This window comes from Hemibagrus wyckioides, linkage group LG24 (assembly GCF_019097595.1).
Source record: "Hemibagrus wyckioides isolate EC202008001 linkage group LG24, SWU_Hwy_1.0, whole genome shotgun sequence".
NCBI lineage: Eukaryota > Metazoa > Chordata > Actinopteri > Siluriformes > Bagridae > Hemibagrus > Hemibagrus wyckioides.
In genome coordinates, this window is record NC_080733.1 from 2038362 (window position 1) to 2179595 (window position 141234).

General features: G+C 38.9%; 15 protein-coding genes across 31 annotated transcripts; 8 read left to right on the plus strand and 7 right to left on the minus strand.

Annotated features, from left to right (window-relative positions):
• Positions 1 to 10842: 10842 nt before the first annotated feature.
• LOC131345131 (dedicator of cytokinesis protein 7-like) lies at positions 10843 to 52075 on the plus strand. 13 transcript variants are annotated; one of them, XM_058377857.1, is made up of 50 exons: positions 10843 to 11024; positions 14151 to 14238; positions 14959 to 15134; positions 16174 to 16242; positions 16504 to 16630; positions 18511 to 18723; positions 20383 to 20468; positions 20624 to 20690; positions 20823 to 20972; positions 21128 to 21208; positions 23380 to 23536; positions 25789 to 25917; positions 26838 to 26927; positions 27047 to 27209; positions 32251 to 32368; positions 33299 to 33369; positions 33449 to 33587; positions 33765 to 33866; positions 33976 to 34062; positions 34164 to 34395; positions 34475 to 34639; positions 34978 to 35150; positions 35476 to 35580; positions 36559 to 36648; positions 36835 to 36930; positions 37353 to 37493; positions 37603 to 37716; positions 37810 to 37980; positions 39823 to 39962; positions 40045 to 40217; positions 40954 to 41102; positions 41481 to 41663; positions 41917 to 42043; positions 43560 to 43644; positions 43828 to 43924; positions 44043 to 44177; positions 44831 to 44983; positions 45113 to 45271; positions 45356 to 45456; positions 45555 to 45747; positions 47666 to 47809; positions 47966 to 48097; positions 48394 to 48408; positions 48812 to 48937; positions 49080 to 49169; positions 49282 to 49518; positions 49619 to 49762; positions 49843 to 49949; positions 50023 to 50199; positions 51001 to 52075. In XM_058377857.1, exons 1-50 carry the CDS (start codon positions 10975 to 10977, stop codon positions 51041 to 51043), a joined length of 6360 nt encoding a protein of 2119 aa, XP_058233840.1. In that variant the 5' UTR covers positions 10843 to 10974; the 3' UTR covers positions 51044 to 52075. The 13 variants fall into 13 exon arrangements, with proteins under 13 accessions (XP_058233840.1, XP_058233844.1, XP_058233841.1 ...); XM_058377861.1 differs by having other exon boundaries at positions 40954 to 41075; XM_058377858.1 differs by having other exon boundaries at positions 40048 to 40217.
• angptl8 (angiopoietin like 8) lies at positions 29071 to 31029 on the minus strand. The gene is made up of 3 exons (XM_058377877.1): positions 30271 to 31029; positions 30005 to 30154; positions 29071 to 29558 (listed from the first exon to the last, which is right to left on the minus strand). The coding sequence occupies exons 1-3, from the start codon at positions 30628 to 30630 to the stop codon at positions 29430 to 29432; spliced, it is 639 nt and encodes a 212-aa protein (XP_058233860.1). The 5' UTR covers positions 30631 to 31029; the 3' UTR covers positions 29071 to 29429.
• Positions 52076 to 53044: 969 nt separating the features above from the next.
• On the plus strand, positions 53045 to 73246 carry kank2 (KN motif and ankyrin repeat domains 2). Of its 5 annotated transcripts, none has more exons than XM_058377873.1 (13): positions 53047 to 53408; positions 64705 to 64782; positions 65000 to 66379; positions 66488 to 66700; positions 66823 to 66928; positions 67150 to 67839; positions 67920 to 68013; positions 69510 to 69729; positions 69963 to 70105; positions 70413 to 70613; positions 70760 to 70858; positions 70975 to 71078; positions 72473 to 73246. In XM_058377873.1, the coding sequence occupies exons 2-12, from the start codon at positions 64746 to 64748 to the stop codon at positions 71032 to 71034; spliced, it is 3243 nt and encodes a 1080-aa protein (XP_058233856.1). In that variant the 5' UTR covers positions 53047 to 53408; positions 64705 to 64745; the 3' UTR covers positions 71035 to 71078; positions 72473 to 73246. The 5 variants fall into 5 exon arrangements, with proteins under 5 accessions (XP_058233859.1, XP_058233856.1, XP_058233858.1 ...); XM_058377875.1 differs by having other exon boundaries at positions 70975 to 71053; XM_058377876.1 differs by having other exon boundaries at positions 53045 to 53408; positions 67926 to 68013; positions 70975 to 73246.
• A 359-nt stretch (positions 73247 to 73605) lies between these two features.
• LOC131345345 (hemoglobin subunit alpha-2-like) lies at positions 73606 to 76576 on the plus strand. The gene is made up of 5 exons (XM_058378191.1): positions 73606 to 73613; positions 75603 to 75750; positions 75849 to 75925; positions 76087 to 76294; positions 76350 to 76576. Exons 1-5 carry the CDS (start codon positions 73606 to 73608, stop codon positions 76551 to 76553), a joined length of 645 nt encoding a protein of 214 aa, XP_058234174.1. The 3' UTR covers positions 76554 to 76576.
• A 576-nt stretch (positions 76577 to 77152) lies between these two features.
• On the minus strand, positions 77153 to 78162 carry LOC131344708 (hemoglobin subunit beta-like). The gene is made up of 3 exons (XM_058377139.1): positions 78006 to 78162; positions 77685 to 77907; positions 77153 to 77540 (listed from the first exon to the last, which is right to left on the minus strand). Exons 1-3 carry the CDS (start codon positions 78095 to 78097, stop codon positions 77412 to 77414), a joined length of 444 nt encoding a protein of 147 aa, XP_058233122.1. The 5' UTR covers positions 78098 to 78162; the 3' UTR covers positions 77153 to 77411.
• A 1948-nt stretch (positions 78163 to 80110) lies between these two features.
• On the plus strand, positions 80111 to 80913 carry LOC131344709 (hemoglobin embryonic subunit alpha-like). The gene is made up of 3 exons (XM_058377140.1): positions 80111 to 80269; positions 80361 to 80568; positions 80687 to 80913. Exons 1-3 carry the CDS (start codon positions 80175 to 80177, stop codon positions 80813 to 80815), a joined length of 432 nt encoding a protein of 143 aa, XP_058233123.1. The 5' UTR covers positions 80111 to 80174; the 3' UTR covers positions 80816 to 80913.
• Positions 80914 to 104873: 23960 nt separating this feature from the next.
• LOC131344852 (hemoglobin subunit beta-like) lies at positions 104874 to 106174 on the minus strand. The gene is made up of 3 exons (XM_058377358.1): positions 106019 to 106174; positions 105677 to 105899; positions 104874 to 105111 (listed from the first exon to the last, which is right to left on the minus strand). Exons 1-3 carry the CDS (start codon positions 106108 to 106110, stop codon positions 104983 to 104985), a joined length of 444 nt encoding a protein of 147 aa, XP_058233341.1. The 5' UTR covers positions 106111 to 106174; the 3' UTR covers positions 104874 to 104982.
• Positions 106175 to 108056: 1882 nt separating this feature from the next.
• On the plus strand, positions 108057 to 108851 carry LOC131344877 (hemoglobin embryonic subunit alpha-like). The gene is made up of 3 exons (XM_058377425.1): positions 108057 to 108214; positions 108306 to 108513; positions 108631 to 108851. Exons 1-3 carry the CDS (start codon positions 108120 to 108122, stop codon positions 108757 to 108759), a joined length of 432 nt encoding a protein of 143 aa, XP_058233408.1. The 5' UTR covers positions 108057 to 108119; the 3' UTR covers positions 108760 to 108851.
• Positions 108852 to 111791: 2940 nt separating this feature from the next.
• LOC131345346 (hemoglobin subunit beta-like) lies at positions 111792 to 113166 on the minus strand. Its single transcript, XM_058378192.1, has 4 exons — positions 112880 to 113166; positions 112497 to 112583; positions 112176 to 112398; positions 111792 to 112031 (listed from the first exon to the last, which is right to left on the minus strand). The coding sequence occupies exons 1-4, from the start codon at positions 113164 to 113166 to the stop codon at positions 111903 to 111905; spliced, it is 726 nt and encodes a 241-aa protein (XP_058234175.1). The 3' UTR covers positions 111792 to 111902.
• Positions 113167 to 116277: 3111 nt separating this feature from the next.
• Positions 116278 to 117597, minus strand: LOC131344832 (hemoglobin subunit beta-like). The gene is made up of 3 exons (XM_058377324.1): positions 117441 to 117597; positions 117099 to 117321; positions 116278 to 116515 (listed from the first exon to the last, which is right to left on the minus strand). The coding sequence occupies exons 1-3, from the start codon at positions 117530 to 117532 to the stop codon at positions 116387 to 116389; spliced, it is 444 nt and encodes a 147-aa protein (XP_058233307.1). The 5' UTR covers positions 117533 to 117597; the 3' UTR covers positions 116278 to 116386.
• Positions 117598 to 119614: 2017 nt separating this feature from the next.
• LOC131344876 (hemoglobin embryonic subunit alpha-like) lies at positions 119615 to 120382 on the plus strand. The gene is made up of 3 exons (XM_058377424.1): positions 119615 to 119745; positions 119837 to 120044; positions 120162 to 120382. Exons 1-3 carry the CDS (start codon positions 119651 to 119653, stop codon positions 120288 to 120290), a joined length of 432 nt encoding a protein of 143 aa, XP_058233407.1. The 5' UTR covers positions 119615 to 119650; the 3' UTR covers positions 120291 to 120382.
• A 4180-nt stretch (positions 120383 to 124562) lies between these two features.
• Positions 124563 to 125424, minus strand: LOC131344706 (hemoglobin subunit beta-like). The gene is made up of 3 exons (XM_058377137.1): positions 125268 to 125424; positions 124947 to 125169; positions 124563 to 124802 (listed from the first exon to the last, which is right to left on the minus strand). The coding sequence occupies exons 1-3, from the start codon at positions 125357 to 125359 to the stop codon at positions 124674 to 124676; spliced, it is 444 nt and encodes a 147-aa protein (XP_058233120.1). The 5' UTR covers positions 125360 to 125424; the 3' UTR covers positions 124563 to 124673.
• A 2020-nt stretch (positions 125425 to 127444) lies between these two features.
• Positions 127445 to 128213, plus strand: LOC131344707 (hemoglobin embryonic subunit alpha-like). Its single transcript, XM_058377138.1, has 3 exons — positions 127445 to 127575; positions 127667 to 127874; positions 127993 to 128213. Exons 1-3 carry the CDS (start codon positions 127481 to 127483, stop codon positions 128119 to 128121), a joined length of 432 nt encoding a protein of 143 aa, XP_058233121.1. The 5' UTR covers positions 127445 to 127480; the 3' UTR covers positions 128122 to 128213.
• Positions 128214 to 130135: 1922 nt separating this feature from the next.
• Positions 130136 to 134593, minus strand: LOC131345046 (hemoglobin subunit beta-like). The gene is made up of 4 exons (XM_058377685.1): positions 134551 to 134593; positions 130811 to 131027; positions 130490 to 130712; positions 130136 to 130345 (listed from the first exon to the last, which is right to left on the minus strand). Exons 1-4 carry the CDS (start codon positions 134576 to 134578, stop codon positions 130217 to 130219), a joined length of 597 nt encoding a protein of 198 aa, XP_058233668.1. The 5' UTR covers positions 134579 to 134593; the 3' UTR covers positions 130136 to 130216.
• On the plus strand, positions 133041 to 133833 carry LOC131345049 (hemoglobin embryonic subunit alpha-like). The gene is made up of 3 exons (XM_058377689.1): positions 133041 to 133171; positions 133263 to 133470; positions 133589 to 133833. The coding sequence occupies exons 1-3, from the start codon at positions 133077 to 133079 to the stop codon at positions 133715 to 133717; spliced, it is 432 nt and encodes a 143-aa protein (XP_058233672.1). The 5' UTR covers positions 133041 to 133076; the 3' UTR covers positions 133718 to 133833.
• Positions 134594 to 141234: the final 6641 nt, after the last annotated feature.

Below are 141234 nucleotides of genomic sequence, written 5' to 3' on the forward strand. Positions count from 1 at the left end.
TTACTGTTGAAAATATGAACATCACATGAATCTTAATAAGCTGATGGCAAAATTCAGCTTGATGCCATGGCACTAGAATGGAGAGTGTAGAGCAGACGTAATGGGATTGAGTCTCTTCTGTTTTTTTTTTGTGGGAAATGCTGAGGTCTTTTACATTAGGCTGTGCTGCACGGCATTTGGGGGGAAAAGAAGAGGTGGAGAGGAGAAAAGAATCATTTATCTTCATTAGAGTGTGATCTGGACAAGACTTCAGCCTGCAGGGAGGGAGACAAAATACATGAAAAATCCTCCCAAAAAATGGAAGGTTTCTTTCTTTTTTCCTCTCTCTCTCTCTCTCTCTCTCTCTCTACCTCTCTGTCTCCCTCTTTCCAGCACAGCAGACACTCTCAGACATACTAATAGCACCCAGGCGAGGCTATCACAATGCTACACACACACACACACACACACATTCCTCTAGGCCAGTGTAGGTGTGGACTACCTGCAGCAGCACTAGCAGCTCTCCGTGGTGCTGAATAAATGGGCTACATGCAGAGGTTTGTCACTGCTCTGTACTCATACCCCACCAAGTGGTGGGGGGAAGGGACCCAATTACAGCTCAGAGAGAAGAGAAGCAAGGTTTCACTGCCATCTTACACATGAGTGCCTCCTGAACATCTGGTTAAAAGGGAAATGGTATTTTTTTAAAATACAGTCTTCTTGATGATATTGATCTTGAGTTGATTGATAGAGTTAACTGATATATTCACTTGTTTACAAAACAAATAAGAAGTAAATACCGTAATTAAAGAATTAGTAGAACTGTGCATTTATGATACATAGTGCTACGATGAAGCACTATGTTAATCTTCTACAAACAAATGTCTCATTAGTAAGTTAACAACTTCAAAATTGTGGATAAAAAATAAACTACAGTAACACTGTGTATCTCAGTCATTTAGCTCATAAAGGTAGTTGATGGTTGTTTTTTTACTTCTGTGTAAAGTTGCATAAAGCCTCCAGAATTATCTCACATGTTTTGACATAAACCTTTTAGAAATTCTTTAAGCATTGCTTTATGATATCTACAAAATGCTTATAAATGTGCTAAAAATTCTGTGTGCGTCCATCAAATGAAATGTTTTTATTGACGTGATTTGAACCCTTCTGGTCTTGTTTACATTAGTGGATTTGATGCTGTGATGGTAAGAGTATTAATCCAGATGTTAACCTGGAAATCGGGAGATCTTTACACGTGAAATCTGGACAATAAACAGGACAATAGGTGGAGTGGTAGAATCATGCCGGGACACCGCCTTTTCAGGCGCCTCCGACTTTAACACTTTTGGTGTATATCGCCCCCTGGTGGCAGTACACTATAACTCACAGGTTCAAGACTGGTCCTGTAGAACCTGCTGTTCTGTAGTGTAGTGTTTTCTCTTCTTTAACACACTCACTTCAGCTCAGGACGGTCTAATAATTAGCTGATTATCTGAATCAGGAGTGAAGCAAGGAGCTACAGTGTGGAGGACAGAGGAACTCCAGGACCAGGTTTGGAATAAATCATTGTGTGTCACCATTGTCATGATTCATTTGAATGGTATCAGTTGTGTGAGTCAGATGAAATGGAAATGATCTGACATTTACATCTGTGTGATCTGATTGTGGTTCGTGGTTCCTTGCCTGTGCATGTGTCACGTTACCTGAGCCAGTGGTCTGGTGGTGTTTGTTTTATTAACAAATGAATGACTGTTTGGTGTTAACTGGTTAAAATGTTAATAAGGATTAAATGTATACATATGTATATATACCTCACTAAACTATATTATACTACACTACACTATATTATACTACACTACACTATATTATACTACACTATACTACATTATACTACACTACACTATATTATACTACACTATACTACATTATACTACACTACACTATATTATACTACACTATACTACATTATACTACACTACACTATATTATACTACACTATACTACATTATACTACACTACACTATATTATACTACACTATACTACATTATACTACACTACACTATATTATACTACACTATACTACATTATACTACACTACACTATATTATACTACACTACACTATATTATACTACACTACACTATATTATACTACACTATACTACATTATACTACACTACACTATATTATACTACACTATACTACATTATACTACACTACACTATATTATACTACACTATACTACATTATACTACACTACACTATATTATACTACACTATACTACATTATACTACACTACACTATATTATACTACACTACACTATATTATACTACACTACACTATATTATACTACACTACACTATATTATACTACACTACACTATATTATACTACACTATACTACATTATACTACACTACACTATATTATACTACACTATACTACATTATACTACACTACACTATATTATACTACACTATACTACATTATACTACACTACACTATATTATACTACACTACACTATATTATACTACACTACACTATATTATACTACACTATACTACATTATACTACACTACACTATATTATACTACACTATACTACATTATACTACACTACACTATATTATACTACACTATACTACATTATACTACACTACACTATATTATACTACACTATACTACATTATACTACACTACACTATATTATACTACACTATACTACATTATACTACACTACACTATATTATACTACACTATACTACATTATACTACACTACACTATATTATACTACACTATACTACATTATACTACACTACACTATATTATACTACACTACACTATATTATACTACACTACACTATATTATACTACACTATACTACATTATACTACACTACACTATATTATACTACACTATACTACATTATACTACACTACACTATATTATACTACACTATACTACATTATACTACACTACACTATATTATACTACACTATACTACATTATACTACACTACACTATATTATACTACACTATACTACATTATACTACACTACACTATATTATACTACACTATACTACATTATACTACACTACACTATATTATACTACACTATACTACATTATACTACACTACACTATATTATACTACACTATACTACATTATACTACACTACACTATATTATACTACACTATACTACATTATACTACACTACACTATATTATACTACACTACACTATATTATACTACACTACACTATATTATACTACACTATACTACATTATACTACACTACACTATATTATACTACACTATACTACATTATACTACACTACACTATATTATACTACACTATACTACATTATACTACACTACACTATATTATACTACACTATACTACATTATACTACACTACACTATATTATACTACACTATACTACATTATACTACACTACACTATATTATACTACACTATACTACATTATACTACACTACACTATATTATACTACACTATACTACATTATACTACACTACACTATATTATACTACACTACACTATATTATACTACACTACACTATATTATACTACACTACACTATATTATACTACACTATACTACATTATACTACACTACACTATATTATACTACACTACACTATATTATACTACACTACACTATATTATACTACACTATACTACATTATACTACACTACACTATATTATACTACACTACACTATATTATACTACACTACACTATATTATACTACACTATACTACATTATACTACACTACACTATATTATACTACACTATATTATACTACACTACACTATATTATACTACACTATACTACATTATACTACACTACACTATATTATACTACACTATACTACATTATACTACACTACACTATATTATACTACACTACACTATATTATACTACACTATACTACATTATACTACACTACACTATATTATACTACACTACACTATATTATACTACACTACACTATATTATACTACACTATACTACATTATACTACACTACACTATATTATACTACACTATATTATACTACACTACACTATATTATACTACACTATACTATATTATACTACACTACACTATATTATACTACACTATATTATACTACACTATACTATACTACACTACACTATATTATACTACACTATACTATATTATACTACACTACACTATATTATACTACACTATACTATATTATACTACACTATACTATATTATACTACACTACACTATATTATACTACACTATACTATATTATACTACACTACACTATATTATACTACACTACACTATATTATACTACACTACACTATATTATACTACACTATACTATATTATACTACACTATACTATATTATACTACACTACACTATATTATACTACACTACACTATATTATACTACACTATACTATATTATACTACACTACACTATATTATACTACACTACACTATATTATACTACACTATACTATATTATACTACACTACACTATATTATACTACACTATACTATATTATACTACACTACACTATATTATACTACACTATACTATATTATACTACACTACACTATATTATACTACACTATACTATATTATACTACACTATACTATATTATACTACACTACACTATATTATACTACACTATATTATACTACACTACACTATATTATACTACACTACACTATATTATACTACACTATATTATACTACACTACACTATATTATACTACACTACACTATATTATACTACACTACACTATATTATACTACACTACACTATATTATACTACACTATATTATACTACACTACACTATATTATACTACACTATATTATACTACACTACACTATATTATACTACACTATATTATACTACACTACACTATATTATACTACACTATATTATACTACACTATATTATACTACACTACACTATATTATACTACACTACACTATATTATACTACACTACACTATATTATACTACACTATATTATACTACACTACACTATATTATACTACACTATATTATACTACACTACACTATATTATACTACACTATATTATACTACACTATATTATACTACACTACACTATATTATACTACACTATATTATACTACACTATATTATACTACACTATATTATACTACACTACACTATATTATACTACACTATATTATACTACACTACACTATATTATACTACACTACACTATATTATACTACACTATATTATACTACACTACACTATATTATACTACACTACACTATATTATACTACACTATATTATACTACACTACACTATATTATACTACACTACACTATATTATACTACACTATATTATACTACACTACACTATATTATACTACACTACACTATATTATACTACACTATATTATACTACACTACACTATATTATACTACACTACACTATATTATACTACACTACACTATATTATACTACACTACACTATATTATACTACACTACACTATATTATACTACACTATATTATACTACACTATATTATACTACACTACACTATATTATACTACACTACACTATATTATACTACACTATATTATACTACACTACACTATATTATACTACACTATATTATACTACACTACACTATATTATACTACACTATATTATACTACACTACACTATATTATACTACACTATATTATACTACACTATATTATACTACACTATATTATACTACACTACACTATATTATACTACACTATATTATACTACACTACACTATATTATACTACACTATATTATACTACACTACACTATATTATACTACACTATATTATACTACACTATATTATACTACACTACACTATATTATACTACACTATATTATACTACACTATATTATACTACACTACACTATATTATACTACACTATATTATACTACACTACATTATACTACACTACACTATATTATACTACACTACACTATATTATACTACACTATATTATACCACACTAAACTATATTATACTACACTAAACTATATTATACTACACTATACTATATTATACCACACTAAACTATATTATACTACACTATACTACATTATACTACACTATACTACATTATACTACACTATATTATACCACAGTTCATTTCAGTTCAATTTATTTTGTATAGCACCTTTGTCAATGAACATTGTCTCAAAGCAGCTTTACAAAAGAAGAGAAACGGAGAAAGGGGAGGGGAAAAAATGAAAATAAAAAAATAAAAAAATAACTAAATACCTAGAAATAAGAATAGATTATTAAATTAAATTGTACAATTTTGTTTTATCCCTAATGAGCAAGCCTGTGGCGATGGTGGCAAGGAAAAACTCCCTGGGATGATATGAGGCTAACCTTGAGAGGAACCAGGCTCAGAAGGGAACCCATCCTCATTTGGGTGACACTAAACAGTAAATAATGTAACTGTAACTGATTAATGTCCTTTCTACAACCCAATCAATTGCCCATGAAGAACTATTAGGTCAGTGTAGTTTCTGAGGTCATTATAGACACTAATTCTTTGCTGTCAGAAGGTGACAGATGAAATGGCAGATCTGTGATGGTGTGAATGGCCCAAAGTGGCTCTGTCCATGGCTGTCTCCTGGTCCACACAGATCCATCCACAGCATCAGTGGGCATCACCAAGCGACGAGACTCCGACCAGGGGTAGGGCAGTGGTCACAATGGAAACTGGCAAACACTGGGAGGTCAGGAGTGGGGTGTATAGCTCGACAGAGAGAGACAGAGAGAGAAGGAGAAAGATATTAAGTATGATTCTGATCATGTGATGTTTAAGACAATGTAGATTATGTGTAAAGTGCAGGCAGGGACTCCGGCGAGACTAGCTATGACAGCATAACTAAAAGGGAGACTACACTATACTATATTATACTATACTACAATATATTACACTAAACTATACTGTATTATACCACACTACACTATATTATACTACACTATACTACATTATACTACACTACACCATTCCACACAACTCTACACAAAACTACAATACACTATACTACTCTACACTAAAGTAAACTACTGAGAAGTATTTTGGAAGTGGAAATATTTACATATAAAGATATATTTTAATGATTTATTTTATATTTTACAATTTATTTAATTTAATTAATTTATTCAATTTATGTTTATAATGTAAGTGAGGTCTATGTGAAAGAGTGTGTGAAGTGCTTTAAAAAATAAATTCAAAGCTTAGTTGCAGAATACAGTATAGGGATGTGTGGATCAGTATCAGGAAAGAAAAATGTGGAATTTTGCCATCTCTTATATACTGTTCCCTTTCGGTTTGAGATTAAAAGACAAACATTTGACAATAGATCAAAAATTTACCTTTCATTTCCTGATAGATGTGTTTAACAACATCAACAACACTGGGATGAACTGGAACACTGACTGAACCTCAGACCTCTTCACTCTTACAACATTGTCTGGTCTCCCTAATGCTCTTGTAGCTGAATAATCACTAATCCCCACAGTCATGCTCTAAACATCTAGTTTAAAACCTTCACAGAAGAGAAGAGTAGAGATTATTATAACAGGAACGAGAATAGATCTGAATGAGATGTTCAACAGGTACATACGGGTGTGATGTTCAGGGGTACTTTGGTATATACACACACACTATATATATACAGGGGTTGGACAATGAAACTGAAATGCCTGGTTTTAGACCACAATAATTCATTAGTATGGTGTAGGGCCTCCTTTTGCGGCCAATACAGCATCAATTCGTCTTGGGAATGACAGACACAAGTCCTGCACAGTGGCCAGAGGGATTTTGAGCCATTCTTCTTGCAGAATAGTGGCCAGGTCACTACGTAATGCTGGTGGAGGAAAACATTTCCTGACTCGCTCCTCCAAAACACCCCAAAGTGGCTCAATAATATTTAGATCTGGTGACTGTGCAGGCCATGGGAGATGTTCAACTTTACTTTCATGTTCATCAAACCACTCTGTCACCAGTCTTGCTGTGTGTATTGGTGCATTATCATCCTGATACATGGCACCGCCTTCAGGATACAATGTTTGAACCATTGGGTGCACATGGCCCTCCAGAATGGTTCGGTAGTCCTTGGCAGTGACGCGCCCATCTAGCACAAGTATTGGGCCTAGGGAATGCCATGATATTGCAGCCCAAACCATCACTGATCCACCCCCATGCTTCACTCTGGGCATGCAACAGTCTGGGTGGTACGCTTCTTTGGGGCTTCTCCACACCGTAACTCTCCCGGATGTGGGAAAGACAGTGAAGGTGGACTCCTCAGAGAACAATACATGTTTCACATTGTCCACAGCCCAAGATTTTTGCTGCTGGCACCATTGAAACCAATGTTTGCCATTGGCATGAGTGACCAAAGGTTTGGCTATAGCAGCCCGGCCATGTACATTGACCCTGTGGAGCTCCCGACGGACAGTTTTGGTGGAAACAGGAGAGTTGAGGTGCACATTTAATTCTGCAGTGAGTTGGGCAGCTGTGGTTTTATGTTTTTTGGATACAATCCAGGTTAGCACCCGGACATCCCTTTCAGACAGCTTCCTCTTGCGTCCACAGTTACTCCTGTTGGATGTGGTTCGTCCTTCTTGGTGGTATGCTGACATTACCCTGGATACCGTGGCTCTTGATACATCACAAAGACTTGCTGTCTTAGTCACAGATGCGCCAGCGAGACGTGCACCAACAATTTGTCCTCTTTTGAACTCTGATATGTCTCCCATAATGTTGTGTGCATTGCAATATTTTAAGCAAAACTGTGCTATTACTCTGCTAATTAAACCTTCACACTCTGCTCTTACTGGTGGAATGTGCAATCAATGAAGATTGGCCACCAGGCTGGTCAAATTTAGCCATGAAACCTCCAACACTAAATTGGCCAGTGTTTCAGTTTCATTGTCCAACCCCTATATATATAATTATGTATATATATATATATATATATATATATATATATATATATATATATATATATATATATATATATATATACACACACACACACACACACACAAATTGTCCTGTTTGCACGCACATGTCACTTTACATTACAGTTTATACTTTATATTGATCCTGTTTACATGTTAACTTTAATATTTGCACTCACTGTCAGCACTATTCTTGAGTCGGTCTACAGGCTGTTTGTCTGCACTGTCTTGTCTTGTCATCCTGTGCACTTCTGTTGTATGTCTAGTTTAAAGAATGCACCTTAAGTATAGTTTAGTTTTATCTCTATGTTTAGCTCAGTGTTTGTATGCGTCACCTGTACTTTGTCTTTGTTCTGTGTAGCACCTTTGGTCTAGGAGGAACGTTGTTTCATTTCACTGTGTACTGCATCAGCTATATATGGTTGAAGTGACAATAAAGCTTCTTTGACTTCTTTGATTTTGATATGAATGTTTGCTTTACAGCATTTCTTTGTATTTACTGTATACAGTACATGTACTTAGAGTCCACTTTATAAGGAACAAGTGATGCAGTTGTCCAATCAGTCAATCATGTGGCAGCAGCACAATGCATAAAATCATGCAGATGCAGATCAAAAACTTCGGTTAATGTTCATATCAAATATCGGAATGGGAAAAAAAGGTCTTATCACTGTGACCTTAACATGACATGGGTGTTGGTGCCAGATGGGTTGGTTTGAGTATTTTGGAAATCTTTTAAGGATTTTTACACATAAAGTAAATCAAATACACTCTCAATACAACTCTTGAGAGCAGAAAAGCATACTGGAATGCACAAAACATGGAACCTGAGTTAGAACAGCAGAAGAAAACATCAGATTTCAATCCTTGACCCCATTCCAAAAAAAAACTTCTTACATGTCCACTGTATCTCTATGCATTTTGCTCCATTATCAATTAATAAAAAATCTTGTATTGTAGCACTATTTGTGTTGATACTCTGCTTGATAAATCACTTTTCTTCTATTTCCTCATTTGCAAATTACTTTAGATAAAAGTGTTTTAGAAAGAAAGAAAGAAAGAAAGAAAGAAAGAAAGAAAGAAAGAAAGAAAGAAAGAAAGAGTGAAAAAATAACCTCAGATTTAAATTGGCTGAAAGGTTGAGGAACCTGATGTGGTCTTCTGCTGTTGTAGCTCGTCCCCATCATAGTTTGATTGAGTGTTGTGCCTTTTATAGTGATTTACTGCTCACCAAAATTGTGAAAAGTGATTATTTTAATTAAAATGCATCCTTCCTGGAAGCTCAAACCAATCAGACCCTTTTCCTCTGAACCCTTTTATCAACCAGCCGCTCCCACCCACAGAAATGTTGTGTTTTTTTGTTTTCTGCGAACTCTGGAGAAATTTCCTGGAAACCAGCAGTTCTTAAAACTGAAACCAGCTCATCTGGTACCAACAACCATTCCACAGTTACAGTCACAGTGATCAAAAGTTTTCCTGTTCTGATGTTAACTACTGTAACTACACTGACCTGAATCTGCGTGAATTTATTTCACTGTACCGCTGCCACATGATTCTGATGTATAATTGAGCAGCTATACAGAGGTGTTCCTAATAAAGTGGATGGCGTGCGTGCGTGCGTGTGTGTGTGTGTGTGCATGCATGTTCACCGTCCACTTTATTATGGGCCAGTCTCCAGGATAAGGTTTATTAGTTGATTCAGCGTTGTAGACTGTGGAGAGCGCGTTTACAGGAAGTAGGGAGCAGTTTGGGACAGGGCCCCGCTGGCTGAGGGCCAGAGACAGGTGCGTCAGCAGGACCGGTTTGGTCAGAAGCTCGAGGAAGGCGGCGTTGTGCTCTGGCCGCTAGGAGGATCAGTGCGCGCGCCACACTATAGCACAAGGAAGCGATGTCCGCGGAGCTTAACTGCAAAATAATTACCTAATTTCACGAAGAGTTTTTGCTCGGCGACTGTGTTTGGACAGGATGGCCACTCTAACCAGCGAGCGGAGAGCTTTTGCTCACAAAATTAACAGGTCTGTACGAGTTTTAATTGTGTCCACACCGCGCTAGCCGGCTAACACAACGCTACTGCCCGCGAGACGCGATTCCTCAACTCGGCTCCCGTCAACCGAGACAGCTGGAGAGAGAGAGAGACAGAGAGAGAGAGACACCTTTGTTTATAGATTACAGAAATGTGTGTCGGCGATACTTTTTATGAAGCTTAATCAGGGTGTTGGTGTCTGAAATACTCATTGTTTCACTTACCGCGCACAGGGAGTGGAGTGAGGAGTGTAATGGAGTATGGAGAGGAGTGATATGGAGTGTAGTATAGAGAGGAATATAGTATGGAGTGTAGTATGGAGAGGAGTGTTATGGAGTATATTATGGAGAGGAGTATAGTATGGCGTGTAGTATGGAGAGGAGTGTTATGGAGTATATTATGGAGAGGAGTATAGTATGGAGTGTAGTATGGAGAGGAGTGTTATGGAGTGTAGTATGGAGAGGAGTGTTATGGAGTATATTATGGAGAGGAGTATAGTATGGAGTGTAGTATGGAGAGGAGTGTTATGGAGTGTAGTATGGAGAGGAGTGTTATGGAGTATATTATGGAGAGGAGTATAGTATGGAGTGTAGTATGGAGAGGAGTGTTATGGAGTATATTATGGAGAGGAGTATAGTATGGAGTGTAGTATGGAGAGGAGTGTTATGGAGTATATTATGGAGAGGAGTATAGTATGGAGTGTAGTATGGAGAGGAGTGTTATGGAGTATATTATGGAGAGGAGTATAGTATGGAGTGTAGTATGGAGAGGAGTGGTATGGAGTATATTATGGAGAGGAGTATAGTATGGAGTGTAGTATGGAGAGGAGTGTTATGGAGTATATTATGGAGAGGAGTATAGTATGGAGTGTAGTATGGAGAGGAGTGGTATGGAGTATATTATGGAGAGGAGTGGTATGGAGTGTAGTATGGAGAGGAGTGTTATGGAGTATATTATGGAGAGGAGTATAGTATGGAGTGTAGTATGGAGAGGAGTGTTATGGAGTGTAATGTAGAGTATAGTGTCTGGGAAAGTTGTGGAGCTGTGTAGTCAGGGCAGCTACATGCAGTGAAATCTCAGCATATACAAGTCATTTATCACAAAACTCACGTGTACAAGCTGTTTATGATTTTTTATGATTGTATTCCTGCTGCATTGTGAAACACAGGCCAGCGTTATCTCCTTCACACTTCCCGCACACCAAGGGTCATTTAGTCACAGTGTTATGACTCGGTTATTGTCACTCCTGACACAGAACTAGGAAAACTGAGTTCTCCTTTTACACCGCTGAGCTGAATTTCTCTTTCATTTCAGCTCATCGTTTGTATGGGGATCTACCATCGTGTCCTTTACTGCAGACTTTGTCTTGTCTGAGCGCGTCATTAAGCTGAACGTTTGATTTCTTTCAGCTTCTCTGCTGAGCTTCTGTAGTGCAGTGGAGCAGAAACCTGATAAGAGATTAACATCACAGCATGCAGGTGAAGTCACTCGGAATGTGACCTGGAGCATCGTTCTGGCTTTAACTGTGTCTGTACACTTTACATATCTCTGAGGAATGTCAGCTCGGTGTCTGGTAGATGTTCAGGTGAACCCTAAACCTCTAATTGCTGTATAGTTGTCTTGGTTATTTCTGTCACGTTGTGTTGGCTTTTCCCCTGTGAGGCTGAGTTCATTGTTTAAGTGCTGGATACAGGAAAAGGGTGTGCGGATGTTTCCTTTAGAGGAGGCAAAGTTTCCTTTTTCCTCTTTAAGTAGGAAATGGGTTTCCACTGATCATGCACCACTCCTGCATTCACATAAAGGCTTGATGTGTTTCTGTGTGCGGTTTTAAACCGTGGTGTGTGTTAGAATTTCAGCAAGTAAGCTTGATATTAAGTTTTGTGTGAATGAAGCCATAAATGCATACTGTTCCACTATACCGTGTTCATTATTCTGTATTTTGTTGTTTAGTTATGAGTGTGTATTTGTGTGGGTGTCATGCCCTGTAACATTCTGGCATTCTGTTTAGAATAGAAGAATAACCACTAACTCGTGAGCCTGGAAAAAAAAGTTGATCACACCATATGTGCCTAGGCCAGAGTACCATCTTGTGATTGTATTCCTGCTCTGAAAACTGTATTCCAGAGTTTCATTAGCTCAAGAAATCAGTTTCTGGCCAACCGGATTGGTGTGACCCCTGGGGGAGTTCCTTCATCCGGTCCGCAGGGGTGTGCTGCGCTGAATGATATGAAAAGTTGTGAAAGTTTTGGTAATTGTGTGGTTTAGATGCAGAGACTAACTGAAAAGAGAGTGCAATGGACTGCTTTGTTTACAGGGTGCTAGTGTGTGTGAGAGTGTGTGTGTATGTGTGAGTGTGTTGGGGGTGTGTACTTTGTCGCCATATACAATGAGCAGCATGCATATGGAAAGAAAGAATGTCAAAGGGGGAGACCAAAACCCTGGCAGCTGTGTGTGTGTGTGTGTGTGTGTGTGTGTACTCACATGAGTGTGAGTTTGAGTAAGTGAGCCAGTCCGTAAAGGAGCAGCTGCAAAGTGTCTTGAACAGCCTGAGCAGAGCATTGGGGGGACTGGGACTGGGGCTCTGGGGCTGTTTTGGGGTCTTTGGTGTTGGGCCATAAAGGGGCGGAGTTTTGGCATCATGTCTGTTGACAACTCAAAACACCGGAACAGTGTCCTTAAATTCTCAAATCTGATTATGTTAATGAGTATTTATAAAGAAATGAGTCTTATGGCTCCACATAAACATCATAAAAATGGTTGTAATTGTTATGATGTTCTGTTTTCTGTGGTGAGATGCGTGTTCAGCTGGTATTTAAGTTTGCAGGACAGACGGCTTTATACTTTGCATTTTTTGTTGATATAATCAGCTGCTTTCTTTTTTTAAATAGCTGCTACAACATTAAACGTAATGATAAACAGATAAGTTGGACAAGTCGTTTGCCTTTGGCAAATTACTATAGTTCAATAGGAATAAAATACTGCTGGCTTGCAGTGGTAGGAAAATACTGAGCTGTGGGCTGATAACATCACTGCCTGTTTCATTTCTGACAAGATGAATACTTTAGTTTGTGCACTATCACTCACTTTCTCTCGCGCTCTCTCTCTCGCTCTCTCTCAGGACGGTAGCTGCAGAGGTCAGGAAGCAGGTATCTCGGGAGTATGGCTCCCCTCAGCTCTCCAAAAAGCGAAGTGGAGCCCATCAGTCGGTGAGTAAAAGCACTTTTATATTCGAACACTGCAGCATGGATCCCATCATATAATCATTGAAACTTTATTGAAAATACAGAGACATTTGAGTACAACGTCTGGGCTTAAATCTCAAATATCATACTATCCACACTGTACTGTATAGTGTTAATCTGTTAATATCCAATACAGGATGTAAACAGAGGGAATAGGTTTTTTCTAGAGGAGAGATTTTACCTGTCTTTTCGATAAGAAATACACAATTCAGTAGCAACAGAAAAACATCAATGTACATTAATATTAAACCTGAAACATTAAGTTTTACGATAAAATACAGGGTCATGAGAGACCAAGACTCAGTGAAGTGTGTATGGAGTGAAGGCTAACCCGTCTGGTTAGTATTATTATTATTATTATTATTATTATTATTATTACGGGTGCAGACATCCTGGGAGGGGTGCTCTACCATGAGATATCAGGATATTGCTTGAATGGTTGTGTAATCTTGTGGTGCATTATTTACTTTACAGCTTTAAAGTAACCTCTCAGATTTCACGTTGGAGTGATTTTACTTCCCATAAAGGCAGGCCATAAGATTTAGGAAATGAAGTAGAAAAGGGAAGTGGTAATGACCGAAAACCGTAATTGTTTTCACTTCTGCCCACACGACCTGCACTACCCCATCACAGAAGATTTGTTGTCTGTGTGTGTGTGTGTGTGCATGTCCGTGTGTGTGTTAGGTGCCCCTTACAGAAGTGGTGGAGCCGGTGGACTTTGAGGAGTATGTGAGCAGTCATGCCCCGATCGCTGAGCCTGGGCCTCTCAGACAGCTCCTGGAGTTCCCCTCTGATGACCTGGAGCTCATACTGCAGGAGAGAGAGTGCACCACCCTGGAACCAGCTCTGTCTGAGGAAGAGTGAGCCCTTTAGTATACACACATGTATATCCAGAAATGTAACCATAATCAGATCAGCTGCTCTCTGTGGATGATGCTTATCCTCTTTGGTTATAACCAGGGATGCACAATATTTATCAGACAGACAAATTATCGGCCGATATGGGTGAAAATGGCGTCATTTTTATTGCTCCGATAAATAAATGAAATCCGATAAAGTATGCTTGCTGGTAAATCAGTCAATCAGTCTGATTTATCCGAGATTCATCCGCTTTCCGAGTGCACGTGACTGCAGCTTTAAACTGTGTCACATTTATTAGGTCATCATCTGTGAACATGTCTTCGCCGGTCTGGAAGTTTTTCTCGGTGGCAGCAATGCCATTGCTATTTGCAACGTATGTTCAGCAAGGATTCCGAGAGGAGGTAAAAAGGCGTCAAGTGTTAACACAACAAATCTTATATCTCACTTGAAGGGTCGTCATCGTGGCGAAGCTGTATTAAAAGAATATGAAGTGGCAGCAGCAGCTACTAGCACTAAACACGGAGCATCGAGGAAGGTATATACTGTAGACCTTAAGTTAAGGTCTATATACCTTCCTCATCCTCATGCACTAAAATGATTGAATAGATGCATTTCTTTGTTATGCATGAAATACCTGAATATAATTTTGTTTTTAATGAGTTAATTGCAGATAAACCATAGTTCTGTTAAACCCTTTCTGTTCTTATTGTAGTGCCTTATGCAAAAACTAAAAACATTTGAAGAGTCAGGACTGATGTTTGCTATTACAGTTAGGCCAGAGCTACTAAAATATCAGTTTCATCAGTGCATCTTAGATTTTCTTTTCTCCTGGGTGCACATGAAACTGCAGATGAAAATTCTAATATAAAAATATGAACTTATTGGTTATCGGAATCGGCCAAGAGAAGGACTTAATTATCAGGTATCGGTTTAAATTCTTCATATCATGCATCCCTAGTTATAACTGCATTCAGCAGATTATTATTAGCCTTCATTATAAGTAGCTGTGTTTTACTCCGAGTTATTTTGTGTCTGCAGTACACTGGATCCCAGAGTGAGAGACGCACATGGAGTCTACAGTGACAACTGGCTCATTATCCAGAGAAAGTGAGTGGAAGAATGGTTTATTAACTTGTGAGACAGGCGGATAGTTTTGTGTTTCAGTAACCACAGAGAGGTTGTTCCTTTGGGGAGGAAACAAACATTAAAGAAACAATAAGACTGCGTTAATATAAACCTGTCGTTCATGTTACTGCCAGAGCTGCTGACCGAGTTGTGTGGTTTTACTGAAATAATGCACGCCTCCTGAGGTTGAAGAATTCATCCACAATGTGGTCTGAAGTACTTTCAACATTATTTCTGTCTTAGATACCAGTGCTACAGTACCATGCAGAATCCTCACAACACTGAGCGGCACAGGGAGAAACGGAGAGGCCTGGTTAAACAGACGTTTGAACTGGACGAGGCTGCAGCTGCCGACCGCTCAGATGACCAGGTAAGATGGGAGGGGCATCTGTGCTGTGATGGTCATCATGCAGCCCTGTATTTTAGGAAGTGTTCATCACTACATGGAGTGGAGTCATTTCACTTCGTTTCTGTGGTGATGAGTACTGTAGCTGTCTCTCTCGCCTGTGTGGACACACACATAATTTATATTGTTCATTACTTATTGCACTACCTCAACCTGTCATCTGCTGCTATAAATATATCGTTATATTTATGTTTATTTCTATTTGCACTACCTCAACCGCTGCTGTTGTATTTTTGCACAATATTTTTTTTTACATCATTTCATTTTATCTTGTTTTATTTCACTTACATTCCATTATACATGTCCTTTTCTTTCTTTTTCGGGGCTAAGTGTCCTGTGTTTTTGTGTTGTCTTTCTTGTATTTATTATTTTATTTTATTTTCTTTGCACTGTCTTGTCTTTGCTCTGTTTGCACCCAGCTGCACACTGTGCACTTTATGTGGCTAAGACAAACTCCGGTCCTAGCTCTGTGTTGTTGTTTTGTGTTTGATCTTTATGTTGTATGTTTCTGTAGCACCAGGTCCTGGAGAAACGCTGTTTCATTTCACTATGTACTGCGTCAGATATATGTGGTTGGAATGACAATAAAGCTTCTTGAATTGAATTAGAGAAGAATTATACACACACACACACACCTCGATCGCTTTATACACCCGTACAGTACAACTCACCCCAAATGCCCTGTACTACACACACACACCATTACTGAGATTTTTCTAGAAGGTTCTTGTGAACATTTTGAGCTGCTTGGTCTTCATGATGCTCAGGAATGTTCTCTACCTGCTTATGACCCTGTTTCACTAATTATGTGGCTTCTGATGGCATCTGGTTGCACCAGAACTAATGTAGGTGTTTTGCAGCAGTGGAGCTGAATAAGTCTTTGCAGTCTTTTACATTACTCATGCAGTCACTAGCAAACTTTTATAAATTTTTTAAATAATAATTAACAGCGTTGATTTTAATTCTGTGTTATTGGATATTTTTGTGTAGATTCACAACCTTAGATCCTGATATGTTAGTGTTTCAGTCCCAGGTAGTAGCACAGCAAAATGTCTCACGGTTCAAAGGAGGGTGAATACTTATGCAGACCATCATGTAAGGGTGTAGAAGGCTGTAAACTAGTCCTGGATGATAGACTTAGATAGAGGTCCTAACGACCCCCACCCCCCCAAATAGAAATGGAGGATGAGTCAGTGACATGGGAATTTCCCAATCTTATATTTGTAGCTCTATCATCTAATCTCTTGTTTCCACTCATTTTGCTCATTTGAGTGATGCCATATTGTCTGTCAGTGTAAATAGTGAATGTTTTCAGAATGATTCGTTAATGTGAAATAATGTGAAAACTTCTAGACTCAGTGGTTGGACCTTATACATTATATATGTTTCTTGTCATCATCGGGGTTAACTGTATTTCTTATGGATGCCACAGTATTATTTTGGGTTAAAATAGTCATAAATGTCAGAATAGTTTCAGGGAACTGGATTAAATATGCAGCTTCCTCTCATCAATCGGCCTAAAGAATTTCAGTCAGTCAGAACATCAAGATATGGACCATCAAGCTGAAATAAAATCTGAATTGTCTATAATAATTCCAATTTGTCATTAAAATGTCTAAATAATTGTGGATTCAGACTGCAGATTTTTAGTCTAGGTATTGAACTGAATAATTATTGTGGAGTGTGTGTGTGTGTGTGTGTGTATATATGTGTTTACCTTTTTATAGGTGACCAAACTCAACTCACATTAGACATAATATGTAACAAATTCTGTTATTTTAACTTAATAATATTTTCTGAATTGTTTGAAGAGTTTTAACTGATCACAGGACTTCTGTGTGTAGGATGACCTTAAGAGGAGGTCACTGTCTCTGGATGACACACCACGGGGCAGCTGGGCCTCCAGCATCTTTGACCTGAAGAACTCCTCTGCAGATGCCCTGCTGCCTTCTCTGCTGGAGCGCACAGCTGCTGAGGACATGGACCACCGCAACACAGAGAACCGCCTGCAAGGACGTTACCCTGACTTACTGGGGCTTTACCCAGCGCCGGATGAGGTCTGAGTGCTAGGAAAATACCGACGGCTGCAAGAAAAATCTTGCTGGTTGTTGAAATGGCCTGGATTTCTTTTTTATTACTCAAGAAATCTAATCTTAATAATAGACTCCTTTAGTGATTGTAAAGAAAACACACACACACACAGTGACACCATTAATAATTTGACTGAAAAATCTATCGAGATTTTATTTAGAAATCAGATTGATTTTAAATGTTATCCGCTTATTATTAGAAATTCTCACTAAAGACAGGAAGTGCTGTTTAGCTAAACTAACACTCTCAAATGCTGTAACTCTAGAAGAGCTGTAGAGCATCCTGTCAGCGGCTACATTAAGCTAAGCAATGATCTAGCCTGTGATGACTGGACATTTACACTCATCTCAGAAACTCAGAGTGCTTATGCTGAAAAGAAACCTCTCTCTTAATGAGGTCTCTTAATGATTGCAACTTTGTTTTTGTGGCACATTCAAGACGTCATATTGTACAATTATAACATAGAAGATGGCATCATAGGGCTGAAAGTGAAATTGCTGCACAAGCAGATACTGTAAAAGCGATACTGTAAGCTGAAGGATGGTTTATCTGTCCTGACATGGAAATATTGTGTGCATCATCACGGTAAAAATATGACCTCGGTATCTAGTTTCTTGTAGGTGAGCAGTGCGGGATTGTTAAAGCGATATAAATCAGGCCTGTTATCTGACTATCTGTAACAACACAATCCAGAGGCACAAGGTGAAGTGGATGCACTTTTATTAAACTGGCAGAAAAAAAGGCAATAACGTAACTCAGGCAAAATGTGAACTTAGGCAGGCAGGTAAGAAGTCACTACTGGCAGGCAGGAAGGCAAAACATAACTTAAAGAGATCACAGACAGGCAGGTACTACTTCCAACAGATCACAGACAGGCAGGTACTACTTCCAACAGATCACAGACAGGCAGGTACTACTTCCGACAGAGATCACAGACAGGCAGGTACTACTTCCGACAGAGATCACAGACAGGCAGGTACTACTTCCGACAGAGATCACAGACAGGCAGGTACTACTTCCGACAGAGATCACAGACAGGCAGGTACTACTTCCGACAGAGATCACAGACAGGCAGGTACTACTTCCGACAGAGATCACAGACAGGCAGGTACTACTTCCGACAGATCACAGACAGGCAGGTACTACTTCCGACAGAGATCACAGACAGGCAGGTACTACTTTAAACAGTCTTAATACTCGCCGCTGTCACTAGCGAGCGAGCGCTTTAAATAAGTGTTCAGTAGATTGGATGCAGGTGGTGTGATTAGTATTCAGGTGACTGAGAGCCAGGAAGTGCTGCGAGGGCCAGCATGCCCGTTACACTAACAGAGTAACTAGTTAGCTAAAGCTGAGAGGAAATGGACAGAGCTCCTCCTTCAACCAGTTATGGTGTCCGGTTCTGTTCTTTGTTAATTATCTCTCTAATAAGCTTTTTTTTTTTTTTTGGATATTTTTATTCTCTTGTCTAGCATGTTACTGTAGTCCTTCATTACCCACTTCACTGCTGGTGCCTCTTTATATCTATGTACACAGCCTTCTGGTGCTTGTGTCAATGTTGCCATGGCACTGTCACCATGGAGCTCGCATTCTCATGTGGTGTGTGTGTGTGTGTGTGTGTGTGTCAGGATGAGGCTGTGGAGAGGTGCTCGATCCCTGAGGTACCCAAAGAACATACAGGCCAGAGAATCATGGTCAAGTGTTTGTCTCTCAAGTGAGTTCACTGTGTTTGTCGTTTAATCAAAACACTCCTTGTGCCTTTATTTATTTATTTCAGGCATCATGTATTTCACACTGCATCGCTTTTACATGGTGATGATTCAGGTTTCCTTCATGGTGTGATGGACTCTGCAATGTTGCCCCTTCTAGGTTTGAGATAGAAATTGAACCAATATTTGGAACACTGGCCCTGTACGATGTGAAGGAAAAGAAAAAGGTAAGTCTGTTGTTGTATTCAGCATCTGTAGTGTGTTGCAGTCTTTGTTGTTTATTATTCCAAACTTGTTCTTGTACTTGTATTAGTCCTGTAATTAAACATCTTTACCATATCTGGTTCAACTGCTCCTAGATTTCAGAGAACTTTCATTTTGACCTGAACTCAGACCAAATGAAGAACATGCTCCGCCCCCACAACCCCCACATCGCTATTTCCACCCTCACCCGCTCTGCCATCTTCTCCATTACAGACCCCTCACCTGACATCTTCCTGGTTATCAAGGTATGGCCACCGGGGGGAGCCACTGCTCAGAACCTCATCTGGTAGAAGCATAGTTGTGTTGAAAGTGTGAGCAGTTACACACATGGATCCTCATGTCAGAATCCTGGATCCTTTTATTAATGTGTGTTTTTCTTGTATGTTTGTGTGTGTTTCAGCTGGAGAAGGTCTTGCAGCAGGGAGATATAGGAGAGTGCTGTGAGCCATATATGGTCATAAAGGATTCAGATTCAGTTAAGGTAAGTATGAGTGCTGATGTGCTTTTGTGCTTGTGTGCAGTAGTCTGTCTGTCTGTCTGTTTGTGCACAATTTTATTTATTCTTGCATGTCATTGGATGCACCTCGAACCAGTCCTTGGCATATCCCTGTAAGACCCAAATATAGAAAAAAAAATGAGCAAAACTTTTTTTGACCTCTCAGATATTGTTTTAGGAGGCCTCTGATGTAGAAATTAAAGATTTTTCAAATTTTTTACATTTTAGTAAGTTTTTAGGGAAATGTTGTAATATTGCAGCGATGGGTCTGGTTGGGAGCAGAATTTCTGTATTTGTACTCACTTTGTCTGAACAGATATACAGAACATTTAAGCATTCATTTGCAGGGTTGATTGCTTACTTAGCCCCATAACAGTATATATCATGGGTAATAATCACACAACAATCATAGTTTTATGAATAAGCATTTATTAATAAAAATCTTGGAAAAAATTGTATTTACAAAACCTTTTCATTTTGGACTGCAGCAATCACAACCTGCACACTGAATAGATGACCTTTCTGTACTGGTGGCATTCTGAAATGGAAAAAGTAAAAAAAAGAAATTAAATATGTGAATAATACATATGAGTCTTATATTGTAGTAGATAAACTGAAAGAATAGACAGGGTGGTAGACCATATGTCGAGGGTAGAGATCTAAGTATTATCCATTAAAGTATTATCATTTCAGTGCAAATGCTAATCAAAATTCCACTACATTCAAACAATACTGTCTGGCTGGCTATCTCCCCAGAGCACTTACAGGTTCACATTCAAGACCATTCACACCTGTCCCTGAACAATGCAACAGGCACCCCCCCCCTAAAATCCAGAACATTCAGAGCCTAATGCTACAAACTGCTACTTGGTCAACACTCATACAACACTCACAATAAAAAAAATCTCAGGATAATTTAGAAGTTAAAAAACAAACAAAAAACTACAAAGATACAGGGAGTTTCAGATACTGCTATAGATGATGGAGTTAATACCACATACAGTTGATTCCTGTGTTTAATTATGGTCTACGCTAAACTAAGTAAAAATTTAACAGAAAAGCAAATTTAGAACTTAGTTACAGTGAATCATCTAACACTTCAAATTTCTACTACAATTTTTTTCGAGTTGTGACCATGTGAGAAGTGCAGTGTCCTTATGTAAGGTGTAAGGAGCACAGGCTATTTTGACTACCACTCTGGCCCAATGTTGTAGAATTACAACATAGACATAACAAGCTCTAAATCAAATTTGATGAATGTTTTCCAAAATAACTAAACATGAATGTGTTCTAGACATTGTAATAAACACAAAAAAAATATTTAAGGAATTTTACTTACTTGAATCTTGACAAATCCAGTCATGCAAAAAAAGGAGACGAGCTCAACGCGAAGTTTGCAGGTAGAGTGAGTTCATGGCCAGATGACCAGGCCTATAAACACTTCTTTTATCCAAAAGAATTGTGAGGACAAACAATAGTACCCATTAACTATGTAACTGTGGTCTTGAGAAAAAAAAACATTTGCAGGCCTTTTTTTTAGAATTGTTAAAAGTGATGTTGTAATTCTGCAACAGTGGGCTTTACAGGGATATAACTGACATGGGCAGCTGCCAGGGGCTTCATCCTGAGCATCTATCCAGACTTCAGATGTTTGTCAAAATAGAGCTGCATTCAAAATTCAAGGGCAGCCTTCTAGTGTACCAGCACAGCCCTTCTTCTCTTAGGACATTTATACAGAGTTAGGTGCTGTAAGATTGTGTTGCTATAAGATTACCAACATAAAGATGAAGATCTAGTGGTGTCTGTACTGACAAGACACAATGCAGGTATTCCAACTGTTTCTAACACCATCAGTCTACACCTTTAAAAAAGTGGCGGCATCGTCAAAAGCAGCACTGTGTGGAGAGCTGGCACTGCTTACCCCAAGCATACATATCATATTTTCCAGTGATTTCTCAATTACTAATTGCTGCAATATTTGCTGTGGTTTTTGAAATAGACAAAGTCCAGTATACTTGGAGAGACTCACCACTAGCCTATGAGCTCTTGGTGTTTATTTAGACTGTCAATGGTTTTTAACAGACACCTTGTCTGACTTTTCCAGCTTCTTTTCAGTGTGTCTGCATGTCTTATGGTGTGTGTGTGTGTGTGTGTAGCACAAGGAGAAACTGGAGAAGCTGAAGGCCCAGGCAGAGCAGTCTTGCAGTCGTCTTGGTCGTTTCCGAATGCCCTTTGCCTGGACAGCCATCCACCTTTTCAACATCGTCAGCAGTGTAGGGGGGCTGGAGCGCTCGGACTCGGACTCAGACACAGGTTACTCTCAACACTCCTACTCCCTGCTCTGATTAACCTGCATAGTACATCTGCACATCTACATCATACCTGCTCTTATTTTGTGTATTTTATTAAATACACCCATCGTAAATTTACCCAGCATACATTTACTGACTCACAGCTGATGAGGGAGGTTTGTCCTGTTTTTTAATAACACTGAACTTTTGCTGCATCTACAACTAATATTTATGTATAATAGTTATATATAGTTATAGATAGATAGATATCAAGATGGATAGAGAGAGAAAGAGAGAGAGACAGCATTATTAACCCACACACATTTTCACAATAGCAGTGTTTACACAAAGCCTCTGAAAAGATCTGCTCTTTGACCTCAACATCAACCACCGATTTAATCTCCTGACCAGTTTAGTGTCACCACCACCGCTGTTTTTATTATCAGATCATTCCAAATATATATTAGCAAGTATATATTATTTTCTGCAGCTTTACTGTGGATGTCATTTGTACACCTTATGCATTAACTGTTAGAACAGGGGAGTTACATTATCTCCCGAAATCCTTCCGATTGTTTTCCGGAAAGGGCCGGTGTAGCTTTATGGTTTTATTCCAAAGCCCAGAGTGACTGATGTTGTCCTCATCAGTCTCAATTTATTATACTACCGAAATGTACAGGATTTACAGTCATGGCCAGAAATATCGGCACCCTTGCAATTACGTCAGAAAGTGCAACACTTCTCTTAGAATATTGTTGCAATTGGAAATGTTTTGGTACTCACGTGTTTATTGTTTTTGTTTTCACTGGAACAACACAAAATTACAGAGAAGAAAAGTCAAATTTGATAAAATTTCAGACAGAACTCAAAAATGGACGGGGCAAAATTATTGGCACCTTGTCAAAATTGTAAAAACTAATTGCTTTACCATCATGTGATGCTCCTGTAATTTGTATTTAGACACACCAATTGCAAGTAACAGTTGCGGGCAATATAGTAATCACACTTGCAACCGGTTAAAAGTTGACTCAACCTTTGTGTTTTTTGTCACACTGAGCTTGGAGAAAAGAACGAAGTTTAAAGAGTTGTCAGTGGATTTGAGAGAAAAAAATTGGAAAAACATGGACAATCTCAAGGCTACAAGTCCATCTCCAGAGATCTTAATGTTCCTGTGTCCACTGTGCGCAATATCATCAAGAGGTTTACAGCCCATGGCAGTGTAGTTAACCTCCCTGGACATGGACAGAAGAGCAAAATTAATGAAAAATTACAACGAAGGATTGTTCGAATGGTGGATAAAGAACCCTGATTAACTTCCAAACAAATTCAAGCTCATCTACAGACACAGGGTACAACACTGTCAGCTCACACTATCCATCGCCATCTGAATGAAAAGGGATGCTATGATAGGAGACCCAGGAGAACACCACAGCTGACACAAAGGCATAAAAAAGCAAGACTGGAGTTTGGCAAAACTTATGTGAAAAAACCACAATCCTTCTGGGAGAATGTACTGTGGACAGATGAGACAAATGTAGAGCTTTTTGGTAAAGGACATCATGGCACTGTTTACAGAAAAAGAAATGAGGCCTTCAGAGAAAAGAACACAGTCCCTTCAGTCTAACATGGTGGAGGTTCAAAGATGTTTTGGGGTTGCTTTGCTGCTTCTGGCACTGGATGCCTTGACTGTGTGAACGGTATCATGAAATCTGATGATTACCAAAGAATTCTGGGGTGCAACGAAGTGGCCAGTGTCAGAAAGCTGCGTCTCCACCAGAGGTCATAGGTCTTCCAGCAGGACCCGAAGCACTCAGAGATGGTTACAATCAAAGTGCTGGAGAGTTCTGAAATGGCCAGCAATGAGTGCAGGTCTGAACCCCATAGAACACCTGTGGAGAGATCTCAAAACAGCAGTTGGGAGAATGCATCCTTCAAATCTGAATGACCTGGAGCAGTCTGCAAAAGAAGAGTGCTCCAAAATTCCAGGAGAGAGGTGTAAGAAACTCATTCATGGTTACAGGAAGCAATTGATGTCAGTTATTTTTTCCAAAGGAGGTGCTATCAAATATTAAGTTAAGGGTGCCAATAATTTTGTCCAGTGCATTTTTTAGGGTTCTGTGTGGAATTGTATCAGATTGGACTTTTCTTCTCTGTTTTTTTGTGGTGTTCCAATGCAAACAAGAACAATAAACACGTGATTACCAAAACATTTGAAACAATTTTCTAAGAGATGGGTTGCATTTTCTGACAGAATCTTCTTTCTTTCCTCCACAGAGCGCAAGGGAACATGGACCGAAAGGAAGAAGAAGGGATTCGAGCGGATGAGTGTTGGGGAGGACATGTGCAACTTGACTAACTTTCGGCCAGCCACTCTAACCGTCACCAACTTCTTTAAACAGGCCAGTCGGTGTTCCTGTAGTGTTACACTGGGTGGAGCGTCGCTCTCTTCTGTAGCTGAGCACAAGCATGAGTGCTTTTGAATGAGTTGGTGAATGTGCATGCTAAATAATTAAGTTCATGGCAAGTCTCATGTCTGCATGTGCACACGGAAAGTCTATAACTCATATAACCACTCATTATAATCGACATATATGCACCAACATATACAGTGAATATATACACCAGAGTCTACGGTACACTGATTCCTTTTAACCTATTTTTATAATCACATGGTTTAAAAGATTTTGCTCCAACCCCGGTGTCCTGCTTCCCCATTGGTGTTTTAACAGTGAGCAGATGTAGTCCACGTGGCTAAGGCTCTGGGTTGTTGATCGGAAGGTTGAGGTGCAAGCTGCCAATGTTGGGGCCCCTGTGCAAGGCCCTTAACCCTACAGGGGCTGACCATGTGCTCTGACCTCAACTTCCAAAGCTGGGATATGTGAAGTGAAATTATTTCACTGTGCTGTAATGTATACGTGACAGAGGCTGCTTATTAATGGGTTTTTGTAGTAATAGGACACTAAATTCAATAATAACAATGTTTTTCATGTCCAAATGCTTCAGTTGTTGTTTCAATATCCATAATTATCCCACTGAAGTAAAATGGCAAAAGATTTTGTTGATATTATGAATATCTGTGAAAAATCCACAAAGTACATCCTTAAAATCCCTTGGTTGGGAATCTGCTGTAAATTGCATGCACGTGCTCAGTAGATATGATCAGTATTTATTAATCTTTGTTCTTTACACTTGTGTGTGTACTTATGTTTACTGAATCCTTGTTTAATTGTGTGCAAGACAATCCCAGGTGTTTTTTTGTAGGGGTGAGAAATGCTTGAGTTTACTGTTTCGTTTTTTGGTTTTTTTTTTCATCCTATAGGAAGGAGACAGGCTGAGTGATGAGGACCTGTATAAATTTTTAGCTGACATGAGAAGACCGTCCTCTGTGCTGCGCCGACTCAGACCTGTCACAGGTAAACTGCTGAGCGCAGCTCCTCTGGGCTTCACCCTCCGTCTCCTCTGTTTCGTTTACTTGGCATGTTTCTTTCCGATACTGTTGCCCAATCTGTCACTCTCATTTTCTGCGTTGCAGCTCAGTTAAAGATTGACATTTCTCCTGCACCCGAGGTTCCTCACTACTGCCTTTCTCCTGAGCTGCTCCATGTGAAGCCCTACCCTGACCTGCGTGTACGGCCCACTAAGGAGGTGCTGGAGTTCCCTGCACGCTGCGTTTACACTCCTCACACCACCTATAGGTCAGCTGCTGTTCACACACATTACAGTGAGATTTCTCTTTCACCCTTCAGTGTGCTAATCACGACTGAGATATGAATTTGCCCCAAGAAATTTGAGTGTTCATTTTAACATTTTCAGCTGATCAGGTTGGTTAGTGAACTGGACCTGAGGGCTTCATGCTCAATGTCTTCACTTCTGTATGTTGCTGGGATCCTGGATCAAGTGACTCCATTTCAAGGGCTCAGAATTCTTGTGTACTGTACACTCAGTTCAGTAGCATAAAACCTAATTTAAACTAAAATACAAAATTCATATTTTATTTTGTATAGGTCTAGCTATAAGCTATGGTGACCGAGAAGTGCAAAACAGATATAACAAATCTGAAAACACAAGAATAATTCAGACAAACTGGAACAGGTAGGTAGAGTTTGGACGAGACATCTGTCACTCAGGATATACAGGAAGGCTGCAGCAGTAGAAAGTGGATTGGTGTGTGTATGAACGTAGCTCTGCTCTTATAGCGCTCCTTATATCCTTTAATTCGAATTTATGGTTTATGTTCGATGTTGAAAAAACGAAAATCGATTTTCCGATTTCACTTTGGTTAGTCAGAGCGAGCTTCCGTAGTTCAGCTTGTTTCTAAGAGAGGCGTGGTTTCTTCAGTCAGGGTGAAGAACGTGCTGAAAGACGGGGAGGAGCCGAAAGTCTGCCGCTGTTTTCATATGAAATTTAAAGGGAACTGAAGCGATCACGAATTTGTGTAGAGTTTATGGAGAATTGCAGAATTCTTAGGGTGGCTGAATAGAAATGTTAAAAATGGCCTAGCGACGAAAACGGCGGCAGACTTTCGGCTCCTCCCCGTCTTTCAGCGCGTTCTTCACTATTATACCCTCATTGGGGGCGGAGTCCCCCTTAAATGAAAATTCTAGACTCTCCCCTGATTGTGCCCGTATACACACATGTAAAATGCTGTCTGGCTCCTGTTTGGGTTTATTTAGCGTGTTAGTTTATTTAGCGTGTTAGTTGTGTGTTAGTTTATTTAGCGTGTTAGTTGTGTGTTAGTTTATTTAGCGTGTTAGTTGCGTGTTAGTTTATTTAGCGTGTTAGTTTATTTAGCGTGTTAATTGAATGTTGAACTGATTTACAAAATTGTTTTTCTTCAGGGATTTTTTTTCAGGTGATAATTATTTATTTATTTATTTATTAAGTCTGCAGTTTGCACTTTACAAATCCCTCACATTTTGTTATATTACTTTATTTTACTAGAATAATTAGAACTTGTAAAGACTGGTGAATTTTTGCATTTTATAAATCCCCAAAAAAGGTTTTTATGTTGTATTGATTATTGTTTTTCTAAAATAACAAAAAAAAACTTGTTAGCAAAAGTAATTTTGCACTTTGCACTTTTAGTCCAAATTAGCAGTTCATATGTTTGGTTATATTGTTTTTGCTCAAATTAAAAAAATCTATTATATAGTCTCTAGTGTTTTATTACATTTTTTTAAAGAAAAATAATCGTTTTAAAATCGAAAATCTAATTTTGTTTTTAAAAAATCGGAGATTCAATTTTTTGGCCATATCGCCCAGCTCTAATACCTGCGTATCAGTATATCCAAAATCACGCCATATGAATGTCTTTCCTTAAAGTAGCATTGCATGAATTTCATTTTCTTATAAATATAAATATATATGTTTATTTTCTTAGTTTTAAAGTTGCACCATTGAAGACAAATGGTTTAAAGTGAAGGCAGAACTCCACACGTGTACAGGAAATAAAATTAGATACACAACAGCATGTGTACTGTGTGAAAGCCGTTTTGTTTAAGATGACAGTGTGTTGGATGTGTTGTAGTGGTGTAGGGGAACTTGGGGATGGACCCCAGTATAACAGTAAACCACAATCTGAAACATTTGTTAAAAAAATTTTAAAGATTGCATTTATTATAAAGTAAAAAAAATAATATAGTATATTAAGTACAACACAATGGCTTTCTCATATTTTGTGGGTTTTTTTTTTCTTATTTTTTTTAACAGTCTGTTTATAAAGGAAAAGTGAAAATATATGTTTTGTTTAGGAGTGTTATTAAAGGACATAGTTCCTGTTGATCACTTTCCAGTGTGTCATATAATAGCACTGGGCTTGAGAGGGGATTTGTCCCATCTTGAAAAGAGCTGACAAGTCACCAGTTCTCCCAGTTTCTGATCGCTCATGTGTACTCTGTAGACTGGGGAATAGAAGCTTAAATGCTGCTGTTTGTCCGTTTCTGCAACTGGACCACCTGCTGGTTCTGGTTTTCCAGCTGCTGTTTGTTTTTCTCTGTCCAGCTCGCCAGGTCATGCAGAATGGTGTTGTGCTTCTGGGTGATCTCCTGTCATGAAGAGAAAAAGGTTTTAAGTCATTTAGAGTTGTTGTTTTTCAGCTCTCTGTTCTGGGTCACCACAGACAGTTCCCTGGACCACCAGGGACCCCTTTAAAGTCATACGGTATATCGATATGTCATACGATATCACAATATTATATTAACTTGATCTGAGGCAAAGTGTCAAATCTGCCAATTTACAAGTAATGATAAAAATCCACCTGTTTTTGTGAGTTTTTGCCACATCTTCCGGCTACATTGCTGATATAACTACACTTCTGTATTCTGCTTAAGCCTGAAACCATCCTGTTCTTGTTGTCTTTTTCAAGTGAACTGCTCTGGATGAGCTACGCTTTAGGGCATGAAATCATGAACAGCAGTCAGGTCTCCAGAGTACAGGTTCTGCTACAGTGAACTCAGGAGACTGGTGGATTTGTGATACTTTGCCTACACACCTGCAGTGCTCTGATCCGATCCGGGGTGAAGCTTTTCAAGGTTGCCTCCAGATTGGAAAGTTTTTGCTTTAGTGCCACATCTTCTCGCTCCACCTTGTAGACCTGTCCTCTGGTTTCTTGAGCCTGGGCTTGTAGCGCTGCTGTCTCAGCCTACAAAAAAAAAAATTTGTTCAGTCTTCATGATATTTTCCAACCAGTCCTGCTGCCTGGTCCTAGCACACTGTAGATGTCTCTGTGAAGTGTTAGGTGTGTGTGTGTGTCCTCACCTGGATGACACTGAGCTTGTCTTTTATCTGCCGCTCGGAGCGGATGGTCTGTTCTGTCTCTTGGTCCAGATGCCTCACAAGATGCTCCGTGTTTGTAATGGCACGTGTGATGCGCTCCAGCTTGGCCTCAGTGTTCTGATACACGTGATGCAGAGACTCGCTGAATTGCAGAACCCCGTACATCAGCACGTTCATGTCATCCACCAGTTCTACCTTGGAGTCAGTCCGTGGTATCACAGGAGAGGAAGAAACCCCACATACCCACAAGAACAGACAGGCCCATGAACAGAAGCTGGGGAACGTGGCAAATGGCCCTGAACGGCTGAGGAAGGTGTCTGCCATGTGGAAGTCAGCACTCATTCAGAGCTGCAGTGAGTCTCGCTCGCTTCCTCTCGCTCTGCACCTTCTGAGGCTTCACCTGCCTCTTATCAGCTCTTATACACTTGATGGGCAGTGTGGAGATGAGCCTGGGTCCAATCACAGTGACCCAGTTTGTCTTTGTGCTTGTTCACGTGAGAGTGTGTGTGTGTCAGGGTGTGCGTGTGTGTTGTGCATGTGTTTGAGTGTCTATGTACATGACCTTGACTTGTGTAGTTCAGGCAAAGGTGTTGTTCATGCTCAGTGTTGCCTGGCTGCCAGTCATAACTCAGTGCCATGTTTGTACATGCACACACACACACGCGTTCTCTAAACTGGTGTGAAAACTCAGTTAAACTGGTGTGATGTGAATATTCTGTTAAACTGGTTTGATCTTAACTGGTAGGAAAATTCTGTTTAACAGATGTGATCTAAACTGGTATGAAAATTAAATTAAACTGGTGTGATATGAATATTCAGTTAAACTGGAGTGATCTAAACTGGTGTGATAATCCATGCTGAACAAAGTGTTTTTCCTCCATTTTGAACTTTGAATGCGTTTGTATTGAAAGCACACAGCGGAGTCCAGTCTACGTGCTGTAATCACCTGTTCACTGTTTAATTTGGTGAAAAGTTTAAAGGTTTAAGGTCACCCTCTTTCATAATTATTTCATCACATAACTTTACTTTGAGTCTGGTCCAAAAAAGCACAGCAGCAGTTCATTGTCCTGATATATGCCGACTTCAGTGAATATGTGTTAAGCCACGGGGACCAGTTTAGTGTTTAAGGCGTTCCCAGTCTGGCCCTGGCCCTCTAACATGCTGAACTGTTTGTTAATACACCTGATCATAATTAACACACTGTTTAACAAGCTTTATGATTACATGTTACTCCAGTATCCAGTATTTACCTTGATGGTGACAAGAACAGAGAGTGACTGAAGGAATTTCCTAACGAGGAAGTGCTGTTATACTGAACATCAGCGTGGCTGTGATGTTCTTTTAGTTCATCTCAACAATATGCCAAGAGCCAAGCATTTTAAAGCACACTGCTCTTACATTTGGATGGATGGATGAATGGATGGATGGATGTGTCTGTAAAGTGTGGAAGTGGAATTTTAGTGGGTGTTGTCCTGGCATGATTGCGGCATTGTTGGGCTTTTCCTCACTGTTGCGTGATGTTGCTGCCCCTTCTGCATATATAGTTAAAGTTCAGAGGTCATTTTCTACAGTTTATGTATTTAGTTTGTTATTCCTGCTCTTTATCTATACTCACTGCTGCGAGCAACAACACACACACTGGTATTTTTATTTAAACCACAGAATAACCCATGTTTCTACATCCAGAAAAACAAAAGTTGATGGAGGGAGAATTATAACCTGAGACTAAAAGTGAAGCTGTTTTTGTTCTTTAGAGAAAAGCCAGTGTAATTTCCCTGTGTAAAAAAGTGTCTCGTGTCATGAAGGAAAAAAGAATCATTAAGGAATTCAGATCATTATTATTGTTAAAGTTTATAGTATCCTCTCTCTCTCTCTCTCTCTCTCTCTCTCTGTCTGTCTGTCTCTCTCTATCTCTCTGTGTGTGTCTGCTGTCTCTCTCTCTCTCTCTCTCTCTCTCTGTAGGAATCTGCTGTATGTATATCCTCAGAATCTGAACTTCAGCAGTAGACAGGGTTCTGTACGGAACATTGCTGTAAAGGTACAGTTCATGGCGGGAGAGGACCCCAACCAAGCCATGCCTGTGAGTACACACACACACACACACACAGCGCTTTTTGTCTGTTATCCAGTGACTGTTGAATTGTTAGATTTTGTTGCTGTTCTATAAAAGTGTAATTATTCGGATAGTGTTCGGTGTAATTAGTGTAGAGAAGTTGGCTGTTCTTTGGCGCACGTATCGTCTACAGTAAATCAGCTCAACACGTGAACAGAGTGTTGGCTCTGCCGAGCGAGAACAAACAAAGATAACACACATCACCTGAGTGCTGGCCAAGGAAATGTTCTCTTACACGGAGAACCCCGTCTTTGTGCTCGCTCCACAGCTCCATGTGTTCTACTGTGTATTAAATATAATTTTTTTTACTAAGCATTGTTTCTCTGCATTTTATTTATTGCCACAGTGATGATTTGAACAGAGAACTTCAGCTTGGCGATAACTAGACTTTCCTAATCTTGTTCCATCTTGTTCAGATCTGAATTTACTGCTGCTCCTGGAGCAAGATTTCCCAACATAACCAGACACTCAGAGCATATATGCTTTCTGAATTCCTGAATGTTGTTTTGTTCCTTGAATGTTGAGTTTTGCAATTTACTTAAAAACAACTTACTAACTCGATTTCATTTCATTAAGCAAAGCAATTACAAGCACTTGAGCCCTTTCACATGCTATTCTAGCATTTCTGAAGATTTACCACAACACTGTTATGTGAAGCAGAGTGAAAAGAAATTCCTGGGGTTTGCCAGGACCACACAGAGAGAAGAAGCAAAATTCTGATAGACTCAAACAGGAACAAAAACCAGAAAGTCCTGACTAGTCTGTGCTGAGAAATCTCTGAATATCTTGACTATCTCTCTCAAGAAATATCTTGTCTATGTAAATTGTACCTGATTTGGTGTATGAATCTGTCGCTTCCAGTATTAAGTGGTGATGATTGTGTTTTTTCTGAAACAGGTCATATTCGGAAAATCTAGTTGTGCAGAGTTCTACAAAGAGGCGTACACACCAGTCATCTACCATGACAAGTAAGAGCCATGAAGAACGAAAGAAGAAACTGAGCTTTTATAATCGCTCTGTATCTCACACACTAGTATTTTTTCCCAGGTCTCCTGAATTCTATGAGGAAGTGAAGATGAAAATTCCCGCTAACCTCACTGACAATCACCACCTGCTGTTCACCTTCTACCACATCAGTTGTCAAGCCAAGCAGAACACACCTCTCGAGACACCCGTGGGCTACACAGTAAGAGCTCCTTCTGTTCATGTGCCTTCCTGTGATCACAGCTTCTAACTTTTCTCCCTCACGTATTTAAACGTTGGACCAAAGAATGATTTTCTCAGACATATCGATGGTACAGGTTATGCTTTTAGGTGTCTGTTGATATGGAGAGGTGATGAGAGACTGTACTCTTCTCCACAGTGGATTCCTCTGATGCAGCATGGCCGTCTGCGCACAGGTTCCTTCAGCCTGCCCGTGTCTGTGGAGAAGCCTCCAGCCAGCTACTCTGTCCTCACCCCTGATGTAAGAATGATGGACCAGGATATTGGATTTTTAGCTTTGGTCTGAATATAAGTAATATGTGTGTTCGTATTTATGTGTGTATTTGTGGTTGTTTATGTGTGTGTTTTAGGTACAGCTTCCAGGGATGAAGTGGGTGGACAATCACAAAGGAGTGTTCAACGTAGAGGTGACCGCTGCTTCCTCTGTCCACACTCAGGTATCAAATACAGATGGCAACATATTCCCTTACTCAGGACACGGTCTCGATGATGAATTGAAGCTGTCAAATCATTAATCTGTGTGTGTGTGTGTGTGTAGGATGCCTACCTGGACAAGTTCTTCACTTTGGTGTATGTCTTAGAGGAGTACTCTTTCCCGTTCCGACTGAAGGATGTGATCATCACCGAGGCCAACGTGGAGGCTGAACTCAAATCCACCATGGCAGCCTTGAAGGGAGCGCAGTTGGATACCTGCGTACGCTTCCTGCACCAGCTTCTGAACAAACTCATCCTCCTCATCGTCCATCCTCCCATCATCGCCGGCCAGATTGGTGTGCACCCCTTTAATACCTCTTTACATTTCATCACGCTGTCCTTCTTCCTAAACTCCTCCAACACTTTCTTCCACAGTGAACTTGGGCCGTGCAGCATTCGAGGCTATGGCGCTGCTGGTCAATCAAATCCATAAGAATCTGGAAGGGAACCAGGATCAGCATGGCCGCAACAGCCTCTTGGCCTCTTATATCCACTACTGCTTCCATCTGCCCACCACTGAGCCTGTGTCACCCCCTACTGGTGAGCCATTTGACCAGACTGTGCCAGCATACTTAACTGTACTTATTATTGCCTTTAAATGAAAGCAGGAATAAAGTTATCAATATCCATGGGGAAATGTGCATCTGATCGGTTATCCCTTATTTGATCAATAAACATCAACCTTTTTTATCTTGTACAAAAAAAACACTCATTTCAAGCTAATACTCATGTCAGTGCTTAAGCAGCTGATCACAACAGCAGCAGTGTGTTCTGAAATTGATTGCATCATCTTAGTGCACATAAACATACATGGAGCAAGTGTAATATGACAGATTTTAAACGGTGACATGCTGTTAACACTCACTTTTTTTGTGCAGTGAGCGGATCATCCTACGAGCTTCCTATCCAGTATGCAACGTTGTCCCGGGCAACTGCTCGCCCCAGCAGTCTGCTCCTGTCCCGCTCCAAGAGCATCAGCAACTCTAACCCTGACCTGGCGTCCACACCTACCTCACCTGATGATGAAGTACAGAGGATCATTGGCAGCAAGGTAGGCATCTCACCCTCTTCTTATCTTCTCTTCTTCTCTAAATTTCTTTTTGTTAATCTGAAATGGTTATTTTAGGAGGACAGATTTAATGCGCAAAGGAACTTTTGTCATGTTTCCTGTCTCAACGGCCTGCCCTCCCGTTGCTTTTCCTGTTTATGTGGGATGAAAGGAGCAGGCTCTTCCTGTTACTGCTGAATGTGTTTGAGGGTCTTTGCACTGCAGTGCTGAAGATTGTAGAGCATATCCCTTCTCCTAAATGTCTGCTTCATCAGCTGACTGTGTCTCCTGTGCTGCTGTGTGTTTGTGTTTGTGATTGGTGAATAAGCAGGGAATAGACCGCTCTCACTCCTGGGTAAACTCTGCTTATGCTCCTGGGGGCTCCAGGGCTGTGCTCCGGCGAAACCCCAACTCCAGCTGTGAGGCTAAGCAGGTGCCGTTACTTACCCTATATGCGAGCACCCCACCGTTGTCCTATTATTATCTTATTATCCCATTACTCCCCTACCTTGTCCTATTAAAACTTGACTGCCATCACCACCTTACCCTATGAATGCCTTATTACCCCATAATCACCCCTCCCTTGTTGTATCAATAACTTATTACCCCCCATCATCACCCCTCCCTTGTTCTATTAATACCTTATTACCCCATCGTCACCCCACTGTTGTCCTATTAATACCTTATTACCCCATCATCACCCCTTTCTTGCTCAATTAATGCCTAATTACCCCATCATCACTTCACTGTTGTCCTATTAATACCTTATTACCCCATCATCACCTCACCCATGTCCTGTTAATACATTATACCCCATGTTACCCTCAGACTATTCCTCTGCTGAGTCTGTTTGTGTATGAGAGGAGTTTTGGTGTGTGTGTGTGTGTGGTTGGGGCTTGTTGATATGTCTCCCATGTCCAGTGAGATCTACTCTTCTTCATCACCCTCTCCTGCTTGTTCTATCTTTCATTGCTTTTTTCTTGCAGTGATATTAAAACAGTGTTTGTGATGTCATTCAGCATATAGTAAACCTGCAGTACAGAAATCATTCTTATGTGTGAGGGTTAAATAAGGTATATTAGATGTGAAGACCATTTTTTCATGGATAATTGTTCATTTTAGCTGCTCATCATAAGGAACAAATCATATGATGAACTCATGATAGAAGTATTACATCATGATATTTATCTCCACTAACTTTTGAAAGTGTAGATCTTTGGAGCTGTAGGTTTCCGCTCTTCTTCTCTATGGTGCTTTTTAACCTAATCATTTTTTCAGTTGTCTCACCTGGTATTTGTGATTACCACAAGTTCCCAGTGTTCATCAGTGCATGCACTTCCTTTCATCATTTCCATTTTTTTACTTTCATCCTCCTCATCCTCCTTGTGCTCCTTCACCATGGCCACTGCAGCAGGCCAGTGAACGGGCTGCTAACCGCATGTCGGCGTTCGTCGAGAGCACCTCCTTACTCGCACCACCATTGAAACACATGCCCCGGAAGGTAACATTCACACTGTTTAGTTTTCTTTCATATCTCTTATTCATCTCATCATTTCTTCATGTCATGTCATGTGGCATTGTGGGCTGTGTGTGTGTGTGTGTGTGTGTGTGTGTGTGTGTGGAGAGTGCATAGGTTCGTTGTATTTGTGTAAGTGTGTGTTTGTTAATTAGTGCTCTCTCTGCCCAGCTGTTGCATGAGGAATTGGCTCTGCAGTGGGTGGTGAGCACCAGCACAGTAAGAGAGGCAGCACTGCAGCAGGCCTGGTTTTTCTTCCAGCTTATAGTAAGAGTCTCTCTCTCTCTCACTCTCTCTCTCTCTCTCTCTCTCACACACACACACATGCATCTGTAGGTTAAGTTCAAGTTCTGGAGAGTGTTAAAAGAGTAAAATATCACCTATAGTAGCCTTTTGCCATAGTGAGAGGTGTTTACTTCATCTTAGATGATGATCACTCTTACATAAATCACTGAATCACACTGTAGTGAATGTCACTAAAGAAGTCAGTTACTTTGTTTTTACTCACATAGTGTCTGTGATCATGGCATTGTTCCTTGTTCTTCTTTTATCACTGTGGTGTTGCAGTGAAATGACCTGATTTATCAAAGCTATTTATTTTAGGAGAAAGTGGCAAAGATCCTCACTGGAACGTGTTTTTTGAATGTGATTTTTTTTCTCTTCTCTCTCTCTCTCTCTCTCTCTCTCAGGTGAAGAGCATGGCTCATCATCTTTTCCTTACTTCCAAGCTGGACATGCCAAGACGTCAGCGTTTTCCTGACCGTTTTGTGGACGATATTGCTGCCTTGGTATGTGCCATCAGTGCAGATATAGCCAGCAGACACCACAAGGTAAAGTTTACAGATGAACTTTTATAGTCCAGATCCCATTTCCAAGACTAGTTCAGTGAATACGCAGGAATAGTGCTTGGTGCTCTGTAACTGTTTGTGTGTGTTTCAGGATGTTGAGCTGGTGGAAAGATTAAACAGCAGCCTGGCGTTCTTCCTCAATGACCTGCTGTCTCTCCTGGACCGGGGATTTGTGTTTAACCTCGTCCGCACCTACTACAAACAGGTGTGAGCATGCACACTAAACATTCACACTGCATTCATTTTACGAGTGTATTTCAACAACAAGTGTGTCTTTGTGTGTGTGTGTGTGTGTTAGATTTCCAATAAACTGCACACAACTCAGAATCCAAGCTCTCTGATGGCTCTGAGGCTGGACTTCATACGGATAGTATGCAGTCATGAGCACTACGTCACTCTCAACCTGCCATGTGCCACCTTCAGCCCTCCCTCCTCTCCATCACCTTCAACCTCCTCCACCACCTCACAGGTACAGAGACGCACTACTTCCCCTTTTGTTGATTGACACTAGCCAGCAAAATAATGCAGTGATTTATTTTCAGAAGTGGCACGTGACTCAGCTGAGTTGATAAACACCAATTGATTTGAGATATTCTAAAAAAAAAAAAAAAAAATACACGCCTTCTGCACTCACCATCAAGCAGTGTAACCTACACATGGAGTGGTTGTTGAAGGTGGGATGGTTATGATCCTTGAACACTTTCACATGCAACAGAGTTTAGACAGCTGTCCAGAATTCTATGATCACATGACTAATTACTCTTTATAACCACAATGAGCAGAAAGGCATCTTAGAATGTACAAATAATGTAAAACTGGACACGGATGGCCTACAACAGCAGGTTCCACTCCAGTCAGCCAAGAACAGGAATCTGTGGCTACATGCAGATGGTAGGATCAGAAATTAATGTCAGCAGCATGAATCCATGGACCTGGCCTGCTTTGTGTTGTCAATTGTGAAGGGCCACTTGATCCCAATCAAGCATCCGTTAAAGTCCACAGCATATCTGAGCACAATGCTGACCACATGGGGCTATGGTAGCTCAAGTGGTTAAGGCTCTGGGTTGTTGACCGGAAGGTCGGGGTTCAAGCACCAGCAAAAGCCAAGTGGTGGGCCTTTGAGCTAGGCTCTTAACCCTCCCTGCTCCAGGGACACTGCCTCATGGCTGAGCCTGTGTTCTGACACCTCCCTCCATGCTGTAACAAAGGCTTCTTCTTTAAGGCTGAACTCTTCTCACACCATTTCCATAATTATGCCCATGAGTGCACAAGTGCATTGTGGGACATGCTGAAAAGGCTGAGTAAAGTATGTATATAGTACACATGATATAAGTACATATGCGTCACAATATTCCATCTGTTTATGTGAGAAAACGAATATATACAGAGCAGTGTTTTACAGGATAATGAATTTTTCCCTTTCAATGCATTTCCAGTAGCAAGTTGAATGTGGTTGTTGTGAACTTTTTCTCAACCAGGTTGCAGCAATAAATTACGTTTTCTTGATGTGTTTAGTGAGTTGGTCAGTTTTCGCCGGTTTTCTCCTTCAGGTCTTCTCAGTGGAGCGTTTTTTCACACAATCTGTGTTGAGACATTATGTAAGATGCCCATTCAGATGTAAATCTGTAAAATGGTCAAGTGTAAGTGCTCCACCATAATCAAGCTCAGAAAAGCCACAGATAATATTTTTAGATAAATGACTAGCTTGTATCTGGAGAGATTCAGAAGTTGTTCAGTCTGTTAAAAAAACCCATGTTAGAGCCTCAGAGGAAGCTGAGTTGAGAGCAGGGTGCAGGAGGAGGGAGAGATGGAAGTGATGAAGGGAAGGAGGTTTTGCTAGATGGTTTGGAGCATTGTGTTAGAGATGAGATCCAGCAGTTAGAGGGTAGGATTGCTGGACAAGATCATCTGCAGGGTTTCTTCTGTAGAAAGAGGAGAAAAAATTGTTATGGAAACATGAAGGGAAGAGTGATTGTGTAGTGGAGGCATCGGGGTAGGAGGGAAGGATTGGTGGAATTTGTTAATCTTTTTAAAAAATGTGGAGTCATCAGGAAGTATTGTGAAGGGAAAAAATGTGTGGATCAGACGCAGCTTAGCTGATAAGATTCTGTACTCCTTCCTTCTGTGATCCAGATCAAAACTGCTAAGTAGAATTTACTCGAGTAAACAATAACAAGTGTTTTCAGCAGCTAGTATGCCTTGCTGTTGCACGCATTTGTTTGATGTAAGATCTTACTGTTGTGACACTTTCTCTCTCTCTTTCTCTCTCTCTCTCTCTCTCTCTCTCTCTCTTTCTCTCGTTGATTTCCAGAGTTCAGCATTTTCATGTCCGGTGCAGGACCATGGTGTGGTCAGTATGTTTGAGCTGTCAGTGCCCTTTCGCCAGCAGCATTTCCTGTCTGGCTTACTGCTGTCTGAACTCGCTCTCATCCTGGAACCTGATGGAGAAGGGTAACACACACACACACACTCACATACACACTCACACACACATACACACTCATCTCACTAACCTAATTCACTGTCACTCCAGCAGCATGTTCTTCCTACACAAGAAGGCGATCAGCGCAGTGCACTCTCTCCTGTGTTGTCATGACTCAGACCCACGCTACACTGACCCCCAAGTCCGAGCTCATATCGCTCAGCTCTATCTGCCACTCGTTCCTGTTGTCATGGAGGCGCTGTCCCAAATCCATGATTTCACCGGTGAGCTAAAGAAAAAGTGCTGCTTGTCAGTTTTAACCTTCACAACTGAAGTCAAAAGTTTTCAAACACCGTGCAGAATCAATAAAGTAAAAAAAGAGGACTGATACACAACTATTCCAAATAGTGCAAACATTCACTGATTTTCATTAAGAGCTGTTTTGTCTTTTGGAAAACAAGTAAATCTGTTATGTGAATGTTTGCACCTTCTGAAAATGTGTTCGAGTCTCTCTGCTGTCCTCAGTGTGAACGGCATCACCCATGCAGAAAAATGCTGGAAAAGAAACAACATGCAGGACCTTACTCTAGGTACTCGACAAACTAGGGACTCGTGAAAAATTCTCACTAAACATAAAAACAGCTGTTGTATGATCCAGCCAGCGGCACACAGTATTAGGAACCTAACGTATGTCCACTTTTGAACTGGTTTATTTGTATAAATTCAGTTATTACTAAACGTTATGGACCTTATGCAGTCTTCTGTTTGATGTGGTGATGTGTGAAAACTTATTCACTAAATAAAAACAAAATGCAATTTTTAATGATCCCTAACTTTTATGATATTTTTTTTAAAATAATTTTGCAGATTCTGTAAGGCATTTAAATGCACTTAAGACCTCAGCAGTGTGTGTGGTTTGACTGTTCATTGTTTCTCACAATCGTCTTCCAGGAGAGTTGTCTCTCAGTCTTTTCTGAGTTATTGTTTATTCATTTTGATGTTTGTTTGTTTTCCTTGCAGACCCCTCACCTCAGCGTGTGCGCCACACTTCTGTAGTCTTCGATGACGCCGACCCGGAGAACAGCACCATCAGTTCATCTGTTGCTATGGCGATCGCCGGCTCGCCGCTGCCATATTCCAAAGTCAGTCCCTTCGCACTGTCTTCACTGGTGAGCAACAAACCTGTCTGTAAACAGGATCACACTTTAACTTTTATAGGGTATTTTGTTTTGTTGCTCTATTCATTTTAAAGACAAGTTCTTTTGAAAATATTTCTCCTCGACTGCAGTACTAGTGTCTGCCACTAGATGGCTTTGTTCCTTTGTTGATCCTTTGTTTTAAGGCATGTGAGAGCGAGAACAATGACAGTGAGAGTATTGTGTGGAAATGAAGCTGTGTGATTCTGTGCATTTATCTCAGAGGGTGTGTGAGAGCCTCAGTTGTGACTGCTGAAACATGTCCCTTTTTCTACAAAGGGCTGAGAACAGGAGTTGCTTGTGTATAAGCTGGGGTCAGTATATAGCAGTTATGTGTGTGTGTGTGTTTAGGCGGGCCGTCAGTGCAGCACTCTGTCCATCGAGTGCAGCAGGACTCTGTTGGTGTGTGTTCTGTGGGTGCTGAAGAACGCTGACGCAGCCTTGTTAGAGCGTTGGCTCTCGGACCTGTCTGTGCTACACATCAACCGACTGCTCGACCTTCTCCACCTCGCCATCTCCTGCTTTGAGTACAAGGTACCGCACCCAGAGACTTGGAACTCAAGTCTCTTGAGTCTAAGAGCAAATGTTGAATGAATTTTTACAATATACATGAATATATATATATATATATATATATATATATATATATATATATATATATATACATATATATATACATATTTCCTATTAATCATTTTCCTTTGTGTGGTGTGGTTTTGGTGGGTTTGTGGCTTTCTCTCTGTGTGTGTTTGTGTGTGTGTGTGTGTGTGTGTGTGTATGTGTTCAGGGGAAGAAGGCTCTGGAGAGGATCAACAGTCTGACGTTTAAGAAGTCTCAGGACATGAAAGCTCGTCTGGAGGAAGCTATCCTCGGCACTATCGGTGCTCGTCAGGAGATGGTCCGCCGCTGTCGAGGTAAAACCACACACGTCTTCTGTGGATTTTAGAAACTTTATCTCACTACTGTAAGTTATCTCGTGGGATCAGTGAGGTATCTTGTTATGAGACATCATGCCATTCCCCCAGAAGCAATATTCCATTCTGCCAATGTTTTTCATACAATTTAATTAAATATTTCACTATTTCAGTATTTTATCATGGCTCCCAGATTGCTGGATGAGCTTATAAAAGCTCATGAATGTGTGCAGCGATGTCCACGTTGCTACAGTGAAAATATCACAGACTCCCTGAAACAAGCCTATGGGTGCTTTTTCCCCTGTGTGGAATTGGTACACATGTGCCTTTATTTGGATGTGTGTGTTTGTGTGTGTGTGTGTGTGTGCGTGCGTGTGCGCGCAAAGTTTGCGACATGTTTGGCTGCACTCTTGACCTGTGGCCTTAATTGACACCATGGAACATGTTTTATGGTAATGGGGTGCTGTTGTGTGTGTTTGAGACTCAGATGGAGCTTGTGGGTGGAGGTGCAGGTGGGATGCCATGAGGGGCTCTCTGAAGTGATTGATCATCGACCCAGACCTACACTGACCCTCCCTGGACAGGGTTCATGTTGTTCCATGGATAAGTGGCATTTCAGGAAAACTGGCAGCAGCTATCATACTGAGCTCTTTGCTTTTGGCAGCCATTTTCTCTCATCTCGAGATAAGGGGTTTTCACTGTGGTCTTTTTGGCCAGGGCCATTGTGCAGGAGTTGTACACCACCACCCTCTCTTCTAAACTCAACCAGCTCTGGTTGGAGGGATAAAAGTCTCACTGTCCATTTCTTCATCATTGTAAGTGAGGTCAGCAAACTCATCCACTAGCCTTCTGTTGCACAGTCTATCTGTTTCCCCCAGCAGCAGTGGTACAGCGTACGGCTGTTTGCTCCAGCTAGCTCTGTCTCAAACGGCCAGTTCCTGCAAGGTCTTGTGATGTTAGATTAGCTTAGTGTGCTAACTCTTGAGAAGAAAAATGGGTGGAGTATTGACATAACCCCAGGGATGCTAGCATGACCTGAGCTTATATGCCTAAGTATGAAGCACACAGTAGATGAAGGTTATCTTGTACCCAAAGACGTCTTCACCCAGGTTTTGCCCTTACCCCCATGTAGGTTTTTTGGAGCTCAGCATAACATGGTAGCTGGCTAAGAAACCTATTTGTAGATAAACTAGCCGTATGGAGGCAAATGTTCTCTTGTGATATGAGGGTGATGCTGGTACAGGGAGCGCTCAGTGCAGGTGTTTCACTCAATAGTTTGGCTTCACCCACTATCATGTGCTCTGTCTGAGAGATACTTCTTACAGCAAGAGGTGGGTTTAGACTGATCAAATGATGTTGAGCTGAGACTTAAAATGAGGTTAAAGGTCACATCTGCTGGTCAGTTCTTCCAGGAGTAATGGAATATTGCTTGTGGGGGAAAACTGCACAGTGTTATGTCCAGGAGTGATGTACAGAGAAGATGAAAGAGAACTTGTCTTAACTGTGTTGCCCGCAGAAAGGAGCCCTTACGGTGGCCAGGAGAATGTACGATGGAGGAAGAATGTCACTCACTGGAGACAGAACACAGACAGAGTTGACAAGTGAGTCTTTTTTTATTTTATTTTCACAAATCCAGGCTGAAATTCTCTATATACGTCAGCAGATGAGTTCATGCTGATGAGATTAGACGTAAGCCAATCTGTATTTCTGTGTGTGAAGGTCTCTATTTCTGTCAATAACTTTTTGTACTCTGTGTGTGTGTGTGTGTGTGTGTGTGTGTGTAGGACAAAAGCAGAGATGGAGCAGGAGTCAGTGGTGGATGGAAACTTGGCAACTGAAGCTTCCTTAATAGTCTTAGACACTCTGGAGATCATTGTCAAAGTAAAGCTGTACCTCATTCTCCTGCTCTGTGTTGCTCCTGGGCAACCATACATAATTATAAGTATTATAAACTTAGAAGTCAATCTCTGATCCAAAAATGTGTGTGTGTGTGTGTCAGACGGTGGTGCTGTCTGAGCAGAAGGAGAGTGTGCTGGGCGGAGTGCTGAGAGTACTTCTCCACAGCATGGCTGGCAACCAGAGTGCCCTTTTTCTGCAACACTGCTTCAATACACAAAGAGCTCTAGTCTACAAGGTTGGTGTGTGTGTTGGGTGGATGTGTGGGTGGATGTCTGGGGGGATGTATTTGTGTTTGTGAGTGTAATCATACCTAAAGTTTTTAATAAATACTGTTGTAGCCTTCAAAATGAAAAAGCGGTTTTTGTTAAGTAAATTGTAGTTCAGTCTGTGAAGGCTGAGCAGTATGGTAAAAATCATGGTACTTGAAGACTACACACAATACACACAGACTCAAACACTCACTGGTCATTTTATTTGGACCGTTATTCCTAACCTCTTTTGTTTGGGTCAGAGCCGAAATCGAGATTTATCAGACCAGGTGAAATTTTTCCTGTTCTGAGCTGACCTGATGGTTCGTATGAGTTGTAGCTCATCTGCTTCAATTTTAAAGTGTTTTATTTTACCATCAGGAGATGATTTTCTCCTGACCACTTTGGTACACAGCAGTTATTTGAGTTACCGTAGCTTTCCCGTCAGTTCAGCCCAGTCTGCCCAGTCTTCGTGACCTCTCTCATTAAAAGGCGTTTCTGCCCACAGAACTGCTGCTCACTGGATGCTTTTGGTCTTTTGCACCATTCGGTGTAAACTCTAGAGACTGTCGTATGTCCCACACTGTTTCTCCATCTTGATGTGAACATGATGTTACTTTGTGTGTGTGTGTGTTTTTAGTTCCCAGAGATGCTGTTTGAGGAGGACACAGAGCTGTGTGCTGATCTGTGTCTGCGTTTACTGCGTCACTGCAGCAGCAGTATCAGCTCTGTACGCAGTCACGCCAGTGCTTCTCTCTACCTGCTCATGAGACAGAACTATGAGATCGGCAATGTGAGATACGAGCACTCAAATCTATGACTCATATATACACTGAGTGTGATGTATGGAGGTGTATGGTATAAGGTGTGTGAATGTTTTGCTGGACAGAGAGTCAGTAGTTCCTTTGGTTTGGTCCTACAGAACTTTGCACGAGTGAAGATGCAGGTTACCATGTCTCTGTCATCACTGGTGGGCACCTCCCAAAACTTCAACGAAGAACATCTTCGCCGCTCCCTCAAAACCATTCTCACCTATGCAGAGGACGACCTGGAGCTTCGAGACTCACCCTTCCCAGAGCAGGTTCTGCTCACACAGCCTAACACACACAATCCTCTGGTTTCACCTTTCTTCTCAGGTTCTTAGATTTTTTGGTTTTTCCGGCAGGTCCAGGACCTTGTGTTCAACCTGCACATGATTCTCACTGACACAGTGAAGATGAAAGAGCATCAGCAGGACCCTGAGATGCTGCTCGACCTCATGTACAGGTGAGCTGTCTCAACCTAGAGATGTGCATCTTGTATAAAGCTAGCCGTACGCGTACATCCACTCTCAATTTTGCTCTTTTGGTGTTTTTCTGCTTAAGGATTGCCAAGGGCTATCAGAACTCTCCAGACCTGCGTCTCACTTGGCTACAGAACATGGCTGGAAAGCACTCGGAGAGAGGAAACCACGCAGAAGCTGCACACTGCCTGGTCCACAGTGCTGCCCTCGTAGCGGAGTACCTCAACATGCTGGAAGACTGTCGCTACCTCCCCATTGGCTGCGTCTCCTTCCAGGTAGGGCAGTTTTGTTTGTCTAAATTTATACAGTCATGGGGAAAAAGAAAGTACACCCACCATCCATTATAAATTTTTATTTATTTAACAATTAAGTGGTCCTCACCATCAACTATAAACAAACAGATAAACTCAGGTGACACAACAGAATTCAATATGTAGTCGTTTTTCCCACAAATTAAACCAATGTTCAGAAACCAGGAAGGAAAAGTAAGTACACCCTTCCTGCTACCACAATTATTACTTATCAGCCAGGTGTTACTAATAAAAAAAAACACAGGATTAGTTTGTCATTAAGAAGCGTGACTGTGTGCATAAATGCAGAACATCTGGCAGTTTGGTGAAGAAAGAACATCAGCCATGACCTCAGAGAAGCTGATCATCAATCTGAGAAGGGTTATAAGGACAGGGTAATAAAAAGTTTGCAATTAAGCATTCTATATTGAGAAGGATTGTTTACACATGGAAATTGTTTACACAGTCTGTCCAGGTGTCAGGAAAAAAAAATGGCACCACCCGAAGTGGGGATCGAACCCCGGCCTCCAGCAGGAGAGCCCAGTACACCCACTGAGTCCAGACCTAAATGCAGGATAAAACATACAGGTGATTTATTGGGGGAGGGGGAAGGAAAACAAAGAAATGCAAACACTAAAAAACAACATAAACTACCACAGAAACACAACACCAAATAAATGACATAGTCACAATAACTTAACAGAGGACTGGAACAAACTCTGACAAAGACTGGGACGTGAGTAGATAAAGACTGAGCAAAGAAAGACATGAAACAATGGGTGTATATATAGGGGAACTAATCAGAGGGGACAGGAAACAGGTGAGGGGGAAAAGGCGGGAAGAGAGCAACAGGTCAGGTGAGGCAAGAAACACACGAGGAAAAGCAAAACACAAACAAAAGCACATAATAACAAGAAACATAAACATCGACACAAACCCGTCCTGCCAGATGCCCCTCTGGTGGTCAAACAGGGAAATATCCAAGCAGCTCCTGACACCACGAGTGAGTGCCTCAACAAATTCAGTCTGAGGTTAGACTGCTTAATGCTGAGAGATATAAAGAGATACATGTGACCTGCAGACCTTTTCAAGCACATTAAACGTTTATGGTTATGAGAACAAGTATGGCTTTCATGCAAGGATAAATAGGAAAAAGCCTCTTCTCTTCAAACAGAATATGGAGCACAGCTTAGGATCAGAACAATCTGGAACAATATCCTCTGGACTGAAGACACCAAGGTGCAGATGTTTGGTCATTATGCACAGCACCGTGTTGGGTGAAATCCACACAAACACACCTCATTTAAAAGGGTCAGGCCTGGTGGTGGAGGGGTGAAGATCTGGGCTTGTTTTGCAGCTACAGGATCTGGGAAACTTTCAGTCATTGAGACATTGAACTCCACTTTAAACATTCTTCAGACAAATGTGAGGCCATCTGTCCAGCAGATTAAACTGAGCTGAAACTGGGTCAGTGATCCCAAACACAGCAGAAAACCCACACCTGAATGTCTACATAAGAAAAAATCAAGGTGTTGGAATGGCCATGTCAAAGTCCAGATCTCAGTGACCCCAATGAACTGAACCAATGTAAATAAATAAAGTTCTTTACTTAAAAAAAAAAATTACATCTATTTAAATCTATTGTTGTTGTTGTTGTTGTTGTTGTCACTTGAGGTTATTTGCTCATAGAATAATCGTATGAAGATCATACAACTGTGAATCATAAAAATTGCAGGATGGTGTACTAGGGTGGAATGTGAATGGATTCTAAATGCCTTGTTTTCTTAAATTTGTGTGGTGATTCTTGTGCTTTAAAAAAAAAAAACCTCAGTCAGGTTTTTAAATAGCGCATGTTGGATGTGTGGATGTGATCACACTGTGTTTCATGGGTGTGGATGCACAGAGTATCTCATCAAACGTGCTGGAGGAGTCCGCTGTATCTGATGACATCCTGTCCCCAGAAGAAGAGGGCATCTGTGCAGGGAAATACTTCAGTGAGGTTGGACTGGTGGGGTTACTGGAGCAAGCAGCAGCCTCCTTTAACATGGTGAGGGCTCGAGTCATTGAGACATCGTTCTCACTTGCTCCATTAAATTGATCATTCCTAATGTCTGCATATATGAGTTATACTAGTGTGTAAATAGTCTGTGTGTGTGTGTGTGTGTATTTAATGTTAATAACTGGTGGTCTTTCTGTACTCCAGGCTGGTATGTATGAAGCCATAAATGAAGTCTATAAGATTCTCTGCCCCATCCATGAAGCCAACAGAGACTTTAAGAAGCTGGCCTCCATCCATGGCAAGCTGCAGGACGCCTTCAACAAAATCTACAATCAGGTCTGTTCAGTGACTTTGTTTTCACACAAAATTACAACTCCACAGGATGCCAGCAGTCAGTAAGACTACACTTTATGCACTTCTACCCAAAATGAAAGTGGCTAATACAGTAATTAGTGAAAAGTGCTGACAAACAACTAGCAAGAATTAACATTCCTTTTTCTTCTGCCAGTTCCTAGCCACAGTATTCTCTAAAGATTTTAGTAGGCAGAGGATATTCAGAACATCATATTTACTCCTTTTTGACTGATCCTTCTCTGTCCTCTCTTCATGTGCTGATTTAATTCTGTGTGCAGAGTTCAGGATGGGAGGTATGACTATTAATATATCTACATCTATTTCACTGCTTTTATCATACTGTAAAATGTGAAATTATCCCCTGTCACATATCAGCATTCTCTCTCACACTTCCCTTCCATGTCTGTTCGTCTTTTTGCATTATCTCCCTGTCCTGCTCTGTGCTGGATGGATGTCTCTGGTGAGTGTAATAAAAAAAAAAGCTACTATTGCATCATAAGGGTCAAAAAAATTCCCTTTTACACTTTATCACCATTTTTCTTTGGTACTTTTATAACAACTTTTCACAAGAATGACACAAGAATGATCTTTTCCCTCCTTCTGTCTCTCTCTCTTTCTATCTCTTGCTTTCTTTGTCGATCCATCTGTCTATATCTATCTCCTCTGTTCATTTATCCTTCCTGCTGCAGGGTGTAGAGGATGTTTGGGACATATTTTCGTGTGGGTTTTTATGGCTGCCGCTTCGGGGATCTAGATGAACAGGAGTTTGTGTATAAGGAGCCTTCTATCACGAAACTGGCTGAGATTTCACACAGGCTGGAGGCAAGTAACATTACAAGAGGAGCAAGACATTTTTTTAGTAGAGAAGATGTAGAAATTTGTCCCACATTCCTTTCAAGTTACATACAACTCATAATAGCCAAAATAAACAACTAAATAAATCTTACCCTGGTGTCGTGATTAGGAGTTCTACTCAGAACGCTTTGGTGATGAAGTTGTGGAAATTATAAAGGACTCCAGCCCTGTGGACAAGAACAAACTGGACCCCAATAAGGTCAGACTCCAAAGATCCCGTTTCTAATTCTGTAATCATCAGGCTGCCTTAAAAGTTGAATTTTTTTCCTCTTTTTTTAATGTTGATTTTATCTTTGCGTGCTGGTCGGCAGGCGTACCTACAAATTACATATGTGGAGCCCTTCTTCGACACGTATGAGCTGAAGGAGCGCATCACGTATTTCGACAAGAACTACAACCTGCGCATGTTCATGTACTGCACTCCGTTTACGCTAGACGGCCGTGCGCACGGTGACCTCCATGAGCAGTACAAACGAAAGACCATCTTGACCACCTCACATGCCTTCCCTTACATCAAGACCCGCATCAATGTCATCCAAAAGGAAGAGGTACTTGCACATACAGGGCTGGGGTTGTGTTTTTTAGGTGTGTGTGTGCGTGTGTGTTTTTTGAGAAGTTTGTTCAAACACATCTTCTCCATTTTGTCAGATAATCCTTGTTCCAATTGAAGTGGCTATTGAGGACATGCAGAAGAAGACGCAGGAGCTGGCCTTTGCCACGCACCAGGATCCTGCAGACTCCAAGATGCTGCAGATGGTGCTGCAAGGCTGTGTGGGCACCACAGTTAACCAGGCAAGCTTTATGCGCCATATTCTGTGGTGTGTTAAGTTACATGTAGTTATAAACTTCATTAACATCAGCGTTGTCTACAGGGTCCTCTCGAGGTGGCCCAGGTATTCTTGTCTGAAATTCCAGAAGATCCAAAACTCTTTCGACATCATAACAAACTGCGTCTTAGCTTCAAGGATTTCATGAAGAGGTAAAGAGACAATAAACTACAACCACACACAACCACACGCACGTACACTTACCACGGTTGTCCACAATTGCAGATGTGAGGATGCTCTGAGGAAGAACAAGGCTCTGATTGGACCAGACCAGAAGGAGTACCACAGGGAACTAGAGAGGAACTACAGTAAGCTGAAGGAGGCTCTGTGTCCTCTCATTAACCGCAAGATCCCTCAACTCTACCGAGCCATACAGATACCACCTACCACACCTACACATAGGTAATGGAGCACTTGAATCAACTCATTATATCTTTAAATACTGGGCTTAAAAATGATGCACACTCTCTTTTTTTCTTTTTTTTTACCACTTCTTATATTATTTTTTTCCTCAAATGCAGCAGACATGAGTAGGGGCCTGTAGGGGAAAAAGCCAGACTAATAATTTCTTCTTCTCTACTTGACCATGTCGGAGTGCTTGAGCTTGGTTTTGATGAATGTGGTAGTTGTACCCAAGTGCCCTTTTTATGCCTATAATTATGGATAATAGCTTGGCAAGTACCAAAAATACTTTACCTTGGCAAATGTTTCTTAGTGATGACCACTAGCCATGCTTGTAGACTTCATTCAGGCGTCACTGAGTATTGTTCTACAGCTTAAATAACAAGTAACAATGAGATATTTCTAATGGAAAAAATGAAATAATGTAATGTAAAAATATTTGACCTTCATGATTTAGTCACATTATCATTCTGAAATCCCAGCAAAAGCCTTGCTGGCTGGCATATACAAGCTGTAGGTGTGTATATGGATGTCCTCTGTAGGTTACTGCAGATAAAGGAAAGGTACGCACAGGTATGTGTCATGTCTAGGATGAGACATGGCACATACATCTGTGCACGCACACACACACACACACACAGAAGGATATACTGTATATATGTTTGTTCATTGGGTTTTTAGCTCTTCTCTACTCCCTGGTTGTCTCTCCTGTCCGTTGCCTTATATTCCGCCTCCTGACTCACTTTGAGACCTTTGATCTTTTCACTCAGATCTGTCTCCCTCTTTCTTCCCATTCTGTAGGAATTCCCTCAGTAGGTCCAGTTTTCGGAGGACAGAATGCTAAATAACACCCAAGGAGAAGTAGGCCAACCCCCTCGCTCAGGCTCCAGACTGCCTTCTCCTACGCTGGGCATGAGCCCTCTGCTGTCGAATGTATGTTTACTCTGAAGGGTTATCTATGGCATAAACACAGCCTTGTTGGCTCTCCAGAGACAGGGCAGTGATGGCTCAGGCAGTCTCTAGGGACTTGCTTCAAAAATGAGTCCTCTTTAAGCAGACTGGTGGTAATTTTAGGTTTTGCTGAACATGGGAATCTAAATAGTCTGCTGCACTTCCTTCTTTTCTTGTGTGTGTGTGTGTGTGTGTGTGTGTGTGTGTGTGTGTCCATTTGTTTGAGAGAAAAGAGTCAAGAGCCCTGTAGTATGGGGTAAGTAACTGCTTGCACTTTGTGAATCTGAGCCCAACCAAAGCTTTAATGTTTCACCATCATGTCCCAAGATAACATTTATCTGTTTTCAAAACATTTAAACATGTTACTTCTCTCCCTTGGCTCTGGGAGCGAGGATGATAACTACATAAAAAGCTCCTCCTCCCCCTCCTCCCCAGGCTCTAAGTGGCTTGGCTCAATTTGTTGGACTTTTACATTCCCACGTTAATCATTTACCTCGTATGCCAATGGCTACAGACGACACGGAGAAACCTGGAATTTGGGTTATGGAAAAATAAAACAGAGCTCGAATCGGCTCTGGCGCTGCACTGTTAAGAATTTACACTGCCACTTGTTCATAGATCTGCACTCACTCTGTTAGATTCATGAGTTTGGTTGTTTGTTTAAAATTTATGTAATGCACAAAAGCTTAATGTCACTTTCTGTGTTAGAGCAAGTGTAAGTGGAGACAGGAGAAACATCAGACGGTGGTAGGAAGCTGCAGGAGGATGGCTTGCTCTTTATTAAACTACTGACAGTCTTTACGTTCACATCGTAAATTGCCCATGTGATGCCTGCTGTTTATTACTGCTACTGTTGATAACCATTTTTTTTTTATTTCTGTACATTTTCCTTTTTTACTAATTGTATTAAATTTCTTAATCCATACACTGTTGGAGTGGTTTATTACTAAATCCAATTCATTTTAGGGTTGCTGCCTCACAGCTCCAGGTTCTGCCTCAGGCTGCTGTCTGTCTGGAGTTTTTCTGTCATTTCTCTGTGTGCTTTTTGTCTCCTAATAACATGCTTGTAGATGAATTGGCTAAACTAAATTGCCCCTGGGTGTCAGAGATTTTATGAATGTGTGTGTATGGTGCTGTGTGATGCCCTGGTGCCCCTTCCAGGGTGTGTTCCTGCTTCACACCCAGTGTTCAGGGGGTTGGGCTGTGAAGCCTCTGAGACCTGGATAAAGTGGATACTCAGTGTGAGTGAAGAAATTTGTAAACTATTTCTATTTTGTTTCCTTTTCTTGGTTTGTGTGTGTGGGGGGGTGTTAGTTTTTAATGAATATTTTAATTAGTTTAATCTACATGTGATACAGGTTTTTCTAGTATTTGTCATTTTAACTGATGTAAAACAGAATGTTTGTGTTTTCATTAACTGTGGCTGTTGCTTTTAGTGACCACAGTAATGTGAACAAAGTGTTACAAGAATAAAAACTGCACATGAATTTTAACAAATGCCAGGTTTGTCCACCACACAGAACAGCAATATAAGGACTATTTTTTTCCATGTCTATATTTGATGCCCACACATGGTTCATGGTGTATCTTAAATGTAGGATGCTCCCTAAATACATTCTACTGCACAGTATGCAGTATATGGAATCAGCCTTTGTAGTGCCCTGTAAGTAAAACCCCAGTGTCCAGTTATAGTGTATTTTCATCAGGAAACACAAGCCGAGCTTCATCCTCCAGAAACCCATCGAGATGCTGTTTAAAGCTCTTTACCTCACTGAGCTGTGGGTCTACGCACACTTGGCTTCTCTGAAGGAAAATATGATGTCATGTGTGAACAGCCCACCATCCTGTGCTCCAGTTAACATTAAGCTATAAAGAGAGAGCAGGATTTGGAGGATTTTATGTTGAAGATGATGATGAAGATGAACACAGAGCAGCTTCTTGTTTTAATGACGCAGAAATAACAAGCGGTGCATTGCATTAGTGTTTAGAAGAATTCGGCTGAAAAAAAACCCCGACAATCTGTGGATAGGATCTGTTTTCGTGTTTGAGATCTAGCATATTTATTCGTATAAACAAATCAGATTCGGTTCTGATTTTGGACAATAAAACCAAGCGTTTTGTGCTCGAGTTGCTCATGGTTTGGTCTTGTGCCTTTAAGAGCAGAGGGAGGGGGATTTCTCCTCATGCTTTGGCTGCAGTGTTTTTGTCTCGCTGTCAGTGAGATTGCTGGCCTTCCACGGCTAAGGGGACACGGAAAGGTAAGCTAAATATCCATTTCCAAGTCTTTATTGTCTAGTTCACATATATTTTCACAAGTGTGCGTAAACATGCTTTTTCTTTTCTTTTGCTTTTTTTCAATTTCATTTGGCATGGTGATGTCATGGTTATATTTTTGTCCGGGGAACAAAGTAACCGGTCGCTGTCTGGTGATGGTCATGTTTTCTGCCTGGAAGCTGTTGGAAAATAATATTTAATATTAATCACAGTTTAGCTTTTAGACGAAGAGCATCAAGCATTTGGAACGCAAACGGAGCGCACCGGAGCGCGCGCACGACTTCAGTACATTATCTCAAAAAAGGAATAGCTCTTCTACAGATACACACAGACGTATTGTGCTTCCCTGCTGTGTGAAATGATGTGAATTTATCTTACAGCTTATGTGATTTGAAGTGTAACATATTCCCTGTTAGGGATCCAGGGGAAGGAGAGACGTGCGCTTCTACTATGGGGGGAAAAAAGTTAAAAAAATTAACTTGCTTTTCTCAGACTAGGTACATAAACTCTAATTGGCATCATGAGATTGAAAAATATTTTACGCGCCTTTTTTGTTGTTTATTCGGATTTTTTGGTGTAAAGTGATCGCTCAGGCTCAGGGGAGAGGGTGGGACCGCTTGTTTCGGAGAGTTTTCATTATTTCCAGATGTTGAGTAGATTCCTTGCAGATCCGCTGCTTTTACTGTGGTCACTAGTCTATTGTTTAATCTTCATACCCCTGTCAATCCTTTCGTGGATGAATTGTTGTTTAAAATAGCCGTTTCAAGTAAACTGGAGTTTAGTTTTAACTCGAGTCCACTTTTTATAAAGGGATTGATCTGAAAAGCGGCTCTCAGGAAAAAAGCCGAGGCTACAAAACGTCCTTGTCCCGGGGGTGAAGCCCTCAATCCTACACCTCTGTCATGTTTTCCTTTGTATCCTTAACCTAGAATTGTGCAAATAGTTTACAAGTTCTATTCGAAAACTCGAATTACTAGCACTTTATCTAACTAAACCTTTTGAAGGTAAACTAGATCACTGCACTGCAAAATACCATAAAGATATTTTAAAATAAACTCAAATGTTTCTGTTTCTTAGTATAAGATTACAATAAAACAAATCTAATATCATTAACCCTCTAAACATTTTACTCATTTCAAGTTTTATATTTTCTAATTCGCTAGGCAGATTTCTTTTTTTCTAGAAATAAAAAATGTTTATAGAAGAGTTTAACATCACAAAGGGTGAAAAATATGTTTAATAATCTTGTTTTTTGGTTTGTTGCTTTCTTATAATATGAAATACTCAATCTGACCACATTCAAGATATGTCCACTTGCTATCTTTTGTTATTTCTGGGTTTTTTTTGTTTTTGTTTTTTAAAGCAGATTAGAAAGATACAGATACATATTAAAAATAGTCCCACCCAAGCCACAGTGAGAAGTATTTCTTCAAATATCATATTTCATATACCCCCAAATTACCCCCCTTGGAGCAATAAAGTAAAATAAATTATCCATCTATCAAGCCACCTCTAAAGCTACACTAGGGCCATAACAATAGGAAGTATCTTTCTGTTTGATGCAAGGCTCTGGATGTGATATGTCTCCATATGAAACAACAAAGTCAACAGGCTGCATGGTGAAATAAATTACCACTTATATTACCCCTTATATGGCATAATAAACATTTAAACTTAGTAGCTTCCTGTTTATCGCAAATAAAGAAAAAAAAAAGCTTCTCATAATGACTCTGTGGGCGATGAACTAAAACATTACATTGTTCCAAATGTGACAAATTTACCAGCTGTATCGTATAGAGCCACCAGCACTTTACACTTACTGAGCAGTTTGTTGGGAGAACCAGGACTCCTCGTTCCTGCAATTATATAATTAGCCAATCGTGGCAGCAGTGAGATGCATAAAATCATGCCGAAACAGCCAGCACCTTCAGCTTTAAAGTATGATCTCAGTGATTTTGACTGTGGTATAAATGGTTGTTGGTATCAGATGGGCTGGTGTGAGTATCTCTGTAACTGCTGATCTCCTGGGATTTTCACACACAACAGTCTCTAGAGTTTACACAGAATTGTGCAATAAGGAAAAAAACAATGAGTGACCGTGGATGGAAATGCAGAAAATCATCTCAGAATGTAAAACACATTGAACTTTGATGCAGATGGGATACAACAGCAGAAGACCATGGCAGGTTCCTCTTCTGTCCTTCAAGAACAGGAGGCTGAGACTGCAGTGAGCACAGACTCACCTAAACTGTGAGGTCAAGATGGAGAACAGCCTGGGCTGATGAAGCTGAATTTCTGCTGAGGCTCACAGATGATATACAGTCAGAATGTATCACTAATAACCTGAATCCATGGACCTGACCTGCCTTGTGTGAACAGTTCAAGCTGGTGGAGGTGGTGTACTGGTGTGGAGAAGGTTTTCTCAGAACACTTTGGGCTTGTTAATACAAATCAATCATCACTTGAACACCAGAGTATTTAAGTATTGTTGCTGATCATCTGCATTCAAAGTCAAAGAAGCTTTATTGTCACTTCAACCATATATAGCTGATGCAGTACACAATGAAATGAAACAACATTCCTCCTAGACCAGAGGTGCTACACAGAACAAAAACAAAGTACAGTTGACATGGACAAACATAGAGGTAAACTATACTACAAGGTGCATTCCTTCATGATTCACAATTTACCATCTTCTAGTTGCGTCTTCCAGCATGATGTTGCACCATGTCACAAAGCGAAAGGGTCTCAAACTGGTTTCATGAACATAACAGTGTTCTTCAGGGGCCCAACCAGTTGAATCCAGTAGAACATCTTTGGGATGTAGTAGAACTGGAGATTCACAGCATGAAAGTGCTCCTGAAAAATCTGTAGGTTTTGCCTGATTCCATTGTATCAACATTGAGCAGTATCACAAAGATTCTGCATTTCACAAAGATGATTTTATGCATTTCACTGTTACTTCTTGAATAAGCTGATAGATATCTGCATGTACTTTCAATAATTATAGATTGGTGTGAGGATCTGGGCTTGTTTTAGCATGTTGATCTACTATTTACATGCCTTGTATTTTTAATGTTTCCATGTTTGGAGCAGCACAATGTAGCACAAACTATAATTTTCCAACAATTTATCCAAAGCTCCTTCAAACATCTAAATCTAAGGATGGAAGCAATGTTATGGCTGTAATGTCTCACACATCTTAGGGATGTGTATTCACTACAATTTATACCGATGTGTTAATTACCCTTTTGGTGCAATCAGTAGAAAATCCATAGTAATTTGTATACCTATGCACTGTAATCAATCTTGTGTGCTCCTGATTTGGAACCAGTATCCATGTCAAGTGCATCACCAATGCATTGTGGGAAAATTGTACCCTGTATCAGTTGTGACTCTTCCTACCAGACCATATTTCTCAAAATTCCCTAAGGTACTATCAGTAAGGCAGTAAAATTAAACTATACAGATTGACTACACGATAATCCAGTATGCTAACATTACATAGACTGAAAAATATTTTGGACTAAAGAATGGCATTTTCCATTTCTTTGTCAGTGCTTTGTAATGTTAATGTGTCATGTGTTTGTATTTTCCAGCTGAGGGACTGTTTGATTGACTGTTGATATCTACTTCTAATTGCTTAATGGATTCTTTATTTAGGGGATTTCCCAATAAAATGTTTGATTTTAAATTAAAATGATGGCATCGACACAAAACTGCTATGAGCCTGGGGCCTGAACGTGTGTGTACTCTTTCCTGTGAGACGCTCTCTGACCCCATTCCACCCCCATTTTGTTTACATGACCATTTGGTGTGTGTCTCCCCAAGCCCAAGACCACATTGTTTCTTTAATGACACATTATTAGTGTTTATACTGTTGCTCATTTGCACATGCACAAATTTTTGCCTTCATCATTTTCCATAAATCTGATCGTCACCATTTTTCCTGAAGTATCCTACTCCAGCCGGCTTTTCTTTATCCTTCACCGCCCCTAAACGTCCTGATTCTCCTAGGAATTCTACTTTTGATTTTTTTTTCTTTTCTTCTTGTTGCTTTAGCAATTCCTGTTGTCCCACCCATGTACAGTTTCCTGTTAGAGGTCAGTGCTGTGGCCAATAATGTGATGACGTGCATTGCCCTGCTCTCTCTCTCTCTCTCTCTCTCTCTCTCACACACACACTCCTGCAGTAACGTGAGCAGGGTGAGGCCCCATCCTGGGCTCAGAGCTCTGACTGCTAGGCCAAAGAGCGTCGGTTCCTCCATAACCCCTCCCTAATGTAAAAAGCAGCCCCAGTGTGTGTGTGTGGGTTGGTCTGTGCAGACTATGGTGACTTCAGTTAGGAAGGATTTTGGCTTTTGGTTGTGCTCACAAGTGCTTTCAGTAACCCAAGCATTCTTTATTTATATAGCACTTTTCAAGATTCACTCTCAAAGGACTTTAGAATAGAATTACTTTATTTCTTCATTTAAATAAATTATAAATAAAGCATAAAACAAAAGCATAAGAGGCTCAGTCTAAAAATAACAAACCCAAGGCATTTAGAAAAGAGCCACTAAAAGCAAATAAAGATATTTATTAATATCACACACAGTTTGAGCGCCGTATGAAAATCAGTATTTTTTTTAAGGAGTATTCTGGGGTGTTGGTGCATTCACTGAAAATACAGCAGTCCGCTTGGATTTTCTATTTTGTCTTTAGGATAGTCAATAGCTCTCTGAGACTCAAGGAATCCTCATATTACAGCAGAGGGACAATAGATCTGAAATATACGTTGAGGTAGTGATTAGTTTGGCCAGAGGGTTTCCTCCACCTCAGCTGTTCCATGTGTGCGTAGCTCACTTCAGCATTTCGGCACATTTAACTTTATTGACCTGATTTGTGGAAACAGATTGAATTTCAAATCTACTTGAATTCCTTTAATAAAATGGAGAAAAATAAATATGTACAATGTCTGTGTTTAACAACCTTTTAAAAGCTTCTTCAATGTCCTGTTGTGACCCAGTTTTTATCTCTGTAGTCTCCTAATCATCATTTTTCTCCATAACTGGGCAAAGGAGTGACAAAAAGTATAAAGATGATCTCTTAGAACAAGGCACTTTAATCTGCCTGGAGAAGTTTGTTGTGATTGTATTATTATTATTCATGTTCCAAGCTTCATCTAAGCCTCTTTTAATCCTCTCCCATTCCCTTCATTTTTACTTTGCGGTTTTTACAAGGCTGAAATGTTTCTTAATCTAACCAGACTGGAGAATTTTCTTGCTCCTGGTGCCATTTTAGTTTTTATCTAAGAAATGACCATTTGCACCTTTTTCTTTCCCAGTGACAGGGTGGTGCAGTGGGTAACATTCCCCCCTCATAGCTCCAAAGTTCCTGGTTTGATCCTGAGCTTGGGTAACTGTGTGGGTTTATGCTGAGTCTGCTCTGAGTTTTTAACTTTGCATAAGGATTGTTTTTTAAAATCTTTACACATAAATTCTAGCTTTCTCACTCCTCTGAGTTTACTGTTGTTTTTCTTTCAAGTGCTCTTTTACATTCTTCTCATTCTGCTCATTTACTCTTGATATCAGCTTCTTCTGATCTTTGCCTCTCCTAAGCTATGTTAGGAGGAAGTGGGGGACTTGTATCTATGTCCCAAGAGAGCTGCAGCTCCCTTTCCTGTAACTCTTTCTGACCTGTACCTAAATGCATTCACTTTTAATGAGCCATGGGTCTGGACAATGACTTTATAATTTAATTGAGGCTGGTTGAGGGAAAAGTCTTGATGTTCTCTGTTAGTGAGAACAGTCAGTTTATGTGTACTGGTATAGTAAATGATTTTACTTTACCTCACATTACTGTGTTACATGGAATTCTTTCTTTACAAGTTAATTAAAGCAGTTGAACATTTGATATTTGACAGTGCTTTATGTTTTGTAGACACTCTTAAAGGGGGAGTGAAAGAACATAATTTAATCACAGCATGATACTGTGTATCAGTGAAAGAATGAGACCTCTCATCAAAAGTTCAGTGTACAAGAGTCTTCAGGCAGGCAGGCAGTCTCTCTCTCTCTTTCTCTCTCTCTCTCATTCTCTCTCTCTCTTTCTCCCCTTCTCTATTAAAACCAGCTGTGGAGCTCGGTCCAGAATGAATGGTGCTTTTGTGATCTGCATGTCACTTTTTTCTTCTTTAAGGGTCTCTCTCTCTCTCTCTCTCTCTCTCTCTCTCTCTCTCTCTCATTCCAGCCCCTGGCATGACAAAACTGCTGGAACAATATAACTCAATGTTCTCAGCTCTCAGCATGATGCTGTTCCATAATGGAATAATTTCACATGCCCACTAACATTTAAATTTCCATATTGCGTCCTTTTCAGCAGTGGGTAGAATGCATTCTGAGAGAAAACAAAAAAATCTTGCCCATATGCTTTACAAACCCAGACAGAATTTTTAGCTGACAGATAGATCACAAATTAAAGGAAAATATTAATAGTGCTGTAGTAAGGTGTCAGGATACCACACGCTTCAGTGATGGTGATGGAGAGTGCTGATGTCTGACAGGTTGCTCCAAAATTCATCCATAGACTTTTAAAAGGGTTGTGACCTGATGACTGCAAAGGCCATAGCCTATGATTCATATCATGTACATATTCATCTGATCATTCAGCGAGCCCTTGTGCTCTGTGGATCATCCTGGATAATAAAACTTCCATCAAGATAGAAATGTTTCATCATAGTATGAAGACGATCTGCTTGCACACTCAGCTCTGCATCACCAAAAAAACTTGTTATAAAACAGCAGTTTTATAATTATGAGCACTATTGTATGCCATAGGTAGAGGTCTGAAAAAACTTACATGGCATCAAAGACAGTGGTACAAGTAGAGTCAAATATAAAGTGCAAGCATCTTCAGAATCTTGAATTATACACTGAAGAATTAATCTATGATCATGATTGTCCAGCATGAGCTATCTCTGTGAGGCTAGTTACTTATGGGGTGATGGAGAGATTTGTGCATGTTAATCTACTCCAGCTTCAGGGGTGTGAGTCACTGGAAGAATTTGCTAATAAACATTAGTCATTGCCATCACTTTATACCTCTTTCAGTGCAAACACCCAGTTTAGTACATCAGCTCATTTCAGCTGGTTCAGCTGTTTTTAAATTATCACCCAATTTTGTCTTACTCTTTTTAATTAACTTCATTTAAAATTATTACTACAAAATATACAATGCCATTAGTTATTTGAGGTCAACAGACTTCATTTACATGAAATAAAACCGTATATTTGATATAAAAACATTTGAAAACAAGACAACAGGAGGGCTAAATAACCTGCACAAACACATTTCAACTCTTACTGGAACACCAGTAGTACATCTCTTCTAACAAGAACACTGTTGATCAGAGCAAAAGGACTCAGCAGAACCCCAGTAACTGGTGGCATTACAATAAATGAACTGTAGCATATGTGCTGATTGCTTTAGTTTGTTTTATTTTGTAATGTATCATTTCCCCTTGTTTTCAGTGTCATGGCTATACAGAATATACCACATGCAACAGGGGGAAACTATTTTAAATACAAACTGTTAGATGAATTAGTGCTATAATGCTATAAAATCTATAATATACTCAGAAACTACACTGACCTATTAGTTCCTCAGGAGCTCTTGGTCACATACAAATCCTTGTGACTATAAACTGTTGTAGAAAGGACATTATTTACCTTTACATTTTTTAGTGACACCCAAATGAGGATGAGGTTCCCTTCTGAGCCTGGTTCCTCTCAAGGTTTCTTCTTCAGATCATCTCAGGGAGTTTTTCCTCACCACCATCACCTCAGCCTTCTCAGTAAGGATAAATGTTAGGTGTAAATAGTAACTTAACTTTAAATTTTATCATTTTATATGATTTTATATTTATATGTTTCTATACTTCTGTAAAGCTGCTTTAAGACAATGTCTATTGTTAAAAGCGCTATATAAATAAATTGAATTAATATTGAATTAGAAAAATAAATAATCTGAACATAAGCTTTCCAAATCTATTGTCAAGTGAATTATTACCCCTTAATGTAAGAGGAAAATTAAAATGAACTTGAAAAGTAGTGTGACTGTGAGGCATTATTACAGGCTCTTTTACAGCTATCTGAAAATGAAATGTGGCACTCTGTAATGGATTTGTGGTGTAATATTCCTGCACACTGTGCTGAACTTTCACCGTGGTTTTGGATTAGTTCGATATACTGTGCGATTTCTAATCTAATTTGACAACAGCCTCCTATCCATTGGGTTTGAAACATGAATGTTATTGATTAGGACACAAATTATGGAAGCATTTTATGGACATGTAGTTGTATGTAGTTGTGCTAGTGATGGAAACCAAGTGGAAAATTTATGCAGAAATGTTGAAGAATACATTTTGTGTTAAACAATAAACAATGTGCTGTATTTACAGTTGGCTCCACATAGAGTGCTGTTGTGCTTAACTGAGTGCAGAGTTTCGAAAAAGTGTACATAGTAGTGGCTAATGCTTGTTTGCCACAAAAAGCCTGAGCTCAGTGTTACTGTGCTGAGCTTTCCCAGACATCAGAAGGACTTGCCAAGCTTCATGTTGTTGTGGACCTGGGCGAGGGGGAGGAGTGGTGTTTGTGATGGTAAGCAGTAGGGATGTGAAACGCAGCAGCTTATTTAACACAGAGATGGTATTTGACTCTCTCCTCCTACAGATAATGGTCCACTTTTGGCTCCATGTTTATATTTTTATGCATTTCTACTCAGGGTGTGTGATATTCCTGGGGTGGTGCTGGGATGAATCACACACATGGTCATCACACATCTGCATGTAATTCACAGGAGCCAGTGCTGGACTGTGCTGCTCATAAATTCCATATTTTTTCCTCCAAAATTGAGGCACCATCCTGAAGAAAGGGAGGGGAGCAGAAAAAGGACAGGAAAGCATGGTTGACACTGGGTGGAGAGGTAGAGATGTAGCACTGTGAATCATTTCTGCAGTGAGGAAACGCCTTAAAACCTGACCCCAATAACAGGCAGAGATTTTTGGGTGCAAGGAGGTATTTCTGACTTTTCTAGAGGAAAGGGCTCTAATTTAACTCTTTATGGTTGTCTATGTATTCATCTTACATGATTCTTATCTTTGAAATAGCCTTTTCTTAAACTCTAAATGATTTTGTGATATGGAGGATTTGAGAATGGCAAATTGTTGAAGATATGTTTCCTTCCTTTATAGGCAAGAAGAGTTAATGGACGCTGGTATGGAACGTAGGGAGGAAAACTGGAGAGTGTGATATCTGTCATGGGAAGTTTTTTTTAAAAAAACCTTTACTTGAGTAGACAGAAAAATTGCCCATATTAGTGAAATCCCCCATGTAGCTTCCTATAGAGGGGACAGGCATCGCCATGGTCTGTTCAATATCAACTCAGTTAAAGTGTTTATAGTCTGCCATGCAGGGGAAGGTCACTGCTTCATACGTGCAAACACTCACACATTCACACATACCATACCATAAGCACTCAGACTAATACTGCTCTGCTCAGGGCAGTCACACTGCTGGCATGAGTGGGGGAGGGTTGTTTGGAATACGGGGCAAAGCATTGGGGGTGGAAGAAGAAGGAAGGGAAACGAGTAATTAGAACATTGAATGTCTTAAGTTGGGCAGTAGAGACAGATGGAGAGGAAAATAAGAGGTGGAGGGTCTTTAGGAAAAGGATAGAGAGACCAAAGCATGCTGAGAGCTGAAGACATAATGGACGATACTGAGATGTTTGTCATACTGGTGGACTCTAATTATACCTTTATTATCTGCTTCCTGGTAAAGTCTGTCATCTACTTCTCTGCTGGGTTTCACACACACACACACACACACACATAAAGGAATGTAGAAAAAACTCATTCATAAGCATGATCTTCTGGCTATGTCTCTTCTCAGAAGCCCATGGTTCATCTGCAAAAGACTTACACCTTAGCTGTATTCCACTTTTGCCAAGCAATTCAGGGTCATTTAAATTTGTTCACAGCCCCCAGATGTCATCCAGCTAGACATGTAGTAGTCAAGAGCATTAGAGAAAGAAAAACAGCATACAGTGGGAAAAGAGAAAGAAAGGTTTGTTTGTGCACTGAAAAGGTCACAAAATACTGAGTGAGTTTTGTCAGTGTTTCCGAGTGCCCTAGATTTCCTGGTGCCTTAGATAGGCTCAGGGTAAAGGTTTTAGTGTGAAACAGAACGGAGGGCCCGTGTTTGAACAAAAAAAAAAATTGATCATGGCGACCTCAGTGAAGTGGACAAAAGGCTCTCAGATCTGGAACATTTTTAATCGGGTGAATTTCATCATGAAAGAAACAAGGGAGAGATGAGTCATATGCACAACACTCCAAACCTCCTTCCCCCACAGTAATTACTTTCAACACTAATCTTTGGTAAGGATACCACAGCTCCTGTAACCATATGCAAATTGAAAAGGGTACAGGCTGAAGTCTACTGGATATTTAATGTAATTGTGAGAAACATAGGTAAAAGCTAACATGAATACATGCACCCATTCTCGGCGCCAGAGCATGTTTTGTTTGGCCTGACTGTTGTAAACGTGGAATGGGTCTCTGCTGGAGTTGGGATGCACCACTGAGAGGCAGGAAGGAGGAAGAGGAGACAGCAGTCATCTGCAAACTCCTGATCCTCAGCTGACTAGGGGGAGGGGGGAGAACCAGGGGGAGGTATTGGAATAGCAAAAACGAAGAAAAAGTTGGACAGAGGTGGAAGGCGAGACAGCGAGAGAGAGAGAGAGTGTTTTGAGAGTCTGTGCTTTCTTTTTCCAGCACCTCCATATGTAGAATCGTCGAGAGAGAAATGATTCCTAATAAGGTTGTAACGAGAGGCACTTTCTCCACAAGTCACTGGAGCTGCCAGGAAAAGTTTCCTTTCCATTTTCTCTTTGAGACTCAGAAACAAACAGAAAATCCCAGCAATGGAGCGAGAAAGCAAACCAAGTCAAAATGGCTCTTATGGACTGCAGTGGGAAGATTTAAACCATAACAAACCCACATTACACATTGTCGGATGCCGACTACTGGCTTCCCCCTCAGCCTTTGACAGAAAGAGACAGAGTCCCACTCCTGATCAGGGCCATCTGTGTAAGTGTTGTAGACCCCACAGTAAGGTGTTTTTTCTGAGCGGAGGCAGCTGGTCTTATGTGTCATGTGGATGAATGATGAGAAAGTTGCTCATGACTCGTATGCATTAACAGATCTCTCTCTCTCTCTCTCTCTCTCTCTGTCCTTTTTTAGGTTTTGTATGTGATGGTGTTACAGAAGGTTGCTATTGAATCATGGCTCAAGTGCTGCATATGGACACCAGCTTTCCAGGTTGGATATTTTTGCATTACAATACATCATAGCATTGTCATCATATATCTATCTATCTATCTATCTATCTATCTATCTATCTATCTATCTATCTATCTATATATATATATATATATATATATATATATATATATATATATATATATATATATAGAGAGAGAGAGAGAGAGAGAGAGAGAGATTTATGCTGGTTTAATTTACTTATCCCACTCTACAGGAAAGATTAACTCTGCAGTCCCTACTTCCCTGCACCCGAAGGACACGGAAGCTCCTTACTCAGTAGAGACCCCCTATGGTTACCGTCTGGATCTGGACTTCCTGAAATATGTTAATGACATTGAAAAGGGTAATACTATAAAGAAGGTCCCTGTTCAGCGACGTCCACGCTATGGTTCTCTGCCCCGTGGTTATGGTTACACTGGCTCATGGTGGACCTCCACCGAGTCATTGTGCTCCAATGCCAGCATGGATAGCCGCCACTCATCATACTCATACTGTGCACCGGGCTATCACACTTCTCAACGCCCCAACTTCAGCATGGCCCGTGTGGAGAAGACTCTACTAGATGCACGGCGAAAGCTGGAGGAGGAGAAGGACAGTCGCTTTTCCAACTTAGGCAGCATGCACAGCAGTGTTGCTGGCTCTAACACCTCTCTGTCCAGTGCCCACAGCTTTAATCGTGCCCAGGGTGGGGGAAGTTCATACACACCTGCCAGCTCAGGTCTGTCCACACCTGTATCACCCACCCCAGCCCACCTACAGCATGTACGTGAGCAAATGGCCATGGCCCTTAGGAAGATCCGGGATCTGGAAGAGCAAGTGAAGACCATTCCCGTGCTGCAGGTGAAGATCTCCGTGCTGCAGGAGGAAAAACGGCAGCTTAGCGTCCAACTAAAAAGCCAGAAGTTCCTGGGCCACACACTTGGGTTCAGCCGTGGACGGCCACGTGGAGAACTCTACATTGACATTCCAGAGGAGGGTGTGGAGGCTGGAACCAGTAAGGTGGAGGAGGGACTCTCACCCACCACGCCAGATGGCTCACGTCAGGACTCTGGCTGTGAGATAGAAGATACCGTAATCGTGGGCAGTGTCCGACCAGGGATGAGGAAGGAGGTTCGAACCATTGCCGTGGGTCCAGACAGTAAAGAAAAAGATACTTGCCAGGTGGGTGTAGGTGTGAGGGAGGAAGACTTGGGCCTTCTGCCAGAGATGGAAGTTCTGAAGTCCAAGGTAGGCCAGTTGGAGGTGCAGTTAAGAAAGACTAATCATCAGCTACAGAGTGCCCAGATGCAGGTGGAGGCAGTGCAAAAGGAGAGACAGGGTGGGGCCCTGCAGGCTGATCATGCAGTGAGGGCCACCAGCGTGGGCTGGCAGCAGCAGCATGACCTGGGAGGTGGTGGCCTCCACACTCTGGTCAGCTTTACCCAGCAAGGCCAGCAGAAGCAGCAGAGGACAGTGGGGATCCAAGTGTACACACTGGAGCAGCCTACGGTGATGCTCAGGACTCAGCAATGCAGCACCTCCACCAGACCTCTATCTGCCCCCCTCCCGGGGGGAAATCCTCACAGAGGATATGCAGAGCCTCTGAGGGCAGAAGGTATGTATTGATACCTCAATTCCAGTACTGCCTTTTCCATGTTTACCTCTGACTTTAAAAGTGGAAAGCTTATTGGGTTTTGCATTTTACTTCCATCTGCTGTCTCAGAATCAATTGCAATAAGCTCCAAACAAGTACGAGAAGTTCTAAGAAGTGAATTGTCCACATCAGTGCCAGTCACCAGCGCTTCCAGTGCTATGGAGACTGCTACAGTCAACTACAGTCAAGCAGCTCCCCTTTGCCAAAGACTGAGGGACGGAGAACAGAAACAGCAGTTGGCCACAGAAGTTATGGTCTCATGTGAAAGTGTGCCTCAACCAGGTATGTCTATATCTTTACCATTCTACCATTTAATGATTTTGTATACATACATGAGTGTATGTATCACAGAAGGTTTTTAAACAGTAATATCAAGGCTCCTACTTTCTTTATTTCTTTTAAAGCCTCTCCTCATTCCAGCTTGAGATCAATCATGAAGCATAAGGCAGACAGAGAACCACAGTCTTCTTCAACCCAGAAGAATCTGAAGTTCATAGGAGTAAATGGAGGGTAAAATAAATATGTATATATAAATAATTTAAATATTATATAACCTTCACTATTTTTACTGTGTAAATATTAGATAATATACTATTTTCTTGACTTAGAAAATAATATACTTAGATTTTCTTGAGTTAGTGGAACCTTCTTATCATTATCTCTCTGTCTACCTACAGTAAGTTTTGTAGTAACTATTCATTGAGAGCAGTAACTATAGGTATGAACTACAGGTATGAGTCCACCTCATCGGAGAGCAGTTCTGAGAGTTCAGATGATGACAGTGATGCAAGTGAATATCATGAAGCCACTGAGAAACTACCAGAATCTCCAGCTCATCGCCCTCAGGCTACCTCTGTCAGCAGCTCTGCTGTTTCTGTCCTTGTAATTCCAGAATCTATAGAGACAACAAATTCCCAGCACAGCAATGCCCCAGTTTTACTTAGTGAGGGCTCAGGTCTGCAAGGCATCACCCAATCACCAGCCTTGGACACAGCCACATGTCAACTTGTTATAAAGTCACCAGCCTCAGATTCTGACAAATCTCAGGAGACTCTTGTCCTCTCAGCAGAATCAGATTCCACTCAGCAATATACCATGCAAAATACTGCCATTTGCCCTGAACACAGTTCCAATGAATCATCTACAATCTGCCTGGCATTGGAACAAACAGTTAGCAAACCCCAAACCACTAGCTCAGATAGCCAACAAAAATCTATCCAGCCAGAATCCTCAGACCTGACCACTCAACAACCCACTGCTCTGTCACATACCACTGGTGCTTCTTATCCAGATGATAGCCAATCACAAACCACTGACCTCACTCCATACCAGCAAACTGACCAACAGGACACAGGCAAATCTCCAGTCAGCATTCCGACTGAAAACACCAGCTCAAACAAATCACCTAAACAAGAAAGCAGGTGTGGTATTAAAAATTCTAAATTGTTGTATGTATAAACAACAATGAGTGTAATAATTCAACTAATGAATGCCTCTTCAGTTTCAGGGGAGAACTGAGTGAAAGCTTCATGACAGCTCTTCACACCTTGCAGAAAGCACTTGGTGAACCAAATGCTTTTAGCCAACAGGAAGCGGTATGTATTTCTGACTCTATGTGGATAATAAATAACAAAATATAACAGTTACCATTACAGTGATTTAAAAGGGGTGGGCTGGCAATATGCTAAATATATTATATCTCCGAGGGTTTGTGGACACCTGCCTGTTACGGTCATATGTGGTCCTTCTCCAAACTCTTCCTCCCCAAACTTCCACAAAGTTAAAACTAAATAATCAAATCGTGTGTATTTGTTTGCTATTTCCCTTCACTGAACTAAGAGATTCAAACCGTGTTCTGCATGAGTGTCCTGCACTGAGCCCTGACTCTGACTCAACCCCACTGAACACCTTTGGGATGAACTGGAACTCCGACTGAACCCCAGACCTCCTCACTCTTACAACATCAGTGTCTGATCTCACTAATGCTCTTGTAGTTGAATGATCACTAATCCCCACAGTCATGCTCCTACATTTAGAGTAAACCTAGAGAAGAATGGAGATTATTATAACAGGAAAGAGAATAAATCTGGAATGAAGTGTTCAACAGGGACATATGGGAGTGATGGTCAGGTGTCCAAAGACCATATACTGTATTTATAAGAGAAATCAAAACTGTAAAATACTAGAGGAATAAGCTATAGTGAGCCTACACATTACATTACAAGAAACCAGATGTGTTTGTTTTATGAAGTGGTTAGTATTTTGTTTTTAAGTTTTGACAGTATTTCCTGATGTGAGGGTAATCCTGGCAAATGAAAACATCATTAGGACAGAGTGTTTTATATGGTATTTGTTATGTTATACCACCGTGCAAAGCTTTCAGTGGACCTATTGATGTCCATGAGATGACTGCCTATACATTTATGGATCCCTGGCAGTACTAACCACTTGGCAGTACACATTGTGGATTAAAGTCATTATTTGGTTCATAAATCTGTCTGGAGGATGAAAGTTGACAATATATTTTTTTTCCACTGCTTCTTTAGGCATTTTCTTAGGCATTCGTTGTTGATTTGTGTTTGCAAATGGCAGCTTGCCTGAATTTTCGCTTTGTAAATCATACATGAACTGTTGAAACTGGGTCATAGACCATGCTTTAGCAGCTGCTGTACAGTGTGATGCTATTTGCCTGTGTTCAACAGAACCTGCCACCAGAAAACAGATACTGAAATTGCTTTCTTTTTAAAGATTTAATAAGATTCAGATCTGATGCACCTGTAAGTTCACCTGTTGAGCACTCACTATTTGGCCACTTTCAAGTTCAGTCTGTTGCCTCTGTTAGTTGTTTTTTAGCTATTGCTGTTAGATAGTAATCAACCTAGTATAACTGACAGGGACAGCCCTGTTTGCAACTGGGATTTAGTCAATGTCCTTTTTCATGAAATGTTCCTTTTATTTTTTTCCACCAATGTGTACATTCCTTATGGTCAAGCCCACTCCCAGTACTTTTATCTTTCTGCAGCCCCACATTTGCTCCAGCTGCCTCCACTGTGCATGTATTTGAAGTGTTTTCCAACTCTGCTTCTTTCAGAGAACAGCCTACACCACGGTGTTACAGGAGTGGCTGCGTGTTTCATGTCATAAATCTGCGGACACAGCAGTGGTCAGAGCCTACATGGATGCCTTTGCCTCTGTCTCACCTCAGCTGCTGGAGTTTGTGATCAATATGGCTGATGGGAATGGAAACACAGCACTGCACTACACTGTCTCACACTCCAACTTCCCTGTGGTTAAACTGTTGCTGGACACAGGTCAGGCTTGCCATGGACCCTGTTAACTTTATATATGCAGTATTCATGGCATTAACTGCGATGGCCTTGTCAGTTCAATGATGAGTTTAATCAGATGTTTAAAGTAGGGAAGTGTCCAGAATTAGTGTTCAGTAAAGTTGACATGCTGACTGATCCTGTATTGTTTATAACTAACATAGAGACAGTGTTGCTTTTGTTCGCTAGTTGACAAAATCTCTGTGTGCTTTCCGCAGGTCTCTGTAATGCAGATAAGCAGAACAAGGCTGGATACACGGCCATCATGCTGACAGCTCTGGCTGCGTTCCACTCCGAAAGTGACCTTCAGACGGTTCTGCAGCTGCTCCGTACTGGAGATGTTAATGCCAAAGCTAGCCAGGTACACCCCCTACTGACCAAAGAGTGCAGCTCATTTCAGTCCTTCCATGATTAATTACTTTCATGAGAAGACATTTTCACTTAAATGTACATTAACTAACACAGAAAACACAGTTGTTTTCTTGTAATAATATTTACTAGAAAAATCATTAAGTAAAATGTTTTAATTAGTGGAGAACTTCCCATAGAGTTTAGCCATGATCAGACATAATATGATCATTTTTATTAAGTGATTGCAAGTGGACAACTGAGACAGATGATAAAAGCCACATATTAATGAGGACTTTTGGGTGTTTTTCACATTGTAGGCTGGGCAAACAGCTCTGATGCTGGCAGTGAGTCATGGCCGAGGAGACATGGTTAGAGCTCTGCTGTGCTGCGGTGCTCAGGTCAATCTGCAGGATGATGATGGCTCCACAGCCCTCATGTGTGCCTGTGAGCATGGTCACGTGGACATTGTACGCCAGCTGCTGTCTGTGCCTGGCTGTGATGCCACTCTCACCGATAACGTGAGTGCTCCGTCTATTCCTTACTGGTGAATGTGATATTTCATCATTATATAAAAACAACTGAATATTCATGTATGTTATGTATACATGTGAATATTGTTTCCAAAATATCCACAAATATTTCTTTGCTGACTTTCTTCTCTCAGGATGGCAGCACTGCTCTCTCCATAGCGCTAGAGGCCAGTCAGAATGACATCGCCGTGCTTCTCTATGCCCATCTGAATTTTGCCAAACCTCCTTCCCCTGTAAGTAAAATCACAAATATTTTATATTATTATTATTATTCAAATCAATGATGCTTTGTTATTGTGTCTACCTCGATGGACGTTTATTTACCTCTTTGTGTTTTTATTACTCTCAGGTGACTCCAAAGTCTCAAATTGTGGGATCTCCACCTTCTTCATCTGAAATCCTAAAATGAAACTCTAAGGCTGATTCCTGTATGGATATATACTCATTGTAATTGTGTGTACAGTTGATCTGTGCAAATGTATCTGTTTATATATATAGTTATTATCAGTTAATTCTATGCTACTGCATTTTCAGTGCTTTCAGTGCCTTTACACACAACTTTCCAAACCTGAGGCCTCATTTATTAAATCCCAGTTTCCAGTGAATTGTCTAATTTTACAAATGGGTTTATATGAAACCAGAAATTGACGTGAAAATATTCTTATAAAATATTCTTATCCTTATTCATTTTTGTCCTAGAAAATCTGAATAAAAAGAGAGACTTACATGTCAGAGAAAGGACACTAAAGCATAAGGGACATCAGGGTTTTACTGACATTTATCTGCTCAGTAACTAAACAGGTAAACGAGGAAATAAATAAAAATGCCCCCAGAAGCTCACAGAGAATAATAGACATCACCAGTTAATTTTTACGCAGAGCACTTTACGTAAACAACACGTCACCTTGTCCATAGGAATTGGATATTGGTTCTGAGGCAGTGAAAGAGAAGAATAAAATATCCTGCATTCACTGAAAGTTTCACAATTTATACTGTATACTATATACACACCTGTCAGCAAGCTTTTGAGCATACATGCCATTATAAAACGTCCAGTTTACTAAATGCCACTGCCACAGACCAAAGTTTTATCAAAATGAAATTATTACTAGCCATGAAAACATTTGGGTTTGTTTGAGGTTTGTTTACTGGTTTACTTGTTCTTTTAACAGTGATGGGACAAACCACACGTGTAGTGTCCTAATGACTGTGTTGTCCAAGTGCTGCAGCTGCCTGTCATTTTTAATTCCTCTTTAACCAACATACAAAGTGCTTTTTTTAAAACTTGGATTTATTGTCAGCTCCATATCTATTGGCACCCTATAAGAAAAGAATTTGTTCCCAACAATCAAGGTAAATGCTGAAGGACAAGGCCTTTTTCAGCTGAATGACATGCTTGTGTCTGATCAGAGTGTCACCTGGTATATCACCATCTTTTACTGACTTTTGATGCACTTCTCTTAATAAATGAGGCCCTGGTTTTTAATGCCACAATGCTTCAAAAGAGTTTACTGTCTAAAATTTATCCTGTTTCCTATCACAGATATTATATTTCCTATCACATATATCTTTGTAAAATGATCATTCACATGATCAGATATTCTTGAACTATTTTGTAACCATGGTTTGTTACCACTGGCTGTTCTCCCCAAGCTGCTTTCCAGTTTATTATTTTACAGAAAGCTTTTACAGAAGTCCCACATCAGCTTTAAGTTGTTTATTCTCTTCCACTAATTAGATCAAAGTGGAAGTTTGTTTACCTGATTCAAAGAAATTGCAACTCATTAATCACTGTCTGACTATAATTCAGTATTTATTCATTCATTTATTCATTCGTTCATCTTTAGGAGGTGTTTTATCCTGGTCAGGTTCACATTGGACTCAGAGCTTATCCTGGGATTACTGAGGATGAGGCAGGGATACACCTCGGATCAGACGGCAGTTTGCTTATATTGTTGTGTTATTTTTACTCACAAATCATAAATAGCTGTCATTTTAACACATATATGGCAATAGCACAAATAGGTTTGTCCTGTGTGAAAACTTACAGCAATATTACACATACTCCATGTTTATAGTCTGTGGAATAGACTTCAGTAGTTATACTTGTATTGTGTAGTTTCAATTTGTACTTTTTGCATCACACAATTAAAAAAAATCAAATCACTATAAAGAATTACATCCAAAATGGCACAGAAAATAAGCTGATACTTAGTCCAAGTTTTCCAAAACCACTATAAATTTGTGTGTGTGTGTGTGTGTGTGTGTACAAAATGAGTAGTTGTACACAGAGGTATCATGACTGCATTAAGGTACTAACTTGTATGGGGAACATGGCTACAAGTGTTTTCTAATGACTGGATGAGCTGCTGTGGAAGAATCTGGTGAAGTTTGATGCTGAAATAATCAGCACTGTAAATTATGGGGCTCCTTCATCAGTTTCTGTTCTTATGTGGGTCTAGAATGTGTAAAAAAAAAAAGGCTTAGAACTATTGATGAGGAATGTGCTGTATAAGATTTTTAGAAATAAGGATAATATATGCCGTGTCCAAACGTTTAATTGCTTTTCTATACAATTTTTACCTTATGAAACACGGCTATTGAATAGCAAACATTGTGTACTTTGATGGCTTTTTTGATTTTTTACACACATTTTATTATCACCAGTTTAGCAATTAATTTGTTTTATAATCTTTTATATTTGTTTTATTTAGACTAACTCTAACTTTGTATCTTTATTTGTGACAACTGTGTATGTCTTTTTGGCACCTTTGACTCTTTATTTGTAATTAGTATTGTTATCTTTATAAATAAATCCTCACTTTATTATGATTGTGTCCCTCTTTTCTTTTTTTTAAAGAAAGAAATGTAGACCATTTCAGATTAAACATCTTAGTCTGTTAATCTGTGAAGGACAAGATCCATATTAATGCACATGTTTTGTTCAGTGGTCAGGTGCCCACATAGATTTGGCTATATCATGTACAGGTAAGTGCATTTTACCTTTATTTTTATACATTGCATTTTGACGTGGACTTGAGCTTTTCACAGTTGTTGCTTTTTATCCAAATCTAAAAGCTTGCTTTGTTTAAGTATGTACAAATGACACAGCAGTATGTCTGGGAATATCGCAGGCTGATTTAGATGCTATACCCAAGGGTGGAGTATCAAGATAGCATGTATTCAGCAGATAAGAACTGTGTTGACTTTTAATTGCATAGACTTTCTAAAACCTGCATGAAAAGTCCAAAACTCATTTTAGAAGATACTGTATGTAGCATATGCTAAATATGTGTGCTACAGGCACAGGAGGTCTAGAGAGATATCACTTATCACTGGATGAGGTCTACCTTTTCCAGGAACACTTCTCCAAGGACACTGGGTTCATGCAGTGGGGGCACTGAATGTACAAACTGTCTCACTCTTTACATCAAAATAATAAAAAAAAATCAGGTAGTGTTACCTGGTATAATAATAATAATAATAATAATAATAATAATAATAATAATAATAATAACAATAACAATAGAACACTATTACATAATAATAGTAAATGCTAAAATAATAAGTAATAATAATAAGAGGTATGAACATGTGAGCTACCATGTGTATGAAAGTGTTTTATATTATTATTATTTTATTTTATTTATTTATTTATTTATTTATTTATTTATTTATTTATTTATTTATTTATTTATTTATTTATTTATTGTTTTTGTTGTGGTGGTTATGTGAATTTTTCAGCTGGTCACAGCACTGCTTTCAGCTGTACACCTATAGGCCTAAATTATTACCAATCATTTGTTTTTTAAATTATCCAAATCCAAAGGAAAATTAACACAAAAACAGAGCACACCAAACAACTTACTGGTTACTGACATGACATTTAACTGTGTACCACATTTTAAAATAATTTCAAATGTGCAAATGAATGTACCTTGGCCTTTTTCAACCGAATCAGCATTTGTGAGCAAGAAGCTTTATCTGCCCAATATTCATTCACGGAGATCAACTCTCTGGCAAAGTTTGTTGCCAACAATCATATCACACCACTGTCCCAGCCCTAGATAGTAGAGACAGGTGTGTAGAGTTAATGTCATATCTATGGCAGCTGGAGTGAGCAGGGATGAACTGTTTCTCTTAACTGCAAGCAGCAGCACTACAGGACTGAGAGGGTGCTGTGTGTTTGGTCATTATGTCATTTGTTGTTTTAGTTAATGTTTTTCAGGAGCAAACTCAAAAACAAATGCATGTGTTTTAAATTCTATTATCCTTCACTTTGATTTCTATTTGGCATCACCACTGACAGACTCTTTTGTCATCTTGTTCAGTCATGTTCCCCTATTTTGTGTACATAGGTTTTATGCTTTTTCTTAATTATAAGTTTAGTTAGACTATTTATTTCTCTCATTCTCTGGATGTCTTTCTTTGTCTTGAGGTTTGTTTGTTTTCTGGTGGTGCTCACTGATGCTGTGGATGGATCTGTTTGGACAGCCTGTGACCAGGAGAAAGCCATGGACAGAGCCACTTGGAGACAATCACACCGTCACATCTGCCGTTACATCTATCAGCTTGTGACAGCAAGGAATTACTGTCTGTAATAAACTCAGAAACTACACTGACCTAATAGTTCCTCATGAGCCCTTGGTTGCTGTTGTAGAAAGGACATTATTTATTTACATTTAAATTATTTACTGTCCAGTGTCACCCAAATTAGGATGGGTTCCCTTCTGAGTCTGGTTCCTCTCAAGGTTTCTTCCTCATATTATCCCAGGGAGTTTTTTCTTGCTCATTGTGGATAAGTTATGGATAAAATAGGGATAAAACTTTACTTTAAACTTTATATATTTTTTTCTTCTCTATTTCTATATTTCTGTAAAGGTGCTTTGAGATAATGTCCAATGTCCATTGTTAAAAGCGCTTTACAAATAAATTGAATTGAATTGAAAGTTTTTGTTTAAGCTTCTATTGGGTCAGACGCCAGACAGTAGGGAAAAAGAGCAGCAACCTACCTGAATTTATATTTACTCGAAAAGTGTCTATAGTTATAAGCGAGTGCGGCCAGGGTGAGAGAGTGATAGAACTGAGGGAGGAGTTAAAGTACTCATTCAATCCGTTTTCCTGGGTGCTCAGTGCTTATAAAAAAGCTGTTACATATCCATGAAATGTGTCAAAACTTTCTGGCAAGCTTCCGATAGCTAAGAAAATGAGCCTTAATACAAGGATAAAGCCACGGTGAAGGCTTTCTTCAGCATTGCCAGCTGCAAGGCTGAGGAAATTGGCAACGAGGTCCTCTCTAGGTAGGAACTGTGTCTATTTTTGTGCTTTGATCATTCTTTTTCTTAAAACAACAAATCCAGACTTCAAATAACAAATCCAAAAAGACAGACCTCTTTTAACAGATTGAATCTTTGCTATTTTCTATGCTGCATACAATAAATGATCATGTGGTGTTTTGCAGGACTTTGTTTGTCTATCCTCAAACGAAGACTTACTTTTCTCACTGGAATGACCTGAGCCCAGGCTCTCCCCAGGTGAGGAGGCATGGACAGACAGTGATCCAGGGAGTCCTCAATGCTGTCGAACAGATTGATGACCTTAAAACTGGTCTGTTTATTCTCAGAGAGCTGCATGCCTTCACGCTGCGCGTGGACCCGGCCAATTTCAAGGTACTTTAAAAACAAAACTGCATTTTCACATTTTTTTGTATCTAATATGTTTTAGATCATCTCGCACAATATGCTCGTGGTCTTTGCTATGCTGTTTCCCAACGACTTCACCCCCGAAGTCCACGTTTCTATGGACATTATTCGGAAGGGCAACAGCGGGAGGAATTATCCATCCTTCCCATGGGAATCTACTCTACATTTTACTCTAATGAAAGTCAAGTGCAAGAATACAGACAGATATAATATATTAATACAATGATTACTGTATTTGTCCCAATATATATCCCCTTGCTGTTTTTGAAGTTGCAGTGAAAAAGTGCAACAAATGAAATAAAAAAGTGTGCTATATATGATGTGTAATATTATCTGATAACAAAATAATCAGAATAAGTATGGTTTTATAACCAAGCACACTGGAGTATAAGGAATATGTATGGTTGTTAAGCTCTCTTTGGGTTACATTAACAGTACATTACAAAATAAGTGGAGTGAGCCAACGTGAAGAAATATAATGAAGGGGTGAATGGACAAATATATTTCACTGATGGATGGATTCTATGTGCTTTAAATTTATATTTGCAAATCTTAAAAAGCAGGTGAATAGAGTAGACTTGGAAATATCACATCTTAACGGGGCTTGTCAATATTAGTCAATCTTAATGATACATTTAGATAATCATTTTTTTCAAGTGACTTGAGGCCATCCTTCCAGCAGCTATAACTGGGCTGTAATTGGATCTAGACAATGATCTAAAACATAGCAACAAATCAGCATCTGAAGGCTAAAAAGGAAAAAATTAAGGTGTGGGAATGACCAGGTCCAGACCTCATGAAAGGTAAACACACTGTGAATCTCTGAAGTGTTTAATTTGTTTTATTAATTACACAAAAGCATAATAAATGAACTATTTTAATTTGTTTCAAATTCCTATTTCTATGTGCTATTCTAAATGACCAAACATGTCAATTAAAATACTTTTCATGCAGTTTCGGCAAAAAAAAAAGTAAGCCATGATCAACCACACAACTCTCAAAGTAGTATTGGTTATTTTATTTAGACATTAGCAAGTGCAGGATTGTTTTTAAAGCAAAAAATGTTGGTCCTCTCGATTTTAATTTAATAGTACTGTTTTCCGAGTGCAGACACTACGACAGCCAGGAACTTCTGCAGAACTGCCTGCACTTCAGCTGTGAAGCTCGCACCCAGGACAGAGGCAACTACAATGGTAATGCAGTCAGCCAGCAGCTATAGGAGGAAACAGAGGATGAAGAATGAACACAGGTTAAGTTATAGACCGGATGATTCATGTAGGCAAAGTGCTAAACTGGCAATGAATTAACTAAGAGAAGTAAGGCCTAATGACTTATAAATAAATCAAATCAGACGCACCTTGAAGTTATCGGGATCCACGTGCAGATGTTCAGAGTGCAGCACACTCAACTCGGCGTAAGTGGCCTTAATGTTGTCCAGGTTCTTCGCCGCTTTCTCCAGCCCTTGCATTACCGTCAGGCCGTGGGCAGCAACCTTGGGATTTCCCACGATGGCAGCGGCGTTGTACAAGTTTCCAAAGCTAGCGAAATACCTCTGGGTCCATGGGTACACGACCAGACACCTGAGAAGCATTTAAAAAGTACTCAATAGTGTTAATTTATCAAGTCATTTATTTACCCATTTCTTTGAGTCAGGTAATACATATTTAGATAAATGTACCTTGACAGGGCCTGGTGACCGACAGACTTGTAGTCGATCTTGGAAAAGATGTCCTGGATGGTAGCGCGCTCGAAATCTGTCCACTCAACCATGTTGCTGGCTTTTGGAGTCTCTGAATGTTCTGATGAAGTCTTTTCAGGACGCTTATATATGCATCTGACAGCACCTCCCAAGACCTGGCAGCAAACCTCTGATGGGGCGTGTTCACTCTCACAGTCTGAAACATTTTGATTAGATATGAATCGCTCCTTTTATCTTCCAAATGAGTATGTTGTCATGGTGCATGGGAAAGCTTCCTGTGCGCATGCAGATGCAGATTGTTTTGTGGAAAATAGTAATATTATTATTGGAGTCATATCCTTTATCCCATAATTTTATACATCATTATTTTTTACTTCTTTCCATTACATAACAACCGAAATATAGCAGACTGAGCTTAAGGCAAATTACTTGTTGATTCTTGTAACACTACTTTACTGGTATCAGTGGATGCTACAGGTAGGAAACACCTCCAGCTAGATATTTCACACTCAGTCATTAAAAAATCTACAGATAAAGCCAAAGATTCTTATTATTTGACCTATAAACTCTTAGCTATTTTATATTAGTAGAAAAAGAAATAATATATGTTAGACCAAATGATCAGAGGTTATGATGATGCTGAAAAAACATGATTAATCATAATTAATATAGTCCACATTTTTATTATACATATAGAGTATACGCAAGATATACTGTTGCAACAAAAATGTTTTTCGTTCATATTATATTCATATGTTTATAGAATTTAAGGTGATCTAAATTACCAAGCATGGTTCATGAAATAAATAAGAAAAGGTGGGTTATTTCCTTCAACTAGCATTTACAGGACCTGAGCAAAATAGTGGTTATTCAATAAAGTAGAATAGATGTATGCATTTACACTAATCAAATTCAATGAATTTTTTTTAGAGATGAAAAACTGCTATATTAAATAATATTTTATTTAACATAGAGGACTGAGCTTCCCAAAAGTATTGCAAAGTTAGGATTGTCTTAACTGGGAGAGACTTCTTAATAATGATCTTTGTGTTGTGAAGCTTTTTGGAAACTCGGCACATGTCATTGCAAATGTCTTTCAAATGTCTTTCAGTCAGTCTTGACAAAAAATGAGCCACGGATCTTTAGTATATGACAGAAATATTTTTCTTTCAAAGAAAAAAAATTCAACTGTATCACGTGATGGGGCATTTGTTATAATAATGGAAAGAAAGCATAAAAAAGCTATAAATTCAAAAACTATGCAAATTTATCGGAATTCACCGCATACTGTGTACTACCAGTATATTCTTGGTCAATAAATATTAATATAAAAGTTTAGAAAACTATTGGCATAGTATTGTATAAGTGTATTATATGAAATAACTTTGTGTAAAAATATTTTAGCAATCTGAATTAGCATGCTAACCACAGTGCAGTAATCTGCTTACACAAGCTGCAGTGAGTGAACAGGAAGAGCCTGCAATATATCTTTAGAGACCACACCCATGGAAACCTTCACTTGATAAAATGTTTAGACTGAAATATCAACATTTTCCTGGCAGCCTTCACAAGATCCCACATGTTTAATTGGCAAGAAAAAATATATTGCATTAAACTGATAATAGAAAGTCATTCCCTTGATTGAATCGTAAATCACAGAAGATGAAAGAATAAAACATTTCAAAGAAAAAAATTCTGTTTGATCTTTTTATTTATATTTTATATCTTATATTATATTTTCAATAAAACGTTCTGCTCTATTATTTTTTTAATATTTCAAAAATATTACCTAAATATTAACAACAAAAAATTATTGTTATTATTATTATTATTATTATTATTATTATTATTTAAATTAAGGGTAGCTTGACATTGTGATATTAATTTTGTGTAATTTTCTGACCTGTTAAGACAATTTTTAGACAATTAGAATATTTTTGGGATAAAATTTCAGTTCAATTAGCATGTTGTTTCCTATCAGACAGATATCTATTACAAGCAGCAGACGCACGGTCTAATCTGAAGTTAATCCAAGTTGTTACGTTTTTGGGGAGGGTCGCGGGTGTGCCAGCTTCAGGTCCTTGTATAAAAGGGTGATTCGTTTCTGAGGAAGTTTACAGAAGTTTTCTTCTCCATCACTTCGAAACAATGAGTCTCTCTGCCAAGGACAAAGCCTCCATCAAAGCCTTCTGGGCCATAATCTCCCCAAAGGCTGAGGAAATCGGTAGACAAGCTCTCTTCAGGTAGGTGCTTGAGCAATTCTTCTCCTTTAGATATTCATTTCAATTCCTCTTCCGATACCGAGGACTCACTCTATGCAATGTGTCTATGCAGGATGCTGACTGTTTACCCGCAGACCAAAACCTACTTTTCCCACTGGAGTGACCTGAGCCTTGACTCTCCCCAAGTGAAGAAACACGGAAAGACTGTTGTCTCTGGAGTGGAAGAGGCTGTGAACAAAATCGATGACCTGACCAATGGGTTGCTCGACCTAAGCCAGCTGCACGCTTTCCAGCTGCGTGTTGACCCAGTCAACTTCAAGGTAAATTCATTTTAATACTATTTCCATTTCTCTGTAATATTTAAGTATTTTTTTACCCGTAGATAAATCCTGTTCCACAACATGCTTGTTAAATGTAGGTGTTTTTGTTTCCTTGTAGATCCTCTCCCACAATTTGCTCGTGGTTCTGGCCACCCTGTTCCCCGCTGACTTTACTCCTGAGATACATGTGGCTATGGATAAGTTTCTTGCTGCTTTGTCCCTGGCTCTCTCTGAGAAGTACAGATAAGAAGCTCTGCAGGCAACAGAACAGACACATGCAAACTCTATATGTATTTTTATGTCCTTGATTGATCTAAATAAAAGGCAAAATGTTTTTGAGCTGTATTTTATGTCTTTTTTTAATTGTATTGCAGTGTGACGCGACAAGGAATAGAGCGATTTACAAAATATTAGGTATAAGATTAAGAAGAAATGTGTGCATTTTACAAATGAACCTAGCATTCTTTGTAACCTTTCAGCAAATTCACTTGTCTAAGCCAAAGATTAATTAAACTCAAAAATCCTCAGACTTGAACTAGTACATGGTAAAACCTTTGGATTTGACTAAAGTGTTTAAGATGTTTATTAAAATAAAAATATTATTTGCAAATCGAGTTCTTTAACTAGTTTTCTTTATTCCTTTGACTCTCTTTTTTGAGCACTAAACTGCCAAGTGTCTGCAGCCATTATCTTTTTATATGTCTTTCTCAGGTCTGTGCTTAACAAGGTAAAGGGAGAGTTCAAATAAAAATGAAAATTCTGTTCTCCTTTAATTACCCTTATGTCATTTCAAACCCATTTTCCCACTCCTTTTACAGATTTATTCCCTAAAATGAAATAGAGCTATGTGTTGTAAGGACTGGTAAATAAGTCTATTATTCTGAGAAAATATCAATCATGTCAAAAATATCAATCAGGTACTGGTTGAAGAAATGTGGTGTCTTAGTGCTTAGCATGTTTGCCTTGCACCACCAATATGTGCACAGAGTTTGTATGTTTACCCCGTGCTTTGGTACTTCGGTTACCTCTCCAGTCCAAAGACATGCACTGCATGATAACCATCTCTACATTTTAAAAGATAAACGATAGAGAAACTAGACAGAGGGATGGGTACTGCCAGAAGCAGACATGTTTGAAATATATTATTTACTATATCTGTTCACAGGCCTCTTTATCATTTGAGTAGATCTAAAAGATAATAAAACTTTTTTTCTATTGTAATATCCACTGGCCTCACTGTTATTTTTTTTTGTCTTAAATGAAATTTTAATTCTATTCAATTTTATTTGTATAGCACTTTAAACAATGGACATTGTCTTAAAGCAGCTTCACAGGAATATAAAATTTTGAATAAAAATTACAAAATTTAAAATGAAATGTATATTCATCCCTAATGAACAAGCCTAAGGTGGCAAGGACAAATTCCCTGAGATGATATGAAGAAGAAACCTTGAGAGGAACCAGACTGAAAAGGGAACCAATAATCATCTGGGTGACACCGGACAGAGAGATTACAAATCATTTCCTTTCTAAAGCTGATTAGAGTTGTGTAACCAGGAGTATTTGAGCAACTTATAAATCAGCATAATATCTTTCAAAGTTCATTAAAGATTTAACACTAAGAGAGAGAGAGAGAGAGAGAGAGAGAGAGAGAGAGAGAGAGAGAGAGAGAGAGAGAGAGAGAGAGAGAGAGAGAGAGAATGAGAGAATATTAGGTATACTTAAGATCATGTGATGGTTAAAGACAATGTAGATTATGTGCACAGGAACTCTGGCAAGACTAACTATGACAGCATAAATAAAAGAGCAAGAAGGTGACACAGGCTTCTTTGGATGTAAAATGTCCAACCACTTCACCATCAGCAAAGCTAAGTGAACATGCCAGAGTTGAGGGGCAACAGCATCGACACCTCCCAGTACACCAATTACTCTATTCCCACGAACCCTCCAGATCTGCTCCGCTACCTAAGAATACACTATTTATTAAAAGCTTGAAATGTCTGAATCCCAAACACTAAATGGAAGATAACTGTGGGGTTGCAAGAAAAAGCTCTGCCCCCTGCTCTAGCCTTTGAATTCAAATTGAAATTTTATTTGTCACATACATAATGATACACAGTATGATATACAGTGAAATGCTTACAAGACTGTGGACCTCAAAAAAAGAAAAAGGAGATAGGGAGGCAAAATGCCAATAAAAATAAAGATAAAATATAAGATATAAAAATATAAAAATATAAAATATAAAAAATATGAGATTTATTTTACAATAAAATAAAGTAAAAATAAAATAAAGTATAAATAAAATAAAATAAATAATAAAGGGCTGGGCAAGTTATTATCGCGTTAACTCATCGACAATTATTTTATCGCACATTAACGCAGTTTTTATTATTTTGTAAATTATTTTAAAAGTCTGTTGCTCACTGGCTCTAAATACACATACAGACAAACCATGGCTGACGGGAGGGGCGGGATCTTGATCCATATTGTCTTGGGATGAACGTCATCACGCGTCTCAACCAATGAGAGCATTTGGCATGACTGTAAGACTGCTGCGGCGCTCATAGGAACCAGAAAAGAAATAGAATTAGAGGATAAACAAACATGGAGAAAGGCACCGAACTTTTACATGGACATTTTCATTTTTAAATTCTTCCAAATGGCGGATGGATGGACGGATAGATAGATAGATAGATAGATAGATAGATAGATAGATAGATAGATAGATAGATAGATAGATAGATAGATAGATAGATAGATAGATAGATAGATAAGTGGGTAGGCAGATAGATAGATAGATAGATAGATAGATAGATAGATAGATAGATAGATAGATAGATAGATAGATAGATAGATAGATAGATAGATAGATAGATAGATAGATAGGTGTGTGGGTAGCCAGATTAATAATCTCCTCCAGGTAGGCCGTCTCATTGTTGTCGGAGATCAGTCCGACCACAACAGTGTCGTCAGCAAACTTGATGATAGTAGTGGAGTTGGTAGTGGCCACGCAGTCATGCGTGTACAAAGAGTACAGCAGGGGGCTCAGAACACAACCCTGGGGGGCTCCAGTGCTGAGGGTGAGGGAGGCTGAGACATGTCTGCCCATCCTTAGTGCCTGTGGTCTGCCAGTTAGGAAAATAGAGATCCACTGACACAGAGATGGGCTGAGTCCCAGGTGCTCCAGCTTGGTGGTGAGTGTGGAGGGAATTCTAGTGTTAAATGCTGAACTGTAGTCGACAAACAGCATTCTAACATAATTCCCCTTTCTAGTGTCCAGGTGAGTGAGTGATGTATAAAGGAGGTGAGAAATGGCATCATCTGTTGAGCGGTCCAGGCGGTAGGCAAACTGTAGTGGATCCAGGGTGTCAGGTAGTGAAGAGAAGATGAAATCTCTGACCAGCTGCTCAAAGCACTTCATCACTACTGAGGTCAGGGTTGCAGGGCAGTAGTCACTGAGGGAAGCAAGATGGGGTTTCTTTGTGACAGAAACAATGATGGACTCTTTAAAGCATGTGGGGATTATCGACTGGGTTAGGGAGAGGTTGAATATTTCTGTGAACACTGGTGCTAGCTGGTCAGCGCAGGCTCTGAGGACTCGACCTGGGATTCTGCCTGGTTCTGCTGCTTTCCTGGTGTTCACTCTCCTGAAGGCTCTCCTCACGTCATGCTCGGAGATGATGAACGTGTTTCCAGTGTTGGCATTCTCTTCCTGTCTGCAGCCATTAGCATTAACTTTAGCATTAGCGTTGTTAGCTGCAGCCTCGAAGTGAGCGCGGAAGGTGTTCAGCTCGTCTGCCAGAGACACGTCCGCATTCGTTATACTGGATGTTGGTGCTTTATAGTCAGTTATTGTCCTTAGTCCCTGCCACAGGCTCTCTTGAACTACTTTACTACTTGAGGTACTACCAAATAGCCTGCACTTTTCATTTGAAGTAGGTGTGGCGGATCATAAAAAACTAAAAGATCACTCAGGTACTGCGGTGCGAGACTATTTAGTGCCCTATGGGTCAGTAAAAGTATTAATAGTATAGTATACTATATATTATAAAAATGTCAGGTTTCATCGAAATATATTAAAAAAAAAATGGTTGTAAATTGTGGAAGGTGTTGCGGTAATCAGAGAAATCAATCCAAATTTTAATAAATGTTAAATTAGAAATGAATATTATTTCAGAACTTCAAGTAACTGTGCATGACTATTAATAATCCATTTTTAAAAATGTGAAAATGTATTTACTGACAGTGTTGATGTTTTCACAGTGTTGCAGTAATTTTAGGACTTATTTTGGAAATTTTGTTCAAAAAGGTGGTAAATGGTAAATTAAAGTTTTTAATTTAATGTTCACAAACACTCCAGACTTTGTTGCTAATGTCTGAAAAAAAGTTAATTTAAGCATTTTTAAAATTTTCAAGTTTGAAATTTTTTAAAAAACCAAGATTTCGTGAGAATCCATTGTATTCAATCTATTCACCCAGACATGCCTGTCAAACACCGACTACATATCATATATTTCTTTGATTCCACCTGTAGAAAGCAAACACAGCCAGGTAAGCAAGCAGAGACACAGTTGTACCATGTCAGCCTCCTGAAACAAATGGATAGAGCCTGAGTGTGCTTTGTCTGATTTTGCTTGCTCCACAGATCCCATGGAGCATACCCTGGTGCAGAAAGGGGCTGATCTCACTCCATTCCAGAACGAGGACTTGACAGATTTAGTGTATTGCGGACGTCTTACCTTCCAACCCAGCTACTTAACCATTCCTGCTACTATGTCCAGTTTAATCAGATAGAAAAATATGTAACACACACATCCGTGCTAGGACCTTAGGTTAATAGGTAAACACATTAAGATATTAAAGATCAAATAGTTACCACACTCATTACAGTACTGTGGCAGTGGGGGTGTGGACGAGTGTCAGCTATGGATAGAGAAGATCTTTACTCACTCTCACCCACAAAACACCAGATATTGTCCAATACCTAGCCAATAAATAACAGAAACTTATGACATGTCTTAGATATTCACCCAGACATGTCTATCAAAAACTCACTGCATAGCATATATTTCCTTAATCCCACCTGTGGAAAACAAACACATGCAGATAATAAAAACCAGATGTTTACTCAAAGCTACACATTACATGGACATTAAGATATTAAACACCAGATACTTTGCTCTTCTCAACCAATAATCATCAGCTACTTACCACACACTTCCCTGCTACCTTTGCTTTGCAGAAGAAATAAATGAAGTTATTAAGGATCAGATGTTCATCACCTTCATCCACAAAACCCAAGACATTAACTAATACCAGCAGACACTCAATACATGCCTCTCTGCTACTACTTGTGTTACATTTTAAACACATACAAAAATTAACCACCAGATATTTAACCATACCGAGCCAAGAAACACCAGATACTTACCAAAAACTTCCATGCTTATACTTAATACTTAATGATACTTAATGATACCCTCCTAAGAAATGCCAGCTACTTACAATAAACATTTCTGCTACTATCTGCAGTTTAGACATACAGGAAAACATGTAATTAGTAAACACCAGATATTTACAGACATGCAAATGATACTCCAGCTACATGAAATATATTTCCTTGCTACTGGTTTTCCACCTTTTGCTCTTTTATTGTTGTTTTTGTTCGGCGGGGCATTTATTTTTACCTGTTAGCTACTTTTTTCACTCATTTAAAGAGAGCGAGCAGTAGGAGAGAGGAGTAGGAGAGAGCAGTTTGAGAGGAGAGAGGAGTTTGAGGAGGGCGATGTTACACCACAGTCTGCTGAACCTGGTGAGTGCTAGTGGTGAGAAGCAGCGACCGGTGTGCGTTTAGCTTTAGTTTCCTGTTAGCTAAATTAGCCACCATATCATTCCATGGGCTGTGTTTGAGAAGCGCAAATATGTTGTTTTAACCAAGTTTACAGACATTTTTATTCACTTTTATTCACTTGACAAGTAGTCACTTGTAAGGTAATTTAGCTAATTTATTATAATTTCAAAAAGTTTTATGGACATTTTACCTGCTATTCACATGTAAGCTAACTTAGCCACCTTTCCACTCCATAGGCTCTTTGTTTTAAACAGTTAGCCTGGACTTTTTCACCTTTTTTGTTGTTGTGTTTTTCCCCGAGGGGCTGCTTGTTATTTATTTTTTCCGTCGATTAAACCAATGTTGAAATGGTTAATTTTTTTACACATGATATTAGCTAAACATTTATATGGACTAAATATTACCCAGTTTGAATTAAGTCTCAAAATACAGATTAAATACAGAATACAGTTACATTATTGTGATGAATTAACTTAATTTCATTAATTGTTTTGTTTTCGATGTGTTGCCGGTCCCAGGAAGAGATGGAAGAGAAATTAATGTTTTTGCATTTCATGTACTAAATTAAAATAAAAGCTTTAAATACGATATTAAGTGAGTAATAACATTTTAAAGCGAATTCAACTTTTCCGGGCTTACAGTGTGACACCTATTAATTTAACAACTAGTTACATATTAAAAGGTAACTACATAACCCAGACTAAATTAAATATGTTGTATTTAAGAACAAATATTTGATACATATTTAATGTACCTTAATTTCACCATTATTGCTGTTGTCATTCCAAAACTGGAATATTTCATGGTGGCTTGAAACCGTTGATACAGTAAAGTTACTGAAATAAATATGAATGTGCATGAGATGAAAGGAAGACATGATATTGATTTTACCGAAAGCACTTCATATTCATTCATTTATATGCATTTATCATGCATTTATTATGTCCTGGGAATGTCCGATAGTGAATGTTATTATTACTAGGGACATCACTGCCACCAGACAGGTGGCACCATGTCACTGGACATGGTGCACCATGTGCCACCAGAACAGCTTCAGCATGCTTTGGCATACATTATCCAAGTCTCTGGAAATATACTGCTCAAAAAAATGAAAGGAACACTTTGAAAACACATCAGATCTCAATGGGGAAAAATATCGTGCTAGATATGTATACTGATATGGACTGGGTAATGTGTTAGGAATGAAAGGATGCCACATTGTTTGATGGAAAAGAAAATAATCAACATACAGAGGGCTGAATTCAAAGACACCCCGAAAATCAAAGTGAAAAACTGATGCAGCAGGCTAGTCTATTTTCCTGGAATTTCATTGCAGCAACTCAAAATGGTACTCAGTAGTTTTTAGTTTTTAAGCCTCCCATGTGCAACATCAGGGCATGCTCCTAATGAGACGAACGATGGTGTCCTGGGGTATTTCCTCTCAGATCTGGACCAGGTTATCTCTGAGCTCCTGGACAGACTGAGGTGCAACCTAGCGATGTCGGATGGACCGAAACATAATGTCCCAGAGGTGTTCTATTGGATTTAGGTCAGGCGAGCGTGGAGGCCATTCAATGGTATCAATTCCTTCATTCTCCAAGAACTGCCTGCATACTCTTGCCACATGAGGCCGGGCATTGTCGTGCACCAGGAGGAACCCAGGACCCACTGCACCAGCGTAGGGTCTGACAATGGGTCCAAGGATTTCATCCCGATACCTAATGGTAGTCAGGGTGCCATTGTCTAGCCTGTAGAGGTCTGTGCATCCCTCAAAGGATATGCCTCCTTAGACCATCACTGACCCACCACCAAACCAGTCATGCTCTTTCACGTGTGCTCAGGGTGAATGCTCTCATCTGTGAAGAGCACCAGTGGCGGACCTGCCAATTTTGGTGTTCAATGACAAATGCCAATGCCAAAAGCTCCAAGGTGCTGGGCAGTAAGCGCAGGACGCTGGGCCCTCAGGCCACCCTCATGAAGTCTGTTTGATTGTTTGGTCAGAGACATTCACACCAGTGGTCTGTTGGAGGTCATTTTGTAGGGCTCTGGTAGTGCTCATCCTGTTCCTCCCCGCACAAAGGAGGAGATACCGGTCCTGCTGATGGGTTAAGGACCTTATATGGCCCTGTCCAGCAAACCACAGCAAACATTCTGGCAATCGCACGTATTGATGTGCCATCCTGGAGGATTTGGACTGCCTGTGCAAGCTCTGTAGGGTCCAGGTATTGCCTCATGCTACCAGTAGTGACACTGACCCTAGCCAAATGCAAAACTAGTGAAACACAGTCAGAAAGATGAGTAGAGAAAAAAATGTCAGTGGCCTCCACCTGTAAAACCATTTCTGTTTTGGGGGTCAGTTGTTAATTTCATTAACACCAAAGCAGTTGAAACTAATTAACAACCACCTCTGCTACTTAACTTACCAGATCAGTATCCCAGAGGTTTAACTGACTTGATGCTATACTCTGATTAAAATGTGTTCCTTTCATTTTTTTGAGCAATGTATATTAGAAGACAGAACACCAGTTTTTTTCTCCAAAAGATATTCCTTCAAAAGACAATGATAGTGGAGAATTTCTCTTAACACTCCCATAAGCAGATGGACTCAAACTATGGCAGCCAAATTTCTCTCTAGCACAGCAGAGTCATAGGAGTCAAGCAGTGTTTGTTTTTTTCTGGTGTAGGAAACACATACACTCACACACATAAGAAAATGGTGAAGGATTACTCATCTGACCAGATCACTTTTTTCCACATCTCTGCAGATCATTGTTTACGATATTTGAACCAGAGATATTTCAAATTTATATTCGTATTTCTGTGTGCACAATTTCTCAATGTCCAACTGCTTATGTGTGTTTTTAATTCATTTATTTATTTAAAAAAAGAATTAAAAATAAAATAAATCAAAACAAAACTAAACATGGATCACTCCTATTGAAACATGAGCCAGTTGATCAGTGTTTGTGACTGAATTCACTATAACAGCAGTTCTATACATGCTCCTCAGTGTATGTATATTTTGTGTATCTGTACAAACTCCTCTTTTTATTATCTACACTTCTTTGTCCCCTCTGCTGTCCCTTCTTTCTTACTGTGCAGTGAATTGTCATGTGATCACATGGGAACGCATCCTCAGGCACTTTTTTTTTTGCCTGTGTCCATTTTTGGGGCTGGGCCATGAAAACTCTGCTAATCTGCAGCTACAGCCTCTGTTGGACCATCAACATAATGTGGGAGCTCACAAAGGTGTGGCCAGAAACACTACACTACAAGTCTTTGCAATAATTAGACTGCAAAGGGAGCGAATTTTACAGTGAACTTTATTAGCTTCAGATGATAGTGTTATGGGTTGCCTTTATTGCGCATTATGTCCTACTATGTTTGCCTCACTAATACGCTTTATTGATCAATTTATCGTCACAGATACCTGCTTGAAAGAGCTAGTCTACTATAACATTTCCATAAAACATTCCCTTAAACTATTCTGTAGTTTTTTTTCTCTTTTACATGTGCAGAGGCTTTTTAGGTCTCAAAAACAGCCTGATTTGTAAAACACTGTGTTTTCTTTACATACATGATGCTGCATTTACATGCACAGTTAAAATTACACAAGCAGCTGAGCAGGTATTTTGTTCAGACGCATGATTTCCCTGATTGCGTAGCCTGAGCTCATCAGGAGTTGATGTACATGAGCACCTCTGAGTACCTGTGTACACTTTAAGATTCAAATACAGTTTGCATAACCTTAAGACAAAACAAAGAATTGTACTTCAATCTAAAAAAACAGTTCATGTGTTTGATTGAATAGGTGTTCCTTCATTATAAAAGTTAACAAAAATACTAAATTAATGAATAGTAAAATATTACAAAGATCAAAAATAAGTAGTATTTAAGCCCTGCTATTTTTTTTTTGTTTGTTTCTTTCAAAAATGATGAATTTCTTCTTACTAAATAATGGAAACTTTATAGCTAGTAAGCTGCTGGGAACATACCCTGTTTCATAATTAGTGCTCTTAATCCATACAACAGTAAAATGCACTATAGGTGTTATATACCTATCAGGACAGGAGGTTCTCAAACGTTTTGTACCCAGAGACACCTTTAATTCTAAAATAAATTCCAGACTTCAGATTTATTTCCTGAATGTTATTTAAACATTAAATAGTTTCCACTGCCAGAATACAGGAGTGTCAAGGTTTTGATTCAATAAATTCAATTGATCCATTTAATTCAATTGGCTATCAGCTATAAAAACCCAATTTTAATGATAGTAAAGTTGATTAATGATGTGTTGGGATTTCTACATATGTAAAAAAAAACAAAAAAAAAAAACATTGAACCTTCTGGCTACGCTTGTGGGGTTGCAAGATATTGTTTGGAGACTGGCTACAAGCTCACAAAATAGTTTTTTTCATTAGATCTAAATGTTTGGGGTGAGACAGAGGAAAAGCTGTATATTATTTTTGTTTTCCAAATTTTTTTGTTATTTATTTAAGATATGATTTTAATTCATTCATTCGCTCTCATTCTCTTTCAGTTATTTTTCATGCACTTACTGCCCAACTTTGCTGAGTACTAGTGGGACCAGGCCGTTCCTGACATCCTGCTGTGCAATGGAGGTGGTGTCTGGCTCAGCACTTATTGCTGGGCCAGTATCAAGTGAGTCTTGTGCTCTTGTCCAAGTGGTTCTTCTAAGTGTCTTATTAGTTGGGAAAAGAACAGCACCACTTTATTTTTTTTACTAAAGGCATGCTGTGTGATCAAACAGCTCTCCAGACCTGACAAAGAAGGCAGTGTAGAGCTTCTGGTAGAGTGAAGTCGGATGGGTTTTTATTATAGCTGAGAGTGAACAGAAATTGTAGGCATTTTTTTTTCATTTTCTCCCCTTTTTTGGTCCTGCCATATCACTCTAGCTAACACTCCCCATCACATGACAGCACCTGGGGAGAGTGAAAGCTAACATGCACTTCCTTGAACACGCGAAAAATGACACACATACATACTCACAGATACCCACGATCTGCTAGTTTTGCTAGTATTTTAACTGGCATTTTGTTACTGTGTTAAAATACACTATTTGACTACTTGTTGTTTTTTGTTACTTGTCAAAGACCATTTTTGTTACTTACAAAAACATGCTCAATGTGTTATTGCTGTAATTCAAATCGTATGCATTTGGACTCTACTGTTTTCACCAATCCTTGATAATGGTGTTATTGGGTTTCATGCAGAACTCAGAGATGGGACTTTTGACACACTATAAGCAGTTTAGATATCTAGGTGCAAATGGAAAGATAATCAGAACTCATGATACACACTAAAATAGGTTTCTGAAGGGTTTAATGTTTCACATGATTTAGGAGATGGTTGATTTAGGTCATGATTTAGGTGAAGCCAACTACAATGTTGGCTAAATTGCTCAAGTGTTAATATATCTCTGAACACTACTTAGTTGTTGAAAGTATTTATTAAGATTCGAAGGCAGCATGAATGAAATATAGATGTTATAACAGCAACATGATATTATGTTAGCCTTTTAAGAAAAGTTACTTCCTCAGGCAGGTGACCATGCGATTAAAAGAATAGGCATATTTTTATTACAATTGGAATATCATTAAGATTACAATACATTGAGAATAGATTTTCTGAAAGGAAAAAAACAATAAAACAAGTAGATACTGTCTGTGTAGAGTTTCACACATCATCTCTGTGTCTCTGTGGGTTTCCTCTGGGTTCTCTGGTTTTCTCCCACCTCCCAAACATTTGTCAGTAGCTTGGATTAGCAGCTATAAACTGCCCCTAGGTATGAATAAGTGTGTGTGTGTGTACCTGGTGCCATGTGATTGATGTACTACCATCTAATAAGTACTTCAGGCTCATGTCCAGTGTTCCCAGATCCATCCAGCCACCCTGCCCAGGATGTAGATAAATGAATACTAAAGATGATTGAATGAATGAATCTGTGTGTGCGTGTGTGTGTCTGTGTGTGCGTGTGTCTGTGTCTGTGTTTGTGCCTGTCTGTGTTTATCCCTGTCTTTGTGTTTGTCCCTTTCTGTGTGTGTGTCCTTCTGTCTGTGTGTGTGTCCTTCTGTCACTGTGTGTGTGTGTGTGTCCTTCTGTCTGTGTGTGTGTGTGTCCTTCTGTCTCTGTGTGTGTGTCCATCTGTCTCTGTGTGTGTCCTTCTGTCTCTGTGTGTGTCCTTCTGTCTGTGTGTGTGTGTCCTTCTGTCTCTGTGTGTGTGTCCATCTGTCTCTCTGTGTGTGTCCTTCTGTCTCTGTGTGTGTGTCCTTCTGTCTCTGTGTGTGTCCTTCTGTCTCTCTGTGTGTGTGTCCATCTGTCTCTGTGTGTGTGTCCTTCTGTCTCTGTGTGTGTGTCCTTCTGTCTCTCTGTGTGTGTGTCCATCTGTCTCTGTGTGTGTCCCTCTGTCTCTGTGTGTCCCTCTGTTTGTGTGTGTGTCCCTGTTTGTGTGTGTCCTTTTGTCTGTGTGTGCGCCCCTGTATCCATGTGTCCCTATGTCTCAATGTGTGCCTCTTCATGTATGTGTTCATATAGATTGTTCTCATGTGTGTCCATGTCCTCAGGGACATTCACAGTGCTACGAGAAAGCTAAAGTGTGCAGTTTACTCCAGCCAGTTGGACCTATGTGCTCTGGTTTGACACCAAATCTTCCGTCCAAAGAGTGGCATGGATTTATCTCTTCATGATCATCTGACAGGTGTGTGAAAGCAGAGGGCTGTTTTTTTTCTCCCCAGATTTGCTGACTACTCACATCAGATTTTCTGGTGTAACATTTCCTCTGTAGCCGTGTTTTGAAATGCTTGTGTCTTTTCACTCTTGTCCACAGCTCACAGAACTGAACACATTCTTCCTGAAGCACATCTTCGTGGTCCTGACATCTCATCCCCTGAGCTGGTGTCGAATCATCTTCATCGGGATCATCACTGCCCCCACTGTGCGGTACAGTGTTCTTAATGTTTTAGTTTATTGGAAATGCTCAGTTCAGTCTAAAGGCAAGATTTTACTAAACCGGGGATTCAGTAAATTTCAATACAAAGCATGTCAGAAAATGTCCTTTAAGAGTAATAGTAATAATAAGAGTATTGTGAAAGCGCGTCATCGTTTATCTTCAGAGAAGTCATCAGAGATAAGTTCCCAAATCTGAAAGTGAAGCTAACACTAATCCATGCTTAAAACCTGTTAATTAATTGGTTTAACTTTTGCTAGTTGCAAGCTTCTTCAATTTTTATGAAAACCAGATTTGTATCAAACTTGAGAAATTCTTTATGTGTTTAAAATGTTTCTGTGCTTCTTTTTTCTTCCCTTTTTGTTATCAATGAGGCATCAATGTTTTCCATGGCCCTGTATTTTGGAAACAAGCTTATGTTATTTATCCACTATATTTTGTGTTTATGACCATATAGATGATGGTAATTTCCTTGACCTTATTCACTCTGTATTAGGGTTATTACTGTGTCTGCACCTCCAGGATCAAACATATGGACAATAGTTTTATTTAAATAGAGTTCAACTTATTGAGTCAGAAAACATATGACATTTAATTTGAATAGTTTCAGCTACTGCCATTTTGGTCTCTTTTAAATTCTGCTTAATTATTTGTCACTCTATTTAAATCTACTATTTTATTTACTCTTTTGGTTTCACCGATGCCTGTGAAATATTTGGCATGTTAAATATCTGGACCTGTCAGCGACTCAAAATCCTGCAGTGTGAAAGGAGTCCTGACTAAAAAAACCTTGGCGATGACCTACAGCCAATGAGAGAGTGAGATACAGGGCAGTGGGCAGTTCGGGGAGGAGTTATAGACCACAATATCAGCAAGCATGGCTTCAGCTGGAGAACAATATTATAGTTTAATAGAGTTCATAGGTTTTATTACAAAAAATGTCTTAAATATAGTTATATTAGAATAAATAGGCTTTACAATAGCATCGAACAGAAATAAAGCAGAAATATTTGCTTGACCAGTCTCATCAGCAGCAGGACATTCATTTTTCATTCATTCAGAAAATTATTCATTTGTTTAATTATACAGAACGCACAATCCTTGTCCGTCTCACTGACCATTTGACTGACCATTTGACTGACTATTTGACGACAGTTTAACGGAGAGTGGTGGCCCTGAACTAAGCAATGTTCAAGCGGTCACATGACATTTGGGAGTTCAGTCAGAACGACATGGGTAAAGTGTTAGATCTATTAAAGCAGACAGTAACAGCAGGAGAACGCACCTTATTGAAGGAGTATTACAATGGAACTTTTTTGAACTTTGGTGAGAAGTTCTCCTTTCAGAGCTTTATTTTTGGTCCACATTATAGAGCATCCCAAAGGAAAAAAGTCAGCTGTTAAATTTTTTAATTGGACAAGCTAAAAGATCAATTTATATTACAAGACAAATAAAGATAGGGTTTTTTCTCTTTCGCCTAAATATTTTACGCTGTCAGGTTTCGTTTTCAAAATCTTTACTTACATATTGCAGTTAATTGTTCTTTTGTTTTTTCTCTGGAGAAGCTTTTGTTTTCGGCTTTCAAACAGCAATCGGAGGAAATTCCACTTCGGAGCTCTTCAATATCAAGGTTAAATTCACTCAAAGGTACGTGATCATACAGTATGACTAACTTTCAGCTTGTACAGTGTGTGAGCTGCAGGATGTTTAGCAATTCTTCCTCCATTGTTAGCGTTAATTTTACCTGTGATAAGTGTATGCTAGTTAGCTCTCTGACAGAGAAGATATTAGCTGTAGAGATGCGCATCCAGACACTAGAGAGGGTTAGTGATAGCGAGAGCAGTGTAGTGTCTGTAGGGGGAAGTCTGGATGCCTTAGGTGGAGTTAGTAACCCCAGAACTCTGGCATTAGAGCTCTCACAGCGGGGCGAATGGGTGACGACTCGACGGCATAGTCGCATAGCCAACTAACGCTAAGGCTTGCCCACGGGAGCACCACTCCTCTCCTCTTCACATGTCCAACAGGTTTGCTCTCCTTATTGAAGCACCCGCTGAGAAACCTGAAAGAGCTCTGGTTAGAGGAGACTCAGTCTTAAGGTAGGCCTTTAGGGGATCCAGTGTCAGAACTCAGAGCCCCCTCCGAGTGGACATATCACTGGGTGGAATTTAGTTTGTGTCGATTTCTTTTAGCTTTCCATAGTCTTACCCAATACACTCAATAACTATCGAAAACTTAGTCAAAATAAAGGAGATCTCAGTCAGCAGATGAGAAGAAGTAGGTTTCTTTATTCAGCCATGCAGTCAATCACATGCATTTCTGAAGAGAGCAGCTGGTCTGAAAATCCTTAAAAATTCCCCTCTGCCTATACCTCGGGCACCCCATGGCGCCACCTTCTTTAAATTTGAATATGTTGAGCAGTTTCCCAATATTTTCAAGTTTGAGCTAATTTGGCCCCTCCTCACTTAATTTACATATTTTCCCCATTTTCCATTATTTCTTATTTGTCCCGATACTGCCCCTAAATTGAGATCATCCTCCCCTTGATGATGTCACTTTTTCCCCTCTCAAGTTCCCCTTATTTTTAGGCTAATTTGGAAAATTTTAAGAAAAATAGCGTCTACATATAAGCACCCACTTCCTTATCAACTTCATTTGACCGTGAGCTCTCAAGCTGCCCACACAGGTCATCTTGACCGCGTGCACTGTTTTCCACAACGATGTGTAAGTACCCTGACCTTTTCTCTATGTTATCTTGATATTTCCTTAATTGATTAATCTAAGTTAGATGCACTTCTATTTTTAATGTAAGTAAGCCTTGCCATTATACTGTTTCGCATCCTCCACGCTTCATTGCCATTAATTACTGATGTTTCAATGCTGTTGATTACCCTAGACCAAGTCACAATACCCTACAGCCTACTACTGTTTTGACTGTCACAGTATCCCATCTAGCTTACTGCCCACACTGCTTTCTCCAACCTTGGTGCATATCCTGCGCCCTGAGCCTTTAAGCATTTTGTTGCCTTTTCTTGCTGCCTGCTAAGCCTTGTTTAAGATTACATAGTCACACGATATGCACCTCACTCATCAAATTCTATTTTTCCCTCTAGCTCAGTCAGCCCGCCGTGCTATCTTCTAAAGAAGTCCCAGGGGTGCTCTGCAACGCTATCGCCAATATCAGCTGTCTTGCCTGGCCATTGAGCTTACTGGTTTCCTGGAACACCTTTCTGAAACTTCTATTCCCGAGTCTCCCCATCTTGCTCATCACATTGTGAGGGACACCATCTGTCATGATCAGAGCATCCAGTTCTTCCCCAAAACCCGTGACCAGTCCACCCAGACTTTCTACTGGTATTGGACACGCACCACTTCTCAAGGCGTCGAGACTGAAGACTTCCCTATTGAGATCTCTTCTGATGATTCTTCCTCTGACACTTCTTCACCTCCTAGCTCTCCTGACATTCCCCTGCCTTCTCCTGGCTTTGTGCCTTCACCCAACTCCATACCTTCTCCTCATCCTGAGTATTCACCTACAATTTCCCCCACTGATTACTCTCCCACTTCTCCTCAGCAGCCTGAGGTCCCTTCTTCTACTACTGACCCTCTGGTCCCACTGATCCCATTGGATAGGCCAACTGAGCTGTAACTCCTAATGTTTCAATACATTTCTCTCTCCTTTTTCCAGTCTCAGTGTGGTTATTACACTAGTACACTAATATTAATGGATATGCATGATTATTATAAATTTGCATTAATCGAAGCCAGCTACTAATCAATAGCTAAATAATTTTGATAGATAAACACTACTTTTAGGCAGAGTATTGCTAATTAAAGCAAAGCATGAAATTTTCTCCAACACCAGCAGCACAGGTTAGGTGTATTCCGGGAGCCAGGGCGCCAGACATAGCAGGTAATCTTAGGGTCCTAGGCAAGCACAGGTTCTCAAAGATAGTCTTCCATGTAGGAGCTAATGATATACACCTTCGTCAGTCTGAGGTTACTAAGAGTAATGTTGTATAGGTATGTAAATTAGTGAAGGCGATGTCCGATGCTGTAGTATGCTCTGGCCCCATCCCAAGGCGCCTTGGCGATGTAGCTTACAGCAGGTTATGGTCACTGAACTGCTGGATGTCCAGGTGGTGCTCCGAAAACAATGTGGGCTTCATAGACAATTGGAGCTCTTTTGAGGGCAAGGCTGGCCTGTTAGGACGGGACGGTGTCCATCCCACTCGGGAGGGTGCTGCTCTCATTTCTTGCAGCATAGCACATAGTCTTAGAGCAGATCTAGTTCAGTGACGAGCCAGGGCCAGGGCCAGGGAGCAGACAAGCAGGTTAATCCAACCGTCTGCTGGCTGCAAAGAGTCGTCACTCAGGGTTCATAACAGTGAGACTGTGTCTATTCCCCAATTTCATTTCAAACCTTGTTGTTTTTTTTGACAAAGCATTAATAGTAGGAGACTTCAACATTAATTTTGTTAAGCCAGAAGATCCTCTGAGAACAGCAGTTGTATCCATCTTAGATTCAGTAGGTGTTAATCAAAATTTAATAGGACCCACTCATAGTGGAGTTCACACTCTGGATCTAATTCTAACATTCGGCTTTAATATAGAAAACATAGTCACTCTTCCACAGTCTGAAGCTATCTTTCAAATTTGATTTTATTAGAAAATAGCATTTAGCATATATTTATTTCATTATGTGAAAAGAATTTGTGGCCTGGATGGATCTCGCAGTCTGGATTCAGACCAGAGTCCACAAGTTGGTGACCCCTGATCTAGATGGTGACTTCTTTATGCATACCAAGGTTATGTTCGGTGTTCCAAAAGGTTCTGTTTTAGGCCCATTGCTTTTCTCCCTATATATGCTACCCCTGCAATTATTCGTAAACATGGTATTAGCTTCCACTGTTATGCCGATGACGCACAGCTATATGTTTCAGCTAAGTCAGATGAGTGACACCAGCTTATTAAGATAGAAGAATGTGTAAAGGACATTGGATGGCCATTAACTTCCTCCTGCTCAACTCTGACAAGACAGAGGTGCTAGTACTAGGACCACATGCAGCTAGAAGTAAGCTTTCTGATCACAGAGTAATAGTGGATGGTCTTTCGGTTTCATCTTGTCCAGCAGTAAAAGATCTTGGTGTGATTATTGACTCTGGTCTTTCGTTTGAAGCTCATGTAGATAATATCAGTAGGGTAGCCTTCTTTCAGGCTTCTCTCAGAAATATTACTAAAATAAGAAATATGATGTCACTTTATGATGCAGAAAAACTAGTTCATGCTTTTGTTACCTCTAGGTTGGATTATTGTAATGTCTTACTGTCTGGATGTTCCAGTAGGAGCAGAAACAAGCTCCAGTTAGTCCAGAACACAGCAGCTAGAGTCCTAACTAGAACCAGAAGATATGAACACATCACTCCTATTTTAGCCACACTACATTGGCTTCCAGTCAAATTTCACATTGATTATAAAATACTGTTAATAACCTATAAAGCACTAAATGGTCTCGCGCCGCAGTACCTGAGCGATCTTTTATGATCCGCCACGCCTACTCCGATCAAAGGGTGCAGGTTATTTGGTAGTACCTCAAGTAGCAAAGGCTACAGCAGGGGGCGGAGCTTTCTCTTTCAAAGCCCCACAGTTATGGAACAGCCTTCCAGTTAGTGTTCAGGATTCAGACACAGTCTCAATGTTTAAGTCCAGGCTGAAGACACATTTGTTTAGTCAAGCTTTTAATGTATAGTTCTTAGGTAAAGGAGCAGATTTGGAAGGTTCATGGGCATAGAGTGTTTGGTGTACTGGGATGTGTTGGATGCTGTCATCTTACCATCATCAGGTTTGCTGACTGTGAAGTGGTTGGATGCTTTATGTCCCGGGAAGCCTTCATGCCTGTCACCTTCTGGCTCTCCCTTTTAGTTATGCTGTCATAGCTAGTCTTGCCGGAGTCCCTGCCTGCACTTTACACATAATCTACATTGTCTTTAAACATCACATAATCAGAATCATACTTAATATCTTTCTCCTTCTCTCTCTGTCTCTCTCTGTCGAGCTATACACCCCACTCCTGAGCTCCCAGTGTTTGCCAGTTTCCAGTGTGACCACTGCCTCTACCCCTGGTCAGAGTCTCGTTGCTTGGTGGTGTCCACTGATGCTGTAGATGGATCTGTGTGGACAGCCTGTGACCCAGGAGACAGCCGTGGACCAAGCCACTAGGGGACTTTCACACCATCACAGATCTGCCATTACATCTGTCAGCATGTGACAGCAAGGAATTAGTGTTTATAATGACCTCAGAAACTACACTGACCTAATAGTTCCTCATGGGCCATTGATTGCTGTTATAGAAACGACATTAATCAGTTAGTTACATTATTTACTGTTTAGTGTCACCCAAATGAGGATGGGTTCCCTTCTGAGCCTGGTTCCTCTTAAGGTTTCTTTCTCATATCATTTCAGGGAGTTTTTCCTTGCCACTGTCGCCACAGCCTTGCTCAATAGGGATAAAATAAAATAAGAATAAAATAGTTTAATAATTTATTTTAATAATTTATTTTTATTTCTAGGTATTTAGTTATTTTTTCCCCTCTCCTTTCTCTGTTTATCTTCTCTTGTAAAGCTGCTTTGAGACATGTCCATTGTAAAAGATGTGCATGGGAGACTATTGAAAATTGAATTGATAGATGGTAGAGAAGGGCAAAAAGTAGAATTGGTGTTTAAAAATGTGGTGAAAAGTCGAGAACTGATTGATTTTAAGTTCTACAAGTTGGTCAATGATGCTGAAAGTTTCTTACGGCAGTGGGGTTATAATAAAGCTATTTGTAGAATAATTGATGGAATGTTGTTTTTTACCTCTGTTTTTGAATAGCTGGTGGGATTGCAAGAGATAATTTTGTGTGGAAATGCGGAAATCAGAAATTGTGCTAAATCTTGGGCCTAAAGTGAAGTTGCCTTTATGATGAAAAAACTCTGTCTCTCTACTTCTCTGTCCTAGGCATCTACCTCTCTTTGTCTTTATGGGATGGTGTAGCATAAGCAGAAATATAGCATGAGGGTGAAGGTGTGTTTGTGCATCACAGATACTAAGTTAAAGTCCTGCTGCTAAGTCGTTAAAACACAGATTAGAGCAAATCACTTACTGTATCCTGCTGCCAATCAGCTATAATCTTAATTAGCTTAACATGTGTTTACAATGCAATCATTCCCCCCTAATAGCTAAAAGTCTTTGTAGTAACAAAGACTTTTAATTCCTAGAAGGTTGTTATATAACCTTTTATAACCTTGTGTATCTCTCTGTGATGGTGTTATTGTCTGCTTCATGTCTAGTCTCAGAGCACGTCAGATTGTGATGATAGTTTCATTGACTCCTGCGGTTACATTCCTGACACCATTACAGGTAACAATAAGAGGCTTAGGCTTGTGAAGGGGATTAGAGTGATCAGGATGGATTTTCAGTGTTAAATACTACAGACATTTTATAGAATATTTATATTAGATTTAGGTTTAGAATTCTTTGTTTTTTTATTGCTTAAGAAAACATTGTATAAACGTTTGTGTATGATATTACAGCTCTTGTATTTTAATGACTCTGTTTCCTTTATTTCCTTTATAGGTGAAAGAGACTCCACCAACTCCCAGCTGTTATGCCAGAGAGGAGGAGGACCGGCAAAGAACAAAACTAACGAAACAAACATGAAATATTACCTGTGTTACAGTTAGTCCACTCAGCACATGGACCTTACATGTAAAGCATTTACAAGAACATGAATCAAAGACCAATGATGCCCACCAGGGCATTAATTGAGAAACTTGTGTCACATCAGGTGGTTCTTAAATTGCTCTTAGTGTCAAAGCCAGTTTGGAAAGCAGTGTTTTGTAGTAGAAAATGATTACTGGATCACTTTTACAGTATTTTGAAATTAGGGAGTGTGTGTGACACAGGATTCTGTTTCCTCATTATAGCACTAAATTCAGCTTTATTCTTTATGCACATTTGCTTATTTCTGTTTATCACTCTTACTAATTGGACAGTTTTGTAGTTAGGGACTTACAAATCCCTCTGCATTTCTTGGTTTTGCCTCAGAAACAGCAATTTTGATGTCACCTCACAAGTTTTCTATTGGATTAAGGTCCGGGGATTAGGCTGGCCACTCCATAACGTTAATCTTGTTGGTCTGGAACCAAATTGCTGCTTGCTTACTGGTGTGTTTGGGGTTGTCTTGTTGAAACACCCATTTCAAGGGCATTTCCTCTTTGGCATAAGGCGACATGACCTCTTTAAGTATTTTAATGTACTCAAACTGGTCCATGATCCCTGGAATGCGATAAATAGGCCCAACACCGTAGTATGAGAAACATCCCCATATCATGATGCTTGCACCACCATGCTTTGCATTGTACTGTGGCTTGAATTCAGTGTTTGGTGGTTGTCTGACAAACTGTCTGTGGCCCCTAGACCCAAAAAGAACAATCTTGCTTTCATCAGTCCACAAAATATTGCACCATTTCTCATTAGGCCAGTCAATGTGTTCTTTGGCAAATTGTAACCTCAGCACGTCATTTTTTCAACAGTGGGACATTGCGGGGGCTTCTTGCCGATAGCTTGGCTTCACATAGACGTCTTCTTATTGTTACAGTACTCACAGGTAACTTTAGACTTTCTTTGATCACCCTGGAGCTGACCATTGGCTGAGTCTTTGCCATTTTGGCTATTCTTCGTTCCATTTGAATGGTAGTTTTCCGTTTTCTTAGATGACTTTCTGGATTTATTTGCCATTTTAAAGTATTTGATATCATATTAGCAGAACAGCCTATCATTTTCTGTACTTCTTTGTATGATTTCCTCTCTCTAATCAACTTTTTAAGCAAAGTATGCTGTCCTTCTGAACAATGTCTGGGATGACCCATTTTACTCCAGTTTTCAGAGAGAAATTTGTTGCCTTTGTCCTTAAATAAGGGACACTTGTTTGACAATTGCACTCCACACTGCTATTATTTTGAACACACCCTTTGTAATTAATGATTCAATTACACAGAATCAGCAACATGCATGTCATTACTGATGGGTCTGTTGGTTTTCTATTACTCTTCTACTCCTACTAGTAAAATATTTGCCATGTAGAAATATAATTTCTACCAAAAACAGTGATTGATCTGGTTAGTGATGTTGGACTGCTAGATTATTTTGAACACTACACACACACACACATTCAGATGAATATCAGTATTTTCAAGATTTTACTATTGGTATTGTTATCAGAAAAGAAATATATATATATATGTATATATATATATATTCTGAGTGAACTCTGGTGAACTCCATGCCCAAGAAGGTTAAGGCAGTGCTGGAAAATAATGGTGGCTACAAAAAATATTGACACTTTGGGTCCAATTTGGACATTTCCACTTAGGGGTGTACTTTTGTTGCCAACAGTTTAGACATTAATGGCTGTGTGTTGAGTTATTTTGAGGGGACAGCAAATTTACACTGTTATACAGGCTGGACACTCACTACTTTATATTGTAGCAGAGTGTCATTTCTTCAGGGTTGTCACATGAAAAGATATAATAAAATATTTACAAAAACGTGAGGGGTGTACTCACTTTTGTGAGATACTGTATATATAGAATGGAGCTGATTTGACGGAGTTGGTGTACCGCTTTGAGGACGTCTTCCCTTCCAACCCAACTGCTTACAATATACTATCTCCAGTTTAATCAAAATCTTTAAGTTCTGTGTATGTATGTATGATATATATGATGTACCACTGCAAAATGTGCATGTATTGGTGAGATGAACAGTTTTGTTTCATTTTTTTGTGAACTGCTGTAAATATTTCTCCTAAATATTGCTCCTGCAGTATTTGCAGAGCTTTAATAACTCAAATAAAACAAAATGCAAATAATTTGTAAACAAATTGTGGTAATGCTGTGGTGGAATAATCGATTTGCATGCGTTTTGCCATGCTCTCCACCAGTTTTTCACATTGCTGTTTGCTGGTAACTTTATACCACTCTTTTAGCAAAAAAGCAGACAGCTCAGCTTTGCTTGATGGTTTGTGACCATCCATCTTCCTCTTGATGGCATTCAAGAGGTTTTTAAATCTGGAGATTGGGCAGTGTGTATGTATATATATATATATATATATATATATATATATATATATACACAGCTCTGCAAAAAAAAAGAGACACTGCCCAATCTCCAGATTTAAAAACCTCTTGAATGTCATCAAGAGGAAGATGGATGGTCACAAACCATCAAGCAAAGCTGAGCTGTCTGAGCTGTCTGCTTTTTTATATATATATTAGGGCTGTCAAAATTAATGCAATGCAATAATGCAAATTCATTTCAACGGCACTAATTTTATTAACGCGCGATTAACGCAGCGCGCATTTTCTGTTTGACCCTTAGCCTTGCCCGTAGTTTGGGAAACGGGAGATGCAGCAGCAAACCGAAATTGAGGAATAAAAAGTCTTCTTTATATATAAAACGATGTCTGATGGTTCTGTCGACAAGACAAAGTCTGCATTTATTGTCGATGTGAATTAAGTTCTCACCGCAGCACTTCGAGTTTAAAATGTCACTTGATGCCGAAACATACAGCTGATACAGAGAGCTCTCCTGCCCCTCTCCTGCCCCTTGCCGAAGGCAGACAACACTAGACTCTTTTCAGCGGTGATGTAATGTGATCCTGGGTTCTTTCTATGTTCTTTTCTTCGTGTGTTTAATAGTCATGAACAAGTTATTTGAAAAACATTTCTATGTTCTTTATGCTCTATATTTAAGGTGGTTTCAGTAATGTACACTTTGCATGTTTAGAAGAAGTGATCTGAAAATGTTAACAGGTTTGTGTAAGTAAATAGCTCAGTGCAAAGAAAGAAGTCATTGTTTTCTGTTTTTTTCATATGTTTAATAGACATGAACAAGTTCTTTGAAAAATATCTATGACCTTTGAAACATGTCTAGTCTTCATGCTCTATGCTGAGTATGGTTTCACTAATAATAAACAACATACATTTCAAGATTTGTCCATGCCCATATTGATTAGAGTATTAAAAACTAAAAAAGTATTAATTTAAGGTACATTTTGAACGGATAAAAATGTGCAATTAAGTTGCGAGTTAACTCATGACAATCGTGCGATTAATATATATACATATATATCCAATAAAACTCAGGAAAACCCCCTTCATTTTTACCATAAATAGATTATTACTACCACTGTTACTACTACCAGTAATAATAATCATCATCATTATCGACGTCGTCATCATGATCATCGTTATTTTCATCATTCCAAATACATAGGTGATTTATTTGAAATCATTTTGCAAGTTATAACGCCATTTCACATAGAAGAAACATGCATGAATTCATTTAGTACATAACCTAAGGAGTTTAGATAAGAGCAACATATTTGGATTGAAAATAACCAGATTTGTAAATAATCAGTTCATTAAGAACCACAAGAGATGACTGGATATTGATTATTTCAAAATTTATTTGCATTAACCGACAAAGTTCGACTTCAACACAGAAAACAGAAAATATACTGATAATAATCTCTGGTCATCAAAGCAGATTTAGCATTTAATAGTACTGTTTTCCGAGTGCAGACACTACGACAGCCAGGAACTTCTGCAGAACTGCCTGCACTTCAGCTGTGAAGCTCGCACCCAGGACAGAGGCAACTACAATGGTAATGCAGTCAGCCAGCAGCTATAGGAGGAAACAGAGGATGAAGAATGAACACAGGCAGGGGCGATTCTAGAATTTTCATTTAAGGGGGGCTCAGCCCCCAATGAGGGTATAATAGTAGAAATAAATAAATAAATAAATAAATAAATAAATAAATAAATGTTTGACTAACAGGGTAGGATGGTAAAATTATTGCAGCATTCCACTGTATTGCATAGATCTGTATAACATTTAAGTCCTGAACAACCCAAATACGAGTCTTCCTGATGACACACACACACACACACTTGTCCTCTGATCTGAAGAACGCGCTGAAAGACGGGGAAGAGGCGAAGTCTGTCGTCGTTTTCATATGAAATTTAAAGGGGACTGAGGTGATCACGAATTTGTGAATCGCAGAATTTTAGGAGAGCTGGGCAGAAATGTTAGGGGGGCTAAAGCCCCCCTAAAAATGGCCTAGCGACGCTCATGAACACAGGTTAAGTTATAGACCGGATGATTCATGTAGGCAAAGTGCTAAACTGGCAATGAATTAACTAAGAGAAGTAAGGCCTAATGACTTATAAATAAATCAAATCAGACGCACCTTGAAGTTATCGGGATCCACGTGCAGATGTTCAGAGTGCAGCACACTCAACTCGGCGTAAGTGGCCTTAATGTTGTCCAGGTTCTTCGCCGCTTTCTCCAGCCCTTGCATTACCGTCAGGCCGTGGGCGGCAACCTTGGGATTTCCCACGATGGCAGCGGCGTTGTACAAGTTTCCAAAGCTAGCGAAATACCTCTGGGTCCATGGGTACACGACCAGACACCTGAGAAGCATTTAAAAAGTACTCAGTGTTAATTTATAATTAATTAATAATTTAGTTAATTTAATTTATTTATTTACCCATTTCTTTGAGTCAGGTAATACATATTTAGATAAATGTACCTTGACAGGGCCTGGTGACCGACAGACTTGTAGTCGATCTTGGAAAAGATGTCCTGGATGGTAGCGCGCTCGAAATCTGTCCACTCAACCATGTTGCTGGCTTTTGGAGTCTCTGAATGTTCTGATGAAGTCTTTTCAGGACGCTTATATATGCATCTGACAGCACCTCCCAAGACCTGGCAGCAAACCTCTGATGGGGCGTGTTCACTCTCACAGTCTGAAACATTTTGATTAGATATGAATCGCTCCTTTTATCTTCCAAATGAGTATGTTGTCATGGTGCATGGGAAAGCTTCCTGTGCGCATGCAGATTGTTTTATGGAAATATTAAGAATATTATTAGAGGTATATCCTGTAGCCCATCATTTTAAATTACAATTTATTTATTCATATATTTATATAACTGAGCTTAAAGTAAAACACAGTTTCATTCCTGCAAATTAATTTCATTGCTATCAGTAGACGATACAGGTAAAAAAAAAATATCTGCAACAAAATATTTCAAACACAGCCAAGTACAAAAATCTACAGAAATATTCGTAAACTTATTATTTGACGTCCAGACTGTTAATAAATAATACTAGAAAAAATCAGACCAAGTGATCAAGAGGTTATGATGCAGGGAAAAGGTGATTTGGCTATGTTTTTCTAAATTACCATACATGGAGTGGTCCTGACCTGAGACGGGAATGCTTGGTTCAAGAAATAAATAAGAACATGTTACCTTTCAGTGGTGGGATATTTCTGTCAACTTGCATTTAACTGACCTGAACTAAAGGTTGGTCAAATCAATCACACAGAATAGATCAACTGATCAAATCCATAAACGTTTTTCAGTGAAGAAAAACTATGCTCGATTAAATAATATTTTAAACATGGAACTGACGATGAAGACTGAAGATGAAGATTATAATCGAATTATATTATTTGTCCCAAATTCTTGCTGCCCAAATTTAACATTTAGAGCTTCCCAAAAGTATTGCAAAGTTAGGATTGTCTTAACTGGGAGAGACTTCTTAATAATGATCTTTGTGTTGTGAAGCTTTTTGGAAACTCGGCACATGTCATTGCAAATGTCTTTCAAATGTCTTTCAGTCAGTCTTGATAAAAAGTGAGCCATGGATCTTTAGTATATGACAGAAATATTTTTCTTTCAAAGATCAACACCTTAAGGATTTCAAGGTGAAAATGCCCTCAAGGGCATTTGTTATAATAATGGAAAGAAAGCATAAAAAAGCTATAAATTCAAGAACTATGCAACTTTATCGGAATTCACCGCATACTGTGTACTACCAGTATATTCTTGGTCAATAAATATTAATATAAAAGTTTAGAAAACTATTGGCGTAGTATTGTATGAGTGTATTACATGAAATAAATTTGTTTAAATATATTTTAGCAATCTGAATTAGCATGCTAACCACAGTGCAGTAATCTGCTTACACAAGCTGCAGTGAGTGAACAGGAAGAGCCTGCAATATATCTTTAGAGACCACACCCATGGAAACCTTCACTTGATAAAATGTTTAGACTGAAAAATCAACATTTTCCTGGCAGCCTTCACAAGATCCCACATGTTTAATTGGCATGAAAAAAAATGCATTAAACTGATAATAGAAAATCATTTCGTTGACTGCAGCGTTTGGAAAAAAATAAAGAATGTGTAAGATAAAGAAACATTTCAAATAATTTATTTTAATTTGCTTCGAAATCTGATATAAAATAATATAAAACAATACTAGTCCTTTTATTTTCGTGAATATAGGTTATTTATTTATTTATTTATTTAATTATTTATTTATTTATAGTTATTTAAAATCGGGCTAGATTAACATTGTGATTTCATTAATTTTGATCTGGTCTGATTAGACTATTTTTAAATTTGGGGGTAAAATATCAGGTCAAGTAGCACATTGTTTTCTATCAGTAGGGAAAGTTATCTATTACAAGCAGCAGAAGCACGGTCTAATCTGAAGTTAATCCAAGTTGTTACGTTTTTGGGGAGGGTCGCGGGTGTGCCAGCTTCGGGTCCTTGTATATAAATGGGTGATTCGTTTCTGAGGAAGTTTACAGAAGTTTTCTTCCACATCACTTCGAAACAATGAGTCTCTCTGCCAAGGACAAAGCCTCCATCAAAGCCTTCTGGGCCATAATCTCCCCAAAGGCTGAGGAAATCGGTAGACAAGCTCTCTTCAGGTAGGTGCTTGAGCAATTCTTCTCCTTTAGATATTCATTTCAATTCCTCTTCCGATACCGAGGACTCACTCTATGCAATGTGTCTATGCAGGATGCTGACTGTTTACCCGCAGACCAAAACCTACTTTTCCCACTGGAGTGACCTGAGCCTTGACTCTCCCCAAGTGAAGAAACACGGAAAGACTGTTGTCTCTGGAGTGGAAGAGGCTGTGAACAAAATCGATGACCTGACCAATGGGTTGCTCGACCTAAGCCAGCTGCACGCTTTCCAGCTGCGTGTTGACCCAGTCAACTTCAAGGTAAATTCATTGTAATACTATTTCCATTTCTCTGTAATATTTAAGTATTTTTTACCCGTAGATAAATCCTGTTCCACAATATGTTTGTTAAATAGATGCTTTGTCATTTCTTTGTAGATCCTCTCCCACAATTTGCTCGTGGTTCTGGCCACCCTGTTCCCCGCTGACTTTACTCCTGAGATACATGTGGCTATGGATAAGTTTCTTGCTGCTTTGTCCCTGGCTCTCTCTGAGAAGTACAGATAAGAAGCTCTGCAGGCAACAGAACAGACACATGCAAACTCTATATGTCTTTTTATGTCCTTGATTGATCTAAATAAAAGGCAAAATGTTTTTGAGCTGTATGTTATGCGTCATTTTTTAACATTTAGTTAATGCGTGTTCATATTAGATCAATGCCAAAAAGAACTTGATGTGTTATTGCATTGTAACGAGCCAAGAAACAATGAAGCAGTTTTTTTTAGCATATACCGCTAAAACCCTCTTTTACAAGAAAACCTAGCTTTCCTTGTAATCTTTCAGTCCTAACAATTGTCTATACGGCAAGTCAAAAATCCTCAGACTTGAACTAGAACATGGTAACACGTTTGGATTTGACTCAAGTGTTCAATGCGTTTATAAAAAAATAAAATAATAATATTTGCAAATAGAGTTCTTTAATTAGCTTTATTTATTCTTTGACTCTCTTTTTTGTGCACTAAAACGCCAAGTTTCTGCAGATATTATATTTTGATATGTCCTTCTTAGGTCTATGCTTAACAAGATGAAGGGAAAATTCTGTTAACATTTACCTACCCTTAAGTAATTCCAAACCAATTTTCCCACTTCTTTTACAGATTAATTCTTTAAAATGGCAGAATATAGTAATAATGAGCTTTACAACCTATAAAGGCATTGAGCGTCATGCATCTACTTTTTAAGGGGACACAGTGTTCTCAACACATAAATATGTGACGTTCAAAGACAAATAGATTTTGAGCCTTCGTCTTTTTACACCCGGAGGGTAAATTGCATATTACTTCTACATTTGCGTGTTGTGATCTTTTCGGGTGGGGTTGGAGGATAAGGGGGGGGGGCGCAGACAATACAGTAATTCTTCAGGATAAAAGTGCAGCCACGAGCCTGCAACCACGCACAGATGCGGATTACATAATCAACCAGCGATGCTGCGTCTGTTACGCGGGATTAAAACGGCAAAATCGCGAAAAGTGACGAGGAGGCCGCACATAACTATTAATATTTATTATATATTATCCACTTGGCTTAGCAGTCTGAGGGGCCATGTGCCCCCCTCAGTTTAAATGAGCATGACGCCTTTGTCCACAAGTTTATTATTCTGAGAAAATATCAGTCATGTCTAACTATGATGTGTAAATATTAGACACAGATATTAGCACAGAAGGTACTGGCAGAAGAAAAACTGTTATTTTTCCTAGCGCGTCCCGCCTCCGCCCTGTGTGCGCGCAGTTTGAATGTTATCCACGTTCTTTGGTACTTCGGTTTCCTCCCCAGTCCAAAGACATGCATTGCATGATTGGCATTCCTAAAGTTTAAAGATAAATGATATAGAGGCAGGGGCGTAATTTCCACTGGGGACAGAGGGACATGTCCCCCCAGTTTTCAAAATCCCGTTTGTGCCCCCCCCTTTCACATTGGTTTGTCATGATTTTGTAACCGCGCGCCGTCATCGCCACGGAGGAGCAGGACCGAGCAGGACACAGAGTCTGCCTGTGTCGATGCGCGTGTCGATCTCACTGGACGGTGTAATGAACAGGTATCACGGTTGCGGCACAGTCACCGATGAAACGCCAGAAGCAGCAAACGATGACTTTAATGTCATCATGGCTGAAATGAAAGAAAGGAGATGTGAGTTCGTTGATTCAGTAAATTAGCTCAGGTCAGGATAATCATATTTACTGCCTGTTAGCCTAACGCTGACTGAGATAACGCTAACATACAGTGTTGTTGATATGGTAACTCATCCTGTGTACAAAATAAGTAGTTTATCTATTGTGTTATCGATATTCCCATTTTGCTGCTGTCTATCTGCAACTGATATTGCAAAATAGTGATTCAACACACACAGTTCATAAAAGCTTTTTGCTTTTTCTATTCTAAACCCCTGCGGTTTGGTGGATGTGTCTCTGACAGACGTCCTGTGCAACAAGTGATTTATTTTACATTTTCATGTGCAGCGGTTAGTATGAAATAAAAGTTTATTTAACACTGGAAACTGAGTTTCATATTATTTAAATTTTATTCACAAAGAAAACATTAATGGTGAACATTTTTGACATTATAAAATGATTCTCTCAAGTCTTGGTGATCGGCCCCTATTAAACAATAAAGAAAGTAAGACATCTTTTTTTATATACATAGTTTAGTAGCGTCCTGTCCAGGGTGTACCCCTGCCTTTCGTCTAACGTGTGGGATAGGCTCCAGCAGATCTCCGTGACCCTAATTAGGAATAAATTGGGTATAGAAAATAAATGGATGGATATTTTAGTAACCTAGTATTCTTTTTGGAAGGATTTATCATTATAATCAATGTAATTATTTCCTGGATTTTGTATCACCATAGCCCCTAAATGTAAAATTGCAGGAAATTGGATTCACATCGAAACCAAAGTTACACCCTTGTATGGAGGGATAGGTACTGGCATAAGGAGACAGTTTCAAAATATATTATTCACTATCTCTGTACACAGTAAGGCCTCTTTTTTCATGCAACTCGATCTGAAATATAAACCACAGTAAAACACTTTTTCTCTTGTAATTCAAACTGTCCTTATTGTAGTTATTTTTTTGGCCTAAAATGTCTTAAATTGTAAATGTTTATAATTAATATATATTTATGTGTGTATATTGTAAGAATTGGGTTTTTGTTTCATAACAATCAACCAAAAAAAGGCAATTTGTGAACCCCACCCTCCCTACCCCCAAGAAGCATACTCTGCCGCTATCATCTCCCGTCACCCCAACCTCCACACACCCTCATCACTTCTGGCAAGGAACTGAATAGCTCACCGAGGGTTTCTGTTTAATTGTTTGTTTGTTTGTTTGTTTAAGTTCTTTTGGACGCATGCAAAATAATAGTAAATTTATCTTGATAAATTAAAGGTGTAAATTAAATGTAAACATTGGAAATTTAGTCACAAACATGCATGAATTCATTTAGTACATAACCTAAGGAGTTTAGATAAGAGCAACATATTTGGACTGAAAATAACCAGATTTGTAAATAATCAGTTTATTAAGAACCACAAGAGAGGACTGGATATTGATTATTTAGACATTTATTTGCATTAACCGACAAAGTTCGACTACAACGCAGAAAATTAAGAATATTTACAATTAATAATCTCTGGTCATCAAAGCAGATTTAGCATTTAATAGTACTGTTTTCCGAGTGCAGACACTACGACAGCCAGGAACTTCTGCAGAACTGCCTGCACTTCAGCTGTGAAGCTCGCACCCAGGACAGAGGCAACTACAATGGTAATGCAGTCAGCCAGCAGCTATAGGAGGAAACAGAGGATGAAGAATGAACACAGGTTAAGTTATAGACCGGATGATTCATGTAGGCAAAGTGCTAAACTGGCAATGAATTAACTAAGAGAAGTAAGGCCTAATGACTTATAAATAAATCAAATCAGACGCACCTTGAAGTTATCGGGATCCACGTGCAGATGTTCAGAGTGCAGCACACTCAACTCGGCGTAAGTGGCCTTAATGTTGTCCAGGTTCTTCGCCGCTTTCTCCAGCCCTTGCATTACCGTCAGGCCGTGGGCAGCAACCTTGGGATTTCCCACGATGGCAGCGGCGTTGTACAAGTTTCCAAAGCTGGCGAAATACCTCTGGGTCCATGGGTACACGACCAGACACCTGAGAAGCATTTAAAAAGTACTCAATAGTGTTAATTTATCAAGTCATTTATTTACCCATTTCTTTGAGTCAGGTAATACATATTTAGATAAATGTACCTTGACAGGGCCTGGTGACCGACAGACTTGTAGTCGATCTTGGAAAAGATGTCCTGGATGGTAGCGCGCTCGAAATCTGTCCATAGACTGTCACATCAGGTGGTTCTTAAATTGCTCTTAGTGTAAAAGCCAGTTTGGAAAGCAGTGTTTTGTAGTAGAAAATGATTACTGGATCACTTTTACAGTATTTTGAAATTAGAGTGTGTGTGACACAGGATTCTGTTTCCTCATTATAGCACTAAATTCAGCTTTATTCTTTATGCACATTTGCTTATTTCTGTTTATCACTCTTACTAATTGGACAGTTTTGTAGTTAGGGACTTACAAATCCCTCTGCATTTCTTGGTTTTGCCTCAGAAACAGCAATTTTGATGTCACCTCACAAGTTTTCTATTGGATTAAGGTCCGGGGATTGGGCTGGCCACTCCATAACGTTAATCTTGTTGGTCTGGAACCAAATTGCTGCTTGCTTACTGGTGTGTTTGGGGTTGTCTTGTTGAAACACCCATTTCAAGGGCATTTCCTCTTTGGCATAAGGCAACATGACCTCTTTAAGTATTTTAATGTACTCAAACTGGTCCATGATCCCTGGAATGCGATAAATAGGCCCAACACCGTAGTATGAGAAACATCCCCATATCATGATGCTTGCACCACCATGCTTTGCCATCTTTACATTGTACTGTGGCTTGAATTCAGTGTTTGGTGGTTGTCTGACAAACTGTCTGTGGCCCCTAGACCCAAAAAGAACAATCTTGCTTTCATCAGTCCACAAAATATTGCACCATTTCTCATTAGGCCAGTCAATGTGTTCTTTGGCAAATTGTAACCTCAGCACGTCATTTTTTCAACAGTGGGACATTGCGGGGGCTTCTTGCCGATAGCTTGGCTTCACATAGACGTCTTCTTATTGTTACAGTACTCACAGGTAACTTTAGACTTTCTTTGATCACCCTGGAGCTGACCATTGGCTGAGTCTTTGCCATTTTGGCTATTCTTCGTTCCATTTGAATGGTAGTTTTCCGTTTTCTTAGATGACTTTCTGGATTTATTTGCCATTTTAAAGTATTTGATATCATATTAGCAGAACAGCCTATCATTTTCTGTACTTCTTTGTATGATTTCCTCTCTCTAATCAACTTTTTAAGCAAAGTATGCTGTCCTTCTGAACAATGTCTGGGATGACCCATTTTACTCCAGTTTTCAGAGAGAAATTTGTTGCCTTTGTCCTTAAATAAGGGACACTTGTTTGACAATTGCACTCCACACTGCTATTATTTTGAACACACCCTTTGTAATTAATGATTCAATTACACAGAATCAGCAACATGCATGTCATTACTGATGGGTCTGTTGGTTTTCTATTACTCTTCTACTCCTACTAGTAAAATATTTGCCATGTAGAAATATAATTTCTACCAAAAACAGTGATTGATCTGGTTAGTGATGTTGGACTGCTAGATTATTTTGAACACTACACACACACACACATTCAGATGAATATCAGTATTTTCAAGATTTTACTATTGGTATTGTTATCAGAAAAGAAATATATATATATATATGTATATATATATATTCTGAGTGAACTCTGGTGAACTCCATGCCCAAGAAGGTTAAGGCAGTGCTGGAAAATAATGGTGGCTACAAAAAATATTGACACTTTGGGTCCAATTTGGACATTTCCACTTAGGGGTGTACTTTTGTTGCCAACAGTTTAGACATTAATGGCTGTGTGTTGAGTTATTTTGAGGGGACAGCAAATTTACACTGTTATACAGGCTGGACACTCACTACTTTATATTGTAGCAGAGTGTCATTTCTTCAGGGTTGTCACATGAAAAGATATAATAAAATATTTACAAAAATGTGAGGGGTGTACTCACTTTTGTGAGATACTGTATATATAGAATGGAGCTGATTTGACGGAGTTGGTGTACCGCTTTGAGGACGTCTTCCCTTCCAACCCAACTGCTTACAATATACTATCTCCAGTTTAATCAAAATCTTTAAGTTCTGTGTATGTATGTATGATATATATGATGTACCACTGCAAAATGTGCATGTATTGGTGAGATGAACAGTTTTGTTTCATTTTTTTGTGAACTGCTGTAAATATTTCTCCTAAATATTGCTCCTGCAGTATTTGCAGAGCTTTAATAACTCAAATAAAACAAAATGCAAATAATTTGTAAACAAATTGTGGTAATGCTGTGGTGGAATAATCGATTTGCATGCGTTTTGCCATGCTCTCCACCAGTTTTTCACATTGCTGTTTGCTGGTAACTTTATACCACTCTTTTAGCAAAAAAGCAGACAGCTCAGCTTTGCTTGATGGTTTGTGACCATCCATCTTCCTCTTGATGGCATTCAAGAGGTTTTTAAATCTGGAGATTGGGCAGTGTGTATGTATATATATATATATATATATATATATATATATATATATATATATATATATACACAGCTCTGCAAAAAAAAAGAGACACTGCCCAATCTCCAGATTTAAAAACCTCTTGAATGTCATCAAGAGGAAGATGGATGGTCACAAACCATCAAGCAAAGCTGAGCTGTCTGAGCTGTCTGCTTTTTTATATATATATTAGGGCTGTCAAAATTAATGCAATGCAATAATGCAAATTCATTTCAACGGCACCAATTTTATTAACGCGCGATTAACGCAGCGCGCATTTTCTGTTTGACCCTTAGCCCTGCCCGTAGTTTGGGAAACGGGAGATGCAGCAGCAAACCGAAATTGAGGAATAAAAAGTCTTCTTTATATATAAAACGATGTCTGATGGTTCTGTCGACAAGACAAAGTCTGCATTTATTGTCGATGTGAATTAAGTTCTCACCGCAGCACTTCGAGTTTAAAATGTCACTTGATGCCGAAACATACAGCTGATACAGAGAGCTCTCCTGCCCCTCTCCTGCCCCTTGCCGAAGGCAGACAACACTAGACTCTTTTCAGCGGTGATGTAATGTGATCCTGGGTTCTTTCTATGTTCTTTTCTTCGTGTGTTTAATAGTCATGAACAAGTTATTTGAAAAACATTTCTATGTTCTTTATGCTCTATATTTAAGGTGGTTTCAGTAATGTACACTTTGCATGTTTAGAAGAAGTGATCTGAAAATGTTAACAGGTTTGTGTAAGTAAATAGCTCAGTGCAAAGAAAGAAGTCATTGTTTTCTGTTTTTTTCATATGTTTAATAGACATGAACAAGTTCTTTGAAAAATATCTATGACCTTTGAAACATGTCTAGTCTTCATGCTCTATGCTGAGTATGGTTTCACTAATAATAAACAACATACATTTCAAGATTTGTCCATGCCCATATTGATTAGAGTATTAAAAACTAAAAAAGTATTAATTTAAGGTACATTTTGAACGGATAAAAATGTGCAATTAAGTTGCGAGTTAACTCATGACAATCGTGCGATTAATATATATATACATATATATCCAATAAAACTCAGGAAAACCCCCTTCATTTTTACCATAAATAGATTATTACTACCACTGTTACTACTACCAGTAATAATAATCATCATCATTATCGACGTCGTCATCATGATCATCGTTATTTTCATCATTCCAAATACATAGGTGATTTATTTGAAATCATTTTGCAAGTTATAACGCCATTTCACATAGAAGAAACATGCATGAATTCATTTAGTACATAACCTAAGGAGTTTAGATAAGAGCAACATATTTGGACTGAAAATAACCAGATTTGTAAATAATCAGTTCATTAAGAACCACAAGAGATGACTGGATATTGATTATTTCAAAATTTATTTGCATTAACCGACAAAGTTCGACTTCAACACAGAAAACAGAAAATATACTGATAATAATCTCTGGTCATCAAAGCAGATTTAGCATTTAATAGTACTGTTTTCCGAGTGCAGACACTACGACAGCCAGGAACTTCTGCAGAACTGCCTGCACTTCAGCTGTGAAGCTCGCACCCAGGACAGAGGCAACTACAATGGTAATGCAGTCAGCCAGCAGCTATAGGAGGAAACAGAGGATGAAGAATGAACACAGGCAGGGGCGATTCTAGAATTTTCATTTAAGGGGGGCTCAGCCCCCAATGAGGGTATAATAGTAGAAATAAATAAATAAATAAATAAATAAATAAATAAATAAATAAATAAATAAATAAATGTTTGACTAACAGGGTAGGATGGTAAAATTATTGCAGCATTCCACTGTATTGCATAGATCTGTATAACATTTAAGTCCTGAACAACCCAAATACGAGTCTTCCTGATGACACACACACACACACACACTTGTCCTCTGATCTGAAGAACGCGCTGAAAGACGGGGAAGAGGCGAAGTCTGTCGTCGTTTTCATATGAAATTTAAAGGGGACTGAGGTGATCACGAATTTGTGAATCGCAGAATTTTAGGAGAGCTGGGCAGAAATGTTAGGGGGGCTAAAGCCCCCCTAAAAATGGCCTAGCGACGCTCATGAACACAGGTTAAGTTATAGACCGGATGATTCATGTAGGCAAAGTGCTAAACTGGCAATGAATTAACTAAGAGAAGTAAGGCCTAATGACTTATAAATAAATCAAATCAGACGCACCTTGAAGTTATCGGGATCCACGTGCAGATGTTCAGAGTGCAGCACACTCAACTCGGCGTAAGTGGCCTTAATGTTGTCCAGGTTCTTCGCCGCTTTCTCCAGCCCTTGCATTACCGTCAGGCCGTGGGCAGCAACCTTGGGATTTCCCACGATGGCAGCGGCGTTGTACAAGTTTCCAAAGCTAGCGAAATACCTCTGGGTCCATGGGTACACGACCAGACACCTGAGAAGCATTTAAAAAGTACTCAGTGTTAATTTATAATTAATTAATAATTTAGTTAATTTAATTTATTTATTTACCCATTTCTTTGAGTCAGGTAATACATATTTAGATAAATGTACCTTGACAGGGCCTGGTGACCGACAGACTTGTAGTCGATCTTGGAAAAGATGTCCTGGATGGTAGCGCGCTCGAAATCTGTCCACTCAACCATGTTGCTGGCTTTTGGAGTCTCTGAATGTTCTGATGAAGTCTTTTCAGGACGCTTATATATGCATCTGACAGCACCTCCCAAGACCTGGCAGCAAACCTCTGATGGGGCGTGTTCACTCTCACAGTCTGAAACATTTTGATTAGATATGAATCGCTCCTTTTATCTTCCAAATGAGTATGTTGTCATGGTGCATGGGAAAGCTTCCTGTGCGCATGCAGATTGTTTTATGGAAATATTAAGAATATTATTAGAGGTATATCCTGTAGCCCATCATTTTAAATTACAATTTATTTATTCATATATTTATATAACTGAGCTTAAAGTAAAACACAGTTTCATTCCTGCAAATTAATTTCATTGCTATCAGTAGACGATACAGGTAAAAAAAAAAATATCTGCAACAAAATATTTCAAACACAGCCAAGTACAAAAATCTACAGAAATATTCTGTTAAATAATAAGTAATAAGTAAACTTATTATTTGACGTCCAGACTGTTAATAAATAATACTAGAAAAAATCAGACCAAGTGATCAAGAGGTTATGATGCAGGGAAAAGGTGATTTGGCTATGTTTTTCTAAATTACCATACATGGAGTGGTCCTGACCTGAGACGGGAATGCTTGGTTCAAGAAATAAATAAGAACATGTTACCTTTCAGTGGTGGGATATTTCTGTCAACTTGCATTTAACTGACCTGAACTAAAGGTTGGTCAAATCAATCACACAGAATAGATCAACTGATCAAATCCATAAACGTTTTTCAGTGAAGAAAAACTATGCTCGATTAAATAATATTTTAAACATGGAACTGACGATGAAGACTGAAGACCAAGATTATAATCGAATTATATTATTTGTCCCAAATTCTTGCTGCCCAAATTTAACATTTAGAGCTTCCCAAAAGTATTGCAAAGTTAGGATTGTCTTAACTGGGAGAGACTTCTTAATAATGATCTTTGTGTTGTGAAGCTTTTTGGAAACTCGGCACATGTCATTGCAAATGTCTTTCAAATGTCTTTCAGTCAGTCTTGATAAAAAGTGAGCCATGGATCTTTAGTATATGACAGAAATATTTTTCTTTCAAAGATCAACACCTTAAGGATTTCAAGGTGAAAATGCCCTCAAGGGCATTTGTTATAATAATGGAAAGAAAGCATAAAAAAGCTATAAATTCAAAAACTATGCAAATTTATCGGAATTCACCGCATACTGTGTACTACCAGTATATTCTTGGTCAATAAATATTAATATAAAAGTTTAGAAAACTATTGGCGTAGTATTGTATGAGTGTATTACATGAAATAAATTTGTTTAAATATATTTTAGCAATCTGAATTAGCATGCTAACCACAGTGCAGTAATCTGCTTACACAAGCTGCAGTGAGTGAACAGGAAGAGCCTGCAATATATCTTTAGAGACCACGCCCATGGAAACCTTCACTTGATAAAATGTTTAGACTGAAATATCAACATTTTCTTGGCAGCCTTCACAAGATCCCACATGTTTAATTGGCATGAAAAAAAATGCATTAAACTGATAATAGAAAATCATTTCGTTGACTGCAGCGTTTGGAAAAAAATAAAGAATGTGTAAGATAAAGAAACATTTCAAATAATTTATTTTAATTTGCTTCGAAATCTGATATATATTTATTTATATATATATTTATATATATATAAATATATATATTTGAATAATAATAATAATAATAATAATATTTGAATAAAAAAATAATATAAAAAATACTAGTCCTTTTATTTTCGTGAATATAGGTTAATCATTTATTTATTTAATTATTTATTTATTTATAGTTATTTAAAATCGGGCTAGTTTAACATTGTGATTTCATTAATTTTGTGTAATTTGCTTTCTGGTCTGATTAGACTATTTTTAAATTTGGGGGTAAAATATCAGGTCAAGTAGCACATTGTTTTCTATCAGTAGGGAAAGTTATCTATTACAAGCAGCAGAAGCACGGTCTAATCTGAAGTTAATCCAAGTTGTTACGTTTTTGGGGAGGGTCGCGGGTGTGCCAGCTTCAGGTCCTTGTATATAAATGGGTGATTCGTTTCTGAGGAAGTTTACAGAAGTTTTCTTCTCCATTACTTCGAAACAATGAGTCTCTCTGCCAAGGACAAAGCCTCCATCAAAGCCTTCTGGGCCATAATCTCCCCAAAGGCTGAGGAAATCGGTAGACAAGCTCTCTTCAGGTAGGTGCTTGAGCAATTCTTCTCCTTTAGATATTCATTTCAATTCCTCTTCCGATACCGAGGACTCACTCTATGCAATGTGTCTATGCAGGATGCTGACTGTTTACCCGCAGACCAAAACCTACTTTTCCCACTGGAGTGACCTGAGCCTTGACTCTCCCCAAGTGAAGAAACACGGAAAGACTGTTGTCTCTGGAGTGGAAGAGGCTGTGAACAAAATCGATGACCTGACCAATGGGTTGCTCGACCTAAGCCAGCTGCACGCTTTCCAGCTGCGTGTTGACCCAGTCAACTTCAAGGTAAATTCATTTTAATACTATTTCCATTTCTCTGTAATATTTAAGTATTTTTTACCCGTAGATAAATCCTGTTCCACAATATGTTTGTTAAATAGATGCTTTGTCATTTCTTTGTAGATCCTCTCCCACAATTTGCTCGTGGTTCTGGCCACCCTGTTCCCCGCTGACTTTACTCCTGAGATACATGTGGCTATGGATAAGTTTCTTGCTGCTTTGTCCCTGGCTCTCTCTGAGAAGTACAGATAAGAAGCTCTGCAGGCAACAGAACAGACACATGCAAACTCTATATGTCTTTTTATGTCCTTGATTGATCTAAATAAAAGGCAAAATGTTTTTGAGCTGTATGTTATGCGTCATTTTTTAACATTTAGTTAATGCGTGTTCATATTAGATCAATGCCAAAAAGAACTTGATGTGTTATTGCATTGTAACGAGCCAAGAAACAATGAAGCAGTTTTTTTTAGCATATACCGCTAAAACCCTCTTTTACAAGAAAACCTAGCTTTCCTTGTAATCTTTCAGTCCTAACAATTGTCTATACGGCAAGTCAAAAATCCTCAGACTTGAACTAGAACATGGTAACACGTTTGGATTTGACTCAAGTGTTCAATGCGTTTATAAAAAAATAAAATAATAATATTTGCAAATAGAGTTCTTTAATTAGCTTTATTTATTCTTTGACTCTCTTTTTTGTGCACTAAAACGCCAAGTTTCTGCAGATATTATATTTTGATATGTCCTTCTTAGGTCTATGCTTAACAAGATGAAGGGAAAATTCTGTTAACATTTACCTACCCTTAAGTAATTCCAAACCAATTTTCCCACTTCTTTTACAGATTAATTCTTTAAAATGGCAGAATATAGTAATAATGAGCTTTACAACCTATAAAGGCATTGAGCGTCATGCATCTATTTTTTAAGGGGACACAGTGTTCTCAACACATAAATATGTGACGTTCAAAGACAAATAGATTTTGAGCCTTCGTCTTTTTACACCCGGAGGGTAAATTGCATATTACTTCTACATTTGCGTGTTGTGATCTTTTCGGGTGGGGTTGGAGGATAAGGGGGGGGGCGCAGACAATACAGTAATTCTTTAGGATAAAAGTGCAGCCACGAGCCTGCAACCACGCACAGATGCGGATTACATAATCAACCAGCGATGCTGCGTCTGTTACGCGGGATTAAAACGGCAAAATCGCGAAAAGTGACGAGGAGGCCGCACATAACTATTAATATTTATTATATATTATCCACTTGGCTTAGCAGTCTGAGGGGCCATGTGCCCCCCTCAGTTTAAATGAGCATGACGCCTTTGTCCACAAGTTTATTATTCTGAGAAAATATCAGTCATGTCTAACTATGATGTGTAAATATTAGACACAGATATTAGCACAGAAGGTACTGGCAGAAGAAAAACTGTTATTTTTCCTAGCGCGTCCCGCCTCCGCCCTGTGTGCGCGCAGTTTGAATGTTATCCACGTTCTTTGGTACTTCGGTTTCCTCCCCAGTCCAAAGACATGCATTGCATGATTGGCATTCCTAAAGTTTAAAGATAAATGATATAGAGGCAGGGGCGTAATTTCCACTGGGGACAGAGGGACATGTCCCCCCAGTTTTCAAAATCCCGTTTGTGCCCCCCCCTTTCACATTGGTTTGTCATGATTTTGTAACCGCGCGCCGTCATCGCCACGGAGGAGCAGGACCGAGCAGGACACAGAGTCTGCCTGTGTCGATGCGCGTGTCGATCTCACTGGACGGTGTAATGAACAGGTATCACGGTTGCGGCACAGTCACCGATGAAACGCCAGAAGCAGCAAACGATGACTTTAATGTCATCATGGCTGAAATGAAAGAAAGGAGATGTGAGTTCGTTGATTCAGTAAATTAGCTCAGGTCAGGATAATCATATTTACTGCCTGTTAGCCTAACGCTGACTGAGATAACGCTAACATACAGTGTTGTTGATATGGTAACTCATCCTGTGTACAAAATAAGTAGTTTATCTATTGTGTTATCGATATTCCCATTTTGCTGCTGTCTATCTGCAACTGATATTGCAAAATAGTGATTCAACACACACAGTTCATAAAAGCTTTTTGCTTTTTCTATTCTAAACCCCTGCGGTTTGGTGGATGTGTCTCTGACAGACGTCCTGTGCAACAAGTGATTTATTTTACATTTTCATGTGCAGCGGTTAGTATGAAATAAAAGTTTATTTAACACTGGAAACTGAGTTTCATATTATTTAAATTTTATTCACAAAGAAAACATTAATGGTGAACATTTTTGACATTATAAAATGATTCTCTCAAGTCTTGGTGATCGGCCCCTATTAAACAATAAAGAAAGTAAGACATCTTTTTTTATATACATACACTATATTGCCAAAAGTATTCGCTCACCTGCCTTGACTCGCATATGAACTTAAGTGACATCCCATTCCTAATCCATAGGGTTCAATATGACGTCAGTCCACCCTTTGCAGCTATAACAGCTTCAACTCTTCTGGGAAGGCTGTCCACAAGGTTTAGGAGTGTGTTTATGGGAATTTTTGACCATTCTTCCAGAAGCGCATTTGTGAGGTCACACACTGATGTTGGACGAGAAGGCCTGGCTCTCAGTCTCCGCTCTAATTCATCCCAAAGGTGTTCTATCGGGTTGAGGTCAGGACTCTGTGCAGGCCAGTCAAGTTCATCCACACCAGACTCTGTCATCCATGTCTTTATGGACCTTGCTTTGTGCACTGGTGCACAGTCATGTTGGAAGATGAAGGGGCCAGCTCCAAACTGTTCCCACAAAGTTGGGAGCATGGAATTGTCCAAAATGTCTTGGTATGCTGAAGCATTCAGAGTTCCTTTCACTGGAACTAAGGGGCCAAGCCCAGCTCCTGAAAAACAACCCCACACCATAATCCCCCCTCCACCAAACTTTACACTTGGCACAATGCAGTCAGACAAGTACCATTCTCCTGGCAACCACCAAACCCAGACTCGTCCATCAGATTGCCAGATGGAGAAGCGCGATTCGTCACTCCAGAGAACGCGTCTCCACTGCTCTAGAGTCCAGTGGCGGCGTGCTTTACACCACTGCATCCGACACTTTGCATTGCACTTGGTGATGTATGGCTTGGATGCAGCTGCTCGGCCATGGAAACCCATTCCATGAAGCTCTCTGCGCACTGTTCTTGATCTAATCTGAAGGCCACATGAAGTTTGGAGGTCTGTAGCGATTGACTCTGCAGAAAGTTGGCGACCTCTTCGCACTATGCGCCTCAGCATCCGCTGACCCCGCTCCGTCAGTTTACGTGGCCTACCACTTCGTGGCTGAGTTGCTGTCGTTCCCAAACACTTCCACGTTCTTATAATACAGCTGACAGTTGACTGTGGAATATTTAGGAGCGAGGAAATTTCACGACTGGATTTGTTGCACAGGTGGCATCCTATCACAGTTCCACACTGGAATTCACTGAGCTCCTGAGAGCGACCCATTCTTTCACAAATGTTTGTAAAAACAGTCTGCATGCCTAGGTGCTTGATTTTATACACCTGTGGCCATGGAAGTGATTGGAACACCTGATTCTGATTATTTGGATGGGTGAGCGAATACTTTTGGCAATATAGTGTAGTTTAGTAGCGTCCTGTCCAGGGTGTACCCCTGCCTTTCATCTAACGTGTGGGATAGGCTCCAGCAGATCTCCGTGACCCTAATTAGGAATAAATTGGGTATAGAAAATAAATGGATGGATATTTTAGTAACCTAGTATTCTTTTTGGAAGGATTTATCATTATAATCAATGTAATTATTTCCTGGATTTTGTATCACCATAGCCCCTAAATGTAAATGCAGGAAATTGGATTCACATCGAAACCAAAGTTACACCCTTGTATGGAGGGATAGGTACTGGCATAAGGAGACAGTTTCAAAATATATTATTCACTATCTCTGTACACAGTAAGGCCTCTTTTTTCATGCAACTCGATCTGAAATATAAACCACAGTAAAACACTTTTTCTCTTGTAATTCAAACTGTCCTTATTGTAGTTATTTTTTTGGCCTAAAAATGTCTTAAATTGTAAATGTTTATAATTAATATATATTTATGTGTGTATATTGTAAGAATTGGGTTTTTGTTTCATAACAATCAACCAAAAAAAGGCAATTTGTGAACCCCACCCTCCCTACCCCCAAGAAGCATACTCTGCCGCTATCATCTCCCGTCACCCCAACCTCCACACACCCTCATCACTTCTGGCAAGGAACTGAATAGCTCACCGAGGGTTTCTGTTTAATTGTTTGTTTGTTTGTTTGTTTAAGTTCTTTTGGACGCATGCAAAATAATAGTAAATTTATCTTGATAAATTAAAGGAAATGTAAACATTGGAAATTTAGTCACAAACATGCATGAATTCATTTAGTACATAACCTAAGGAGTTTAGATAAGAGCAACATATTTGGACTGAAAATAACCAGATTTGTAAATAATCAGTTTATTAAGAACCACAAGAGAGGACTGGATATTGATTATTTAGACATTTATTTGCATTAACCGACAAAGTTCGACTACAACGCAGAAAATTAAGAATATTTACAATTAATAATCTCTGGTCATCAAAGCAGATTTAGCATTTAATAGTACTGTTTTCCGAGTGCAGACACTACGACAGCCAGGAACTTCTGCAGAACTGCCTGCACTTCAGCTGTGAAGCTCGCACCCAGGACAGAGGCAACTACAATGGTAATGCAGTCAGCCAGCAGCTATAGGAGGAAACAGAGGATGAAGAATGAACACAGGTTAAGTTATAGACCGGATGATTCATGTAGGCAAAGTGCTAAACTGGCAATGAATTAACTAAGAGAAGTAAGGCCTAATGACTTATAAATAAATCAAATCAGACGCACCTTGAAGTTATCGGGATCCACGTGCAGATGTTCAGAGTGCAGCACACTCAACTCGGCGTAAGTGGCCTTAATGTTGTCCAGGTTCTTCGCCGCTTTCTCCAGCCCTTGCATTACCGTCAGGCCGTGGGCAGCAACCTTGGGATTTCCCACGATGGCAGCGGCGTTGTACAAGTTTCCAAAGCTAGCGAAATACCTCTGGGTCCATGGGTACACGACCAGACACCTGAGAAGCATTTAAAAAGTACTCAATAGTGTTAATTTATCAAGTCATTTATTTACCCATTTCTTTGAGTCAGGTAATACATATTTAGATAAATGTACCTTGACAGGGCCTGGTGACCGACAGACTTGTAGTCGATCTTGGAAAAGATGTCCTGGATGGTAGCGCGCTCGAAATCTGTCCACTCAACCATGTTGCTGGCTTTTGGAGTCTCTGAATGTTCTGATGAAGTCTTTTCAGGACGCTTATATATGCATCTGACAGCACCTCCCAAGACCTGGCAGCAAACCTCTGATGGGGCGTGTTCACTCTCACAGTCTGAAACATTTTGATTAGATATGAATCGCTCCTTTTATCTTCCAAATGAGTATGTTGTCATGGTGCATGGGAAAGCTTCCTGTGCGCATGCAGATTGTTTTATGGAAATAGTAAGAATATTGTTAGAGGTATATTCTGTAGCCCATCGTTTTAAATGGCATAGTTTAACTTTAGTCCATTTTACATAACGACCGAAAACATTGACCAAATAATAAACTAATATCATTTTAGTTACTGAGCTCACGCAAAACACAGTTTCATTCCTGCCAAATAATTTCATTGGTATCAGTGGACGATATTTCAAACACAGCCAAATACAAAAATCTGAAATATTCGTGAACTCTTATTATGTGACATATAAGCTGTTATTAAATAATAGTTGAAACAAATTCAGACAAAGTGACCATAGGTTATGATGCTGAGAAAAATTAATTGGCTATATTTTTCTATAAGATTAAGACACAAGTTGGACTACTGTTCTACATCAGTTCATATTATGTGCATATGTTAATAATATAATCATTTAAGATGAACTAAATTACCATGCATGGAGTGGTCCTGACCTGAGACAGGAATGGTTCAAGAAACAAATAAGAACATGTTACCTTTCAGTGGTGGGATATTTCTGTCAACTTGCATTTAACTGACCTGAACTAAAGCCTGGTCAAATCAATCGCACAGAATAGATGTACGCATTTGAACTGATCAAATCCATAAACGTTTTTCAGTGAAGAAAAACTATGCTCGATTAAACAATATTTTAAACATGGAACTGACGATGAAGACCAAGATTATAATCAAATTATATTATTTGTCCCAAATTCTTGCTGACCAAATTTAACATAGAGGACTGAGCTTCCCAAAAGTATTGCAAAGTTAGGATTGTCTTAACTGGGAGAGACTTCTTAATAATGATCTTTGTGTTGTGAAGCTTTTTGGAAACTCGGCACATGTCATTGCAAATGTCTTTCAAATGTCTTTCAGTCAGTCTTGACAAAAAATGAGCCACGGATCTTTAGTATATGACAGAAATTTTTTCTTTCAAAGGTCAACACCTTCAGTATTCCCGAAATGTATCACGTGATGGGGCATTTGTTATAATAATGGAAAGAAAGCATTAAAAACTCAATTCCTTTAAAATCTATCCAACTTTATCGGAATTCACCGCATACTGTGTACTACCAGTATATTCTTGGTCAATAAATATTAATATAAAAGTTATTAGAAAACTATTGGCATAGTATTGTATGAGTGTATTATATGAAATAAATTTGTTTAAATATATTTCAGCAATCTGAATTAGCATGCTAACCACAGTGCAGTAATCTGCTTACACAAGCTGCAGTGAGTGAACAGGAAGAGCCTGCAATATATCTTTAGAGACCACACCCATGGAAACCTTCACTTGATAATATATTGAGACTGAAATAGCAAAATATATATATATATATACTGCATTAAACTGATAATAGAAAATCATTCTCTTGACTAAAGCGTTTTGAAAAAAAAGGATGTAAGAATTTCAAATAACTGATCTGAATTTGTTTCAAAGAAAAAAATCTGTTTAATATTTTTAATTTAGATCAGTTATATGTTTTCAATAAAAAATACTCCTCCTATTATTTTCTTAAATCTTCTGAGAATATTACCTAAATATTAATTAATACTAATACGATTTTCTTCTTCTTATTATTATTATTATTATTATTATTTAAAAAACAGGCTAGACAAACATTGTGATTTAATTAATTTTGTTTAATTTGCTTTTCAGAAAAGTTTTAAATTTGGGGTTAAAATATCAGTTCAACTAGCACGTTGTTTTCTATCAGACAGATATCTATTACAAGCAGCAGACGCACGGTCTAATCTGAAGTTAATCCAAGTTGTTACGTTTTTGGGGAGGGTCGCGGGTGTGCCAGCTTCAGGTCCTTGTATAAAAGGGTGATTCGTTTCTGAGGAAGTTTACAGAAGTTTTCTTCTCCATTACTTCGAAACAATGAGTCTCTCTGCCAAGGACAAAGCCTCCATCAAAGCCTTCTGGGCCATAATCTCCCCAAAGGCTGAGGAAATCGGTAGACAAGCTCTCTTCAGGTAGGTGCTTGAGCAATTCTTCTCCTTTAGATATTCATTTCAATTCCTCTTCCGATACCGAGGACTCACTCTATGCAATGTGTCTATGCAGGATGCTGACTGTTTACCCGCAGACCAAAACCTACTTTTCCCACTGGAGTGACCTGAGCCTTGACTCTCCCCAAGTGAAGAAACACGGAAAGACTGTTGTCTCTGGAGTGGAAGAGGCTGTGAACAAAATCGATGACCTGACCAATGGGTTGCTCGACCTAAGCCAGCTGCACGCTTTCCAGCTGCGTGTTGACCCAGTCAACTTCAAGGTAAATTCATTGTAATACTATTTCCATTTCTCTGTAATATTTAAGTATTTTTTTACCCGTAGATAAATCCTGTTCCACAACATGCTTGTTAAATGTAGGTGTTTTTGTTTCCTTGTAGATCCTCTCCCACAATTTGCTCGTGGTTCTGGCCACCCTGTTCCCCGCTGACTTTACTCCTGAGATACATGTGGCTATGGATAAGTTTCTTGCTGCTTTGTCCCTGGCTCTCTCTGAGAAGTACAGATAAGAAGCTCTGCAGGCAACAGAACAGACACATGCAAACTCTATATGTCTTTTTATGTCCTTGATTGATCTAAATAAAAGGCAAAATGTTTTTGACCTGTATGTTATATGTGAAACAAATGAAACAGCCTTTATTTGTCACATATACATTACAGCACAGTGAAATTCTTTCTTCGCATATCCCATCCTTGGAGGTTGGGGTCAGAGCGCAGGGTCAGCCATGATACGGCGCCCCTGGAGCAGAGAGGGTTAAGGGCCTTGCTCAAGGGCCCAACAGTGGCAACTTGGCGGTGCTGGGGCTTAAACCCCTGATCTTCCGGTCAACGACCCAGAGCCTTAACCACTTGTCTTCTCTGAACCTTTGTTTAATGCGTGTTCATGTAAGATCGAGGCAAAAAGAAGTTGATTGTCATGTAAATGCGTTATTGCCAATGTAACGAGAAAAGAACAAAGGAGCGGTTTTCAACAAATTAGGCATAAGGTTAAGAGTGAATGTGTGCATATAGTAAATTATTTTACTGTTCATGGATACCTTTCCTAGTGTCATTTGTGCTTTCACTTATCTTAGACAATGATTAAAAAAACGAAAACAAAAAAACAAAAAAACAAAAACAAATGGAAGATGCATCCTTAAACTTGAACTAGAACATCATAAAACCTGTGGATTTGACTAAAGTGTGTTTTAAAATTAAAAATATCTATTTTATAAATTAAAAAATCATTTCCAAATCTAGTTTGGAATCTCGTTTTTTATTAAACTATTTTCTTTTTTCCTTATATTCCCATTTAAGACCAACCTAAAGTGTCTGCAAATATTATATTTTTATATGTTCTTGTCAGGTCTGTGCTAACAAAGGTAACGGGGTAAAAATAAAAGTTTTGTTATCATTTACCCCTATGTCATTCCAAACCCATTTTCCCACTATGCTTCACTCTTCGACAGCTTTATTGCAAAGCTAAAAGTAATGATCAAGAGCTTAAATGTGCACTATAAAGGCACCAAAAAAAACTATATTCCAAGTGGCCATAAAAGAGGTTCGTGCCGTATAGACTGGTCAAATATCAATAATTTCTAAAAGTGGTTAGATTTTAATCTCCGTCCAGTGTGCCCGGAATTTTCAAATCAAATAGAATAAAATAAAATCTCTTTATTGTCGCATCATCAGCAACATAAGTGTGGAAGTGAGTGAAATTCTTTAGTGCAGCTCCAGACATTGAGTAAGAATATATATATATATTCTTTGCATGCATTCTTGTGCAGTATGTACAAAAACGATGGCATGAGATACAGTATAATCAGTAAATATTGCACAGTGTGTCACAGTGTAATGTGTGTAACAGCATGAATGTCGTGTACATACGCAGTGTGTACACGAGTACAAAGTGCGGTGCTTTCCGATGTTAAACGGTGAGTGATGTGTGGTGTACTGTGGTGTATTGTTAGTCCTGATTGTTTAATAGTCTGATAGCCTGGGGGAAGAAACTGTCCTTCAGTCGGCTAGGTTTGGACTTGATACTGCGGTATCGCCGTCCTGAGTGCGTGAGACATAGACAGAGACAGAGAGTGCTCTCCGCGTGCTTTGGTGCTTCGGTTTCCTCACCAGTCCAAAGACATGCATTGCATGATTGGCATCTTTACATTTCAAAAGATACACGGTACAAAAAATGGATGGAGGGATGCGTACTGACAAAAACACACAGGTCCTCTGTACACAGTAAAGCACTCTTTCATGCGAGCAGATGTGAAATATTAAAAAAAACAACAACACTTTTTTCTATAATTCGATGTGTCCTATATGTAAAGGTCTTGCATTATAATATTTTATCTATATTATAAAATGTATATATATATATAGAAAGCCTAGAAAGCCACACCACCACCACCCAAGCGTGCTTTCATCTTTTTGTAGCAGTTTGCTTATTTCCATTATTCCGATTGTAATTTATTTAATATAACTTTGCAAGATGTAACGGTGAAAATAATTTGTTTAATAAGAACCACAGAAAATGACGGGATATTGATTATTTAAACATTTATTTGCATTAAACGACAAGGTTTGATTTCAACACAAAAAACACAGAAAAAGCAGATTTAGCATTTAATAGTACTGTTTTCCGAGTGCAGACACTACGACAGCCAGGAACTTCTGCAGAACTGCCTGCACTTCAGCTGTGAAGCTCGCACCCAGGACAGAGGCAACTACAATGGTAATGCAGTCAGCCAGCAGCTATAGGAGGAAACAGAGGATGAAGAATGAACACAGGTTAAGTTATAGACCGGATGATTCATGTAGGCAAAGTGCTAAACTGGCAATGAATTAACTAAGAGAAGTAAGGCCTAATGACTTATAAATAAATCAAATCAGACGCACCTTGAAGTTATCGGGATCCACGTGCAGATGTTCAGAGTGCAGCACACTCAACTCGGCGTAAGTGGCCTTAATGTTGTCCAGGTTCTTCGCCGCTTTCTCCAGCCCTTGCATTACCGTCAGGCCGTGGGCAGCAACCTTGGGATTTCCCACGATGGCAGCGGCGTTGTACAAGTTTCCAAAGCTAGCGAAATACCTCTGGGTCCATGGGTACACGACCAGACACCTGAGAAGCATTTAAAAAGTACTCAATAGTGTTAATTTATCAAGTCATTTATTTACCCATTTCTTTGAGTCAGGTAATACATATTTAGATAAATGTACCTTGACAGGGCCTGGTGACCGACAGACTTGTAGTCGATCTTGGAAAAGATGTCCTGGATGGTAGCGCGCTCGAAATCTGTCCACTCAACCATGTTGCTGGCTTTTGGAGTCTCTGAATGTTCTGATGAAGTCTTTTCAGGACGCTTATATATGCATCTGACAGCACCTCCCAAGACCTGGCAGCAAACCTCTGATGGGGCGTGTTCACTCTCACAGTCTGAAACATTTTGATTAGATATGAATCGCTCCTTTTATCTTCCAAATGAGTATGTTGTCATGGTGCATGGGAAAGCTTCCTGTGCGCATGCAGATTGTTTTATGGAAACTAGTAAATAAGCAGTTAAATAATAAACTAATAAGCTAAAATCAGACTTAGTAATAGAGCTTAAAGCAAATCACATTTTGATTCATGCAAGGTAATTTCACTGGGATCGGTGGACGCTACAAGTAACAAATATCTCCAGCTAGATATTTCACACGCAGTCAGATTAGAAAATCTACAGATAAATTCAAAATTTGTATTCGACCTATAAACTCTTAGCTATTATATAATAATAGAAAAACAAATAATATTGTTCGAACCCAGTGACCAGAGGTCTATGTTGCTGACAAAAATCTGTCAATATGTTAATCCCACCCCTCATAAGGTTATATATTGGTCATGATTATTAAAAAAAAAACAATTTAAATTCAAATCTCATTTGTCACATTCATAACTATACACTGTATGACATTTAGTGAAATACTTGTAAGACTGGCTTCCCATCAGAGAGACTTAAATAATTGGGTTACAGTCAAGTTTGAGGTAGAGCTGTAAAGACAAATACAGTAAAAAAAATAAATAAATAAATAAAATAAAGTAATGTAATATAGTCCAATATTTATGATACACATAAGTTTGGCAACAGCAACAAAGTTTGGCTTCAACAAATGTTTTAAGTTATTATGTGCATATGTTTAGAAAGTAATCATTTAAGGTGATTTAAATGGCCAAGCATGGTGTATAATATTGTGTATAATGTTTTAAACATGTAACTGATGATGAAGGCCAATGTTATGAACAAATTACATTATTTGTCCCAAATTCTTGCTATCCAAATTTAACAAAGAGGACTGGGCTTCCCAAAAGTATTGCAAAGTTAGGATTGTCTTAACTGGGAGATACTTTTTAATGATAATCTTTGTGTTAAGATGCTTTTGGGAAACTCGGCACGTCATTGCAAATAGATATCATTCCTGACAAAAAGAAAGCCATAATTATTTAGTATATGATAGAAATATTCTTTTATTTGCAAACATTCAATACCTTGAGGACTTCAGAAATGTAATGAAGAGAAAGCCTAAAAAACTAGAAATTCAAAAACTATCCCAAATGTATCTGAATTAACCCTATATTGCATATTGTGTACCAGCAATACATTTATCAAGTGAAGGTTTCCATGGGTGTGGTCTCTAAAGATATATTGAAGGCTCTTCCTGTTCACTCACTGCAGCTTGTGTCAGCAGATTACTGCACTGTGGTTAGCATGCTAATTCAGATTACTCAAATTGGCCAAGAATGTATTGCTGGTACACAATATGCAATATAGTTTATATTTAAACTGAAATATCAACATTTTCTTGCCAGCCTTCACAAGACCTCACATGTTCAATTGCCAAAAAAATATATATTGCATTAAACTGATAATAGAAAATAATGTCCTTGATTGAATCATATGGAAAAATCAAAGAAGATGAAAGAATAAAGAAACATTTCAAATAACATTTTTTAGCTTATTTCAAAGAAAAGAATTCTGTTTGGTATTTTTTTTATTTCAGACCAGTTATATATTTTCAATGAAAAATTCTGCTCTATATTTCATAAAAAAAAATTAATTTTTAATTTTTTAAATTTATAAGGTATTTTTTTTTATTTCAGACCAGTTATATATTTTCAATGAAAAATTCTTCTCTATATTTCAAAAATATTACCTAAATATTATAAAAAAAATAATGATTGTATTATTATTATTATTATTATTATTATTTAAAATCAAGCAAGAATTAGAATATTTTGGAGTAAAATTTCAGTTCAATTAGCATGTTGTTTCCTATCAGACAGATATCTATTACAAGCAGCAGACGCACGGTCTAATCTGAAGTTAATCCAAGTTGTTACGTTTTTGGGGAGGGTCGCGGGTGTGCCAGCTTCAGGTCCTTGTATATAAATGGGTGATTCGTTTCTGAGGAAGTTAACAGAAGTTTTCTTCTCCATCACTTCGAAACAATGAGTCTCTCTGCCAAGGACAAAGCCTCCATCAAAGCCTTCTGGGCCATAATCTCCCCAAAGGCTGAGGAAATCGGTAGACAAGCTCTCTTCAGGTAGGTGCTTGAGCAATTCTTCTCCTTTAGATATTCATTTCAATTCCTCTTCCGATACCGAGGACTCACTCTATGCAATGTGTCTATGCAGGATGCTGACTGTTTACCCGCAGACCAAAACCTACTTTTCCCACTGGAGTGACCTGAGCCTTGACTCTCCCCAAGTGAAGAAACACGGAAAGACTGTTGTCTCTGGAGTGGAAGAGGCTGTGAACAAAATCGATGACCTGACCAATGGGTTGCTCGACCTAAGCCAGCTGCACGCTTTCCAGCTGCGTGTTGACCCAGTCAACTTCAAGGTAAATTCATTGTAATACTATTTCCATTTCTCTGTAATATTTAAGTATTTTTTTACCCGTAGATAAATCCTGTTCCACAACATGCTTGTTAAATGTAGGTGTTTTTGTTTCCTTGTAGATCCTCTCCCACAATTTGCTCGTGGTTCTGGCCACCCTGTTCCCCGCTGACTTTACTCCTGAGATACATGTGGCTATGGATAAGTTTCTTGCTGCTTTGTCCCTGGCTCTCTCTGAGAAGTACAGATAAGAAGCTCTGCAGGCAACAGAACAGACACATGCAAACTCTATATGTCTTTTTATGTCTTTCTAGTAAATGCCCTTTTTTGATCTAAATAAATGCCAAAATGTTTTTATCAAAAGTAACACTGTATAGTATGTGCCATCTCTGAACCTGTGTTTAATGTGTGTTCATAGATCTGGGTTTAAAAGAGGTTGACTCTAATGTAATTTGTTATTACACAAGATAAGAATCAATCGAGTGCTTTTCAGCATATTAAGCACAAGATTATGAATTAAGAAATGATTTTATTGAATGTGGTTACTTTTTCTGGAAGTCTTTACGTAAATTCCTTGTCTGAGACAATGATTAATAAAACTCAAAAATCTTTAGACTTGAACTACAGCATAAATGTGTGGATTTCACTTAAGAGTGTTTTTAGGTTGTGCTATAGAGAACACAATTGTTTATTAAAATAAAAATATATCATTTGAATCTAGTTTTTTAACTGTTACATTTATTTTTTAAATTCTGTTTTTGGACAGTTAACCCAAAGTGTCCTGCAACTACTATATTTTGATATGTTCTTGTTAGTCCTTTGAATGCAAAAGTAAAGGGATAGTTCACCTCAAAATAAAAATTTCTTCATCATTCACTTACCCTTTTTTCCACTCTTTTAAAACTTTATCTAAAATGGCAGAATAGAGTGATCATGTGTTTAAAAAGTGTAATATAATGGGAACATAATAACTATACTCCAACCATAGAAGAGCTTTATGGTATATTCATTAGCTATTAGTGGGAAAGGTACTGGCAAAAGGGACAAGGCTTAATGGTTCGCATATCTACAGTTTGATACCTACCTCCATCCTGTGTGTTTGGAGTTTGCATGTTCTCCCCCTTCTTTGGTATTTTGGTTTCCTCCCATAGTCCATAGACATGTATTGCAGGATTGACATCTCTAAATTGTCCTTAGAGTGTGAATTGGTATGTGAGTGTGTTGGCACTTCATCAAGGGTGTCCTCTGCCATGTGTCCTGAGATAGAAAGGACAGATAGTGATAGAAGCAGACAGGTTTGGAACATATTACTGTATTTGCTATACAGGATGGTAGCGCGCTCGAAATCTGTCCACTCAAGCATGTTGCTGGCTTTTGGAGTTTCTGAATGTCTCAATGAACAAGACTCCTACGTGTAACCAGTGTTGGACCCTAGTTTATATATTCATTTGACCACTCCTCGCAAATTCATGGACACACATTTTGGGATGGGTTAGTCATGGTCATATGGTCATATCAGATAAGTACATGTCTCATATTGCAGTATCAATATAATCTCATATAAGCCTTATTGGTGAGTACATTATTACAGAACGTGCTTATTCGGATTATTCGTTTGGGATAGTTAGGGGATGTAAGATGTAACTGTTCATTTTCAAATTCTAAGGGGCTGTTTTTGTTTTTAAAACATGACCTACTTTCTATGTTAGAAATGCTGCAAACCCTTAGGCACAGCTGTTCATTAGAAACATATAAAGTGTCTGACGGAGACAAAGTGTCAGATGGTAGATGTTCGCAGAAGTTTTCAGCTTGCCACAACCGACCACAAGAGCTCGCGCGACCGACAAAGGGGCGGACCCAAACCGACAACTGAGAAATCTATCTATTTATAGTACAGTAATTTAAACTGATCTCACATATGCTATTAAAAAAAGATGCCATTAATTGACACAAAGGTTTTGCATGTACGCGTTGTCACTCAACAGTCAGCAGGTTAAAGAGAAGTAATGAGAGTAGCAAAGTAAGTAAAGACAAAAAACTCTTGCCAATGCCAATATTTAAAGTAGTAAGAAATATGTTAACAATAAATAAACAATGATATATTTTTGTAAACTTCATTAATTAGGGATAAATAGTAATTTAAACTTTATAATGTTTATTCTGTTTCCATACATCTGTAAAGCTGCTTTGAGACCATTGTCCATTGTTAAAACGCTATACAAATAGATTTGATTGTAGAATAGAATTAAATATGAATACATAAATTTACAAACTTAATTTATTGTATTGTCGTGGAAATTATATCAATATGCGAAAACTACATAAGACCATAAAGATTTTTTTGTTGTTCGCTTTAAGAAAAAACATATTTTTTCTTTTTGAACTTTAGACTAATGCTCATTCAGAGACGTGTCTTTTCTTTTTCATATATTGTGAAAGTAGGATTAATGTGTTAATCAAGTTAATTGGGAATGTATAACTTAACACCAAGGGAACACGGTTGATTGGGAAATAAAGCATAACCAGGGGAACGAGGTAGGAAATAGCGAACGTTGGCACAGTACTGAGCACTTTATCCATTCATAGTGAGTGTTAAAAACTTTTGGTGATGCATGTGAAAAATTTTGAAGGTTTTGTATAGGTTATATTGTTGTTGTTGTATGAATTTACGTTATGTTCCTTAGGTCAAAATATAATGTCGAGAATTTTGCTTACTATGCAGCGTTCATTATAATGAGTTCATTATAAATTTCAGTAAGGAATTTTCTGTTAGGCATTTTTGAAGACATTTACGTTTTTAATGTGTCGTTTCGGATGACATTAATGGCTTAAACGGATAAAATGATGTGTCCAAAATTACCGAACATGCCATCAAAATGGTTCCAACAAATGATTGTCATGTTTCTTTAGAATATCATAATAACATTTTCCTTTAAATGTAATTAGTTCAACATCTTGAGGATTTCATATTTCATGCGTATCGTGTATATTTTCTGATTGTTTTATTCATGTGAAATTTAGATAAAATCTATATTTTTACTTTTAATTTATATATGTTGAAAATTTAATATATGTAAAATTTAAATTTATATTGGACCTAAACATATGGTACTTCATACCGAAACAGACTTATTTTAAAAAAGACTGTGACCACCCTCTGCTGTACAGATTTACTCTAATTGATAAAAGCATCATTTGTAACGGGATATTCTACCACTATGCGGCGCTGCTGCTACACCGGATCAATATGACGGTGCAAGAATGAAATGACAGGAGTAGGAGAGAGCGGGGTAAAATCGAACACTTTATTTTCTCTATTTTGCGTAAAAGTACTTCAAAACATTTGCCTTCTTTTACATTATTTATTTATTTATTTATTTATTTATTTTTAAAACATGTATCTGGTAAAAAAAAATATATATATATGCGCTCTTATTTTATGAACAAAACATATACTTTGTAAATTATTTACCTGGAAATATAAGAAGTGAAATAATAAAACATATGAGGGGAACGTTGTAACGTGACCAAATGACAGCTTAAAATCCCCTTCTAATAATTTTATTTGATTTAATTAAAACATACACTATATATGATAAACCATAAACTATGATATTATGTTGAATTAAACATTTATTAGCTTCTAAATAAATTCTTTAAAAATGGCTTGTTTATTTGTTTGTTTGTTTGTTTAGACTGTCTATGAATTATTTGAGATATACATTATCCTTATGTTACAACATGCCTCCTGTGCATAACTGAGGTGAAGACCTGACTACTCAATTCTGCAGGCTAACGAGCATTAAATGAGATTGTATTACTGAAAGATTCTAGGTTAAAAGGATAAAACATTTGCCTTGCTTTGAATTTACACTAAACAATAATGCTGACCTACTACTGCAACACTGGACTGGAAATTGCACTGTCTCAGACCGCATGACCGTTCTGCATGGCTGAGATGATCATCTGAGTCTCTCTTCCTCTCATGGACATTTACAACACACGCTGCATCCATAAACAGTATTGTGGATAACTCCACACACCCTTCACACACACTCTGTCACACACACACTGTCGTCTGGAAAAAGCAACTGAAGCATTCAGGCCTCACAACCAGACTGTGTAACAGTTTCTTCTCTCAAGCCATCAGACTCCTCAATACCCAGAGACTGGACACACACACACACACACACACACACATGCATTCACCTATGCATCTTTGCAGTCTGTGGGCAATTTTTGCCCATTTTCACTAAGAAAAACACACCCCATATACATGTCTGCACTATTTTCTTCTGTGTATCTGTCTTGTGGTGTTTTGTATTGTCTGCTGGCACTGTTTCCTGCATTGTCTTGTCTTGCCCTGTTTGTTCCAGGTTGCACACATGCATTTTATGTTAATAGGTTACTTGTTAACTAGTGTAGTTTTGTGCTGTCTTATGTACATACAGTAACTCTGTGCCTTTACACCAGGGTCCTGAAGAAACATTGTTTCATTTCACTGTGTACTGCATTAAGCTATATACTGTCAAAATGACAATAAAAGCTTCTTGCCTTGACTTGATCTATTCCTGAACATAAATGTAGAACTCATCACTCTGATCCACTTTCTTTCAACACCCTATGCTTCTCAGCCACTGGAATGTTCCCTTTCGAGTGCCAATTTAGCTGCACACCTCCATTGTTTCCAGACCAGAAGTTTGGGGTTCCCTCAGAGTAGGGATTCACCCTGCTGGCTCTTCAGACTGATACTATGTATCACACTATACAATGACTTACACGTGCACTATATAACTGTGAGGATTATTTGTATAGAAATAAGTGGCCTTTCCATTTTTTAAGGTAAAAACTGCGTGCAAGCTCCAAATAACAAAGTACTTTTTGCTTTATTATATTTATGCACTCTTTAAACACATTTCCTGGGTTTGTGGACAAGCATTATGCTTCAAAAATCTGAGGATTCACAAAGTTTCAGTCCCTTTCTGATGGTATCACAACCTAAACTTCCCATCTTCTCTGGATATGCAATTGTGCATGCCAGTCAAATAGTATCGCGGTACCATTACCTGATCCGTGTTCTCAGCCCGATGTGGGGACACAGTCAGTTAGGGAACACAAGGGTTATGCACAAGTATGCATTAACGTACATACTTTATTCTGTCAAAAAGAATAGTAAGCTACACTATATTGCCAAAAGTATTCGCTCACCTGCCTTGACTGGCATATGAACTTAAGTGACATCCCATTCCTAATCCATAGGGTTCAATATGACGTCAGTCCACCCTTTGCAGCTATAACAGCTTCAACTCTTCTGGGAAGGCTGTCCACAAGGTTTAGGAGTGTGTTTATGGGAATTTTTGACCATTCTTCCAGAAGCGCATTTGTGAGGTCACACACTGATGTTGGACAGGAAGGGCTGGCTCTCAGTCTCCGCTCTAATTCATCCCAAAGGTGTTCTATCGGGTTGAGGTCACGACTCTGTGCAGGCCAGTCAAGTTCATCCACACCAGACTCTGTCATCCATGTCTTTATGGACCTTGCTTTGTGCACTGGTGTACAGTCATGTTGGAAGAGGAAGGGGCCAGCTCCAAACTGTTCCCACAAAGTTGGGAGCATGGAATTGTCCAAAATGTCTTGGTATGCTGAAGCATTCAGAGTTCCTTTCACTGGAACTAAGGGGCCAAGCCCAGCTCCTGAAAAACAACCCCACACCATAATCCCCCCTCCACCAAACTTTACACTTGGCACAATGCAGTCAGACAAGTACCGTTCTCCTGGCAACCGCCAAACCCAGACTCGTCCATCAGATTGCCAGATGGAGAAGCGTGATTCGTCACTCCAGAGAACGCGTCTCCACTGCTCTAGAGTCCAGTGGCGGCGTGCTTTACACCACTGCATCCGACGCTTTGCATTGCACTTGGTGATGTATGGCTTGGATGCAGCTGCTCGGCCATGGAAACCCATTCCATGAAGCTCTCTGCGCGCTGTTCTTGAGCTAATCTGAAGGCCACATGAAGTTTGGAGGTCTGTAGCGATTGACTCTGCAGAAAGTTGGCGACCTCTTCGCACTATGCGCCTCAGCATCCGCTGACCCCGCTCCGTCAGTTTACGTGGCCTACCACTTCGTGGCTGAGTTGCTGTCGTTCCCAAACACTTCCACGTTCTTATAATACAGCTGACAGTTGACTGTGGAATATTTAGGAGCGAGGAAATTTCACGACTGGATTTGTTACACAGGTGGCATCCTATCACAGTTCCACACTGGAATTCACTGAGCTCCTGAGAGCGACCCATTCTTTCACAAATGTTTGTAAAAACAGTCTGCATGCCTAGGTGCTTGATTTTATACACCTGTGGCCATGGAAGTGATTGGAACACCTGATTCTGATTATTTGGATGGGTGAGTGAATACTTTTGGCAATATAGTGTATGTATACAAAAAGGATGTCTTACTTTCGATCACCAAGACTTGAAAGAATCATTTTATAAAGTCAAAAATGTTTACTATTAATATTTTGTGTGTGAATAAAATTTAAATAATATGAGACTCAATTTCCAGTGTTAAACAAACTTTTATTTTAATCTAACCACTGTACCTGAAAATGTAAAATAAATCACTTGTTGCACAGGACGTCTGTCAGACACACATCCACCAAACCGCAGGGGTTTAGAATAGAAAAAGCAAAAAGCTTTTAAAAAGCTTTTAACTGTGTGTGTTGAATCACTATTTTATAATGTCAATTTCAGATAAACAGCAGCAAAATTAATATGTAATTACATGAAAATGTTGATCATTACTTTATTAATTGTCTTTTATGCATAAACATGAGTCATCCATTGCTGCTTCTGGCGTTTTATCGCTGATTGTGCCGCAACCGTGATACCTGTTCATTACACCTTCCAGTCAGCTATTTTTAGCGAGTGTGCACGCGCATCGACACAGGCAGCATCGACACAGGCAGACTCTCTGTGTCCTGCTCCTTCGTGGCGATGACGGCGTGAGGTTATAAAATCAGAATCAGAATCAGAAAAAAGTTTTATTGCGAGGTACAGCAAAGGGTTAGATCACTTTACAGTTCTGGTAATTTGTCTTGGTGTCAGGTGCAAACATATACACAGATATAAAATGTGTACTGTATTGTGTATGTAATACATGTGTAATACATTAAATAAATACTGGATGCATGGAGTATGGTGCTAAACTTCCAACATTTTTGCAACAAGACAGACGGACAAGAAGATTATATGTTGGACAGGACAAGCGTAGGGGTCAGGGTTAGGATTAATCATGACAGATTTCCTTAATTTTCGTTAGTTATTTTTATGCAAGGATGTACCCATATGCCGGGTGCGTCAGATTTTCTAGAGGTTCACTTACTTCTGTTAATATTTTAAAGTTTGCAGAACTTTTCTTACTTTAGATTAATAGTCTTCTTTCAAATTTTGTATAATATTTTCAATTTTGTTACTGAAAAAATAATAAAGTCATTTATCATTTATTATCAGCTTTAGAAATAAGGTCTGAGATTTAGTAGTCCGAGCTTCAGGTCAGTGTTACAAGCTGTCTCTTATTCGCTCTCCCTGTTCTGAGGCTATGAGACAGGGACGTGCGGTCAGGGGAGGCAGGTGATGCTCTGAAGCTCAGCCTTAGCTGTCATCATGGAAAGTAAAAAACAATAATGATAAACTTTTATTCACGGATCTATGCTTTAAATGTAATTTCTGTATGACTTTGATCATTTGAATTATTTTCAAAATAATCAAAAGC

Coding starts and splice junctions, on each gene's coding strand:
- LOC131345131 (XM_058377857.1), top strand. CDS start 10,975: ATGGCCACTCTAACCAGCGAGCGGAGAGCTTTTGCTCACAAAATTAAC. Junction 14,239..14,958: donor GAAGTGGAGCCCATCAGTCG/GTGAGTAAAAGC, acceptor TGTGTGTGTTAG/GTGCCCCTTACAGAAGTGGT. Junction 21,209..23,379: donor AGGATTCAGATTCAGTTAAG/GTAAGTATGAGT, acceptor GTGTGTGTGTAG/CACAAGGAGAAACTGGAGAA.
- angptl8 (XM_058377877.1), bottom strand. CDS start 30,630: ATGAGTGCTGACTTCCACATGGCAGACACCTTCCTCAGCCGTTCAGGG. Junction 30,155..30,270: donor ACAAGCTCAGTGTCATCCAG/GTGAGGACACAC, acceptor TTTTTTTTGTAG/GCTGAGACAGCAGCGCTACA. Junction 29,559..30,004: donor ATCGGATCAGAGCACTGCAG/GTGTGTAGGCAA, acceptor TCTTCATGACAG/GAGATCACCCAGAAGCACAA.
- kank2 (XM_058377871.1), top strand. CDS start 64,746: ATGGCTCAAGTGCTGCATATGGACACCAGCTTTCCAG. Junction 68,014..69,509: donor CTTTTAGCCAACAGGAAGCG/GTATGTATTTCT, acceptor TGCTTCTTTCAG/AGAACAGCCTACACCACGGT. Junction 70,614..70,759: donor ATGCCACTCTCACCGATAAC/GTGAGTGCTCCG, acceptor TTCTTCTCTCAG/GATGGCAGCACTGCTCTCTC.
- LOC131345345 (XM_058378191.1), top strand. Junction 75,926..76,086: donor GGCAACGAGGTCCTCTCTAG/GTAGGAACTGTG, acceptor GGTGTTTTGCAG/GACTTTGTTTGTCTATCCTC. Junction 76,295..76,349: donor TGGACCCGGCCAATTTCAAG/GTACTTTAAAAA, acceptor AATATGTTTTAG/ATCATCTCGCACAATATGCT.
- LOC131344708 (XM_058377139.1), bottom strand. CDS start 78,097: ATGGTTGAGTGGACAGATTTCGAGCGCGCTACCATCCAGGACATCTTT. Junction 77,908..78,005: donor GGTCACCAGGCCCTGTCAAG/GTACATTTATCT, acceptor AATGCTTCTCAG/GTGTCTGGTCGTGTACCCAT. Junction 77,541..77,684: donor TGGATCCCGATAACTTCAAG/GTGCGTCTGATT, acceptor TTCCTCCTATAG/CTGCTGGCTGACTGCATTAC.
- LOC131344709 (XM_058377140.1), top strand. CDS start 80,175: ATGAGTCTCTCTGCCAAGGACAAAGCCTCCATCAAAGCCTTCTGGGCC. Junction 80,270..80,360: donor GGTAGACAAGCTCTCTTCAG/GTAGGTGCTTGA, acceptor GTGTCTATGCAG/GATGCTGACTGTTTACCCGC. Junction 80,569..80,686: donor TTGACCCAGTCAACTTCAAG/GTAAATTCATTT, acceptor GTTTCCTTGTAG/ATCCTCTCCCACAATTTGCT.
- LOC131344852 (XM_058377358.1), bottom strand. CDS start 106,110: ATGGTTGAGTGGACAGATTTCGAGCGCGCTACCATCCAGGACATCTTT. Junction 105,900..106,018: donor GGTCACCAGGCCCTGTCAAG/GTACATTTATCT, acceptor AATGCTTCTCAG/GTGTCTGGTCGTGTACCCAT. Junction 105,112..105,676: donor TGGATCCCGATAACTTCAAG/GTGCGTCTGATT, acceptor TTCCTCCTATAG/CTGCTGGCTGACTGCATTAC.
- LOC131344877 (XM_058377425.1), top strand. CDS start 108,120: ATGAGTCTCTCTGCCAAGGACAAAGCCTCCATCAAAGCCTTCTGGGCC. Junction 108,215..108,305: donor GGTAGACAAGCTCTCTTCAG/GTAGGTGCTTGA, acceptor GTGTCTATGCAG/GATGCTGACTGTTTACCCGC. Junction 108,514..108,630: donor TTGACCCAGTCAACTTCAAG/GTAAATTCATTG, acceptor ATTTCTTTGTAG/ATCCTCTCCCACAATTTGCT.
- LOC131345346 (XM_058378192.1), bottom strand. CDS start 113,166: ATGGCAAAGCATGGTGGTGCAAGCATCATGATATGGGGATGTTTCTCA. Junction 112,584..112,879: donor CTTAATCCAATAGAAAACTT/GTGAGGTGACAT, acceptor CTGATGTGACAG/TCTATGGACAGATTTCGAGC. Junction 112,032..112,175: donor TGGATCCCGATAACTTCAAG/GTGCGTCTGATT, acceptor TTCCTCCTATAG/CTGCTGGCTGACTGCATTAC.
- LOC131344832 (XM_058377324.1), bottom strand. CDS start 117,532: ATGGTTGAGTGGACAGATTTCGAGCGCGCTACCATCCAGGACATCTTT. Junction 117,322..117,440: donor GGTCACCAGGCCCTGTCAAG/GTACATTTATCT, acceptor AATGCTTCTCAG/GTGTCTGGTCGTGTACCCAT. Junction 116,516..117,098: donor TGGATCCCGATAACTTCAAG/GTGCGTCTGATT, acceptor TTCCTCCTATAG/CTGCTGGCTGACTGCATTAC.
- LOC131344876 (XM_058377424.1), top strand. CDS start 119,651: ATGAGTCTCTCTGCCAAGGACAAAGCCTCCATCAAAGCCTTCTGGGCC. Junction 119,746..119,836: donor GGTAGACAAGCTCTCTTCAG/GTAGGTGCTTGA, acceptor GTGTCTATGCAG/GATGCTGACTGTTTACCCGC. Junction 120,045..120,161: donor TTGACCCAGTCAACTTCAAG/GTAAATTCATTT, acceptor ATTTCTTTGTAG/ATCCTCTCCCACAATTTGCT.
- LOC131344706 (XM_058377137.1), bottom strand. CDS start 125,359: ATGGTTGAGTGGACAGATTTCGAGCGCGCTACCATCCAGGACATCTTT. Junction 125,170..125,267: donor GGTCACCAGGCCCTGTCAAG/GTACATTTATCT, acceptor AATGCTTCTCAG/GTGTCTGGTCGTGTACCCAT. Junction 124,803..124,946: donor TGGATCCCGATAACTTCAAG/GTGCGTCTGATT, acceptor TTCCTCCTATAG/CTGCTGGCTGACTGCATTAC.
- LOC131344707 (XM_058377138.1), top strand. CDS start 127,481: ATGAGTCTCTCTGCCAAGGACAAAGCCTCCATCAAAGCCTTCTGGGCC. Junction 127,576..127,666: donor GGTAGACAAGCTCTCTTCAG/GTAGGTGCTTGA, acceptor GTGTCTATGCAG/GATGCTGACTGTTTACCCGC. Junction 127,875..127,992: donor TTGACCCAGTCAACTTCAAG/GTAAATTCATTG, acceptor GTTTCCTTGTAG/ATCCTCTCCCACAATTTGCT.
- LOC131345049 (XM_058377689.1), top strand. CDS start 133,077: ATGAGTCTCTCTGCCAAGGACAAAGCCTCCATCAAAGCCTTCTGGGCC. Junction 133,172..133,262: donor GGTAGACAAGCTCTCTTCAG/GTAGGTGCTTGA, acceptor GTGTCTATGCAG/GATGCTGACTGTTTACCCGC. Junction 133,471..133,588: donor TTGACCCAGTCAACTTCAAG/GTAAATTCATTG, acceptor GTTTCCTTGTAG/ATCCTCTCCCACAATTTGCT.
- LOC131345046 (XM_058377685.1), bottom strand. CDS start 134,578: ATGCAAACTCCAAACACACAGGATGGAG. Junction 130,713..130,810: donor GGTCACCAGGCCCTGTCAAG/GTACATTTATCT, acceptor AATGCTTCTCAG/GTGTCTGGTCGTGTACCCAT. Junction 130,346..130,489: donor TGGATCCCGATAACTTCAAG/GTGCGTCTGATT, acceptor TTCCTCCTATAG/CTGCTGGCTGACTGCATTAC.